The sequence below is a fragment of the Pristiophorus japonicus genome, chromosome 20, assembly GCF_044704955.1.
Source record: "Pristiophorus japonicus isolate sPriJap1 chromosome 20, sPriJap1.hap1, whole genome shotgun sequence".
NCBI classification, from domain to species: domain Eukaryota; kingdom Metazoa; phylum Chordata; class Chondrichthyes; family Pristiophoridae; genus Pristiophorus; species Pristiophorus japonicus.
In genome coordinates this window covers 75,164,438-75,308,616 of record NC_091996.1, presented here as the reverse complement: position 1 = coordinate 75,308,616, position 144,179 = coordinate 75,164,438, and the positions used below count along the sequence as shown (strand labels likewise).

Sequence of the window (144,179 nt, the reverse complement as noted above, 5' to 3'; positions counted from 1 at the left end):
GGGCTTCAGGGTGTCTGTCAGTTTGATTGGGTCACGTGTTCGTGTTCAGGTCAGTGGCTCTGAAAGTGTGCCTCGTGCTGATTGTTGGCTGGTGTCCCTGGACAGCACGGGCTCACCCTATTGGGCCAGCACAGCCTCACACTATTGGGCCAGCCCAGCCTCGCTCTATTGGGCCAGCACAGGGTCACCCTATTGGGCCAGCCTCACCCTATTGTGCCAGCCCAGGCTCACCCTATTGAACCATCCTGGGCTCACCCTATTGGACCATTCCAGGCTCACCCGATTGGGCCATTCCAGGCTCACCCAATTGGGCTCGAGTTCTCCTCAACCGTCTTCTCCCTGTGGCCGAGGAGCTCCTCCCTGAATCACAATGCGGATTTCATCCCCTACAGGGCACAACAGAAATGATCTTTGCAGCGCGCCAGTTGCAGGAAAAATGCAGGGGGCAGCGGCAGCCCTTGTACATGGCCTTTTTCAATCTTACAAAGATTGAAACTGTCAACCGTGAGGGTCTATGGAGCGTCCTTCTCCATTTCGGATGCCCCTAAAAGTTTGTCAACATCCTTCGCCTGCTTCACGATGACATACAGGCCGTGATCCTTACCAACGGATCCATTACAGACCCAATCCACATCCGGACCGGGGTCAAACGGGGCTGCGTCATCGACCCAACCCTCTTCTCAATCTTCCTCTCGCCATGCTCCATCTCACAATCAACAAGCTCCCCGCCGGAGTGGAATTAAACTACAGAACCAGTGGGAAGCTGTTTAACCTACGCTGCCTCCAGGCCAGGTCCAAGATCACCCCGACCTCTGTCGTTGAGCTGCAGTATGTGGACGATGCCTGGGTCTGTGCACATTCAGAGGCTGAACTCCAGGATATAGTCAATGTATTCACTGAGGCATATGAAAGCATGGGTCTTACGCTTAACATCCGTAAGACAAAGGCCCTTCAGCAGCCTGTCACCGCCACACAGCACTGCCCTCCAATCATCAAGATCCAAGGCGCAGCCCCAGACAACGTGAATCATTTCCCATATCTCGAGAGCCTCTTATCAATAAAGGCAGACATTGATGCGGAGATTCAGCATCCCCTCCAGTGCGCCAGCGCAGCCTTCGCCCACCTGCGGAAAAGAGTGTGTGAAGACCAGGCCCTCAAATCTACCACTAAACTCATGGTCGACAGGGCTGTAGTAATACCCACCCTCCTGTATGGGTCTGAGGCATGGACGATGTACAGAAGGCACCTGAAATCGCTGGAGATATATCACCAACGATGTCTCCGCAAGATCCTGCAAATCTCCTGGGAGGACAGGCACACCAATATCAGTGTCCTCGACCAGGCTAACATCCCCAGTATTGAAGCACTGACACTCGATCAGCTTCGTGGGCAGGCCACATAGTACGCATGCCAGATACGAGACTCCCTAAGCAAATGCTTCATGCGGAGCTTCTTCATGGTAAACGAGCCAAAGGAGGACAGCGGAAACGTTATAAGGACACCCTCAAAGCCTCCCTGGTAAAGTGCGACATCACCACTGACACCGCCCGAGGTGGAGAAAGTCCATCCGGGAGGGCGTTGAGCTCTTTGAGTCTCGACGCAAGGAGCATGAAGAGGCCAGGCGCAGGCAGTGGAAGGAGCGCACGGCAAACCAGCCCGACCGACCCCTTCCCTCGACGAATGTCTGCCCCACCTGTAACAGGGTCTGTGGCTCCCGTATCGGACTGTTCAGCCATCAAAGAACTCACTTGGGGAGTGGAAGCAAGTCCTCCTCGATTCCGAGGGACTGCCTATGATAATGATTGAGCCAGCCCAGGTGCACCTTATGGGACCATCCCAGCCTCACCCTATTGGGCCAGCCCAGCCTCACGCTATTGGACCAGCACGGGCTCACCCTACTGGGCTAGCACAGGCTCAGCCCATTGGGCCAGCCTCATCCTATTGGCCCAGCCCAGGCTCACCCTATTGGACCATCCCAGGCTCACCCTATTGAGCCATCCCAGGCTCACCCTATTGGGCCAGCCCAGGTGCACCTTATTGAGCCATCCCAGCCTCACCCTACTGGGCCAGCCCAGCCTCACCCTATTGGACCAACCTGGGCTCAGCCTATTGGACCAGCACAGACTCCCCCTTTGGTCCATCCCAGGCTCACCCTATTGGGCATGCACTGTTGCATATGCAATAACTCAATAGCCTTAGTACCATGAACTCAATCAGGTGCACCCTGACTCTACTTTATTAGCTCTCAAAGTGAGGATTAAACATGGAGGCTTTCTTTATATACAAGGACTGCACGTGTGTGTCTGTGGCCCAATGACCTCCGACGGTCGCTCCCCCTGGTGGCAGGTAAACCCAGGCATACATTTCCCCCCCCCCCCCCCCACCTCACCCACCAAGATCTTGGTATCAGTCCTATTTACAAATTGAGACGGTCTGGAGCTTTCCGCTCCCTAGTTGATCATCTCAGTTCAATTCCAGATCTGGATGAGCTCTCCGAGTCATTCATGATTTGAGGCTGGGTAGCCGATCTAATGGGAGTGGTAGTGTCCATGTCGGGGATTGAAGGTCCAGATTCATTGACAATGGCAGGGTCTTCTGATGGCTGAATATGAATCGGTTGGTCATTGATGGTGTCTTCTTCAAACTGTTCTGGTTTGTCTGTGTGCCGGAATTTCGTCTGATCAATTTGCCTCCTGCATGTTTGCCCATTAGTGAGCCTGACAATAAGCACCTTGTTACCTTCCTGGCCGTACCACTGCCAGTAACACTTGGAGCCTTGACCATAATTTAGCACATACACAGGATCATTAATAGAGATGTCGTGTGACACAGCAATGCGATCATGATACCACTGCTGATGTTGATGTCTGTTTTCGACGTGATCATTAAGATCAGGGTGGACAAGCGAGAGCCTGGTCTTGAGACCTCTCTTCATCAACAGTTCAGCAGGGGGGACCCCGATAAGCGTGTGGGGCCTCGTCCTGTAACTGAGCAGTATGCATAACAAGCGAGTCTGCAAAGAACCGTGAGTTACGCGTTTCAGGCTCTGCTTGATGGTTTGGATGGCCCGCTCCACTTGACCATTGGACGCGGGTTCGAATGGTGCTGACCTTACGTGCTTGAGTCTCATAAACTCTTGAAACTCCAAACTCATGAAGCACAATCTGTTGTTGCTCACAACGATGTCGGGCAAACCATGAGTGGCGAACATGGCACGAAGGCTCTCAATGATGGCTGTGGATGTGCTGGATGACATGGTTACACATTCTATCCATTTGGCATACGCATCCACCACCACCAAAAACATTTTGCCCAGGAAAGGACCCGCATAGTCGATGTGGATCCTCGATCATGGTTTGGATGGCCACGACCACAGACTTAGCGGAAATTCCACTGGTGCATTGCTTAACTGCATGCAAGTGTTGCACTGATGCACACATGACTCCAAATCAGAGTCAATGCCAGGCCACCAAACGTGAGACCTGGCAATGGCCTTCATCATCACAATACCGGGATGGGTACTGTGTAAATCCTGTACAAATCTCTCCCTGCCTTTCTTGGGCACAACAACACGATTACCACATAACAAACAATCAGATTGAATGGATAGTTCATCTTTGCGACAGTTGTAAGGTGTGGTCTCTTCACACACTTCCCTGGGAATGGCCGACCAATCACCACTAAGGACTCAATGTTTTACAACCAATAAGATCAGATCCTGGCTGGTCCAGGTCCTAACTTGTTGAGCAGTGACAGGCGACCCTTCACTCTCAAAGGCATCCATGACCAACAGTAGGCCCGCGGGCTGTGGTCTTTCCATCTCCGGCGTGGGCAACGGTAAACGGCTCAATGCATCGGCACAATTCTTGGTGCAAGGTCTGTGGCGAATGACATAATCATAGGCGGATAATGTCAGCGTCCACCTCTGGATACGGGACGATGCATTAGTATTGATACCTCTATGCTCTGAAAACAAAGATATGAGCGGCATGTGATCAGTTTCAAGCTCGAAATGAAACGATATGGGTGCACCTTTGTAACTCCATATACGCAGGCTAAAGTTTCTCTACCATGCCGTAGGCTCTTCCCACTTTAGACATGCTTCTCGACGCGTACGCAACGGGTTGTAGTTTGCCCGACTCATTGAACTGTTGGAGCACGCAACCAACCCCATGTGACGCTTGCACGGGTCATAATGTACCAGCAATTTGTTGGAACAAAGCAGCCTTCTCGAAGGCCTTGTCTTGAGATACACCCCAAACACAGTTGTAGCCTTTTCTGAGCAGCATGTGCAGTGGCTCTAATAATGTGCTCAATTTAGGTAAGAAATTACCGAAGTAGTTGAGAAGACCAAGGAATGAACGCAGCTCCGTCACATTCTGGAGTCTGAGAGCATTTTTGATGGCTTCTGTTTTCGAGTCCGTTGGCCTGATACCATCTGCAGCAATCTTCCTTCCCAGGAATTCGACTTCCAGTGCCATAAAGATGCACTTTGAACATTTCAGCCTGAGCCCCACTTTGTCCAGATGACATAGAACCTCTTCCAGGTTGTGCAGGTGTTCGGCAGTGTCATGACCTGTGACCAGAATGTCGTCGTGGAACACCACGGGATGGACTTCAGTAAACTCTCCATGTTTCTCTGAAATATAGTTGCATAATTCCGAAAGGACACCTGTTGTAAATGAACAGCCCTTTATGCGTATTGATGCACGTAAGTTTCTTCGATGATTCGACAAACTCCTGAGGCCGACGTCAGATCCAATTTGGTGAACGACTTTACCCCGGCTAGCATTGCAAACAGGTCATCGGCCTTTGGTAATGGGTACTGATCCTGTTTCGAAACTCAGTTGATCGTAACCTTGTAGCCTCCACAAATCCTGACAGTGCCAGTGCACTCTTTAGCACAGGAACAATGGGACTAGCCCATTCATTAAATTCGACCGGTGAAATGACCCCTTCACGTTAGAGTCTGTCCAGTTCGATTTCGACCTTCTCCCTTATCAAATACGGGACTGTCTGGGCTTTGTGGTGGACGGGTCTAACATCTGAGTCCAGGTGGATCTGAACCTTGGCTCCCGTGAAGTTGCCTATGCCCAGTTCAAACAGCGAGGGAAATTTGCTCAGTACTTGAGACACATGAAGCATCATTCCAGTTCCACTTTATTTTTTCGAGCCAACTCCTGCCGAATGGCGTTGGACCATTGCTTGGAATGTTCCACAGTGATAGATCGTGTACCACCCCATCGTATGACACCTTGACTGCTGCACTGCCAATCACTGGTATGAGCTCTTTGGTGTAGGTACGCAATTTTGCATTTACTGAACTCAGCTTAGGTTTCACGGCCTTGGTGTGACACAGCTTTTCGAAAGTCCTCTGGCTCATAATTGACTGACTCGCACCTGTGTCTAATTCCATAGATACCGGCACACCGTTCAATTTTACTTCAATCATTATCAGTTGGCTCTTTGTCAGGTCAGGAACGAATATACACTATATACTTCCTCCTCCGGTATCTCGGGTTGCATTGCCGGATCCGCTCCGGATCGGTCATCATCATCCACGTGGTGTGTCGCAGCACGCTTGAAGGTGCCCCATTTTCCCACAGCCTCTACCAATATACTGTCTGAAACGGCACTGATGATGATTGCCCCCACAACGCCAACAGGGTGAAATCGGATTCGTGCCCAATGGCGGACTTCGAGCAGCTACAGGTTTCGCAAACACAGTCGGGTAGGCCCTGCCAGGTACAGCTCTGCCAACCGACGACACAATCTGGTGCCATGGAGTCCCGACTCTGCGAGGATATCTGCTTTGTACTATCGACCGTGGTCAGGCAAGCCTGGGCGATCGTGATGGCCCAGCTCAGATCCAGCGTTTCTGCAGCCAGCAGCTTCCGCAGGATCACCTTGTGCTTTATTCCTATTACAAAGACGTCGCACAGCATGTCTTCCAACGCGGGTCCAAACTTAAACGGCCCAGCAAGACATCTCAGGTCAGTAACAAATTCCACCACGTCCTGGCCCTCAGAACGAACATGCTTGTAAAAGCGATATCTCAAGATAAGGATGCCTTCTTTAGGTTTGAGATGGTCCCGGATCAGAGCACACAATTCCTCATAAGTCTTTTCCGTTGGATGTGCAGATGAGAGCAGATTCTTTATGCGACCATAGATTGTTGGACCACAAACTGTGAGGAAAACTGCCCTGCGGCTAACTGCGTCAACATCTTCATCCATCTTGTTGGCCACAAAGTACTGGTCGAGGCGATCTGTAAAATCCTCCCAGTCTTCTGTCTCCACAAATCGCTCATTTTTTTGTTTTGTATGTGAAAGTTCGTATTGTGCCTCGTCGCCAAATGTTGTGTATGTGATAACTCGATCGGCTTAGTACTGTGAACTCAGTCAGGTGTTACCTGACTCCACTTTTTTAGCTCTCAAAGTGAGGATTAATCATGGAGGCTTTCTTTATATACAAGGGCTGCACGCGTGTGTCTGTGGCCCAATGACCGTGGTGGCAGGTAAACCCAAGCACACATATATTACAAGCACAGCCTCATCCTATTGGGCCACCACGGGTTCACCCTATTGGTCCAGCACAGGCTCACCGTATTGGGCCATTCCGGGTCACCTTATTGGGCCAGCACAGCCTCACCTTATTGGGCAAGCCCAGACTCACCCTACTGGGACAGCACAGCCTCACCCTATTGGGCAAGCCCAAACTCATCCTATTGGGCAAGCCCAGACTCACCTTATTGGACCAACCAGGGCTCATCCTATTGGGACAGCACGGGCTCACCCTATTGGTCCAGCACAGGCTCACACTATTGGGCCAGCACGGGCTACCCTATTGGTTCAGCCTAGCCTCACCCTATTGGTCCATCCCAGCCTCACACTATTGGGTACCCCGGGCTCATCCTATTGGGCCAGCCCAGCCTCACCCTATTGGGCAAGCCTAAACTCATCCTATTGGGCAAGCCCAGACTCACCTTATTGGGCCAACCCGGACTCACCCTATTGGACCAACCAGGGCTCATCCTATTGGGACAGCACGGGCTCACCCTATTGGTCCAGCACAGGCTCACACTATTGGGCTAGCACGGGCTCACCCTATTGGGATAGCCCAGCCTCACCCTATTAGGCCAGCCGAGGCACATCTTATTGGGCCAGCATGGGCTCACCCTATTGGTCCAGCCCAGCCTCACCCTATTGGTCCATCCCAGCCTCACACTATTGGGTCATCCAAGGCTCACCCTATTGGGCCAGCCCAAGCTCATCTTATTGGACCAACTCGGGCCCACCTTATTGGACCATCCTGGTCTCACCCTATTTGGCCAGCCTTAACCTATTGGACCAACCCAAGCTTACCATATTGGACCAACCCAGGCCCACCCTATTAGGCCATCCTGGCCTCACCTTATTGGACCACCACAGCCTCATCCAATTGGGCCAGTTCAGGCTCACACTATTGGGCTAGCACAGGCACACCGTATTGGGCCAGCACAGCCTCATCATATTGGGCAAGCCCAGACTCACCCTATTGGGACAGCACAGCCTCACCCTATTGGGCAAGCCCAGACTCACCTTATTCGGCCAACCCGGACTCACCCTATTGGACCAACCAGGGCTCACCCTATTGGTCCAGCACAGGCTCACAGTATTGGGCCAGCATGGGCTCGCCCAATTGGGACAGCCCACCCTCACTCTATTAGGCCAGCCCAGGCACATCCTATTGGGCGAGCACGGGCTCACCCTATTGGTCCAGCCCAGCATCACCCTATTGGTCCATACCAGCCTCACACAATTGGGTCATCCCGGGCCCGCCCTATTGGACCATCCTGGCCTCATCCTGTTGGGCCAGCCTCACCCTATTGGACCAACCCAGGCTCATCAGATTGGACCAACTCGGGCCCACCCTATTACGCCATCCTAGCCTCACCCTATTGGGCCAGCACAGCCTCATCTAATTGGGCCAGTCCAGGCTCCCACTATTGGGCTAGCACAGGCACACATTATTGGACCAGCACGGGCTTACCCTATTGGGCAAGCCCATCCTTACCCTATTGGTCCAGCCCAGACTCACCCTATTGGGTCAACCAAGCCTTATCCTATTGGGCCAGCACAGACTCACACTATTGGGCCAGCTAGGGCTCATCCTATTGGGCCAGCTAGGGCTCACCCGATTGGGGCTCCACAGGCTTACCCTATTGGGCTAGCCCAATCTCACCCTATTGGGCCAGCCTGGGCTCTCTCTACTGGGCCAGCACAGGCTCACCTTATTGGTCCAGCACAGGCTTACACTATTGGTCTAGCACGGGCTCACCTGATTGGTTCAGCACGGGCTCACCCTATTGGTCCAGCACAGGCTCACCCTATTGGTCTAGCCCAGACTAACACTATTAGGCCAGCTAGGGCTCACCCTATTGGGCCTCCACAAGCTTACCCAATTGGGTCAGCCCAGCCTTATCCTATTCATCATCATCATCATCATAGGCAGTCCCTCGGAATCGAGGAAGACTTGCTTCCACTCTTAGAATGAGTCCTTAGGTGGCTGAACAGTCCAATATGAGAATCACAGTCCCTGTCACAGGTGGGACAGACAGTCGTTGAGGGTAAGGGAGGATGGGACAGGTTTGCCGCACGCTCTTTCCGCTGTCCTGTGCTTGTTTTCTGCATGCACTTGGCGATGAGACCCGAGGCGTTCAGTGCCCTCCCAGATGCATTTCCTCCACTTAGGGCGGTCTTTGGCCAGGGACTCCCAGGTGTCGGTGGGGATGTTGCTTTGAGGGTGTCCTTGAAACCTTTGGCTCGTTTGCCATGAAGGAGTTCCGAGTAGAGCGCTTACTTTGGGAGTCTCGTGTCTGGCATGCGGACATGTGGCCTGCCCAGTGGAACTGATCAAGTGTGGTTAGTGCTTCAATACTGGGGATGTTGGCCTGGTCGAGGACACGAATGTTGGTGCGTCTGTCCTCCCAGGGGATTTGTAGGATCTTGCGGAGGCTTCGTTGGTGGTATTTCTCCAGTGACATGAGGTGTCTACTGTACATGGTCCATGTCTCTGAGCCATACAGAAGGGCGGGTATTACTACAGCCCTGTAGACCATGAGCTTGGTGGTAGATTTGAGGGCCTGGTCTTCGAACACTCTTTTCCTCAGGCGGCCGAAGGCTGCGCTGGCGCACTGGAGGCGGTGTTGAATCTCCTCATCAATGTCTGCTTTTGCTGATGAGGGGCTCCCGAGGTATCGGAAATGGTCCACGTTGTCCAGGGCCGCGCAGTGGATCTTCATGACTGGGGGCAGTGCTGTGCGGTGGGGACAGGCTGGTGGAGGACTTTTGTCTTACAGATGTTTAACGTAAGGTCCATGCTTTCATACGGCTCAGTAAATACGTCGACTATGTCCTGGAGTTCAACTTCTGAATGTGCGCAAACGCAGGCGTTGTCTGCGTACTGTAGCTCGACAACAGAGGTTGGGGTGACCCTATTGGGCCAGCACAGGCTCGCCCTATTGGACCATCCTGGGCTCACCCTATTGGGCCATCCCAGGCTCACCCTATTGGGCCATCCCGGGCTCACCCTATTGGGCCAGCATAGGCTCACCGTATTGGTCCAGCACAGGCTCACAATATTGGTCAAGCCCAGACTCACCCTATTCATCATCATCATCATAGGAAGTCCCTCTGAATCGAGCAAGACTTGCTTCCGCTCTTAGAATGAGTCCTTAGGTGGCTGAACAGTCCAATACGAGAACCACAGTCCCTGTCACAGGTGCAACAGACCGTCATTGAGGGTAAGGGAGGGTGGGACAGGTTTGCCGCACGCTCTTTTCGCTGTCCTGCACATGCTTTTTGCATGCTCTCGGCGTTGAGACTCGAGGTGCTTGGCACCCTCCCGGGTGCTCTTCCTCGACTTAGGGCGGTCTTTGGCCAGGGCCTCCCAGGTGCTGGTGGGAATAGAACATAGAAACATAGAAATTTACAGCACAGAAGGAGGCCATTTCAGCCCATCCGCGCCAGCTGACACAGAGCCGCACGGCCCTTTGTCAGCAGCCCTGAGGGTTACATTTAAACCCATGAACAGTGACGGAAAGGCAAAGAGCACCCAGCCCAACGAGTCCACCTCACACCACTGCAACACCCCTTATACTAAAAAAACATCTACACTCCACCCCAACCGGAGCCATGTGATCTCCTGGGAGAGGCAAAACCCAGATAAAAACCCAGGCCAATTTAGGGAGAAAGAATCTGGGAAGTGTCCTCTCCGACCCATCCAGGCGATTGACACTAGTCCGGGAGATCACCCATAAGAACATAAGAACATAAGAATTAGGAACAGGAGTAGGCCATCTAGCCCCTCGAGCCTGCTCCGCCACTCAACAAGATCATGGCTGATCTGGCCGTGGACTCAGCTCCACTTACCCGCCCGCTCCCCATAACCCTTAATTCCCTTATTGGTTAAAAATCTATCTATCTGTGATTTGAATACATTCAATGAGCTAGCCTCAACTGCTTCCTTGGGCAGAGAATTCCACAGATTCACAACCCTCTGGGAGAAGAAATTCTTTCTCAACTCGGTTTTAAATTGGCTCCTCCGTATTTTGAGGCTGTGCCCCCTAGTTCTAGTCTCCCCGACCAGTGGAAACAATCTCTCTGCCTCTATCTTGTCTATCCCTTTCATTATTTTAAATGTTTCTATAAGATCACCTCTCATCCTTCTGAACTCCAACAAGTAAAGACCCAGTCTACTCAATCTATCATCATAAGGTAAACCCCTCATCTCCGGAATCAGCCTAGTGAATCGTCTCTGTACCCCCTCCAAAGCTAGTATATCCTTCCTTAAGTAAGGTGACCAAAACTGCACGCAGTACTCCAGGTGCGGCCTCACCAATACCCTATACAGTTGCAGCAGGACCTCCATGCTTTTGTACTCCATCCCTCTCGCAATGAAGGCCAACATTCCATTCGCCTTCCTGATTACCTGCTGCACCTGCAAACTAACTTTTTGGGATTATGCACAAGGACCCCAGGTCCCTCTGCACCGCAGCATGTTGTAATTTCTCCACATTCAAATAATAATCCCTTTTACTGTTTTTTTTCCCAAGGTGGATGACCTCACACTTTCCGACATTGTATTCCATCTGCCAAACCTTAGCCCATTCGCTTAACCTATCAAAATCTCTTTGCAGCCTCTCTGTGTCCTCTACACAACCCGCTTTCCCACTAATCTTTGTGTCATCTGCAAATTTTGTTACACTACACTCTGTCCCCTCTTCCAGGTCATCTATGTATATTGTAAACAGTTGTGGTCCCAGCACCGATCCCTGTGGCACACCACTAACCACTGATTTCCAACCCGAAAAGGACCCATTTATCCCGACTCTCTGCTTTTTGTTAGCCAGCCAATTCTCTATCCATGCTAATACATTTCCTCTGACTCCGTGAACCTTTATCTTCTGCAGTAACCTTTTGTGTGGCACCTTATCGAATGCCTTTTGGAAATCTAAATACACCACATCCATTGGTACACCTCTATCAACCATACTCGTTATATCCTCAAAGAATTTCAGTAAATTAGTTAAACATGATTTCCCCTTCATGAATCCATGTTGCGTCTGCTTGATTGCACTATTCCTATCTAGATGTCCCACTATTTCTTCCTTAATGATAGTTTCAAACATTTTCCCCACTACAGATGTTAAACTAACTGGCCTAAAGTTACCTGCCTTTTGTCTGCCCCCTTTTTTAAACAGAGGCGTGACATTAGCTGCTTTCCAATCCGCTGGTACCTCCCCAGAGTCCAGAGAATTTTGGTAGATTATAACGAATGCATCTGCTATAACTTCCGCCATCTCTTTTAATACCCTGGGATGCATGTCATCAGGACCAGGGGACTTGTCTACCTTGAGTCCCATTAGCCTGTCCAGCACTGGCCGTATTCTATTCCCTGCAGTACTTACCATTATATCTGCGCCATTCGACAAAAGGTCATCTCGTCAAACCCAATTACCAGCACTAGGTCCATAACCCTGCAGGTTGCAGCACTTTAAGTACCCATCTAACCATCTCTTAAAAGTGGTGAGGATTTCTGCATCCACCACTCTTCCCTCTGTGAGTTCCAGATCCCCACAACCCTCAAATCCCCTCTAAACCTTCCACCAACCACCTTAAAACTATGCCCCCTCATAATAGCCCCCTCCACCAATGGAAATAGACCCTTACTATCCACTATGTCCAGGTTCCTCAATATTTTGTACACCTCGATAAGGGCTCCTCTCAACCTCCTCTGTTCCAATGAGAACAAACCCAGCTGATCCAATCTGTCCTCATAACTAAGATTCTCCATTCCAGGCAGCATCCGAGTAAATCTCTTCTGCACCCTCTCTAGTGCAATTATGTCCTTCCTATAATATGGGGACCAGAACTGCACGCAATACTCCAGCTGTGGCCTAACCAAAGTATTATACAATTTAAGCATAACCTCCCTGCTCTTATATTCTATGCCTTGGCCAATAAAGGCAAGCATTCCGTATACCTTCTTAACCATCTTATCCACCTGGCCTGCTACTTTCAAGGGATCTGTGGACCAATGGTGGTGCTTTGGAGGCGTGGCCTAATCAGTTGGAGCTGTGCTGTGGTGAGAGAAGGAGCTTGCTGCTGTTGCTCCTGCCTGGAAAGCCTGGAGTGAACCCAGTGAAACAGCCCAGGAAGAGGAGGAAGGGGCTTTCTACAATTCCAATTCATCCAGAGGGAGAGGAGGAGAGCAAAAAATTCAACAACCTTTAATACTGCTGCAGAGAGTTGGAGAGAGGGGGAATAAGATCAACAACTATCCAGTGTGGAAGGAGGGAGAAACTTCATTAACAAAAGGTGGGTGTGTTTTGGTGCATTCCCCTAAAGACTTTGTTTTTGTTGTATCGGTGGGGGGAGGAAAGAAGACTTGCTAGAGGGCCGGAACATCGCGGGGGGTGTGTGTGTGTGGAAGTGTGTGTGGGGGTCTTGCTTACAGCTAGGCCCCACACACCACTGAAGACCCCTCCCCCATTGCCTAGCCTGGGATAGCTGGAGCTACCTGGCTGAAGAACTATTAATCACCTATTTAACATCGTTGGGAGTGTGTGCCTGAAGACCATCTACAAAGACTGTGTTTGTTTTTCCATCATCTGGGGAGTGCACCCCAAGAAAAGCACCCACCCATCGCTGTGAGGGGAGACCTGCCCTCACAGCTTCCCTCTTTCCCACCCCCCAATCTCTTTCTCTCTCTCTCTCTCTGTCTCTCCCCTCTCTCTCTGAGAGCCCCTTTCCTCCTAATTGAAAAACCAATTAAGACAACTGAGCAGAGGGAGGAAGGCCCCTCCCCAATTGTCAACGAGGAGAGAGGTGTGCCTCTTTTAGAGCTCCCTCTGTTCAAACACCAACGAGGCCATTTAAGACTATTAAGGCCTGTGACTTTGGGGTGGGTGTAGCCCTTAAAGGGACCCCGTGAAGGCAACCCCATCCACACCAGTGGCAGGGCCAGCAAGGACATATGCGCAGGCGGCGTCCACATCCACGGCGCTTCCTGCGCCACCCGCTGCCCTGCCACCGTTCAGACTTATAATAACAAAACACGGGGTCAAGAGCTACACTCACCCCACAATGAGCATTGAGGAGTGCGTGCGGGCGATGGCTGGGGTAGTCGGCCCCTCGGCCATTGTCGCAGCCTCCAAGATGTCTGGGAAGGCTGTATTCTTCCTGGGGTCGGAGCGGGCGCTGTCCCTGGCCCTTGAAAAGGGGCTCACGGTGGGCGGGACGTTCCTGCCGGTGGACCCTCTCGAGGCCACCGCGCAGAGGGTCATCATATCAAACGTCCCGCCCTTTGTTCCCGCTGAGCTCCTCCTCCCTCACCTACACCAACTGGGGGAGGTAAGGTCGGGGATCAACCCCATACCGCTCGGCCTCAGGGAGAACAGCCTGCGCCACGTGTTCTCCTTCCGCCGCCAGCTCTTTGTCCGGCTGGCGCGGGAGGAGACGACGGAGGGATCATTTAATGTGGTGCACGAGGGGACTGCCTACCGCGTCTTCTGGACGTCGGACGGCGTGCGGTGCCATGCCTGCAGGGAGGTGGGGCATGTTCGTAAGAACTGCCCCGCCTCCAAGGCCGCCAAACCACCGAAGGCGGCCAAGGCTGGCGCCGCCGCCACCCCTCCCCCTAGTAGCGTCCGCGTGCCGGGAGCTGTAGGTGCGCGGGCATCGTCGGGGGCCTTTGTTTTCACAGCCTCCGGCGGGAGGGAGGGAGAGCGTCCGATCGGAAAGAAGGCGCGGAAGAAGGCGAAACATCTCGAGGCGGGTCCCCTCAGTGCGCCAGACAATTTAATCACCGCGCTCAGCCCAACCCTGTCACCGGCGAGCGCGGGGTGCCCTGAGCCCGTGCCCGAGCCCTTGACCAATATCACAGAGGGGCTCGGGCGCGGGCAAGATAAGAAAAAGGGGGGAGTGGAGCGGGAGGCCTCGGCAGACATAGAGGTCTCCCTGCCTCCGTGCCCCCCCAGGAACAAAAGGAGGCGCCGCTCCAATGAGGCGGAGGGGGAACAACATCCCTCCGCGGAGGAGTCGGTGCCCGCCGCGTGTCCCGCGTCCCGCACCAGCGCCTCCAAACTGCGCCGTAGGCGAGAGGCGTCTGTCCCCGGGGAGGGTGAGACAGTCGAGGCTGATCAGCCTCTGCCTACCGGGGATGGTGTGGAAGATCTGCCTGTCGTGGGGGGCGTGGGGCCAGCGGAGGAATGCGTTGCCGCCGGGTCGAGCTGAGGCGGGCGGGGTCGAAAAGGCCGAACCTGAGCCCGCCCAGCTATTAACCAACTTCCCCCGGGAGTCGCTCGGCCCGGAAGAAACAAAAAATGTTAACAATTTTAATGATTCTGTACACGCTGGGCCGGGGGGTGGTGGCGGGGAGGGGGAAGAACAACAACCCTCGCCCCCTACTTTGGAGCTGGGGTACTTGCAGCACCTGGAACATTTCTTTGGACTGGTCTCTCCGAGTTCCCTGGTTCTTGGGGCGGAGGGGGAACCCCTTCCACTGTCGCCTCCTGACCCAGCACCACTTTTAAAAGAGCCCAGTGGGGACTCCTCTGCCGACGATCCTGGGGGTGGGATCGGGGCAGAGCCAGGGTCGGATGGAGCGGCCGGGCCGTTTGCCGTACCTCGTGCGGTCGACGGGCCGGCTGCTAGCGGCGACCTCCCGGAGGGGGACGGGGACTCGGTGGGGGACTCGGGAGAAGATCTTGAGTCCATCGCCAGTGAGGCGGTGGATCTCCTCGTGCCCGCCGCTGAGTCCCCCCTCATTCCTGTAAAGGAACTCCGGGACTTTTTGGTCCAGAGCCAGGGTCGCCGCAACCGAACCCATCTGGCCCGGGAAAGATGGTCCGAGCCGGGGCTGCTCATCGCTTCCGTCCACGCCGCCGCTAAAACCATGGCCGCGGGCGGGCCCTTATCAAAGGCACAAGGCCTTGAGCTGCGCCGGCTCAAAAGGTTCCTCGCTGGGCTGCTGAGGGAGTGGAGGTCAACAAACGACTCCACCCCCGCCCCCCACAATAGGTTAGGTAGAGGTTGCACTATGCTTTTGCCATGAAGATAACCATAGCCAGCCTCAACATCAACGGCGGCAGAGAGGCACGCCGTAGATGTAACAAATTTTCGCTCCTGCGGGAGGGGAAATATGCGGTGTGCTTCCTGCAAGAAACCCACACCGTTCCGGGAGACGAAGCCACGTGGCTCCTGGAATGGCAAGGAGAGGTCCGCATGAGCCACCTCACTACCACTTCTTGTGGGGTGGCCATCTTGTTGGCCCCGCATTTTCAGCCGGAGATCTTGGGGGTCGAGGAGCCCGTGCCAGGCCGCTTGCTGCACGTAACGGTTCGCCTGGGGGACGTGCCGCTCCATCTCGTGAACGTGTACGCCCCTCATCCCGGCCCGCAGCAAACGCGCTTCTTCGAAGAAGTGTCCGCTCTTCTTGGCTCCGTCGACGTCGGCGACTGCATTGTCCTCGGGGGGGTTTTAACTGCACCCTCGAGGTGAGGGACCGCTCCGGTGCCCCGCAGTGCATGACGGCGATGGAGAAGTTGAGGGACCTGGTCGGGTCCTTCGACTTGGTGGACGTCTGGCGAAATCTCCACCCCGACTCCAGCGCCTTTACTTGGGTGAGGCCTGGAGTAGGATGGTCCAGAGTCGACCGCCTTTACGTGTCTCGGGCGTACGTTTCCTGCATCCCGGCGGCCTCCATGCGGCCGGTGCCGTGTTCGGACCACCACCTGGTGTGGGCGGAGCTCGCTTCGCTCCGCGCGAGGACGGGGTCCGCGTACTGGCATTTTAACAACCGGCTGCTGGAGGACGTGCGGTTCCAGGACTCGTTCCGTCATTTCTGGGCCGACTGGAGAAGGAAGCAGGGGGGCTTCCCCTCCTTGAGGCTATGGTGGGACGTGGGCAAAGCTCACGTCCGCGGCTTCTGTCAAGAGTACACGAGGGGGTCGACCAAGAGGCGGGCGGCCAGGGTCGGGCGCCTAGAAAAAGAGGTGCTCGACCTGGAAGCCCGTCTCGGTCAAGTCGTCCAGGACCCGGCCCTGCGGATGGTGTACGAAGCGAAGAAGGCCGCGCTGAAGGACCTGCAGCTCGTCGGGTCCCGAGGAGCGTTCGTGAGGTCGCGGATCTGGTTCCTGAGGGATCTGGACTGCGGCTCCCCCTTCTTCTACTCGCTGGAAAAAAGGCAGAGTGTCAGTAAGCAGCTCTTGACGCTGCTGGCCGACGACGGCTCTCTCGTCTCGGATCCGGAGGGCGTCAACAACAGGGCCCGTGAATATTACGGGGCTCTATTCTCTCCGGAACCGTCCAGTGAGGAAGCACATAGAGTTTTGTGGGAGGACCTGCCGAAGGTCAGCCCGGAGGGCGCCGAAAATCTGGAAGCTCCGCTAAGCCTGGCGGAGCTGACTGGTGCCCTCGCTCGGCTCTCGAGGGGAAAAGCCCCAGGGCAGGACAGGCTGACCGTGGAGTTCAACAGGGCATTCTGGGACGTCCTGGGGGGCGACTACGCGCGGGTCCTGGGGGTAAGTCTGGCGACCGGGGAGATGCCCTTCTCTTCGTGCTGGGCAGTCATCATCCTGCTGCCTAAGAAGGGCGATCTCCGCCTCCTTAAGAACTGGCGCCCGGTCTCCCTCCTCAGCACGGACTACAAAATCTTCGCCAGGGCGATGACTGCTCGCTTTGGCGCCGTGCTGGACCAGATGATCCACCCCGACCAGTCCTACACGGTCCCGGGCCGGACAATCCACGATAACATCCATCTGTCCGGGACCTCATCCATCATTCCCAGGAGGCTGGTCTGTCGGTCGCCTTCCTATCCCTCGACCAAGAGAAGGCGTTCGACAGGGTGGATCACGACTATCTGTTCGGTACTCTGCGCGCTTTCGTGTTCGGGGCACATTTCGTCGCCCGGATCTGACTTTTGTACGCCGCCACGGAGTGTCTGATTAAGGTTAACGGGTCCTTGACGGCACCCCTTCGCTTTGGGATAGGGGTGCGCCAGGGATGCCCCATGTCCGGCCAGTTATATGCTGTTTGCGTGGAGCCTTTCCTGCGCCTCCTGCGGACGAGGTTGACGGGACTGGTTCTGCAAGGGCCGGGCGTGGAGGTCGTCCTCTCGGCTTACTCCGATGACGTGCTCCTCGCGATAGAGGATCCCGCTGACCTGCGGAGGATGTGTGAGTGCCAGGAGATTTACTCGGCCGCATCCTCCGCCAGGATCAACTGGGAGAAATGTTCCAGACTCCTGGTGGGTCAGTGGCGGGTGGACTCCCTGCCGGAGGAGCTCAGGCCTTTTGCCTGGAGCACGACCCATCTCCTCTATCTGGGAGTCTACCTTAGCCCCGACGAGGGAGCCTGGCCGGCGAACTGGCAAGAGCTGGAGGCCAAGGTCGCCGCTCGCCTAGGGCGCTGGACAGGACTGCTCCGAGTGCTGTCCTACAGGGGACGAGCGCTAGTCATAAACCAGCTGGTGGCCGCAATGTTGTGGTACCGGCTGGTCACTTTGACCCCTCCCCCTGCGTTTGTTACCAAGATACAGAAGAAGCTGGTGGACTTCTTCTGGAACAACAGGAAGCACTGGGTCTCTGCCGCGGTCTTGAGTCTCCCGCTTGGGGAGGGCGGTCAGCCGTTGGTGTGCGTCAGCGCCCAGCTCGCGACTTTCCATCTTCAGACCCTGCAGAGATACCTTTACGTCAAGCCCCCTCCTAGAAGGCGTGCTCTGGCGACGTATTTCTTCCGCCAGCAGCACGGCCTCAACTACGACACGCAGCTCCTGTTTGTGAGCATGGGGACGTCAGGACCGCCTTCCAGGAGCTGCCTGTCTTTTACAAGGAACTCACCAGTGTCTGGAACAAAGTCTCCACCAAGCGCAGCTCTCCACCGGCTGGAGTGGCGGCTGTCCTGCAGGAGCCGCTGCTCGGGAACCCGTGCCTCCACGACTGAGGTTTTAGGTGGCATTCGGACGAGAGGGCTGTGGCTGGTGAGGTGACCAGGGTCAGAGACCTGCTCGATGGCGGAGGAGTGGGCTGGATGGTGCCAGACACGCTGGCGCGGTGCCTAAATTCGGCCGACGTCCGCCACGCGGCCGATGCCATCGAGTCACTAAAAACAGCTCTGGGCCCTGACTCCATTAGGTGCATCGTGGAGGCTCAAGCATGTGGGGAAATCCCGTCCGAATTGACCCCCGTCCGGACGGAATTCCTCATCGGCGCCAAACCCCGGAACCTCCCTCGGGAGCCGGCGCCTCACAACTTGAGCCACCTCGGGGAAATCCCCTCCGTGCCTTTCAGTTCCGCGCAGAGGGGTTTCCTGTACAGGCTGCTCCTGCACACTCTCAACTTTGCCATCCTCACCTGCCATCCGGACATGCCATGGCGTACCATCTTGCCGTCTGGAGGAGGCGGGGGTCCCCGATGGAGGGCACTCTACGCGGGAGTCCTCCAACTATTTATCGGGGACTTTACCTGGAGGGTGGTGCACGGAGCAGTGCCGTGCAATAAATTTTTAAGCCGGTTCACTGGCTCCCAGGCCGCCTGCAATTTCTGCGGTCTGGAAGAATCCGTGTTCCATGTTTTTATCGAATGCACGAGGTTGCAGCCCCTGTTTTATTATTTAAAGGGCCTGCTCCTGAAATTCTGGCTGCACTTCAGTCCCACACTCCTGATCTTTGGGCACCCTGTGCGGAGGGGAGCGGGTAGGTCCGAGGGCCTCCTCGTAGGACTGCTCCTGGGCACGGCCAAGGGTGCCATCAGCCGGTCCAGGCAGCGGGCGGTCGAGGGGGTGGTTCAACCTGACTGCCTGCCTCTCTTCCGCGCGTACATCTGCGCCAGGGTGTCCTTGGAGATGGAGCACGCGGTGTCCACCGGTACGCTCGCGGCCTTCCGCGAGAGGTGGGCACCGGAGGGACTGGAGTGCATCATCATGCCCGGCAACCAAATTTTAATTTGATTTTATGTTTTAAAGTTTAATTTGTTTTAATTGCCGGTGTTTTTAGTGTCCCCCTCCCCTTTTATAGGGGGCACTTGGAGAAAAAAAAAATGATTTTAGTGCCCAAAAAAAACCTAAAAAAACAAAAACACACAAAAAAAACACAAAAAAAAGGGCCTTGAAAATGTTTGGTGTGTCCCCCAGATCGGGGGGACACGATTTAATGTTTTAGTTTCCTCCCAAAAAGAGTTCTGTGGACAAGGATGCAGCTGTTGGAGGCGTGGCCTGATCATTTGGAGCCTGGAGCAGTGAGGGAAGGAGCTCCCTGCTATAGCTCCTGCCTGGAGGCCTTTGAGAACCCTGAGACCAGCCCAGGAAGATGAGGAAGGGGCTTACTTCATTACAATCCATGCAGAGGGAGAGGAGGAGAGCAGAAAATTCAACACTTTATTACTTGGAGAGAGGGGGAAAGAACAACAACCTATGTGGAAGGAGGGAGACTCAACAACATTCTACAGGTTGGTGTATTGGTGCATTCCCCTAAGGACATTATTTTATTGGTGGGGGGAGAAAAGAAGATTTCTTCGAGGCCCAGAACATCGCGGGGGGTGTGTGTGTGGAAGTGTGTGTGGGGGTCTTGCTTACAGCTAGGCCCCACACACCACTGAAGCACCCCTCCCCCATTGCCTAGTCTGGGATAGCTGGAGCGACCTGGCTGAAGAATTATTAATCAGCCTATTTAACATCGTTGGGAGTGTGTGCCTGGGTGACTCCAGCTGCCCCAGGCGAAGACATCTTCTCCCCCCACCCGAAGACCATCCGAAAAGACTGTGTTTTGTTTTTTTCCATCATCTGGGGAGTGCACCCCAGAAAAACACCCACCCATCGCTGTGAGGGGTGACCTGCCCTCACAGCTTCCCTCTTTCCCACCCCCCACTCTCGCTCTCTGTCACTCTCTCTGTCTCTCCCCTCTCTCTCTGAGAGCCCCTTTCCTCCTTAATCAAAATTACATTAAGATAACTGAGCAGAGGGAGCAAGGCCCCGCCCCAATCGTTAACTAGGGAAGAGGTGTGCCCCACTAAGAGCTCCCTCTGCTCAAAACACCAACGAGGCCAATTTAAGACCATTAAGTCCTGTGACTTTGCGGTGGGTGTAGCCCTTAAAGGGACCCCGTCATGGCGACCCCATCCACGCCGGTGGCAGGGCCAGCTAAGACGTAAGCGCAGGCGGCGTCGACATCCACGGCGCCTCCTGCGCCTCCTGCTGCCCTGCCACCATTTAAACTAATTACGAAAAAACACGGGGTCAAGAGCTACACTCACCCCACAATGAGCATCGAGGAGTGCGTGCGGGCGATGGCTGGGGTAGTCGGCCCCTCGGCCATTGTCGCGGCCTCCAAGATGTCTGGGAAGGCCGTGTTCTTCCTGGGGTCGGAGCTGGCGGTGTCCCTGGCCCTTGAAAGGGGCTCACGGTGGGCGGGACGTTCCTGCCGGTGGATCCTCTCGAGGACACCGCGCAGAGGGTCATCCTTTCCAACGTCCCGCCCTTTGTTCCCGCTGAGTTCCTCCTCCCTCACCTACACCAACTGGGGGAGGTAAGGTCGGGGATCAACCCCATACCGCTCGGCCTCAGGGAGAACAGCCTGCGCCACGTGTTCTCTTTCCGCCGCCAGCTCTTTGTCCGGCTGGCGCGGGAGGACACGACGGAGGGCAGTTTTAATGTGGTGCACGAGGGGACTGCCTACCGCGTCTTCTGGACGTCGGACGGCGTGCGGTGCCATGCCTGCAGGGAGGTGGGGCACGTTCGCAAGAACTGCCCCGCCTCCAAGGCCGCCAAACCACCGAAGGCGGCCAAGGCTGGCGCCGCCGCCACCCCTCCCCCTAGTAGCGTCCGCGTGCCGGGAGCCGTAGGTGCGCGGGCATCGTCGGGGGCCTTTGTTTTCACGGCCTCCGGCGGGAGGGAGGGAGAGCGTCCGACCGGAAAGAAGGCGCGGAGGAAGGCGAAACATCTCGAGGCGGGTCCCCTCAGTGCGCCAGACAGTCTGATCACCGCGCTCAGCCCAACCCTGTCACCGGCGAGCGCGGGGTGCCCCGAGCCCGTGCCCGAGCCCTTGACCAATATCACAGAGGGGCTTGGGCGCGGGCAAGAAAAGAAAAAGGGGCGAGTGGAGCGGGAGGCCTCGGCAGACATGGAGGTCTCCCTGCCTCCGCGCCCCCCCAGGAACAAAAGAAGGCGCCGCTCCAATGAGGTGGAGGGGGAACAACATCCCTCCGCGGAGGAGTCGGTGCCCGCTGCATGTCCCACGTCCCCCACCAGCGCCCCCAAACTGCGCCGTAGGCGCGAAGAGTCTGTCCCCTGGGAGGGTGAGGCAGTCGAGGCTGCCCAGCCGCTGCCTCCCGGGGATGGCGTGGAAGATCTGCCTGTCGTGGGGGGCGTGGGGCCAACGGAGGAATGCGTTGCCGCTGGTTCGAGCGTCCCGCGGACTGAGGCGGGCGGGGCCGAAAAGGCCGAACCTCAGCCCGCCCAGCTATTAACCAACTTCCCCCGGGAGTCGCTCGGCACGGAAGAAATACAAAGTGTTAACAATTTTAATGATTCTGTACACGCTGGGCCGGGGGGTGGCGGCGGGGAGGGGGAAGAACAACAACCCTCGCCCCTACTTTGGAGCTGGGGGAATTGGAGGACCTGGAACATTACTTTGACCAGGTCTCTCCGTGTTCCCCGGCTCCTGGGGCGGAGGAGGAACCCCTTCCGCTGTCGCTTCCTCTCCCAGCACCACATTTAAAAGAGCCCAGTGGGGACTCCTCTGCCGACGATCCTGGGGGTGGGATCGGGGCAGAGCCAGGGTCGGATGGAGCGGCCGGGCCGTTTGCCGTACCTCGTGCGGTCGACGGGCCGGCTGCTGGTGGCGACCTCCCGGAGGGGGACGGGGACTCGGTGGGGGACGCGGGTGAAGATCTCGAGTCCATCGCCATTGAGGCGGTGGATCTCCTCGTGCCCGCCGCTGAGTCCCCCCTCATTCCTGTAAAGGAACTCCGGGACATTTTGGTCCAGAACCAGGATCGCCGCAACCGAACCCATCTGGCCCGGGAAAGATGGTCCGAGCCGGGGCTGCTCATCGCTTCCGTCCGCGCCGCCGCTAAAACCATGGCCGCGGGCGGGCCCTTATCAAAGGCGCAAGGCCTTGAGCTGTGCCGGCTCAAAAGATTCCTCGCTGGGCTGCTGAAGGAGTGGAGGTCAACAAAAGACTCCACTCCCCCCCCCCCCACAATAGGTTAGGTAGAGGTTGCACTATGCTTTTGCCATGAAGATAACCATAGCCAGCCTCAACATCAACGGCGGCAGAGGGGCACGCCGTAGATTTAACAATTTTTCACTCCTGCGGGAGGGGAAATATGCGGCGTGCTTCCTGCAAGAAACCCACACCGTTCCGGGAGACGAAGCCACGTGGCTCCTGGAATGGCAAGGAGAGGTCCGCATGAGCCACCTCACTACCACTTCTTGTGGGGTGGCCATCTTGTTGGCCCCGCATTTTCAGCCGGAGATCTTGAGGGTCGAGGAGCCCGTGCCAGGCCGCTTGCCGCACGTCACGGTTCGCCTGGGGGACGTGCCGCTCCATCTCGTGAACGTGTACGCCCCTCAGCCCGGCCCGCAGCAAACGCGCTTCTTCGAAGAGGTGTCCGCTCTTCTTGGCTCCGTCGACGTCGGCGACTGCATTGTCCTCAGGGGGGATTTTAACTGCACCCTCGAGGCGAGGGACCACTCCGGTGCCCCGCAGAGCATGACGGCGATCGAGAAGTTGAGGGACCTGGTCAGGTCCTTCGACTTGGTGGACGTCTGGCGAAATCTCCACCCCGACTCCAGCTCCTTTACTTGGGTGAGACCTGGAGTAGGATGGTCCAGAGTCGACCGTCTTTACATGTCTCGGGCGTACGTTTCCTGCGTCCCGGCGGCCTCCATGCGAACGGTGCTGTGTTCGGACCACCACCTGGTGTGGGCGGAGCTCACTTCGCTCCGCGCGAGGACGGGGTCCGCGTACTGGCACTTTAACAACCAGCTGCTGGAGGACGCGCGGTTCCAGGACTCGTTCCCTCGTTTCTGGGCCGACTGGAGAAGGAAGCAGGGGGGCTTCCCCTCCTTGAGGCTATGGTGGGACGTGGGCAAGGCTCACATCCGCGTCTTCTGTCAAGAGTACGCGAGGTGGTCGACCAAGAAGCGGACGGCCAGGGTTGGGCGCCTAGAAAAAGAGGTGCTCGACCTGGAGTCCCGTCTCGGTCAAGTTGTCGAGGACCCGGCCCTGCGGATGGTGTACGAAGCGAAGAAGGCTGCGCTGAAGGACCTGCAGCTCGTCGGGTCCCGAGGCGCGTTCGTGAAGTCGCGGATCCGGTTCCTGCGGGATCTGGACCGCGGCTCCCCCTTCTTCTATTCGCTGGAAAAAAGGCAGAGTGCCCGTAAGCAGCTCTTGACGCTGCTGGCCGACGACGGCTCTTTCGTCTCGGATCCGGAGGGCGTCAACAACAGGGCCCATGAATATTACGGGGCTCTGTTCTCTCCGGAGCTGTCCAGCGAGGAAGCGCGTAGAGTTTTGTGGGAGGACCTGCCGAAGGTCAGCCCGGAGGGCGCCGAAAATCTGAAAGCTAAGCCTGGCAGAGCTGACCGGCGCCCTCGACCGGCTCTCGAGGGGAAAATCCCCAGGGCTGGACGGGCTGACCGTGGAGTTCCACAGGGCGTTTTGGGACATCCTGGGGGGCGACTACGCGCGGGTCCTGGGGGAAAGTCTGGCGACCGGGGAGATGCCCCTCTCTTGGCGCAGGGCAGTCATTGTCCTGCTGCCTAAGAAGGGCGATCTCCACCTCCTTAAGAACTGGCGCAGGTCTCCCTCCTCAGCACAGACTACAAAATCTTCGCCAGGGCGATGTCTGCTCGCCTTGGCGCCGTGCTGGACCAGATGATCCACCCCGACCAGTCCTACACGGTCCCGGGCCGGACAATCCACGATAACATCCATCTGGTCCGGGACCTCATCCATTGTTCCCAGGAGGCTGGTCTGTCGGTCGCCTTCCTATCCCTCGACCAAGAGAAGGCATTCAACAGGGTGGATCACGACTATCTGTTCAGGACTCTGCGCGCTTTCGGGTTCGGGACGCATTTCGTCGCCCGGATCCGACTTTTGTATGCCGCCGTGGAGTGTCTGATAAAGGTTAACGGGTCCTTGACGGTGCCCCTTCACTTTGGGAGAGGGGTGCGCCAGGGATGCCCCATGTCCGGCCAGTTATATGCCATCTGCGTGGAGCCTTTCCTGCGCCTCCTGCGGATGATGTTGACGGGACTGGCTCTGCAAGGGCCGGGCGTGGAGGTCGTCCTCTCGGCTTACGCCGATGATGTGCTCCTCGCGGTAGAGGATCCCGCTGACCTGCGGAGGATGCGTGAGTGCCAGGAGATTTACTCGGCCGCATCCTCCGCCAGGATCAACTGGGAGAAATGTTCCGGACTCCTGGTGGGTCAGTGGCGGGTGGACTCCCTGCCGGAGGAGCTCAGGCCTTTTGCCTGGAGCACGACCCATCTCCTCTATCTGGGAGTCTATCTTAGCCCCGACGAGGAAGCCTGGCCGGCGAACTGGCAAGAGCTGGAGGCCAAGGTCGCCGCTCGCCTAGGGCGCTGGACAGGACTGCTCCGAAAGCTGTCCTACAGGGGTCGAGCGCTATTCATAAACCAGCTGGTGGCCGCCATGCTGTGGTACCGGCTGGTCACTTTGACCCCTCCCCCTGCGTTTGTCACCAAGATACAGAAGAAGCTGGTGGACTTCTTCTGGAACAACAGGAAGCACTGGGTCTCTGCCGCGGTCTTGAGTCTCCCGCTTGGGGAGGGCGGTCAGTCGTTGGTGTGCGTCAGCGCCCAGCTCGCGACTTTCCATCTTCAGACCCTGCAGAGATACCTTTACGTCGATCCCCCTCCTAGGTGGCGTGCTCTGGCGAATTATTTCTTCCGCCAGCATCACGGCCTCAACTACGACACGCAGCTCCTGTTTGTGAGTGTGGGGGGCGTCAGGACCGCCCTCCGGGAGCTGCCTGTCTTTTACAAGGAACTCACCAGGGTCTGGAACAAAGTCTCCACCAAGCCCAGCTCTCCACCGGCTGGAGTGGCGGCCGTCCTGCAGGAGCCGCTGCTCAGGAATCCGTACCTCCACGACCGAGGTTTCAGGTGGCAGTCGGACGAGAGGGCTGTGGCTGGTGAGGTGACCAGGGTCAGGGACCTGCTCGATGGCGGAGGAGCGGGCTGGATGGCGCCAGACACGCTGGCGCGGCGCCTAAATTCTGCCAACATCCGCCGCGCGGCCGATGCCATCGAGTCGCTAAAAACAGCTCTGGGCCCTGACTCCGTTAGGTGCATCGAGGAGGCTCAAGCACGTGGGGAGATCCCGTCCAAACTGACCCCCGTCCGGACGGAATTCCTCATCAGTGCCAAACCCCGGAACCTCCCTCAGGAGCCGACGCCTCACAACTTGAGCCGCCTCGGGGAAATCCCCTCCGTGCCTTTCAGTTCCGCGCAGAGGGGTTTCCTGTACGGGCTGCTCCTGCACACTCTCAACTTTGCCATCCTCGCCTGCCGTCTGGACACGCCATGGCGTACCATCTTGCCGTCCGGAGGAGGCGGGGGTCCCCGATGGAGGGCACTCTACGCGGGAGTCCTCCAACTATTTATCGGGGACTTGGCCTGGAGGGTGGTGCATGGAGCAGTACTGTGCAATAAATTTTTAAGCCGGTTCACGGGCTCCCAGGCCGCCTGCAATTTCTGCGGTCTGGAAGAGTCCGTGTTCCATGTTTTTATTGAATGCACGAGATTGCAGCCCCTGTTTTATTATGTAAAGGGGCTGCTCCTGAAAATCTGGCTGCACTTCAGTCCCACACTCCTGATCTTTGGGCACCTTGTGCGGAGGGGAGCGGGTAGGTCCGAGGGCTTCCTCGTAGGACTGCTCCTGGGCACGGCCAAGGGTGCCATCAGCCGGTTCAGGCAGCGGGCGGTCGAGGGGGTCGTTCAGCCTGACTGCCTGCCTCTCTTCCGCGCATACATCCGCGCCAGGGTGTCCTTGGAGATGGAGCACGTGGTGTCCACCGGTACGCTCGCGGCCTTCCGCGAGAGGTGGGCACCGGAGTGACTGGAGTGCATCATCATGCCCGGCAACCAAATTTTAATTTGATTTTATTTATTTTACAGTTTGATTTGTTTTAATTGCCGGTTATAGTGTCCCCCTCCCCTTTTATAGGGAGCACTTGTAGAATTTACGATTTTATGGCCCAAAAATCTTTTTTTAAAAAGTCCAAAAAAAGTTTTTAAAAAAAAAATCAAAAAGGGCAGTTTGAAAAATGTTTGGAGTGTCCCCCAGATTGGGGGGCATTTGATTTAATGTTTATTGCGTTATCCAACCAAAAAGAATTCTGTGGACAAGCACTCCAAGGTCCCTTTGTTCATCTACACTATTAAGTGGCCTACCGCTTAATGTGTACACCCTTTCATTATTCGCCCTCCCAAAGTGCATCACCTCACAATTCTCTGAATTAAATTCCATTTGCCACTGCTCTGCCCACCTGACCAGTAAATTGATATTCTCCTGCAGCCCATGACTTTCCTTTTAATTATCAACCATACAGCCAATTTTAGTTTCACCGACAAACTTCTGAATCATACTCCCCATATTCAAATCTAAATCGTTGATATATACCACAAAAAGCAAGGGACCCAGAACTGAGCCCTGCAGAACCCCACTGGAAACATCCTTCCAGTCACAAACACATCCATCAATCATTACCCTTTGCTTCCTACCTCCAAGCCAATTTTGGAATTAACTTGCCACTTTGTCCTGGATCCCATGGGCTTTCACCTTCATGATCAGTCTACCATGCAGGACCTTATCAAAAGCCATGCTAAAGTCCATATATACTACATCATACGCACTACCCTCATCGAACCTCTTGGTTACCTCCTCAAAAAATTCAATCAGGTTAGTCATAGAAACATAGAAACATAGAAATTAGGTGCAGGAGAAGGCCATTCGGCCCTTCGAGCCTGCTCCGCCATTAATAAGATCATGGCTGATCATTCATCCTCAGTACCCCTTTCCTGCTTTCTCTCCATACCCCTTGATCCCTTTGGCCATAAGAGCCATATCTAACTTCCTTTTGAATATATCTAACAAACAGGCCTCAACAACTCTCTGTGGTAGAGAATTCCACAGATTAACCACTCTCTGAGTGAAGAAGTTTCTCCTCATCTCGGTCCTAAATGGCTTACCCCTTATTCTTAGTCTGTGGCCCCTGGTTCTGGAATTCCCCAGCAGTCTGAGAGGTGGGAGTTCGTGGAGTCGGGAGGCCTATAAAGGCCCAGCGGCAGCGAGAGGCGGCGGCAGTCCGAGAGGCAGGAGTCCGTGGAGTCAGGAGGCCTATAAAGACCCAGTGGCAGCGAGAGGCAGCGACAGTCCGAGAGGTGGGAGTTCCTGGAGTCGGGAGGTCAATAAAGGCCCAGCGGCAGCGAGAGGCAGCGACAGTCCGAGAGGCGGGAGTTCCTGGAGTCGGGAGGTCTATAAAGGCCTAGCGGCAGCGAGAGGCAACGGCAGTCCGAGAGGCGGAAGTTCCTGGAGTCGGGAGGTCTATAAAGGCCAGCCGATGCAGCTTCAGCAGGGAGGCAAAAAAGAAGTAGAAAGAAATTGAAAGGTGGCGTCACAGCCAAGGGGGTAAGTGATTGACTGGTGATTGGTGAGTAGCGTTTCTTTTTTCTTTTCTATATCAGTAAGTAACCTTTAGCATTGTTGTTGCCAATTTAAGTGCATCTAAGGGTTCAGTCATGGCAGGACAGCTTGGACACGTGTTATGCTCCTCCTGCACTATGTGGGAAGTCAGGGACGCTTCCGGTGTGGAGCATTCACGATGCTGAGAATGACGTGAATAGCACGTTTAGCGAGTTGGCCTCACCGCAGGTAAAGGGTACACAGCCAGATAGTAAATGGATGAACAACAGGAAGAGCAATGCAAGGAAGGTACTGCGGGGGTCCCCTGCGGTCATCCCCCTGCAAAACAGATACACTGCTTTGGGTACTGTTGAGGGGGATGACTCATCAGGGGAGAGCAGCAACAGCCATGTTCATGGCACCGTGGGTGGCTCTGCTGCACAGGAGGGCAGGAAAAAGAGAAGAAGAGCTATAGTGATAGGGGATTCGATTGTAGGGGAATAGATAGGTGTTTCTGTGGCCGTAACCGAGACTCCAAGATGGTATGTTGCCTCCCTGGTGCAAGGGTCAAAGATGTCTCCGAGCGGGTGCAGGACATTCTGAAAAGGGAGGGGGAACAGCTAGTTGTTGTGGTGCATATAGGTACCAACGACATAGGTAAAAAACGGGATGAGGTCCTACGAGACGAATTTATGGAGCCAGGAGCTAAATTAAAAAGTAGGACCTCAAAAGTAGTAATCTCAGGATTGCTACCAGTGCCACGTGCAGGTCAGAGTAGGAATCGAAGGATAACTCAGATGAATACGTGGCTTGAGGAGTGGTGCAAAAGGGAGGGATTCAAATTCCTGGGACATTGGAACCGGTTCTGGGGGAGGTGGGACCAGTACAAACCAGATGGTCTGCACCTGGGCAGGACCGGAACCAATGTCCTAGGGGGAATGTTTGCTAGTGCTGTTGGGGAGGAGTTAAACTAATATGGCAGGGGATGGGAATCTATGCAGGGAGACAGAGAGAAATAAAATGGAGTCAGAAGCAAAAGATAGAAAGGAGAATAGTAAAAGTGGAGGGCAGAGAAACCCAAGGCAAAAAACAAAAAGGGCCACATTACAGCAAAACTCTAAAGGGGCAAAGTGTGTTAAAAAGACAAGCCTGAAGGCTCAGTGCCTCAATGCGAGGAGTATTAGGAATAAGGTGGATGAATTAACTGCGCAGATAGCAGTTAACGGATACGATGTGATTGGAATCACGGATACATGGCTCCAGAGTGACCAAGGCTGGGAACTCAACATCCAGGAGTATTCAACATTTAGGAAGGATAGACAGAAAGGAAAAGGAGGCGGTGTGGCGTTGCTGGTTAACGAGGAAATTAATGCAATTGTAAGGAAGGACATTAGCTTGGATGATGTGGAATCGGTATGGGTGGAGCTACGGAATACCAAAGGGCAGAAAACGCTAGTGGGAGTTGTGTACAGGCCACCGAACAGTAGTAGTGAGGTTGGGGACAGCATCAAACAAGAAATAAGGGAGATGTGCAATAAAGGTACAGCAGTAATCATGGGTGACTTTAATCTACATATAGATTGGGCTAACCTAACTGGTAGCAATGCGGTGGAGGAGGATTTCCTGGAGTGTATTAGGGATGGTTTTAGAGACCAATATGTCAAGGAACCAACCAGAGAGCTGGCCATCCTAGACTGGGTGATGTGTAATGAGAAGGGACTAATTAGCAATTTTGTTGTGCGAGGCCCCTTGGGGAAGATTGACCATAATATGGTAGAATTCCTTATTAAGATGGAGAGTGACAAAATTAATTCGAAAACTAGGGTCCTGAACTTAAGGAAAGGTAACTTCAACGGTATGAGGCGTGAATTGGCTAGAACAGACTGGCAAAGGATACTTAAAGGGTTGACAGTGGATAAGCAATGGCAAATATTTAAAGGTCACATGGATGAACTTCAGCAATTGTACATCCCTGTCTGGAGTAAAAATAAAACGGGGACGGTGGCTCAATCGTGGCTAACAAGGGAAATTAAGGATAGTGTTAAAGCCAAGGAAGAGGCATATAAATTGGCTAAAAAAAGCACCAAACCTGAGAACTGGGAGAAATTTAGAATTCAACAGAGGAGGACTAAGGGTTTAATTAAGAGGGGGAAAATAGAGTACGAGAGGAAGCTAGCAGGGAACATGAAAACTGACTGGAAAAGCTTCTATACGTATGTGAAGAGAAAAAGATTAGTGAAGACAAACGTAGATCCCTTGCTGTCGGATTCAGGTGAATTTATAATGGGGAACAAAGAAATGGCAGACCAATTGAACCAATACTTCGCTTCTGTTTTCACGAAGGAAGACACATATAACCTTCTGAATGAACTAGGGGACAGTGGGTCTCGTGAGAAGGAGGAACTGAAAGATATCCTTATTAGGCGGGAAATTGTGTTAGGGAAATTGATGGGATTGAAGGCTGATAAATCCCCGGGGCCTGATAGTCTGCATCCCAGAGTACTTAAGGAAGTGGTCCTAGAAATAGTGGATGGATTGGTGATCATTTTCCAACAGTCTATCGACTCTGGATCAGTTCCTATGGACAGGAGGGTAGCTAATGTAACAGCACTTTTTTAAAAAAGAGGGAGAGAGAAAACGGGTACTTATAGATCGGTTAGCCTGACATCAGTAGTGGGGAAAATGTTGGAATCAATCATTAAGGATGAAATAGCAGCGCATTTGGAAAGCAGTGACAGGATCGGACCAAGTCAGCATGGATTTATGAAAGGGAAATCATGCTTGACGAATCTTCTGGAATTTCTTGAGGATGTAACTAGCAGAGTGGACAAGGGAGAACCAGTGGATGTGGTGTATTTGGACTTTCAAAAGGCTTTTGACAAAGTCCCGCACAAGAGATTGGTGTGCAAAATCAAAGCGCATGATATTGGAGGTAATGTACTGACATGGATAAAGAACTGGTTGTCAGCCAGGAAGCAAAGAATCGAGCTAAACAGGTCCTTTTCAGAATGGCAGGCAGTGACTAGTGGAGCGCTGCAGGGCTCAGTGCTGGGACCCCAGCTCTTTACAATATACATTAACGATTTAGATGAAGGAATTGAGTGTAATATCTCCAAGTTTGCAGATGACACTAAACTGGGTGGCAGTGTCAGCTGTGAGGAGGACGCTAAGAGGCTGCAGGGTGACTTGGACAGGTTAGGTGAGTGGGCAAATGCATGGCAGATGCAGTATAATGTGGATAAATGTGAGGTTATCCATTTTGGGGGGAAAAACACGAAGGCAGAACATTATCTGAATGGCGGCAGATTAGGAAAAGAGGAGGTGCAACGAGACCTGAGTGTCATGGTTCATCAGTCACTGAAAGTGGACATGCTGGTTCAGCAGGTGGTAAAGAAGGCAACTGGTATGTTTGCCTTCATAGCTAGGGGATTTGAGTATAGGAGCAGGGAGGTCTTACTGCAGTTGTACAGGGCCTTAGTGAGGCTTCACCTGGAATATTGTGTTCAGTTTTGGTCTCCTAATCTGAGGAAGGACGTTCTTGCTATTGAGGGAGTGCAGCGAAGATTCACCAGACTGATTCCAGAGATGGCTGGACTGTCATATGAGGAGAGACTGGATCAACTGGACCTTTATTCACTTGAGTTAGAAGGATGAGAGGGGATCTCATAGAAACGTATAAGATTCTGACGGGACTGGACAGGTTAGATGCGGGAAGAATGTTCCCGATGTTGGGGAAGTCCAGAACCAGGGGACATAGCCTTAGGATAAGGGGTAGGCCATTTAGGACTGAGATGAGGAAAAATTTCTTCACTCAGAGAGTCGTTAACCTGTGGAATTCTCTTCTGCAGAGAGTTGTTGATGCCAGTTCATTGGATATATTTAAGAGGGAGTTATATATAGCCCTTACGGCTAAGGGGATCAAGGGGTATGGAGAAAAAGCAGGAAAGGGTTGCTGAAGGAATGATCAGCCATGATCTTATTGAATGGCAGTGCAGGCTCGAAGGGCCGAATGGCCTACTCCTGCACCTATTTTCTATGTTTCTATGTTTCTAACATTCTTCCTGCCTCTAACCTGTCCAATCCCGTCAGAGTTTTATATGTTTCTATGAGATCCCCCCTCATTCTTCTAAATTCCAGTAGATACAAGCCCAGTTGATCCAGTCTCTCCTCATATGTCAGTCCTGCCATCCCAGGAATCAGTCTGGTGAACCTTCGCTGTACTCCCTCAATAGCAAGAACGTCCTTCCTCAGATTAGGAGACCAAAACTGAACACAATATTCCAGGCCTCACCAAGGCTCTGTACAACTGCAATAAGACATCCCTGCTCCAATACTCAAATCCTCTAGCTATGAAAGCCAATATGCCATTTGCCTTCTTCACCGCCTGCTGTACCTGCATGCCAACCTTCAATGACTGATGTACCATGACACCCAGGTCTCGTTGCACCTCCCCTTTTCCTAATCTGTCACCATTTAGATAATATTCTGTCTTCCTGGAGTGTATAAGGGATGGTTTTCTAGACCAATATGTCGACGAACTAACTAGAGAGCTGGCCATCCTAGACTGGGTGTTGTGTAATGAGAGAGGATTAATTAGCAATCTTGCTGTGCGAGGCCCTTTGGGGAAGAGTGACCATCATATGGTAGAACTCTTCATTAAGATGGAGAGTGACACAGTTAATTCAGAGACGAGGGTCCTGAGCTTAAAGAAAGGTAACTTCGATGGTATAAGACGTGAATTGGCTAGGATAGACTGGCAAATGATACTCAAAAGGTTGACGCTTGATAGGCAATGGCAGACATCTAAAGATCACACGGATGAACCTCAACAATTGTACATCCCTGTCTGGCACAAAAACAAAATGTGGAAGGTGGCTCAACCATGGCCAACAAGGGAAATCAGGGACAGTGTCAAATCCAAGGAAGAGGCATACAAATTGGCCAGAAAAAGCAGCAAAGCTGAGGACTGGGAGAAATCTAGAATTCAGCAGAGGAGGACAAAGGGTTCAATTAGGAGGAGGAAAACAGCATGAGAATAAGCCCGCAGGGTCAAACACGATCTTCCCTGAACAAATCCATGCTGACTCTCTCTAATTAATCCTTGCCTATCCAAATGCAGATTTATCCAGTCTTTCAGGATTTTTTTCAATAATTTTCCCACCACTGACGTTAGGTTGACAGGCCTGTAATTACTCGGCCTATCCCTTTCTCCCTTCTTAAACAAGGGTATTGCATTAGCAGTTCTCCAATCCTCCGGCACCATGCCCATATCCAAAGAGGACTGGAAAATGATGGTCAAGGCCTCTGTTATTTCCTCTTTTACTTCGCTCAAAAACCTGGGATGCATTTCATCTGGGCCTGGGGACTTAGCTACTTTCAAAGCTGCTAAACCCCTTAATACTTCCTCTCTCATTATATTTATTTCATCCAGAATATCACACTCCTCCTCTATAGCAGTATCTGCATTGCCCCTTTCCTTTGTGAAAACAGATGCAAAGTATTCATTAAGAACCCTACCAACATCTTCTGCCTCCTCACAAAGATTACCCTCATGGTCTCTAATAGGCCCTACCCTTTCCTTAGTTACCCTCTTAATCTTGATATATTTATAGAACATCTTAGGGTTTTCCTTAATTTTACTCTGAGCCATAAAGAATTTCTCATGCTCCCTCTTAGCATTCCTAATGTCCTTTTTAATTTTGCCTCTTAACTTTCTATATTCCTCTAAAGATTCTAAAGTATTCAGCCGTTGATATGTCACATAAGTGTCCTTTTTTTTCTTAATCCTCCCCTGTAAGTCCCGAGTCATCCAGGGGGCTCTAGAATTATTTTTCTCAGCACTGTATCAGGAAGGATTTGAGGGTGTCCTTGAAACATTTCCTTTGTCCACCTTTAGCTCGTTTGCCATGAAGGAATTCCGAGTAGAGCGCTTACTTTGGGAGTCTTGTGTCTGGCATGCGGACAATGTGGCCTGCCCAGCGGAGCTGATCAAGTGTGGTCAGTGGGGATGTTGGCCTGGTCGAGGGCACTAATGTTGGTGCGTCTGTCCTCCCAGGGGATTTGTAGGATCTTGCAGAGGCATGGTTGGTGGCATTTCTCCAGCGACTTGAGGTGTCTACTGTACATGGTCCATGTCTCTGAGCCATAAAGGAGGGCAGGCATTACTGCAGCCCTGTAGACCATGAGCTTGGTGGTAGATTTGAGGGCCTGGTCTTTGAACACTCATTTCCTCAGGTGGCCAAAGGCTGTGCTGGCGCACTGGAGGCAGTGTTGAATCTCCTCATCAATGTCTGCTTTTGTTGATAAGAGGCTCCCGAGGTATGGGAAATGGTCCACGTTGTCCAGGGCTGCGCCATGGATCTTGATGACTGGGGTGCAGTGCTGTGCGGCGAGGGCAGGCTGGTGGAGGACCTTTGTCTTATGGATGTTTAGCGCAAGGCCAATGCTTTCGTACGCCTCAGTAAATATGTCGACTATGTCCTGGAGTTCAGCCTCTGAATGTGTGCAGACGCAGGCATCATTTGTGTACTGTAGCTCGCGACAGAGGTTGGGGTGACCCTATTGGGCCAGCACAGGATCACCATATTAGGCCAGCCCAGCCTCATCCTATTGGGCCAGCTAGGGCTCACCTTATTGAGGCATCCTGCCTCACCCTATTCAGCCAGCCTCACCTTGATGGGCTAGCTCAGGCTCACCCTATTGGACCAACCCAGGCTCACCCTATTGGGCCAGCTAGGGCTCCCTATTGGGCCAGCGCTGACTCACCATATTGGTCCAGCCCAACCTCATCCTATTGGACCAGCTAGGGCGCATCATATTGGGCCAGCACAGGCTCACCCTATTGGTCTGGCACAGGTTAACCCTATTAGTCCAGCCCAGGCTCACCCTATTGGACCAGCCCAGGCTCACCTTAATGATCTCGCCCAGGCTCACCCTATTGGACCATCCTGGGCTTACCTTATTGGCCCAGCCCAGGCTCACCCTATTGGGCTAGCCTAAGCTCACCTAATGGGCCAACCCAGTCTCACCGTATTGGACCAGCACAGCCTCACCCTATTGGGCCACTCCTGGCTCACCCTATTGGGCCATCCTGGCCTCACCCTATTGCGCCAACACAGACTCATCTTATTGGGCCATTTTGGCCTCACCTTATTGGGCCAGTCTCAACCTATTGGGCCAACCCGGGCTCTCCCTACTGGGCCAGCATGGCCTCACCCTATTGGGCCAACCCAGCCTCAACCTATTGGGCCATCCCTGGTTCACCTTATTGGGCCATCCCAGGCACACCCGAATGGACCATCCTAGGCTCATCCTATTGGGCCAGCCCACCTCATCCTATTGGGACAGCCCAGCCTCATCCTATTGGGCAAGCACAGGCTCACCCTATAGGTCCAGCACAGGCTCAACCAATTGATCCAGCCCAGGCTCACCATATTGGGACATCTTTGCTTCATCCTATTGGGCCAGCACGGGTTTACCCTATTGGACCAGCCTAGCCTCACCCTATTGGACCATCCTGTGCTCACCCTATTGGGCCAGCACAGCCTCACTCTATTGGGCCAGCCCAGGCTCACCCTGTTGTGCCAGCCCATGCTCATCCTATTGGGCCAGCCCAGACTCACCTTATTGAAGCATCCTAACCTCACCCTAATGGGCCAGCCTCATCCTATTGGGCCAGCCCAGGCTCACCTTATTGGACCAACCCAGGCTCACCCTATTGGGCCAGCTAAGGCTCACCATATTGGTCCAACCCAGGCTCACCCTATTGGACCAGCCCAGGCTCACCCAATTGGGCCAGCTAGGGCTCACCCTATTGGGCCAGCATGGACTCACCCTATTGGTCCAGCCCAGCCGCATCCTATTGGACCAGCTAGGGCTCATCGTATTGGGCTAGCACGGGCTCACCCTATTGGTCTTGCACAGGCTCACCCTATTGGGCCAGCCCAGGCTCACCCTAATGGACCAGCCCAGGCTCACCCGATTGAGCCAGTTAGGGATCACCCTATTGAGACAGCGCAGGCTCACCCTATTGGTCCAACCCAGCCTCATCCTATTGGTCCAGCCCAGCCTCACCCTATTGGAGCCAGCTAGGGCTCATCGTATTGGGCCAGCACGGGCTCATCCTATTGGTCCAGCACAAGCTCCACCTATTGGACCAGCCCAGGCTCACCCTATTGGGCCAGCTAGGGCTCACCATATTGGTCCAACCCAGGCTCACCCTATTGGACCAGCCTAGGCTCACCCTATTGGGCCAGCTAAGGCTCACCCTATTGGGCCAGCACGGACTCACCCTATTGGTCCAGCCCAGCCTCATCCTATTGGACCAGCTAGGGCTCATCGTATTGGGCCAGCACGGGCTCACCCTATTGGTCCAGCCCAGGCTCACCCTATTGGACCAGCCCAAACTCACCCTATTGGTCCAGCCCAAGCTAACCCTATTGGACCATCCTGGGCTCATCCTATTGGCCCAGCCCAGGCTCATCTTATTGGGTCAGCCCAGGCTCAACCTATTGGACCATCCTGGGCTCACCCTATTGGGCCAGCCCAGATGCACCTTATTGAAGCATCCTTACCTCACCCTAATGGGCTTGCCTCACCCTATTGGGCCAGCCCAGGCTCACCCTATTGGTCCAGCCCAGGCTCACACTATTGGGACAGCTAGGGCACAGCCTATTGAGCAAGCGCGGACTCACCCTATTGGTCCAGCACAGCCTCATCCTATTGGTCCAGCCCAGCCTCATTCTTTTGGGCCGGCTAGGGCTCATCGTATTGGGACAGCACAGGCCCACCCTATTGGCCCAGCACAGGCTCACCCTATTGATCCAGCCCAGGCTCACCCTATTGGGACATCTTTGCTTCATCCTCTTGGGCCAGCACGAATTCACCCTATTGGACCAGCCCAGCCTCACCCAATTGAGCCAGCCGAGGCTCACCCTATTGAACGAGCCCAGGCTCACCCTATTGGCCCAGCTAGGGCTCACCCTATTGGCCCAGCTAGGGCTCACCCTATTGGGCCAGCGTGGGCTCACCCTATTGGTCTGGCACAGGCTCACCCCAGTTCTGGGACAACGGGAGCAGTGAAGTGCCCAGCACACCCCACCTCCGGAATACCGGGAGCGACGAAGCGATCGAAGCACACCAGCTCGAGATCGCTGCGACTGATGCAAAGGGGGAACCACCAACACCAGGCGAGGACAGTGCAGAGGACATATCGGACTTTCTGACAACACTGCACCAGTCCTCTGGTCGAAACACTCCCACGACAGAGGACAACCAGTATGCCAGCCTAGGTGGAGTAGACTTTTACATTGAAAATCTATGTATGCGGGAACCGGCCACTGGGCAGGTCTCCAACGTAAAGGACAGTTTATTTGAAATGTAAATGTTTTGAACTGTAACCTGTAACTTAAACATGGAATTAAAAGTTGGATCTATTAATGTGCATAGCGTAAAATCCACTACGCGATGTGTTTCCACCTTGAGGTACCTCGCCAAGGTCAAAGCAGACCTGCTGTTCTTGCAGGAGTGTGGGCTGCCACACTTCAGCAGTTACCGGCAGTGGTCACGATGGTGGGCCCATGGACCATCCATATGGTCAGGAGGCAACGACTGCCGGTCTTCCAGCCTGGGCATTCTGCTGCGGGGAGGCCACTTCACCATCACTGAAGTTAAAGAGATGGTGGGCGGCCGCCTCCTCGTAGCAGATGTAATGTACAAAAATTCCCCTCTAAGGCTAATTAACGTGTATACCTCGCCTCTTAGAAGCGAGCGGCTGGCCCTACTCCAGCAGCTCCCACTGCTGCTGGCGACATCCAGGCCGGTCATTCTGGGCAGTGACTTCAACTGCATCATCGATGCGGCTAGACGATCCAGCAGAGCCGACAGCAAGCTGGACGCCATGTCCAGACCCCTGATGGACGCGGTAAAAGATGCCAAGCTGTGTGACATCTTCAGCAACCCTGCAGACGGAGCACCGCGCAGATACACCTGGTCGAGACCAGACAGGTCCGTCCGTTCCAAAATAGACTTCCTGTTTGTGTCCCAAACGCTCAAGGTCAGATCCACCAACGTCACGCCGGTGTTCTTCTCTGACCACTGCCTCCTACTGGTCGACTGTCACCCACAGGAAAACCAGAAAGTTGGCAGAGGGATATGGAAGCTGAACGTGAAACTGTTGACTCCGGAAAATGTGGAGGAACTCAAGAGGGATTACAAAGGTTGGAGAAACGTAAAACCCTTCTGCGATTCCCCGATGCACTGGTGGGAAACAATCAAGACAAACATCAAGAGGTTCTTCATCCTCAAAGGTGTTCAGGAGGCAAGAGGGAGACAGAGGGAATTGTCCCAACTCCAGAAGAGCATGCAAAACCTGCTCCTGTTGCAGTCGATGGGGGTCGATATCGCGGAGGAACTCGAAGAGGTGAAGGGCCAGCAAGCCGCGCTCTTTGCCTCAGAGTCCTCCAAAATCATTTTCTGCTCCAGAGTCCGCTCCGTCGAGCAGGATGAGACGTGCTCGCCCTTCTTCTTCCAAAAGGTACATGGTGAGCTCTGTGATCACCAGCCTAAAGGAAGAAGACGATTCTGTGACGTTTTCGCAGCCTGATAGGCTGAGGATCAGCAAATCCTTCTATGCCAGGCTGTATGACGTCAAGCCCACAGACTGCGCGGCCTCCCAGTCGTTCCTGTCGTCTATCACGGAGGTCCTAGACGACAGCGAGCGGGAGAGTCTGGACCACCCGTTAACTCTGGATGAGATGACAAAGGCCGTCCGATCCCTGCAACGAGTAAAACTCCCAGAACCGACGGCTTACCGGTCGAGTTGTACTCGGCTCTGTGGGACTGGATGGGCCCAGACCTGCTGGAAGTGTCCGGGGGTATGCTTCTGGCCGGCAGTATGTCAGAATCAATGAGGAAAGGCATCATCACCCTCATCTACAAGCAGAAGGGGGAGAGGAAGGAAATCAAAAACTGGCGGCCCATTTCGCTGCTCAATGTGGACTACAAGATCCTGCCGAAAGTCATCGCCAATAGGGTCAAGTCTGCTCTTGAGCTGGTGATCCACCCGGACCAGATCTGCGCTGTCCCCGGCAGGAAGATCTCTGATAGCCTCGCGCTACTCAGGGATGGGATCGCCTACGTGCGGGACAGGAGAGTGGACACCTGTTTAATCAGCTTAGACCAAGAGAAAGCCTTTGACAGGATATTGCACACGTACCTGATGGACGGGCTCTCCAAGATGGGGTTTGGGGAGGGTATCCGCAATTGGGTCCAACTGCTCTACACAGACATCAGTAGCACAGTTCTAATCAACGGGTGGGAAACTGAAAGCTTTCCAATCAGATCTGGAGTCAGGCAAGGCTGTCCCCTCTCCTCTGTCTTGTTTGTGTGTTGTATCGAGCCCTTTGCCGAGTCCATCAGGAAGGATGCGGGCATTAGAGGGGTGACGATCCCAGGCAGCGGAGGTGCTCAGGTCAAGACCTCCCTGTACATGGACGACGTCGCCGTATTTTGCTCGGATCCGCAGTCGGTCTGCAGATTGCTCACAATCTGCGACCAGTTTCAACTGGCCTCGGGAGCAAAGGTCAATCGCAGCAAAAGCGAGACCATGTTCTTTGGCAACTGGGCCGACCGATCCTTTAATCCCTTCACCGTTCAGCCAGATTACCTGAAGGTGTTGGGAATATGGTTCGGAGCGGACGGGGCGTGCGCCAAAAACTGGGAAGAGCATATCTCCAAAGTGAAGCAAAAACTGGGATGGTGGAAGCTGCGCTTCCTCTCCATGGCAGGAAAGAACCTGGTCATCAGGAGTGAGGTGCTCTCGGGTTTGCTGCACGTGGAACAGGTCTGGCCCATCTCTCGCTCCTGTGCCGCGGCAGTCACCCGGGCCGTCTTCCACTTTGTCTGGAGGTCCAAAATGGAACGTGTCCGCAGAGACACAATGTACAAATCTCTGGACAGTGGAGGAAAGGATGTTCCGAAAGTGGCCCTCATCCTGATGGCCACCTTTGTGTGCGGCTGCATCAAGCTGTGCACAGACCTCCGGTACGCAAACACCAAGTGTCACTACGTGCTGAGGTTCTACCTGTCCCCGGTGTTGCGAAGGATGGGCCTGGCCACGCTGCTGCGAAACACCCCCACCTGCTGAACCATGCCTGTCCACCTGTCCTTCGTGGAAAAGCTTTTCACAAAAAACCCCTTTGACCACAAGGCCATAAAACAGTGGTCAGCACTTAAGGTCCTGGACGCCCTACGAAAGAAGGAGAGGGTGGACCCTGTCGGGTAGTTTCCTGAGCAGACTGTCGAACTCGTTTGGCAGAACGTCTCATCGCCAGAGCTTTCACACAAGCACCAAGATGTAGCTTGGTTGGCGGTGAGGAGGGCCCTACCTGTCAGAGCGTTCATGCACAGCCGACGTCTCAGCAGCACGGCACGGTGCCCCCGAGTCGGCTGCGGGGCGGATGAGACTGTCACCCACCTCCTTCAAGATTGCCCCTTTGCAAGACAGGTCTGGATGGAGATGCAGTGGTTGCTGTCGAGGTTCATCCCGAGCAGCTCCGTAACACAGGACTCTGTGCTCTACGGGCTGTTCCCAGGGACACACACCGAGACAGGCATCACCTGCTGCGGGAGGGCCATCAACTCGGTGAAAGACGCACTTTGGTCTTGCCGAAACTTGCTGGTCTTCCAGAGCAAGGAGATGTCCACGTCTGCGTGTTGCAGACTGGCGCAATCCAAGATCCAGAACTATGTGCTGAGGGACGCACTTAAAATTGGTGCAGCCGGCGCAAAGGCACGGTGGGGAAGAGCCACAGTGTAAAGCCCTTCCACCACGGTAAACCCAGGGGATGGAATCAGTATAAAACTCCCCTCGGGCTGTAATGATAAACCTTTTGTATACATAGAGCACCATGATCTGAAAAAACCTATGTAGTGCCATGTATAATGCAAGTTCTGTTGCTTAATGCACGTTGGAAACAAATGTAACTGTACCCTCACTGTGTACTGTATGGTGACACGTGTAATGTAACTTGATGAATGTACCACAATGTATCCTGGATTGTATGAATCGTACCTTGAAATGTAAAGTAAAGAAATGTATTGAACGGAACTGCAGTCAGCATCCAAATGTAATGTATGGAATTGCTGACCGCATCCAAATGTACTGAACTGCTTTCGAATGTATTGTGCAAATTTTTATATGAATAAATTTATTTTGAAATTTAAAAAAAAGGCTCACCCTATTGGTCCAGCCCAGGCTCACCCTATTGGTCCAGCCCAGGTTCACCCTATTGGTCCAGCCCAGGTTCACCCTATTGGACCATCCTGGGCTCACCCTATTGGGACAGTCCAGGCGCACCCTATTGGGCCAGCACAGGCCCACCCTATTGGTTCAACCCAGGCTCACCCTATTGGACCATCCTGGGCTCACCCTATTGGGACAGCCCAGGCGCACCCTATTGGGCCAGCACAGGCTCACCCTATTGGGCCATCCTGGGCTAACACTATTGGGCCATCCCAGGCTCACTCTTAGGCCAGCGTAAGCTCGCCCTATTGGGCCATCTCTGGCTCACCCTATTGTGCCATCCTGGCCTCCCCAATTGGGCCAACCCAGGCTCACATTATTGGGCCATTCTGGCCTCACCCTTTTGGGCCAGCCTCAACCTGTTGGGCCAGTCCAGCCTCACCCTATTGCACCAGTCTCATCCTATCGGGCCAGCCCGAACTCTCCCTATTGGGCCACCAGAGGCTCACACTATTGGGCCAGCCCAGACTAATCCTATTGGGCCAGCCCAGCCTCATCCTATTGGGCCAACCATGGTTCACCCGAATGGACCATCCTGGGCTCATCCTTTTGGTCCAGCCCACCCTCACCCTATTGGGCCAGCCCAGCCTCATCCTATTGGGCCAGCACAGGCTCACTTTATTGGTCCAGTGCAGGCTCACCCTATTGATCCAGCCCAGGTCACCCTATTGGGACATCTTTGCTTCATCCTCTTGGGCCAGCACGGGTTCACTCTATTGGACCAGCCCAGCCTCACCCTATTGGACCAACCCAGGCTCATCCTATTGGACCAGCCCAGGCTCACCCTATTGCACCATCCTGTGCTCACCCTATTGGGCCATCCTGAGCTCACCCTATTGGGCCAGCCCATACTCACCGTATTGGGCCAGCCCAGGCTCACCTTATTGAAGCATCCTGACCTCACCCTAATGGGCCAGAAACACCCGATTGGGCCAGCCGAGGCTCACCTTATTGAACCAGCCCAGGCACACCCTATGGACCCAGCTAGGGCTCACCTTATTTGGCCAGCGCGGGCTCACCATATTGGTCCAGCCCAGCCTCATCCTATTGGACTAGCTCGGACTCATCATATTGGGCCAGCACGGGCTCACCCTATTGGTCTTGCACTGGTTCACCCTATTGGTCCAGCCCAGGCTCACCCTATTGGACCATCCTGGGCTCGCCCTATTGGCTCAGCCCAGGCTCATCCTATTGGGCCAGCCCAGGCTCATCCTATTCGACCATCCTAAAATCACCCTTTTGAGCCAGCCCAGGCACACCCTATTGGGCCAACACAGGCTTACCCTATTGGACCATCCTGGGCTCACTCAATTGGGCCCTCCCGGGCTCACCTTATTGGGCCAACCTAGTCTCAACCGATTGGACCAGCACAGACTCACCCTATTGGGCCATCCCTGCCTCACCCTATTGGGTCATCCTGGCCTCATCCTATTGGGCCAACCCAGGTTCACCTTATTGGGCCATTCTGACCTCACACTTTTGGGCCAGCCTCACCCCATTGGGACAGCCCAGCCTCACCCTATTGGACCAGTTTCACCCTATTGGGCTAGACCGGGCTCTCCCTATTCGGCCAGCACAGGCTCATACTATCGGGTCAGCCCAGACTCACCCTAATGTGTCAGCCCAGGCTCATCCTATTGTCCAGCCCAGCCTCATCCCATTGGGCCAGCACGGGCTCATCGTATTGGGCCAGCACAGGCTCACCCTATTAGTCCAGAACAGACTCCCCCTATTGGACCAGCCTAGGGTCACACTATTGGGCCAGCTAGGGCTCACCATATTGGACCAACCCAGGTTCACTCTATTGGACCAGCCCAGGCTCACCCTATTCGGCCAGCGTGAACTCACCATATTGGTCCAGCCCAACCTCATCCTATTGGACCAGCTAAGGCTCATCGTATTGGGCCAGTACGGGCTCACCATATTAGTCCTGCACAGGGTCACCCTATTGGTCCAGCCCAGGCTCACCCTATTGGACCAGCCCAGGCTGAGGGTGAGGAAGTAGTGTCTCAAACGAGCGTACTATGCTTAAACAAAGGGGACTGCAGTGGGATGAGGGCAGAATTGGCTAAAGCAGACTGGAAACGCAGACTAAACGGTGGCACAATTGAGGAACAGTGGATGACTTTTAAGGAGCTCTTTCATAGTGCTCAACAAAAATATATTCCAGTGAAAAAGAAGGGCGTAAGAGAAGGAATAACCAGCCATGGATAACCAAGGAAATAAAGGAGAATATCAAATTAAAAACCAATGAGTATAAGGTGGCCAAGGTTAGTGGGAAAATAGAAGATTGGGAAAATTTTAAACGACAGCAAAGAATGACTAAGAAAGCAATAAAGAAAGGAAAGATAGATTACGAAGGTAAACTTGCGCAAAACATAAAAACAGATAGTAAAAGCTTTTACAAATATATAAAACGGAAAAGAGTGTCTAAAGTAAATGTTGGTCCCTTAGAAGATGAGAAGAGGGACTTAATAATGGGAAATGTGGAAATGGCTGAGACCTTAAACAATTATTTTGCTTCGGTCTTCACAGTGGAAGACACAAAAACGATGCCAAAAATTGCTGGTCACAGGAATGTGGGAAGGGAGGACCTTGAGACAATCACTATCACTAGGGGGGTAGTGCTGGACAGGCTAATGGGACTCAAAGTAGACAAGTCCCCTGGTCCTGATGAAATGCATCCCAGGGTATTAAAAGAGATGGCGGAAGTTATAGCAGATGCATTCGTTATAATCTACCAAAATTCTCTGGACTCTGGGGAGGTACCAGGAGATTGGAAAGCAGCTCATGTAACGCCTCTGTTTAAAAAAGGGGGCAGACAAAAGGCATATAACTATAGGCCGGTTAGTTTAACATCTGTAGTGGGTAAAATGCTTGAAGCTATCATTAAGGAAGAAATAGCAGGACATCTAGATAGGAATAGTGCAATCAAGCACACGCAACATCGATTCATGAAGGGGAAATCATGTTTAATTAATTTACTGGAATTCTTTGAGGATAAAGCGAGCTTGGTGGATAGAGGTGTACCGATGGATGTGGTGTATTTAGATTTCCAAAAGGCATTCGATAAGGTGCCACACAATAGGTTACTGCAGAAGATAAAGGTACGCGGCATCAGAGGAAATGTATTAGCATGGATCGAGAATTGGCTGGCTAACAGAAAGCAGAGAGTCGGGATAAATGGGTCCTTTTCGGGTTGGAAATCGGTGGTTAGTGGTGTGCCACAGGGATTGGTGCTGGGACCACAACTGTTTACAATATACATAGATGACCTGGAAGAGGGGATGGAGTGTAGTGTAACAAAATTTGCAGATGACACAAAGATTAGTGGGAAAGCGGGTTGTGTAGAGGACACAGAGAGGCTGCAAAGAGATTTAGATAGGTTAAGCGAATGGGCTAAGGTTTGGCAGATGGAATACAATGTCGGAAAGTATGAGGTCATCCACCTTGGGAAAAAAAACAGTAAAAGGGAATATTATTTGAATGGGGAGAAATTACAACATGCTGCGGTGCAGAGGGACCTGGGGGTCCTTGTGCATGAATCCCAAAAAGTTAGTTTGCAGGTGCAGCAGGTAATCAGGAAGGCGAATGGAATGTTGGCCTTCATTGCGAGAGGGATGGAGTACAAAAGCATGGAGGTCCTGCTGCAACTGTATAAGGTATTGGTGAGGCTGCACCTGGAGTACTGCGTGCAGTTTTGGTCACCTTACTTAAGGAAGGATATACTAGCTTTGGAGGGGGTACAGAGATGATTCACTAGGCTGATTCAGGAGATGAAGGGGTTACTTTATGATGTTAGATTGAGTAGACTGGGTCTTTACTCGTTGGAGTTCAGATGGATGAGGGGTGATCTTATAGAAACATTTAAAATCATGAAATGGATAGACAAGATAGAGGCAGAGAGGTTGTTTCCACTGGTCAGGCAGACTAGAACTAGGGGGCACAGCCTCAAAATCCGGGGGAGCCAATTTAAAACCGAGTTGAGAAGGAATTTCTTCTCCCAGAGGGTTGTGAATCTGTGGAATTCTCTGCCCAAGGAAGCAGTTGAGGCTAGCTCATTGAATGATTTTTAACCAACAAGGGAATTAAGGGTTACGGGGAGCAGGCGGGTAAGTGGAGCTGTGTCCACGGCCAGATCAGCCATGATTTTGTTGAATGGCGGAGCAAGCTCGAGGGGCTAGATGGCCTACTCCTGTTCCTAATTCTTATGTTCTTATGTTCTTATGTAGGCTCACCCTATTGGTCCAGTCCAGGCTCATCCTATTGGACCATCCTGGGCTCACCCTATTGGCTCAGCCCAGGCTCATCATATTGGGCCAGCCCAGGCTCATCCTATTGGACCATCCTGGGCTCACCCTATTGGGACAGCAGAGGCTCACCCTATTGGGCCAACCCAGGCTCACATTATTAGGCCATTCTGGCTTCACCCTTTTGGGCCAGCCTCAACCTATTGGGCCATCCCAGCCTCACCCTATTGGACCAGTCTCACCCTATCTGGCCAGCCCGAGCTCTCCCTATTGGGCTACCAGAGGCTCACATTATTGGGCCAGCCCAGTCTCAACCTATTGGGTCAGCCCAGCCTCACCCTATTGGTCCAGCCCAGACTCATCCTATTGGGCCAGCACGGCCTCACCCTATTGGGCCAACCCAGCCTCAACCTATTGGGCCATCCCTGGTTCACCCGAATGGACCATCCTGGGCTCATCCTTTTGTCCAGCCTACCCTCACCCTATTGGTCCAGCCCAGGCTCACCCTATTGGACCATCCTGGGCTCACCCTATTGACTCAGCCCAGGCTCATCCTATTGGGCCATCTTGGGCTCACTCAATTGGGCCATCCCAGGCTTACCCTATTGGGCCAGCCTAAGCTCACCCTATTGGGCCAACCTAGTCCCACCCTATTGGACCAGCACAGCCTCACCCTATTGGGCCATCTCTGGCTCACCCTATTGGGTCATCCTGGCCTCATCCCATTGGGCCAACCCAGGCTCACCTTATTGGGCCATTCTGGCCTCACACTTTTGGGCCAGCCTCACCCTTTTGGACTAGTCTCACCCTATTAGGCCAGACCGGGCTCTCCCTATTGGGCCAGCACAGGCTCACAATATTGGGTCAGCCCAGGCTCACCCTAATGGGCCAGATAGGGCTCACCCTATTGGGCCAGCGCATGCTTACCCTATTGACCCAGCCCAGCCACATCCTATTGGGCCAGCACGGGCTCATCGTATTGGGTCAGCACGGGCTCACCCTATTGGTCCAACCCAGGCTCACTCTATTCGGCCATCCCGGGCTCACTCTATTGGGCCATCCCAGGCTCACCCTATTGGGCCTGCCTAAGCTCACCCTATTGAGCCAACCCAGTCTCACCATTTTGGACCAGCACAGCCTCACCCTATTGGGCCAATTCTGGCTCACCCTATTGGCCACTCTGGCCTCATCCTTTTGGGCCAACTCAGGCTCACCTTATTAGGCCATTCTGGCCTCACACTTTTGGGCCAGCCTCACCCTGTTGGGCCAGCCCAGGCTCACCCTATTGATCCAGCCCAGCCTCATCATATTGGTCCAGCCCAGCTACATCATATTAGGCCAGCGAGGGCTCATTGTGTTGGGCCAGCACGGGCTCACCCTATTGGTCCAGCCCAGGCTCACCCTATTGGTCCAACCCAGGCTCACCCTATTGGACCAGCCCAGGCTTACCCTATTGGGCCAGCGCGGACTCACCCTATTGGGCCAGACCAGCCACATCCGATTGGTCCAGCACGGGCTCGTCGTATTGGGCCAGCACGGGCTCATCGTATTGGGCCAGCATGGGCTCACCCTATTGGGCCAGCCCAGGCGCACCATATTGGTCCAACCCAGGCTCACTCCATTTGGCCATCCCAGGCACACCCTATTGGGCCAGCCTAAGCTCACCCTATTGGGCCAACCCAGTCTCACCCTATTGGACCAGCACAGCCTTACCCTATTGGGCCATCCCTGGCTCACCCTATTGGGCCATCCTGGCCTCATCCTTTTGGGCCAACCCAGGCTCACCTTATTCGGCCATTCTGGCATCACGCTTTTGGTCCAGCCTCACCCTGTTGGACCAGCCTAGGCTCACCCTATTGGACTAGCTAGGGCTCACCCTATTGGGCCAGCGCAGACTCACCTTATTGGTCCAGCCCAGCCACATCCTATTGGGCCAGCATGGGCTCATCGTATTGGGTCAGCACGGGCTCACCCTATTGGTCCAACCCAGGCTCACTCTATTCGGCCATCCCGGGCTCACTCTATTGGGCCATCCCAGGCTCACCCTATTGGGCCTGCCTAAGCTCACCCTATTGGGCCAACCCAGTCTCACCCTATTGGACCAGCACAGCCTCACCCTATTGGGCCAATTCTGGCTCACCCTATTGGCCATTCTGGCCTCATCCTTTTGGGCCAACCCAGGCTCACCTTATTGGGCCATTCTGGCCTCACACTTTTGGGCCAGCCTCACCCTGTTGGGCTAGCCCAGGCTCACCCTATTGATCCAGCCCAGCCTCGTCATATTGGTCCAGCCCAGCCACATCATATTAGGCCAGCGAGGGCTCATCGTGTTGGGCCAGCACGGGCTCACCCTATTGGTCCAGCCCAGGCTCACCCGATTGGTCCAGCCTGGGCTCATCGTATTGGGCCAGCACGGGCTCATCGTATTGGGCTAGCACGGGCTCACCCTATTGGTCCAGCACGGGCTCACCCTATTGGGCCATCCCTGGCTCACCCTATTGGGCCATCCTGGCCTCATCCTTTTGGGCCAACCCTGGCTCACCTTATTGGGCCATTCTGGCCTCACGCTTTTGGGCCAGCCTCACCCTGTTGGGCCAGCCCAGGCTCACCGTATTGGACCAGCCTAGGCTCACCCTATTGGGCTAGCTAGGGCTCACCCTATTGAGCCAGCGCAGACTCACCCTATTGGTCCAGCCCAGCATCATCCTATTGGACCAGCTAGGGCTCATCGTATTGGGCCAGCACGGGCTCACCCTATTGGTCTGGCACAGGCTCACCCTATTGGCCAGCCCAGGCTCAGTCTAATGGACCAGCCCAGAATTACCCTATTGGTCCAGCCCAGGCTCTCCCTATTGGACCATCCTGGGCTCACTCTATTGGCCCAGCCCAGGCTCATCCTATTGGGCCATCCTAAGCTCACCCTATTGGTCTAGCCCAGGCGCACCCTGTTGGGACAACCCATGCTCATCCTATTGGGCCAGCCCAGACTCACCTTATTGAAGCATCCTGACCTCACATTAATGGGCCAGCCTCACCCTATTGGGCCAGCTCAGGCTCACCCTAATGGACCAGCCCAGTCTCACCTGATTGGGCCAGCTAGGGCTCACCCTATTGGGACAGCGCAGGCTCACCCTATTGGTCCAAACCAGCCTTATCCTATTGGTCCAGCCCAGCCTCACCGTATTAGTTCCTATCGAGTGGAGGGTAGCCAATGTAACCCCACTTTTTAAAAAAGGAGGGAGAGAGAAAACAGGGAATTATAGACCGGTCAGCCTGACCTCAGTAGTGGGTAAAATGATGGAATCAATTATTAAGGATGTCATAGCAGCGCATTTGGAAAATGGTGACATGATAGGTCCAAGTCAGCATGGATTTGTGAAGGGGAAATCATGTTTGACAAATCTTCTGGAATTTTTTGAGGATGTTTCCAGTAAAGTGGACAAAGGAGAACCAGTTGATGTGGTATATTTGGACTTTCAGAAGGCTTTCGACAAGGTCCCACACAAGAGATTAATGTGCAAAGTTAAAGCACATGGGATTGGGGGTAGTGTGCTGACGTGGATTGAGAACTGGTTGTCAGACAGGAAGCAAAGAGTAGGAGTAAATGGGTACTTTTCAGAATGGCAGGCAGTGACTAGTGGGGTACCGCAAGGTTGTGTGCTGGGGCCCCAGCTGTTTACATTGTACATTAATGATTTAGACGAGGGGATTAAATGTAGTATCTCCAAATTTGCGGATGACACTAAGTTGGGTGGCAGTGTGAGCTGCGAGGAGGATGCTATGAGGCTGCAGAGTGACTTGGATAGGTTAGGTGAGTGGGCAAATGCATGGCAGATGAAGTATAATGAGGATAAATGTGAGGTTATCCACTTTGGTGGTAAAAACAGAGAGACAGACTATTATCTGAATGGTGACAGATTAGGAAAAGGGAAGGTGCAACGAGACCTGGGTGTCATGGTACATCAGTCATTGAAGGTTGGCATACAGGTACAGCAGGCGGTTAAGAAAGCAAATGGCATGTTGGCCTTCATAGCGAGGGGATTTGAGTACAGGGGCAGGGAGGTGTTGCTACAGTTGTACAGGGCCTTGGTGAGGCCACACCTGGAGTATTGTGTACAATTTTGGTCTCCTAACTTGAGGAAGGACATTCTTGCTATTGAGGGAGTGCAGCGAAGATTCACCAGACTGATTCCCGGGATGGTGGGACTGACCTATCAAGAAAGACTGGATCAACTGGGCTTGTATTCACTGGAGTTCAGAAGAATGAGAGGGGACCTCATAGAAACGTTTAAAATCCTGACGGGTTTAGACAGGTTAGATGCAGGAAGAATGTTCCCAATGTTGGGGAAGTCCAGAACCAGGGGTTACAGTCTAAGGATAAGGGGTAAGCCATTTAGAACCGAGATGAGGAGAGACTTCTTCACCCAGAGAGTGGTGAACCTGTGGAATTCTCTGCCACAGAAAGTGGTTGGGGCCAATTCACTAAATATATTCAAAAGGGAGTTAGATGAAGTCCTTACTACTCGGGGGATCAAGGGGTATGGCGAGAAAGCAGGAAGGGGGTACTGAAGTTTCATGTTCAGCCATGAACTCATTGAATGGCGGTGCAGGCTAGAAGGGCTGAATGGCCTGCTCCTGCACCTATTTTCTATGTTTCTATGTTTCTATTGGGGCCAGCATAGGCTTATCGTTTTGGGCCAGCACGGGCTCACCCTATTGGACCAGCCCAGGCTCACTCTATTGGACCAGCCCAGGCTCACCCTACTGGGCCAGCTAGGGCTCCCCCTATTTGACCAGCCCAGGCTCCCCCTATTGGGCCAGCTAGGGCTCACCCTACTGGGCCAGCCCAGCCTCATCCTATTGGACCAGCTAGGGCTCATAGTATTGGGCCAGCATGGGCATACCCTATTGGTCTGGCACAGGCTCACCCTATTGGTCGAGCCCAGTCTCACCCTATTGGACCAGCCCAGACTCACCCTATTGGTCCAGCCCAGGCTCACGCTATTGGACCATCCTGGGCTCACCCTATTGGATCAGCCCAGGCACATCCTATTGGGCCAGCACAGGCTCACCCTATTGGGCCATCCCGGGCTCACCCTATTGGGCCAGCACAGCCTCACCCTATTGGACCAGCCCACGGTCATCCTATTGGGCCAGCCCAGGCTCACCTTATTGAAGCATCCTCGCCTCACCCTAATGGGCTAGCCTCACCCTATTGGACCAGCCCATGCTCATCCTATTGGGCCAGCCCAGGCTCACCCTATTGGACCATCCTGGGCTCACCCTATTGACTCAGCCCAGGCTTATCCTATTGGGCTAGCCCAGTCTCATCCTATTGGACCATCCTGGGCTCACCCTTTCGAACCAGCCCAGGCACATCCTATTGGGCCAGCACAGGCTTACCCTACTGGGCTATCCTGGGCTCACTCAATTGGGCCATCCCAGGCTCACCCTATTGGGCCAGCCTAAGCTCACCCTATTGGGCCAACCTAGTCTTACCCTATTGGACCAGCACAGCCTCACCCTATTGGGCCATCCCTGCCTCACCCTATTGGATCATCCTGGCCTCATCCTATTGGGCCAATCCAGGCTCACCTTATTGGGCCATTGTGGCCTCACACTTTTGGGCCAGCCTCACCCTATTGGGTCAGCGCAGCCTCACCCTATTGGACCAGTCTCACCCTATTGGACCAGCACAGGCTCACCCTATTGGGTCAACCCAGGCTCACCTTATTGGGCCAGCCCAGACTCAACCTATTGGGCCAGCACGGCCATACCCTATTGAGCCAGCCCCGGCTCATCCTATTGGACCAGCCCAGGCTCACCCTATTGGGCCAGATATGGCTCACTCTATTGGGCCAGCACAGCCTCACCTTTTGGCCCATTCCTGCCTCACCCTATTGGGCCAGCTAGGGCTCACAAAATTAAGCCAGCGCAGGCTGACCCTATTGGTCCAGCCTAGCCTCATCCTATTGGGTCTGCTAGGGCTCATCCTATTGGTCAAACACAGGCTCACCCTATTGGTGCAGCCCAGGCTCACCCTATTGGACCAGCCCAGGCTCACCCTATTGGGCCAGCTAGGGCTCACCTTATTGATCCAAACCAGGCTCACCCTATTGGACCAGCCCAGGCTCACCCTATTGGGCCAGCTAGGGCTCACCTTATTGATCTAAACCAGGCTCACCCTATTGGACCCGCCCAGGCTCACTATATTGGGCCAGCTAGGGCTCACTTGATTGGGCCAGCACGGACTCACCATAATGGTCCAGCCCAGCCTGATCCTATTGGACCAGCTAGGACTCATCATATTGGGCCAGCATCAGCTCACCCTATTGGTCTGGCACAGGCTCACCTTATTGGTCGAGCCCAGGCTCACCCTATTGGACTAGCCAAGGCTCACCCTTTTGGTCGAGCCCAGGCTCACTCTATTGGACCATCCTGGGCTCACCCTATTGGGCCAGCCCAGGCACAACCTATTGAGCCAGCACAGGCTCACCCTATTGGGCCATCCCGGGCTCACTCTATTGGGCCATCCCAGGCTCACCCTATTGGGCCAGCCTAAGCTCACCCTATTGGGCCAATACCCAGTCACACCCTATTGGACCAGCATAGCCTCACCTTATTGGGCCATCCTTGCCTCACCCTATTGGGCCAGCACAGGCTCACACTGTTGTGCCAGCCAAGACTCACTCTATTGGGTCAGCCCAGGCTCACCCTATTGATCCAGCCCAGATTCATCCTATTGGGCCAACTCAGCCTCAACCTATGGGCCATCCCTGTTTTACCTTATTGTGCCATTCCAAGCTCACCCGAATATACTATCCTGGGCCCATCCTATTGTTGCAGCCCACCCTCACCCTATTGGACCAGCCCAGCCTCACCCTATTGGACCAGCCCGGGCTCATCCTATTGGACCAGCCCAGGCTCACCCTATTGGACCACCCTGTGCTCACCCTATTGGGCCTCCCGAGCTCACCCTATTGGTCCAGCACATCATCACCCTATTGGGCCAGCCCAGGCTCACCCTATTGAACCAGCCCAGGCTCACCCTATTGGGCAAGCTAGGGCTCACCCTATTGGGCTAGCGCAGGCTCACCCTATTGGACCATCCTGGGCTCATCCTATTGGCTCAGTTCAGGTTCATCCTATTGTGCCAGCCCAGGCTCATCCTATTGGGCCAGCCCAGGATCATCCTATTGAACCATCCTGGGCTCACCCTATTGGTCCAGCCCAGACACACCCTATTGGGCTAGCACAGACTCACCCTATTGGGCCATCCCGGGCTCACTCTATTGGGCTATCCTAGGCTCACCCTATTGGGCCAGCCTAAGCTCATCCTATTGGGCCAACCCAGTCTCATCCTATTGGGCCATCCTGGCCTCACTCTATTGAGCCAACCCAGGCTCACCTTATTGGGCCATTCTGGCCTCACCCTCTTGGACCAGCCTCACCCTATTGGGCCAGCCCAGCCTCACCCATTGGATCAGTCTCACCCTATTGGGCCAGCCCGGGCTCTCCCTATTGGGCCAGCACAGGCTCACACTGTTGGGCCAGCCCAGACTCACCCTATTAGGTCAGCCCTGGTTCACCTTATTGGGACATCCCAGGCTCACCTGAATGGACCATTCTGGGCTCATCCTATTGGTCCAGCCCACCCTCACCCTATTTGGCTAGTCCAGCCTCATCCTATTGAGCCATCACAGACTCACACTATTGGTCCAGCACAGGCTCACCTTATTGATCCAGCCCAGGCTCACCCTATTGGGACATCTTTGCTTCATCCTCTTGGGCCAGCACGGGTTCACCCTATTGGACCAGCCCAGCCTCACCCTATTGGACCAGCCCAGGCTCACCCTATTGGACCATTCTGTGCTCGCCCTATTGGGCCATCCCAAGCTCACCCTATTGGGCCAGCCCATGCTCATCCTATTGGGCCAGCCCAGGCTCACCTTATTGACCTCACCCTAATGGGCCAGCACCACCCTATTGGGCCAGCACGGGCTCACCCTATTGAAGGTGCCCAAGCTCATCCTATTGGGCTAGCTACGGTTCCCCCTATTGGGCCAGCGTGGGCTCACCCTATTGGTCCAGCCCAGCCTCATCCTATTGCTCCAGACCAGCCTCATCCTATTGGACCTGCCCAGGCTCACCCTATTGGACCAGCCCAGGCTCACCCTATTGGTCCAGCCCAGGCTCACCCTTTAGGGAATGCGGCAAACCAGACTCCCCACCCTCCCTTTCCTTCAACGACTGTCTGTCCCACCTGTGATAGAGACAGTAATTCCCGTATTGGGCTGTACAGTCACCTGAGAACTCACTTTTAATGTGGAAGCAAGCCTTCCTCAATTTTGAAGGACTGCCTGTGATGATGGCTATTTGTGGGAGCTTGCTGGGCGCAAATAGGCTGCCACGTTTCCTACATTACAACAGTGACTAGACTTCAAAAAGTACTTTATTCGGTTGTGAAGTGATTTGGGACTTCCGGTGATGGTGATAGGCACTATATAAATGCAAGTCTTTCTTTCTGTAAATATCCCGAATAGATGCAAAATGAGGGGAAATCAAATTTGTACCTTTAACTAATAGCGACATGGAAAAAGGGAACTGAATGATCTTTAAATACCTGGTCCACCTGGCACTGGAGTGTTTGAAACTCAGAGTTCAGCCCGACTGCCTGCCGCTCTTCCATGGTTACATACAAGCCAGGGTGTCCCTGGAAATGGAGCAGATGGACTGGAGTGCATCATCACCCCCGGCAACCAAATTTTAATTCGATGCAAATTACTGTAAAAGTTCAATTTGAAATTTGTCGGTGCTGGTGTCCTTGTCAAAAGGGGGCACTTGATTTATGTTCACCTAAAATAATTGTCTGAATTGCAGAATAGGAACGCCAGACAACACAGGATGTTTCCAGTAGAGTGGACAAGGGAAAACCAGTTGATGTGGTGTATTTGGATTTTCAGAAGGCTTTCGACAAGGTCCCATGCAAGAGATTAATGTGCAAAGTTAAAGCATATGGGATTGGGGGTAGTGTGCTGATGTGGATTGAGAACTGGTTGGCAGACAGGAAGCAAAGAGTAGGAGTAAATGGGTACTTTTCAGAATGGCAGGCAGTGACTACTGGGGTACCGCAAGGTTCTCTGCTGAGACCCCAGCTGTTTACATTGTACATTAATGATTTAGACGAGGGGATTAAATGTAGTATCTCCAAATTTGTGGATGACACTAAGTTGGGTGGCAGTGTGAGCTGCGAGGAGGATGCTATGAGGCTGCAGAGTGACTTGGATAGGTTAGGTGAGTGGGCAAATGCATGGCAGATGAAGTATAATGTGGATAAATGTGAGGTTATCTACTTTGGTGGTAAAAACAGAGAGACCGACTATTATCTGAATGGTGACAGATTAGGAAAAGGGGAGATGCAACGAGACCTGGGTGTCATGGTACATCAGTCATTGAAGTTTGGCATGCAGGTACAGCAGGCGGTTAAGAAAGCAAATGGCATGTTGGCCTTCATAGCGAGGGGATTTGAGTACAAGGGCAGGGAGGTGTTGCTACAATTGTACAGGGCCTTGGTGAGGCCACAACTGGAGTATTGTGTACAATTTTGGTCTCCTAACTTGAGGAAGGACATTCTTGCTATTGCGGGAGTGCAGCGAAAGTTCACCAGACTGATTCCTGGGATGGCAGGACTGACGTATCAAGAAAGACTGGATCAACTGGGATTGTATTCACTGGAGTTCAGAAGAATGAGAGGGGATCTCATAGAAACGTTTAAAATTCTGATGGGTTTAGACAGATTCGATGCAGAAAGAATGTTCCCAATGTTGGGGAAGTCCAGAACCAGGGGTCACGGTCTAAGGATAGGGGTAAGCCATTTAGGACCGTGATGAGGAGAAACTTCTTCACCCGGAGAGTGGCGAACCAGTGGAATTCTCTACCACAGAAAGTTGTTGAAGCCAATTCACTAAATATATTCAAAAAGGAGTTAGATGTAGTCCTTACTACTCGGGGAATCAAGGGGTATGGCGAGAAAGCAGGAATGAGGTACTGAAGTTGCATGTTCAGCCATGAACTCATTGAATGGCGGTGCAGGCTAGAAGGGCCGAATGGCCTACTCCTGCACCAATTTTCTGTGTTTCTATGTTTGACATAGCAAATGGCGGATAACATTACCCAGAGTTCTCTGCGGGGTCGAATACGCCCTAGCTCCACCAGCAGGGGCGCAGCGCGCAGACGCGGGAAGGGCTGGTCTCCGGAGACCGCCTTGCTGCGCGGAGCATGCGCGGTGCGACTCCCGGAAGCTGAGCGCAGCGAGGCTCCTGAAAGCCGAGCGGAGCATGCGCGGCACGGCTCCTGGAAGCTGAGCGGAGCGAGCGCGGCCTCAGCAACACCGAGTGCGGCTCCGGCCCCGGCCTCGAGTCAGAGCAGCCCGGCCCGGCAGGCGGGTGAGCGTGTGGCCCAGACCACGAGAGCCCGGGGTGGGGGAACAAGGCAAACATTAGTTCCATTGATACCGCGGGCCCAGCCATTGGTGGCGGGCTGTGGGCTGCACGCGGGGCGACGCTCCCAGACCTCTTGTGTGGGGCTGGGGGTGAAAGGCAACAGCTTGAGCTGCAGTGGGTCTGGAGGACAAGCTGCTGCCTTTCACCCCCAGAACTGCTGGGCCCAGTGGCACTAACAATTGGCCATGTGGGACTGTCAGGGGAGGTGACTGTGGGGGAGATCAGATTGTTAAACACACCCTGTCCGCGCACACTCAAACACCATGGTTTTAGGGACAAGTATTTCTGGAAAAGCTTTATATCCATTTTACAGATTTGTTTAATTCATTCTTGGGATGTGGCGTCGCTGGCAAGCCCAGCATTTATTGCCCATCCCCTGTTGCCCCTTGAGAAGGTGGTGGTGAGCCGCCTTCTTGAACCACTGCAGTCCGTGTGGTGAAGGTGCTCCCACAGTGCTGTTAGGGAGGGGGTTCCAGGATTTGACCCAGTGACGATGAAGGAACGGCCGATATATTTCCAAGTCAGGATGGTGTGTGACTTAGAGGAGAACTTGGAGGTGGTGACGTTCCCATGCACCTGCTGCCCTTGTTCATTCTAGGTGGTAGAGGTCGTGGGTTTTGGAGGATCTGTCAAAGAAGCCGTGTTCAGTTGCACATGTATGAAGCCTTCTCTTTCGCCCCCTCCCACCTCTCTCTCATCCAGAGGCCAGAGTCTTGTGTAGGCTCAAACCGGCGAGCAAGTTCCCTTCCCTGAGGGATATTAGTGATCCGACAGCTCTCATAGTCACTTCTTTATAGTGCTGGCTGTACAAATGACCAGATTCATTAAGTTCAATTTCACAACCTGCCTTTCTTTTTTCATGAGTTCTCTCTCACACTCCCTTTTTTCTGTTTTAAATTCATTTTACAGGGTATTAGAAGGGGAGGATTTGCAAACGGAAAGCTCGAACCAAACATCAAATCAAGATCTAACGGAGTCACTCGATTCTTCGGACCTGAATATCATCGTCCTCAGAACATGGAAGCAAAAAGCAGCGTTCACCGCAGGGAGAGACCGTACACATGTGCTGTGTGTGGTCGAGGCTTCAGCCAATTATCCAACCTGCTGAGACACAAACGCAATCACACCCGGGAGAGGCCGTTCATCTGTTCCGAGTGTGAGGAGAGTTTCACTGAGTCATCCCACCTGCTGGCACACCAGCAAGTTCACACTGATGTGAGACTTTTGAAATGTTCAGACTGTGAGAAGATATTTAAAACAAAAAAGGATCTGCTGAATCACCAGAGTGTTCACACTGGGGAGAGTCCGTTCACCTGCTCCGAGTGTGGGAAGAGCTTCACTCAGTCATCCACCCTGCTGACACATCAGCAAGTGCATACTGACGAGAGACCCTTTAAATGCCCGGACTGTGGGAAATGCTATAAAAGTTCCGGGGAACTGACAAGCCATCAACATGTTCACACTGATGAGAGACCATTCAAATGCTCTCACTGTGGGACTGGGTTCAGACGATCATCTGAACTCACTGTACATCAGCGGACTCACACTGGGGAGAGGCCGTTCACCTGCTCCGTGTGTAAGAAGGGATTCATTCAATCATCCCACCTACTGAGACACCAGCGAGTTCACACTGGGGAGAGACCGTTCACCTGCTCCGAGTGTGGGAAGGGATTCACTCAGTCATCCACCTTGCTGAAACACCAGCGAGTTCACACTGGGGAGAGGCCATTTAAATGTCCAGACTGCGGGAAGTGCTCTACAAGTTCCGGGGAACTGAGCTGTCAACATGTTCGCACTGAGGAGAGACCGTTTACCTGCTCTCACTGTGGGACTGCATTCAGACGATCATCTGAACTCACTGTTCACCAGCGCACTCACACTGGGGAGAAGCCGTTCACTTGCTCCGTGTGTGGGAAGGAATTCGCTCAGTCATCCCACCTACTGAGGCACCAGCGAGTTCACACTGAGGAGAGGCCGTTCATCTGCTCTGAGTGTGGGAAGGGATTCGCTCAGTCATCCGATCTTCGGATACACCAGCGAGTTCACACTGGGGAGAGGCCATTCACATGCTCTGAGTGTGGGAAGGGATTCACTCGTTCGGCCCACCTTCTGAGACACCAGCGAGTTCACACTGATGTGAGACCATTTAAATGTTCTGATTGTGAGAAGAAATTTAAAAGCAAAAAGGATCTGCTGATACACCAGCGAGTTCACACCGGGGAGAGGCCGTTCACCTGCTCCGTGTGTGGGAAGGGATTCACTCAGTCATCCACCTTGCTGAAGCACCAGCGAGTTCACGTTGATGTGAGACCATTTAAATGTCCAGACTGTGGGAAGTGCTATAAAAGTTCAAGGGAACTGAGTTGCCATCAGCGTGTTCACACTGATGAGAGACCATTCAGTTGCTCACATTGCGGGAGTGGGTTCAGGCGATCATCTGAACTCACTGTACATCAGCGCACTCACACTGGGGAGAGACCGTTCACCTGCTCTGAGTGTGGGAAGGGATTCACTCAGTCATCCCACCTACTGAGACACCAGCGCCTGCACACTGGGGAGTGGCCATTCACCTGCTCCGTGTGTGGGAAAGGATTCTCTCGGTCATCCACCCTGCTGAATCACCAGCGAGTTCACACTGAGGCGAAGCCATTCACATGCTCGGAGTGTGGGAAGGGATTCATTCAGTCATCTGATCTTCTGATGCACCAGCGAGTTCACACTGGGGAGAGGCCGTTCACCTGCTCTGAGTGTGGGAAGAGCTTCACTCAGTCATCCACGCTGCTCAGACACCAGCGAGTTCACACTGGGGAGAGGCCATTCACTTGCTCTGAATGTGGGAAGGGATTCACTCAGTCATCCGATCTTCTGTTGCATCAGCGAGTTCACACTGGAGAGAGGCCGTTCACCTGCTCCGTGTGTGAGGAGGGATTCACTCGTTCATCCCACCTGCTGAGACACCAGCGAGTTCACGAGTGACCGTAGGGGTTGTATTGTGCTGTTATTGCTGCTGTTAATCACATCCAGGACTGAACCATGTTCATTCTGATAGTTGGGGTTTGTTTCTGCTGATGTTAATAACTCCTATAATTGGGCTGGAGTTTAAAATTCTGGATATTTGTCAAATAAATCAGCTTTGTTTTAAACACATTGCTGTATATTTTTGTCTTTCCCACCTGAGTGTTTATCACCATCTGGCTGGAGCTCAGAGAGGACAATCTGGGGGGAGGATCGTACGGGGGGAACAGAACTTCAGCCTGGCCACAGTCCTTCAGGGCCACACTGAGAGGGCCAAACGGCAGTTTGGTCTTTCTCGTCTCTTCACTGACAGCAACGTCGCCGTGGGGGTTAATCTTGAGGTGTGTAAGAAATGTGTCCCAGCCGCGTGGTTCAGAGCTCCTAGGCACGGGACAGAAGGCTCCTTTAGAAATGAACCCCGGGGTATTTTTTGTTTGTTTTAATGGCCGGATTAACCTGCGTCGCTACTTTTAGTGATTTGTGTGTCTGTTCCCCGAGATCCCTTTGCTCCTGTTCCCCATGTCGACCCTTATTGCCCAAGTAGTGAGTGGCCTCCTTATTCCTCCTAACTAAATACACCACCTCACACTGATCATCACTGAAATTCATTTGCTAATCACATGCCCACTTATTAATGTCACCTTTCATTTTTTCTTTGTCAGTATTAACTCTACCTCCCAATTTGGTGTCATCGACAGATTTTGAAATGGTACTTCCGATTCCCGAGTCCAAACGGTTTATATAAATGATGAACAGTGGTTCCAGGACCCATCCCTGTGGAAGACCACTTCCCACCTTTTGCCAGTCTGAGTAGCTGCTCTTAACTCCCACTCTCTGTTTTCTATTTTGTAACCAGCTTGTGATCCATAACAGTGTGTAAGGTCTACAAGGTGACCAAGGTCAGGCCGTGTGGAGTGAAGGGCCAGGCAGCAGAATGGATGGAAAGATTGCTACAGAACAGAAATCAGAGGGTTGGACTTGAGGGAAGTTTGTAGCGACCTTTCCATCCAATCTGTTACCTAACCTTTGACTCCACATGACCTGACCCTGGTCATCTTGTAGACCGTACATACTGCAGACACAGTGCACCAGTGGTGGAGGGGGTGGATATTGAGTCTTGTGGCAGGGGCGCTGGTGCAGTGGATTTCTCAGTCCGTGAGTTTTGAGGCATCGCTATTTATAAGCTATTTCCAGCTTATAAAATAGAAATCTTGTTGCTAGTTTATGAAAGCTATTAACAGACTCTCGGGTGGGACACACCAATAAATGAGGCCTTGTAAATTTCCCTCAATGACAGGCCTGATCTTGAGGCCTAAGGTGTGAGTTAGTTAAAGAAAAGTGGCGGCCAGCGTAATTCGCACCATGGCTGAGGATCCGTGATTCTCTATAATTTACTGATTAGTTTTGTTTATTGCCCAACCTCAAGTGTCTGGAAGATAATCTTGCCATCCGGCGGAGGTGGGGGTCCCCATTGGAGGGCTCTCTACATGGGATACCTTCCCAGCACCATTGGGGATCTGGGGTGGAGAGTGTTGCATGGAGCAGTCATGTGCAACACTTTTTAAGCGACTTTCTGGACTCCAATGCCAGATGTAGACTTTGCGGCCTAGAGGGGTCGGTGGGCCATGGAGATATTCAGTGTGAGAGGCTGCAGCCCCTGGATAGTTACCTGAAGGGGCTGCTCCTCAACTCTTGCTGACACTCGAGCCCCATGCTCCCAATCTTTGGCTGTGGAGGGGCGAGGGTAAGACGGAGGATCTTCTCCTGGACCAGCTCTTGGGGCCGGCTCATACAGCAACCTGTAGGCCCAGGATGGACAGGGCCCATGGGGGGGTTACTCTAGCTGCTTGCCTCTCTTCCACAGTCCTGGGTGTCCCTGGAGAGGGCGCATGCAGTGCCCAGTGGTATGCTTGATACCCTGCACGTGGGCACGGAAGGTGAGCCGATAATCGATCCTCACAATCACATTGTGATTTAATTATTGTGTGCTATAAATATATTTTTTCTAGTTTGCATAGAAATACAAATGATATACTAGACATGTTAAACTACTAGTTATTTAAATCAGGGCTGCAGCTACTGAAAGTTGAACTGTACTGAGGTTTGTGGCAAGAGCTGGCAGACCTGTTGTTCTGAAGAGTGATATCTCACACCTGAAACATAGAAAATAGGTCCAGGTGCAGACCGTTTGGCCCTTTGAGCCTGCACCACCATTCAATAAGATCATGGCTGATCATGCAACTTCAGTACCCCACTCCTGCCTTCTCTCCATTCCCCCTGATCCCTTTAGCCATAAGGCCCACATCTAACTCCCTTTTGAATATATCCAACGAACTGGACTCAACAACTTTCTGTGGTAGAGAATTCCACAGGTTCACAATTCTCTGAGTGAAAAAGTTTCTCCTCATCTTAGTCCTAAATGGCTTACCCCTTATCCTTAGACTGTGACCCCTGGTTCTGGACTTCCCCAATGTTGGGAACATTCTTTCTGCATCTAACCTGTCCAATCCCGTCAGAATTTTATATGCTTCTATGAGATCCCCTCTCATTCTTCTAAATTCCAGTGAATATAAGCCTAGTTGATCCAGTCTTTCTTCATATGTCAGTCCTGCCATCCTGGGAATCAGTCTGGTGAACCTTTGCTGCACTCCCTCAATAGCAAGAATGCCCTTCCTCAGATTAGGAGACCAAAACTGCACACAATACTCAAGGTGTGGTCTCACCAACTTGGACAGGTTAGGTGAGTGGGCAAATGCATGGCAGATGCAGTATAATGTGGATAAGTGTGAGGTTATCCACTTTGGTGGCAAAAATAGAAAGGCAGATTATTATCTGAATGGTGACAGATTAGTAAAAGGGCAGGTGCAATGACACCTGGGTGACATGGTACATCAGTCATTGAAAGTAGGCATGCAGGTACAGCAGGCAGTTAAGAAAGCAAATGGCCCTGTACAACTGCAGCAAGACCTCCCTGCTCCTATACGCAAATCCTCTCGCTATGAAGGCCAACACTTATCCACATTATACTGCATCTGCCATGCATTTGCCCACTCACCTAACCTGTCCAAGTCACCCTGCAGTCTCGTAGCATCCTACTCACAGCTCACACTGCCACCCAGCTTAGTGTCATCTGCAAACTTGGAGATAGTACATTCAATTCCTTTGTCTAAATCATTAATATACATTGTAAATAGCTGGGGTCCCAGCACTGAACCTTGCGGTACCCCACTAGTCACTGCCTGCTATTCTGGAAAGGACCCGGTTATTCCCACTCTTTGCTTCCTGTCTGCCAACCAGTTCTCTATCCACGTCAATACATTACCCCCAATCCCATGTGCCTTAATTTTGCACACCAATCTCTTGTGTGGGACCTTGTCAAAAGCCTTTTGAAAGTCCAAATACACTACATCCACTGGTTCTCCCTTATTCACTCTACTAGTTACATCCTCAAAAAATTCTAGAAGATTTGTCAAGCATGATTTCCCTTTCATAAATCCATGCTGACTTGGACCGATCCTGTCATTGCTTTCCAAATGTGCTGCTATTAAATCTTTAATAATTGATTCCAGCTTTTTCCCCATTACCGATGTCAGGCTAACCATTCCATAATTCCCTGTTTTCTCTCCCTCATTTTTTAAAAAGTGGGGTTACATTAGCTAGCCTCCAATCCATAGGAACTGATCTAGAGTCCATGGAATATTGGAAAATGACCACCAATGCATCCACTATTTCTAGAACCACTTCCTTAAGTACTCTGGGATGCAGAATATCAGGCCCTGGGGATTTATCAGCCTTCAATCCCATCAATTTCCCTAACACCATTTCCTGACAAATAAGGATTTCCCTCAGTTCCCCCTTCTCGCTAGACCCTCAGTCCCCTAGTATTTTCGGGAGTTTATTTGTGTCTTTCTTAGTGAAGACAGAACCAAAGTATTTGTTCAGTTGGTCTTCCATTTCCTTATTCCCCATTATAAATTCACCTGATTCTGACTGCAAGGGACCTACATTAGTCTTCACTAATCTTTTTCTCTTCACATATCTATAGAAGCTTTAGCAGTCAGTTTTTATGTTCCCTGCAAGCTTACTCTCATACTCTATTTTCCCCCTCCTAATTAAAACCTTAGTCCTCCTCTGCTGAATTCTAAAGAGTCTGTTTATGTCGTGTTGTAATTACCTTTTTCTGTTGCCTGGTGTCAGAAATAGAAATCAAAGGGAGATGATGCCCGCTCTGTTAATAAACTCTAACACATTTCCATGCATTTCCTTTCTTAATTTACCAAGATCACAACTCCATTAGTGAACAATGAATTGTCAGTCTGCCAGGTTTCAGTGAGGTTTGAAAGGATTCGCTGTGAAGTTACACTTGCCCATCTGTCTGTGTGTCACTGTGTTTGAATTGTGTTAGACCACAGTCCTAATATCTTGCCTACATCCATTACAGTTTTGAAGTGTTAGATTGCACTTGGAAGAAGTTAAATTCTGAAAGTGGGAGCAGATAATGATTTTTGTTTTTCACATAACTATATAGTGATATGATCAGTCAAACCAAATTAAAACCTGATGCTATTTATTGAACACAACTGAATAATTCTTCAAGGATTCTTCCTCAGTATTAACTAAATCCCCCAATTTTGTGTCCTCTGCAAATTTTTAAATTGTATTTCTGATTCCCAAGTCCAAATCATTCATGTCAATAGTGAACAACAGTGGTCCCAGCACCGATCCCTGAGGAACAGCACTTCCCACCTTCTGCCCATCTGAGTAAATATCTTTAACTCATCCCGTTGGACAGGACTTGTCTCCATTCCCAGGCCGAGGGGAATGCTGTACCAGATGGGAGGGGCAACATTTGGGGGCTCTCGATTCCCCACCAATTCCCATTCCCCTTTCTGGTGGATAATGGAAGGGCCACTGTGTGTAATGTGCAAGTCAGTGAGAATTGTCAGCAAGCTTTAATCAGCCCTTTCTAATGAGTGGAACCTTTCAGAACTGAATTGTCGATTTTGTATCAAAGATCGACTTGGGATTGAAGTAAAAGTTCATAATTTTATTGTAAAATAATTCAGGGACTCTCATCAGAAATTAAGATCGGACAGCGGTTCTTGAAGGAACACTGCAACCCTGACAAGTCAATCAGAATATTAAACACCAGCCCAGTTATAGGTGTTATTAATGTCAGCAGAAACATACCCCAAATGTCAGAATGAACGTGGTTCAGTCCTGGAATAAAAACAGAAAATGTTGGAAATACTCAGCAAGTCAGGCAGCATCTGTGGAGAGAGAAACAGAGTTACTGGTTCAGGTCGATGACCCTTCATCAGAATGTTCCACTTGAGCCTCCTCCCGTCTTTCCTCATCTAAATCAATCACCATAACCCTCTATTCCCTTCTCCCTCATATGCTTGTCTAACCTCCCCTTAGATGCATCTCTGTAATTTCCCTGCAAATTTGCTCCTCTATATCTTTCCCACTAATTGGTGGCCTATAGAATACACCTCCTAGTGTTTTTGTTAAATTATTCGTTCATGGGCGTCGCTGGCAAGGCGAGCATTTATTGCCCATCCCCTAATTGCCCAGAGAAGGTGGTGGTGAGCCGCCTTCTTGAACCGCTGCAGTCGGTGTGGTGAAGGTGCTCTCACAGTGCTGTTAGGGAAGGAGTTCCAGGATTTTGACCCAGTGACGATGAAGGAACGGCAATTATACTTCCGAGTCAAGATGGTGTGTGACTTGGAGGGGAACTTGGTGTTCCCATGCACCTGCTGCCCTTGTCCTGTTAGGTGGTAGAGTTTGCAGGTTTGCGAGGTGCTGCCAAATTCCAAAGAAGCCTTGGCGAGTTGCTGCAGTGCATCTTGTAGATAATGCACACTGCAGCCACGGTGTGGAGGTGGTGGATGGGGTGCTGATCAAGCGGGCTGCTTTGTTCTGGATGGTGTTGAGCTTCTTGAATGTTGTTGGAGCTGCGCTCATCCAGGCAAGTGGAGAGTATTCCATCACACTCCTGACTTGTGCCTTGTAGATGGTGGAAAGGCTTTGGGGAGTCAGGTGAGACACTCACCGCAGAATACCCAGCCTCTGACCTGCTCTTGTTGCCACAGTATTTATGTGGCTGGTCCAGTTAAGTTTCTGGTCAAAGGTGACCCCCAGAATGTTGATGGTGGGGGATTCAGCGATGGTAATGTCGTTGAATGTCATTGGGCAGTGGTTAAAGTCTTGCTTGTTGGAGATAGTCATTGCCTGGCACTTGTGTGGTGCGTATGTTACTTAATGTAACGGCACCTCTATTGTTTCTTAACTCTAACCAAATAGATTCTGTCCTTGACCCCTCCAAGACATCCTCTCTCTCCAGCACTAACATTCTCCTTAACCAATACTGCCACACCACCTCATTTCTATCCTGAACACATTATATACAGAAGTATATAAAACTCAATCCTGCCCTTTTTTGAGCCAGATCTCCGTATCGCCACAACATCATATTCCATGTGTCTATTTGCGCCTGCAGCTCACCAATCTTATTTACCATGCTTCATGAATTTACACACATGCATTGTAAATCTGTCTTAGACCTCCTTGCATTCTTAGTCTGACCCCACGTAATACTGTACTATTTCTGGTGCTATCCGTCTCTCCCCATTCTTTGTGTCCTTTGTTTCTCCTTTCTAATGCTACATTCTGGTTCCCACCCCCCTTCCAAATTAGTTTAAACCCTCCCCAACAGCACTAGCAACCTGCCCCCCACCCCCCGCGAGGACATTGGTTCCGGCTCTGTTGAGATGCAACCCGTCCAGCTTGTACAGGTCCCACCTCCCCCAGATGCTAATATCCCAGGAAGCTAAAGCCCTCCCTCCTGCACCATCTCTTCAGTCGCGCATTCATCTGCTCCATCCTATTTCTATACTCGCTAGCTCGTGGAACAGGGAGTAATCCAGACATCACTACCTTTGAAGTCCTGCTTTTTAATCTCTTTCCTAGCTCCTACTGGATGAGATAAAAATAGATAAAGGGGAGGTTCTGAAAAGGCTAATGGTAATTAAAGTGAATAAGTCACCCGGTCCGGATGGGATGTACCCTAGATTACTGAGGGAAGCAAGGATTGAAATTGCAGAGGTTCTGGCCACAATCTTCCAATCCTCCTCAGATACAGGATGCTGCCAGAGGACTGGAGGATTGCAAATGTTATATAGAAAATGTTGTAAATCTCAGCAGGTCAGGCAGCATCTGTGGAAAGAAACAGAGTTAAAATTTTGAGTGACCGGTTTGCAGAATACCTTCATTCGGTCCATAAGCGTGACCCTGAGCTTCCAATCGCCTGTCACTTTAATTCCCCGCTTCACTCCCACGCTGACCTCTCCGTCCTCCTACACTGTTCCAATGAAGCTCAACGTAAGCTCAAGGAACAGCACCTCATCTTTCGTTTGAGCACTTTACAGCCTTCTGGACTCAACATTGAGTTCAACAATTTCAGACCAGAACCTCTGCCCGTATATTTTTTCCTTTCCTCTTTTTGCACCCCCCGCCCCTCCCTTTTTCTCTTTCCCATGGCAGCTGGTGATGATTCCGCCATTCACACTCTCTCTAGACTCATCTTTTGTTTCCTAACTTGTGCCATTACCATCTCATTTTTGCCCATCATCCCTTTTGTCTCTCTAATCTCTCCTGCCTTCCACCCTATCACAGACCTTCCCTTTTGTTCTTCTCTCCCCTTCCCCCTTTCACTGCCCCTGCTCTTCCTGAAGAATCTGTTACATTTCCAACTATTGCCATTTCATCGACTTAAAACGTTAACTCTGTTTCTCTCTCCACAGATGCTGCCTGACCCGCTGAGATTTCCAGCATTTTCTGTTTTTATTTCAGATACCAGCATCCGCAGTATTTTGCTTTTGTGCAAATGTTAAACCCTTGTTCAAAAAAGGGGTGAAGCATAGATCTGGCAATGACAGGGCAGTCAGTTTAACGTTGATGATGGGGAAGCTTTTAGAAACAATAATCCAGGAGAAAGTTAACGGCCACTTGGACAAGCATGAACAAATGAAGGAGAGCCAGCACGGATTTGTTAAGGGCAAGTCTGCTTGACTAACTGGATTGAATTTTTTGATGAACCAAAAGGGGGGTTCGATGAGGGTAATGCAGTTGATGGACTTTCAAAAGGTGTTTGATAAAGTGCCACATAATATCTTGTTAGCAACATTGAAGTCCATGGGATAAAAGAGGCAGTAGCAGCATGGATACAAAAGTGGCCAAGGGATAGAAATCAAAGTTGTGGTGAAGGCTATTTTCCGACTGGAGGGAGGTATACAGTGGTGTTCCTCAGGGTTCAGTATTGGGGCCACTACTGTTGTTGATTTGGACTTGGGCACTATTTCAAAATTTGCAGATGACATAAAACTTGGAAATGTAGTAAACAATGAGGAAGATAGTAATAGATTTCAAGAAGATATAGACAGGCTGGTGGAATGGGTGGACACGGCAGATGAAATACATGCAGAGAAGTGTGAGGTGATACATTTTGGTAGGAGGAATGAGGAGAGACCATACACACTAAATGGTACAATTTTAAAGGGGGTGCAAGAACAGAGGGACCTGGGTGTGTATGTACACAAATCTTTGATGGTGGCAGGACAGGTTAACAAAGCATATGTGATCCTGGGCTTTATAAATAGAGGCATAGAGTACAAAAGCCAGGAGGTTATGCTGAACCTATATAAAACACTGGTTCAGCCCCAGCTGAAGTATTGTGTCCAATTCTGGGCACCACACTTTAGGAAGGACGTGAAGATTTTGGAGAAGGTGCAGAAGTATTCCTAGAAGAGATGTACTCAAATGGTTCCAGGGATGAGGGATTACAGTTACGTGGAGAGACTGGAGAAGCTGGGGTTGTTCTTCTTGGAGCAGAGAAGGCCGCGAGGAGATTTGATAGAGGTGTTTAAAATCATGAAGGATTTAGATCGAGTAAATAAAGAGAAATTGTTTCCAATGGCTGAAGGGTTGATTAATGAAAGCACAGATTTAAGATGATTGGCAAAACAACCAGAGGCAGCATGTGGAAAAGCCTTTTTACGCAGCGAGTGGTTAGGATCTGGAATGCACTGCGTGAAAGGGTGGTGGAGGCAGACTTAATCGCGGCTTTCAAAAGGGAATCGGATAAATACATGAAAGAGAAAAAATTGCAGCGATACGCGAAAAGAGCGGGGAAGTGGGACTAACTGGATTAATCTTTGAAAGAACATAAGAATAATTAGGAGCAGGAGTAATCCATTCGGCCCCTCGAGCCTGCTCCACCATTCAATGGGATCATGGTTGATCTTCTACCTTAACTCCATTTTCCTGCACTATCCCCATATCCCTTGATTCCCTTAATATCCAAAAATCTGCCAGTGTCTGTCTTGAATATACTCAACGACTGAGCCTCCACAGCCCTCTAGGGTAGAGAATTCCAAAGATTCACCACCCTCTGAGTGAAGACATTTCTCCTCATCTTAGTCATCTTTGATCAGCCACGATCTTATTGAATGGTGGTGCAGGCTCGAAGGGCTGAATGGCCTACTCCTGCATCTATTTTCTATGTCCTAAATGGCCGACCCCTTATTCTGAGACTGTGATGCCTGGTTCTAGACTCCCCAGCCTAAGGAAACATCCTCCCTGCATCTACCCTGTCTAGCCCTTTAAGAATTTTGTATGTTTCAATGAGATCACCTCGTCCTTCTAAATTCTAGAGAATATAGGCTGAGTCTACTCAATCTCTCTTCATAGGACAATCCCCCCATCCCAGGAATCAGTCTGGTGAAGCTTTGTTGCACTCCCTCTAGGGCAAGTATATCCTTCCTTAGCTAAGGAGACCCAAACTGTACACAATACTCCAGGTGTGGTCTCACCAGGGCCCTATATGATTGCAGTAAGACATCATTACTCTTACACTCAAATCCTCTTGCAATAAAGGCCAACGTACCATTTGCTTTCTTAATTGCTTGCTGTACCTGCATGTTAACTTTCAGTGATGCATGTAAAAGGACACCCAGATCCCTCTGAACACCAACATTTCCCAATCTCTCACCGTTTAAAAATTACTCTTTTTTTCTATTTTTTCTACTCAAGTGGATAACTTCACATTTATCTAATTGAAAAGGATCCTCTTGGGAAGAGTGATCATAGCATGGCAGAATTTTCAAATTCAGTTTGAGGACGAGAAACAAAAAAATTATTCAAAGTCTCTGCCATTGCCGTTTCCCATTATTAATTCCCCAGTCTCATCCTCTAAGGGATCAATGTTTACTTTAGCTACTGTCTTCATTTTTATAAAGCTGTAGAAGCTCTTACTGTTTTATATTTCTTGCTAGTTTACACTCATAAACCATCAAGTCTCGCTTTATTATTTTTTTAATCGGCCTTTGCTGGTTTCTAAACATTTCCCAATCCTCTGGCGTTCCACTATTCTTCGCAACATTATATGCCTTTGTTTTCAATTTGATACCATCCTTAACTTCCTTAGTTAGCCACGGATGGTTCATCCTTCTCTTCGAGTCTTTCTTTCTTACTGGAAAATATCTTTGCTGAGAGTTATGAAATATCTCCTTAAATGTCTGCCACTGCTCCTCTACCATCTTACCCTTTAATCGATTTTACTAGTCCATTTTAGCCAACTCTGCTTTCATACCTTTGTAATTACCTTTTCTTAAGTTCAGGACACTAGTTTGAGACCTAGCTTTCTCACCTTCAAACTGAATTTGAAATTCTACCATGCCATGATCAATCTTCCCAAAAGGATCCTTTACTATGAGATTATTAACTAATCCTATCTCATTACACATTACCAGATCTAAAATAGTCTATTCCCTGGTTGCTTCTACAACATATTATTCTAAGAAACCATCCTGAATACACTCTATGAACTCTTCCTCATGGTTACCTTTGCCAATTTGCTTTGTCCAATCACTATGAAGATTAAAATCACCCATGATTATCGCTGTACCTTTCTTACAAGTCTCCATTATTCCTTGATGTATACTCCATCCTACATGTAGCTACTGTTAGGGGGCCTATAGACTACACCCACCGGTGACTTATTTCCCTTATTATTTCTTATCTCCACCCAAACTAATTCTACATGTTCTGATATTCTGAGCCATTATCATTTCTCACTAATGCACTGATCTTATACTTTTTTAACAGCACTACCCCATCTCCTTTTTCTTACTGCCAAAATGTCAAATAACCCTGAATATTCAGTCCCCAGCCTTGGTCACCTAGCAACCATGTCTCTGTAATGGCTATTAGGTCATTCCCATTTATTTCTATTTGTGCCGTCAACTCATCTATCTTGCATTCAGATAAAGAACTTTTATTTTTGTCTTTTTACCATTTTTCCCTACTCTGACCCCACTTTCTGATGCTCTCATGTTTATACGCTCCGTCCCTTCCCATCACACTCTGGTTAGTATTACCCCAATAGTGGATGCATTGGTGGTCATTTTCCAATATTCTATAGACTCTGGATCAGTTCCTATGGATTGGAGGGGAGCTAATGTAACCCCACATTTTAAAAAAGGAGGGAGAGAAAACGGAATTATAGACCGGTTAGCCTGACATTGGTAGTGGAGAAAATGTTGGAATCAATTATTAAAGATGTAATAGCAGCGCATTTGGAAAGCAGTGACAGGATCGGTCCAAGTCAGCATGGATTTATGAAAGGGAAATCATGCTTGACAAATCTTCTAGAATTTTTTGAGAATGTAACTAGTAGAGTGGACAAGGGAGAACCAGTGGATGTGGTGCATTTGGGCTTTCAAAAGACTTTTGACAAGGTCCCACACAAGAGATTGGTGTGCAAAATTAAAGCACATGGTGTTGGGGGTCATGTATTGACGTGAATAGAGAACTGGTTGGCAGACAGGAAGCAAAGAGTGGGAATAAACGGGTCCTTTTCAGAATGGCAGGCAGTGATTAGTGGGGTATCGCAAGGTTCAGTGCTGGGAACCCAGCTATTTACAATATACATTAATGGTTTAGACGAAGGAATTGAATGTAATATCAACAAGTTTGCTGATGCCACTAAGCTGAGTGGCAGTGTGAGCTGTGAGGAGGATGCTATGAGGCTGCAGAGTGACTTGGACAGATTAGGTGAATGGGCAAATGCATGGCAGATGCAATACTAAGGTATTAATGTGAGGTTATCCACTTTGGTGGCAAAAACAGGAAGGCAGAATATTATCTGAATGGTGACAGTATAGGAAAAGGGGAGGTGCACTGGGACTTGGGTGCCATGGTACATCAGTCATTTAAAGTTGGCATGCAGGTACAGCAGACGGTGAAGAAGGCAAATGGCATGTTGGCCTTCATAGCGAGAGGATTTGAGTATAGGAGCAGGGAGGTCTTACTGCAGTTGTTCAGGGCCTTGGTAAGGCTCGACCTCGAATATTGTGTACAGTTTTAGTCTCCTTATCCGAGGAAGGACATTCTTGCTATTGACGGAGTGCAGCAAAGGTTCACCAGACTGATTGCCGGAATGGCAGAACTGACATATGAAGAAAGACTGGATCGACTAGGCTTATATTCACTGGAATTTAGAAGAATGAGAGGAGATCTCATAGAAACATATAAAATCTGACGGGATTGGACAGGTTAGTTGCAGGAAGAATGTTCCCGATGTTGGGGATGTCCAGAATCAGGGGTCACAGTCTAAGGATAAGGGGTAAGCCATTTAGGACCGAGATGAGGAGAAACTTCTTCACTCAGAGAATTGTGAACCTGTGGAATTCTCTACCACAGAAAGTTGTTGAGGCCAGTTCGTTAGATATATTCAAAAGGGAGTTAGATGTGGCCCTTACGGCTAAAGGGATCAAGGGGTATGGAGAGAAAGCAGGAATAGGGTACTAAAGTTGCAAAATATCAGCCATGATCATATTGAATGGTGGTGCAGGCTCGAAGGGCTGAATGGCCTACTCCTGCACTTGTTTTCTATGTTTCTATGATCGCTACCCTGCACTATTTTCTTCTTTTTGACTTTTAAAATTTCTGCTCATCTGATCCCCCCCGCCAAATATCTTGTTTAAACCCCACCTACAGCCCTAGTTATTCAATTCGCCAGGACACTGGTCCAAATCCTGTACCAAGATGGCCACGCACGTGTTGTGAACCCGCCCTGTCTTAAGATGGCGGCCCCACCCACTCACCCGAGCGGCCAGGCCCGTCACCGCAGTGCAGACGGGGCCTGTGGGTTCTTATTTAGAGCCTGAGGACTACAACAGGTGTTTATGAGGCTTCCCAGCCCACCCACGGGTTCAGTTCCTCCCCTCCGCCCACAATCACCTACCACCTCCCGACCCGCCTGTTCTGCCTCCATCCATCTCCACCACTCATACGGCGCATGCGCAATGGACAATGGTGTCCCATGCCAGTGCAATGGGCTTCTGTAGTCATTGACAGGGCACATTCCACCCCGCAGGGAATTTTGAGTAAATATCTCAGCATTGAAACCCCGAATTGGTGCGGAGGAAATTCATTTTTTTGTCATCTGATTGAGATTGAAACTTTTTTCATTACCTGTCGGGGTGGTACTAAGTTGCCCCAGTATTACCAGATGGGAACACGTGCCCTAATGTATCAGAAATATGAAACAAACAATAATGGGTTACTTAGTTTTATAAATGGAGGAATAGAATATATAATCAAAGAGATCATACTGGAATTTTATAAATCACTGGTTAGGCCTCAGCTGGAGTATTGTGGGTAATTCTGGGCACCTCACTTCAGGAAGGACATAAAGGCCTTAGAAAGGGTACAGAGGAGGTTTACCAGGATGTTACCAGGGATGAGGGACGTCAGTTATGAGGAGAGTCTGGAAAAGCTAGGACTGATTTCCTTGAAACAGAGAAGGTGCAGAGGTGGCCTAATAAAGGTTTTCAAGGCGATGAGAGGTTTCGATAAGAGTAAATAGTGAAGAAACATTCCCTCTGGCGAGCTAGTCAATAACCAGAGATCATAGATTCCAAAATATTGGAAACTGATGTAGAGGGGAGATGAGGAGAAATGTTTTCACTCCGAGAGGTGTCGGGATCTGGAACGCTCGACGTGAAAAAGTGGTGGGAGCTGATTGCGTCAATAATTTTAAAGCAGAGTTGGACAGGTCCTTAAGCCACTCACAAGGTTACTGACAAACAGCGGGGAGGTGGGACTAAGGACGACTGCTCTTTTAAACAGCCAGCACAGGCCCGGCAGGCCGAATGGCCTCCTTCTGTGCTGTTTCTATAAATCTGTTCTGCGAATAATAATTATGTACAATTCAGCGACACACACAAATAATATGCCTTGACTTGATGCGTATTTCCAGCATTTTCTGTTTTTATTGTATCCTAATGTCTTTTTAATCAGGCCTTCCCAGTTGTCAGCCTTGGCAACATCCCCACCAACACCTGGCAAATCCCAGGAATTTACTTTTGCATTGTGCATCAGGAGACAGTATGATTGTTTACAACTCAGTGAATTATAATATCCGAGCAAGTCAATCAGGTTGGGACTAATGTCACGTAGGCCAGAGCAGGTCAGAATTGGAAGCTCTCTTCCTGAAGGCTATCAGTGAACCAGTTGAGATTTTACAACAATCCAGCAGGTTTCATGACCACTTTTCCGTTGCTAGCATCTAAATTGCCACATCTTTTGAATTCAGTTTCACAGATTGCCATCATGGGACTTGAACTCATGATCACTGAGTTGCTTATAGAAACATAAAAACATAGAAAATAGGTGCAGGAGCAAGCCATTCAGCCCTTCGAGCCTGCACCACCATTCAATATGATCATGGCTGATCATGCAACTTCAGTACCCCACTCCTGCTTTCTCTCCATACCCCTTGATCTCTATATCCAATGAAATGAACAACTTTCTGTGGTAGAGAATTCCACAGGTTCACCACTCTCTGGGTGAAAAAGTTTCTCCTCATCTCAGTCTTAGATGGCTTACCCCTTATCCTTAGACTGTGACCCCTAGTTCTGGACTACCCCAACATCGGAAACATTCTTCCTGTCCAATCCCGTCAGAATTTTATATGCTTCTGAGATCCCCTCTCAATCTTCTAAATTCCACTGAATACAAGCCTAGTCGACCCAGTCTTTCTTCATATGTCAGTCCTGCCAGCCCGGGAATCAGTCTGAACCTTTGCTGCACTCCCTCAATGGCAAGAATGTCCTTCCTCAGATTAGGAGACCAAATCTGCACACAATACTCAAGGTGTGGTCTCACCAAGGCTCTGTACAACTGCAGTAAGACCTGCCTGCTCTTATACTCAAATCCTCTCGTTATGAAGGCCAACATGCCATTTGCCTTCTTCACCGCCTGCTGTACCTGCATGCCAACTTTCAATGACTGATGTACCATGACACCCAGGTCTCGTTGCACCTCCCCTTTTACTAATCTGTCACCATTCAGATAATAATCTGCCTTCCTGTTTTTGCCACCAAAGTGGATAACCTCACATTTATCCACATTATACTACATCTGCCATGCATTTGCCCACTCACCTAACCTGTCCAAGTCACCCTGCAACCTCTTAGCATCCACCTCACAGCTCACACTGCCACCTAGCTTAGTGTCATCTGCAAACTTGGAGATAGTACATTCAATTCCTTCATCTAAATCATTAACATATATATTATAAATAGCTCGGATCCCAGCACTGAACCTTGCGATACCCCACTAGTCACTGCCTGCCATTCTGAAAATGACCAGTTTATTCCCACTCTTTGCTTCCTGTCTGCCAACCAGTTCTCTATCCACGTCAATACATTACCCCCAAGCCCATGTGCTTTAATTTTGCACACCAATCTCTTGTGTGGGACCTAGTCAAAAGCTTTTTGAAAGACCAAATACACCACGTCCGCTGATTCTCCGTTACTCCAGTCTACTAGTTACATCCTCAAAAAATTCTAGAAGATTTGTCAAGCATGATTTCCCTTTCATAAATCCATGCTGACTTGGACCGATCCTGTCACTGCTTTTCAAATGCGTTGCTATTACATCTTTAATAATTGATTCCAGCATTTTCCTCATTAACGATGTCAGGCTAACCAGTCTATAATTCCGTTTTCTCTCCCTCCTTTTTTAAAAAAGTGGGGTTACATTAGCTACCCTCCAATCCATAGGAACTGATCCAGCATCCATGGAATGTTGGAAAATGACCACCAATGCATCTACTATTTCTAGGGCCTTTTCCTTAAGTACTCTGGGATGCAGACTATCAGGCCCTGGGGATTTATTGGCCTTCAATCCCATCAATTTCCCTAACACCATTTCCTGACTAAAAAGGATTTCCTTCAGTTCCCTTAGTTCCTCCTTCTCACTATATTTTCGGGAGGTTATTCGTGTCTTCCTTAGCGAAGATAGAACCAAAGTATTTGTTCAATTGGTCTACCATTTCCTTATTCCCCATTATGAATTCACCTGATTCTGACTGCAAAGGACCTACATTCGTCTTCACTAATCTTTTTCTCTTCACATATCTCTGGAAGCTATAAATCTAGTACTATAAATATTCCACGACCATATCCAATTATAAAAGCAGCTTTAGTTGCAGGTGGGTGCGTCAACCCCAGAGCTGATCCCCACCGTCAGTATGAACAATCTTTAATGAAAAGTCAATAGAGCTGTATTTTTAAAATGAATACTTGAGGATAAGGCCATTGTGGGGATTGTCAGGGGAGCTGATGAGCTTTTAATAATTCATTGAGCTAGGCCTACTCTTTTTGTCGGCACACAGCAGTCATGTAGAGATATGTGTGTGCACTAGGTCCGTGCAGAAGAGCAGGTCTCCAGTCGTCCTGGTTAACCCTTGCCACTGGATAAAGTTCTAGCTCTGCCAAGCCTGTGTGGTGGCTGGTGTGCAACGGTCACCACACGTTAAAAAAATCCATGCACAGGCAATTTCCACCGCCTCAATTGGAGTTCAGGACTGGAACATCGGGTCCTTCATTGCAACATCTGTGAACTCATATGGAAACAAGTCATCCTCATTCGAGGGACGGCCTGATGTGTGATGATGATGAATCAAACTCACAACAGATGTCTTTTACGGACTTTATTAACAGTTACCCGATCCGGAGAACAGCGATAATATGAGATCAGAGCTCTCTTCTCCCCAGGTCTGTTCTAACAAGCTGCGATTATACTGGCAATATTTATATTTAATTTGTTTGCTACATTTGTGATTTGACTCTGTTCAAACCATAAGCACAAGGATATCTGAGCATTGTTCTGACTGTGACCACAAGGTAGTGTCACGATCACACGGATACCATTTCCTTGTTTCACACCTCTGTACAAAGACCATCGCTTCAATCATCCCCTTTCTACACAATTGCAGCCGACATGAGCAAGGATGTGAGGCTCTTCAGACACAAACATTTCACAACAGCAAAGGTTGCACTGGGACAAACCTTCAAGTCAGTTTATCATTCAGGTACAATGCAGAGCAGTCCAGCAGCTCATTGGCTCCTTAACAGAGTCTCATCGGCCTACAATATAGAGCTGGAGGATTGGGCCGCAATCTATTTACTTTTCCATCTCTTGCTCAATACATTTGCTGAGTGTGTTTAAATTTAAAACCAGGTTTCAGGTGTGATGCTCCATTCACACATCGAAGGTGGGAGAGATGCTGTGGGGCACATGCTAAGTCCAGTCACTGAAAGTCATTAACAGTCTGGGTTTTGTGTTTAGTGATCCCAGGCGTGTTACCGATACATTCCCTGGATCCCAAGGCTAGAGATGCACTCCGAGAGGTTTGGGGTGCTGGGAATTGTCCATGAGAGTAACCGAAGGCATGAGAACTGAAATAATCTAAAGTTGGAAAGGGGAAAAGGCCCAAAAATGGAACAGGTGGTAACAAGGACATCAATTTGTTTCCTCTTATCTTAGAGACATCAAATATCAACACACTGTGTGTTTGAAACAAAGCCAATTTATTGGACAGATATCCAGAATATTAATCATCAGCCCAGTTATAGGAGTTATCAACAGAAACAAACCCCAACTGTCAATGAACATGGTTCAGTCCTGGTTGTGATTAACAGCAGCAATAACAGCAGAATCCAGCTCCGGCAGTAACGTGTGAACTCGCTGGTGTTTCAGCAGGCTGGATGACTGAGTGAATCTCTTCCCACACACAGAACAGGTGAACGGCCTCTCTCCAGTGTGAACTCGCTGGTGTCTCAGTAGGTGGGATGAATTAGTGAATCCCTTCCCACACTCTAAGCAGGTGAACGGTCTCTCCCCACTGTGAACTCGCTGGTGTCTGAGCCGGTGGAATGATTCAGCAAATCCCTTCCCACACACTGGGCAGATGAATGGCCTCTCCCCGGTGTGAACTCGCTGGTGTCTCAGCCGGTGGGATGATGCAATGAATCCCTTCCCACACACTGAGCAGATGAACGGTTTCTCCCCAGTGTGAGTGCGTTGGTGCGTCAGCAGATCATTATTTCTTTTAAAGGTCTTTTCACAGTCAGAACATTTAAATGGTCGCTTATCAGAGTGAACACGTTGGTGTTCATGGAAGTGTGATGACTGAGCGAATCTCTTTCCACACACGGAGCAGATGAACGGCCTCTCCCCGGTGTGAGTGCTTTGGTGCGTCAGCAGATCATTACTTCTGTTGAAGGTCTTCTCACAGTAAGAACATTTAAAAGGTCTTTCATCAGTGTGAATACGCTGGTGTGTCAGCAGGGTAGATGACTGAGCAAAACTCTTGCCACACTCGGAGCAGGTGAACGGTCTCTCCCCAGTGTGAATGTGTCTGTGTCTCTGGAGACTGGATGATTGAGTGAATCCCTTCCCACACTCTGAGCAGGTGAACGGCCTCTCCCTGGTGTGAACAGGCCGGTGTATCAAAAGGTGGTGTAAACAACTGAATCCCTTCCCACACACGGAGCAGATGAACGGCCTTTCACCAGTGTGAACTCGCTGGTGTCTCAAAAGATGGGATGAACGAGCGAATCCCTTCCCACACACGGAGCAGGTGAACGGCCTCTCCCCGCTGTGAACTTGCTGGTGTGCAAAGAGGTGGGATGACTGAATGAATCCCTTCCCACAGACAGAACAAGCGAATGGCCTCTTCCTGGTGTGAACTTGCTTGTGTGTCAAAAGGTCGCTTGAACAAGTGAATTCCTTCCCACAGACGGAGCAGGTGAACTGTCTCTCTCCAGTGTGAACTCGCTGATGTTCAGCCAGACATAATGACTGGGTGAATTTCTCCCCACAGTGAAAGCAACAGAACGGTCCCTCATCAGTGTGAACTCGCTGGTGTGTAGTCAGTTCCTCAGAGGTTGTAAAGCTGTTCTCATAGTCAGAGCATTTAAAAGGTCTCTCATCAGTGTGATCAGGTTGGTGTGCAGTGAGATGGGATGAACAGGTGAATCCCTTCCCACACACGGAGCAGGTGAACGGCCTCTCCCTATTGCGAGTTCGCTGGCGTGTCAGCATGCTAGATAACTGAGTGAATCCCTTCCAACAGAAGGAGCAGGTGAATAGCCTCTTCCCAGTTTCCAGCCGCGACGGTTAATTGAAGTCCTTTCCACAATCCCACGGTTTCTCCATGGTGTGGGTGTCCTTGTGTCTCTCCAGGTTGGACGATCAGTTGAAGCCTCGACAACACACAGAACACGTGTACGGTTTCTCCCCGCTGCAATGTTTTTTCAGGCTGTGTAACTGGTTAAAGCTCTTTCCACAGTCAGTGCACTGGAACACTCTCACTCGGGTGTGTGTCTTGGGGCTTTGTCAGTCACACTGATGTTTGAAATCTTTTCCCACAGACAGAACAGAACATTTCTCCTTCCACATTCAAAGACCGCTGATATTCAGGTCCAGATGAATGGAGTAACTCTGTCAGATCTTGATGTGATGTTTGGTTTGAGTTTCCCATTTGCAAATCCTCCCCTTCTGATTCTCTGTAAAGGGAATTTACAAAAGACATCAATAAGTACAGGACAGAAATTCAGAACAGACAATTCTAGTTTCTATGGAACATTCTTTCCTCTCTTGTTCCCTCAAAGCTGTAAATTCCCATCCCACACACTCTCCCCCTCCCTGCGCTAAAATCCAAACTCATCGCAACAGATCCATCATTTTATTCTCCGCTCTCACCTATCTCCCTCCATCTCTGCTGTGTGCAGAGCGAGAATAAAATCAATGAGCTGATGATTTTCTCTGCTGGTCACTGGGCTTTTCTGATGGACCAATTGGGTGACACTGGGTTATCCCAGGGTCACCAGACAAGAATCAGCACAAGGCTCCCTTTCAGGGGCCAATAATATGGGCAGAAACATGTGGCCCAATCAAACTGACAGAGACCCTGAGGCTCCGCCTACTCTGTTCCTGCCCAAAGTGCTGCGTGGGCACGCGCCGTGAACTCTGCCCTGTCCAAGATGGTGGTCAGTGACCCCGCTCACCTGGGCTCACTGACCGGGCCTGTAACCAGGGGGACAAACACCAGGCCTGTGGGCTCGGATTCAGGCCTCAGGCATACATCAGGTGTTTATAAAGCATTTAAACCCACCCACAGCTCTAATCCATCCCTGGCCCATAATCTCTTCCCACCTACCGACCCGCCTGTTCCACCCCTCGTTAAACTGACTGGCCTGGTTTTTAAACAGAGGTGTAATACTTGCAATCCTCCAGTCCTCTGTCACCGCCCCCATATTGAAGGAGGATTGGAAAATTGTGGCCAAAGCCTCTGCAATTTCCACCCTTACTTCCCTCAGCAACTGAGGAAGCCTCCCATCCATCTGGGTGTCTCTTCTACTTTGAGGCCTGCCAACCTTTTACGTGCCTCCTCTTTATCTATTTTCATTCTAAGCAATATCGATACTATCTCCTCCTTCACTGCTACATTGGCAGCACCCTCTTCTCCATGAAGACAGATGCAACATACTCATTTAGAACCTCAACCATGCCCTCTGCCTCCACAAGATCATCTCCTTTATGGTCCCAAACCGTCCCCACCCTTCCTTTGACGACCCTTGATTGAGGGGAAGATCAGACAACGGTTCTTAAACAAACGCTGCAGCCTGATAAGTCAATCAGCTATATATCCATTATGTTAAACTCCAGCCCAGTTATCATCACCATCATTATCATAGGCAGTCCCTCAGAATCGAGGAAGACTTGCTTCCACTCTTAAAATGAGTTCTTAGGTGGCTGGACAGTCCAATACGAGAACCACAGACTCTGTCATAGGTGGGACAGATAGTCGTTGAGTGAAGGGGTGGGTGGGACTGGTTTGCCGCATGCTACTTCCGCTGCCTGCGCTTGTTTTCTGCATGCTCTCGGCGGTGAGACGCGAGGTGCTCAACGACCTCTCAGATGCTCTACCTCCACGTACGGCGATCTTTGGTCAGAGATTCCCAGGTGTCAGTGGAGATGTTGCACTTTATCAGGGAAGCTTTGAGGGTATCCTTGAATTGTTTCCTCTGCCCACCTTTGGCTCGTTTGCCATGAAGGAGTTCCGAGTAGAGCGCTTGCTTTGGGAGTCTTGTGTCAGGCATGTGAATAATGTGGTCTACCCAGCGGAGCTGATCAAGTGTGGTCAGTGCTTCAATGCTGGGGATGTTGGCCTGGTCGAGGACGCTAACGTTGGTGCGCCTGTTCTCCCAGGAGCTTGTGGAGACATTGTTGGTGGAATTTCTCCAGCGACTTGGTGTCTACTGTACATGGTCCATGTCTCTGAGCCATACAGGAGGGCGGGTATTACTACAGCCCTGTAGACCATGAGCTTGGTGGCAGTTTTGAGGGCCTGGTCTTCAAACACTCTTTTCCTCAGACGGCCGAAGGCTGCACTGGAGGCGGTGTTGAATCTAGTCGTCGATGCCTGCTCTTGTTGATAAGAGGCTCACAAGGTATGGAAAATGGTCCACGTTGTCCAGGGCTGAGCCATGGATCTTGATGACTGGGGGGCAGTGCTGTGCAGTGAGGGCAGGCTGGTGGAGGACCTTTGCCTTATGGATGTTTAGCGTAAGGCCCATGCTTTCACACGCCTCAGTAAATATGTCGACTATGTCCTGGAGTTCAGCCTCTGTATGTGCGCAGATGCAGGCGTCGTCCGCGTACTGTAGCTCGAAGACAGAGATTGGGATGGTCTTGGACCTGGCCTGGAGACGGCAAAGGTTGAACAAGTTCCCACTGGTTCTGTAGTTTAGTTCCACTCCAGCTGGGAGCTTGTTGACTGTGAAGTGGAGCATGGCAGCGAGGAAGATTGAGAAGAGGGTTGGGGCGATGACACAGCCCTGTTTGACCCCGGTCTGGACGTGGATTGGGTCTGTAATGTACCCGTTGGTAAGGATCACTGTCTGCATGTCGTTGTGGAGCAGGCGGAGGATGGTGACGAACTTTTGGGGGCTTCCGAAGTGGAGGAGGACGCTCCATATACCCTCATGGTTGACAGTGTCAAAGGCCTTTGTAAGGTCGAAGGCGGCTATGTATAAGCACGGGCGCTGTTCCCTGCATTTTTCCTGCAGCTGTCGCACTGCAAAAATCATGTCCGTTGTGCCCCATAGGGGACGAAATCCGCATGTGACTCCGGGAGGAGCTCCTCGGCCACAGGGAGAAGACGGTTGAGGAGGACTCTAGCGATGGCTTTCCCAAGTGGCTGATAACAGGAAGATTCCTCTGTAGTTGCCACAGTAGGACTTGTCCCCTTTTTTAAAGATGGTCACGATTACTGCATCTCTGAGATCTCCCGGCATGCTCTCCTCCCTCCAGATGAGAGAGATGAGGTCCAACACCGTCTCTCCGCCATATTTCAGTGCCCCAGCAGGGATTCCATCCGCTCCTGTAACCTTGTTGTTTTGAAGCTGTCTTATGGCTTTTTCTACCTAGTGCACTGCTGGGGTTTTGCCGAGGTAGTGGCAGGTAGCATGCTGCAGGATAGAGTCGAGAACCCTGGAGTCAAAGGCAGAGTCTCGATTTAGGAGATCTTCAAAGTGCTCCTTCCAGCAGGCCCTGACTGCCTCGGTGTCCTTGATGAGTGTCTCCCTGTTCTTGGCCAGCAGTGGGGTGAGGCCTTGGGTGTTTGGACCATAGGTCGCCTTGACTGCGATGAAGAATCCTCGCACATCATGGCTGTCAGCCAGCTGCTGAATCTCCTGTGCTTTCTCCATCCACCACCTGTTCTTTAGGTCCGGGTTTTCTGTTGGATCTCAGCCTTGAGCCGTCTGTAATGCTGTTTTGCTGCTCCTGAGTTGGGTTGTTGTTTAAGGCTCAGAAACGCCCTACGCTTGCAATCAATTAGCTCTTGGATCTCCTGATCATTTTCATCAAACCAGTCCTGGTGTTTCCTGGTTGAGTGACCGAACGTCTCCTTGCAGGCACTGGTTATGGAGGCCTGGATGGCAGACCAAGAGCTGCGGGCATTCTGCATCTCAGGGTCATCAAGGCACGCCAGGTTAGCTGTGAGGCGCTGACTGTATAGGGCTCTCTTAGCTGGGTCCTTAAGTGCCCCGGCATTGACATTTTTGCGGCACTGCTTCTGCTGCCCCCTCTGCTTTGGGGCTATGTTGATTTCAATGATGGATCGGATTAGGCAGTGATCCGTCCAGCAGTCATCAGCCCCTGTCATGGCGTGGGTGATGCGCACATCCTTGCGATCCCTGGCTCGGACGATGACATAGTCGTGCAGGTGCCAGTGTTTGGAGCGAGGGTGTTGCCACGATGCCTTGTATTTGTCCCTCTGGCGGAACAAGGTGTTGGTGATGAGGAGTTCATGTTCTAGACATTTTGTCAGGAGTAGGGTACTGCTGGAGTTGGCTTTCCCTACCCCCTCTCTGACAATCACGCCTCCCCAGAGAGCTGTGTCCTTGCCGACCTGGCGTTGAAATTATCGAGGAGGATCAGTTTGTCGTCCGCGGGGACGCGGGACAGGGATTTTCAGAGGCTTGAGTAAAAACCCTCTTTGGTCTCATCCGTTGCATCGAGTGTTGGGGTGTACGCACTGATGATTGTGGCGCATTGATTCCGGGATAGGGCGAGTCGAAAAATCATGAGACGTTCGTTAACCCCGCAGGGGGAGTCTTTGAGGCAGTCGGCCAGCTCATTTTTGATGGCGAAACCGACTGTGAAGGCAGCGTTCTGCTTATAATTGGACCGAATGCCGCACCGCCATAGTTGCCCGGGAACTTAGACGCTTTGATATCGACATCGCCGCCAAAGCGATGGTTTCCCTTTCCAGAAGGTGGTGTAACCTCCATCTTGTTCCTTGAGCTGGCCTTCCCCTGCCCGCCAGGTCTCGCTTTGGCCCAATTATAAGCAGAAACACATCCCAACTGTCAGAATGAACATGGTTCATTAACAGCAGCAATAACAGCCCCTGCAGTCACTGATAAACTCGCTGGTGTCTCAGCAGGTAGATGTCTGAATCAATCCCTCCCCACACACAGAGCAGGTGAACGGCCTCTCCCCAGTGTGAACTCGCTGGTGCAAAATGTTAGGTGTGAGTTTGCGGCCTGTAAATGCTGCCCTTCTCACAGCCTGGAACAGCACTTTACAAAAGCCCTGACTGTGAGTCCAGGATAGAAATTCACAACATTCTCTCCTCCTGGTTCCTGGCCCAGGGAAAGGCCGCGCATGCGCCCTGCTGCCCCTGCCCCAGCAAGATGGCGGCCGTTCCCCGGGCCTGTCACCGGGAGAAAGACCCGCAGCTGCCCCGCCCCCAGGGGCCCCGCTCGGGGCAAAGGCCAGTGTGTGAGGCGGATAACAGGAAGAGTGGGGCGGGGCTGGAGGACCGAGCGGGTGGTTGGCCCTCCAGCCAATCGGAGTGAGAGAGAGGTGGGGCTTGCGGCACCCAGTGGGCGGGGTTGAGCCCAGATCTTCCTAATTGGCTGAAACTCTGGCACATTGTTGAAGCTGATTTCTCTCAAATTCCAGGAGGGAACTCGGCCTTTGTGTTGTGGCTTTAAACAGGTGGAACCCTGCGGTGTGGAGCAAACATTGCAACATCTGGTAGTGAAATGGATTCAGTCAGGACAGACAGTGGGGAGTGTTTGAGAAAATGTGGTGCAGTGAGAGTGGATGTTGTGTAAATAAGGTGCCGGACCGGAGGCTTGTTGATCAAATTAAGGCTCAGAGTATTAAAGGGCGAGGGGCAGCATGGAGAGGAAGTTGGGTAAAGGGCAGCAAACAGAGTAACGGTTCATGGAGGTTCTTCAGACTGGAAGGATGTAAACTGTGGTGTCCCCAGGGTCAGTGTTGGGACCATTGCACTGCTCAATATAGAGAAATGAACTGGGCTTGGGTATAAAGGCCACAAGATCAAAATCTCTAAATGATGCCAAGAGGGACCATGGCCAGCTGTGAAGAGGACTGTCAGTGAGTTCAGTGTGAATACACAGGTTAGTAAATGGGGCAGGTAGATGTCAGATCAAATTACATGCCAGGAAATGAGAGTTGATGCATTTAAGTTAGAAAAAGATAAAATGTACATTACATAGGAAACATTTAAAAGGAGTAAAGGAGTAGAACAGGAAAGAGGTGTCAGATTCTTGCCAATTCCTTGTCTTATTAATTAGCAGGTTTCGAGTCCAGTGTCAGCACCTTAATACCTGATTAAGAGATATGCGATGAGCAGATTCTGTCCTCTACCCTACCTTATATTGACCCACCAATCAGAGTAAAGATGCAAGTCCCGCGTGTCCACAATAACTGACACCAGGTCAGCCCGCTGGATGGAACCTCGGGTGCCCTGAGCTTGATCTCCGGTGTCTCCAGTCCCGACTGCCCCCTTACATCAGTCTCCCCTCACTTATATATCCTGCACTGATCCACCTCTGACCCCGGACTCTTCTTTGTCTTCTCTGCTGGGTTTGGGCAGGAAGTGAGGAAAAGACAGCTGGAACTTCTCTAATCTGTGATTTACAAGGACACTTTCCCTGGTTCCCAGCAGGCACTTTTCTTCAGTAATATTCTCATTAACCCTAAACTATCCTGCCTACAGTTATGTTATTTCTTATAGTTTCTCAATTATAGGTATAAGTATCACACATTATAATCTGATCTGTTCTATTACTCACTCTGCTTTAAGTTTATATTGTGGTTAATAACAGACAAACCCGGTTCTTCCCCCTGATCTGGTCACAGATTCTAACCAGTCGATTCAGTGAATGGAATGTTTGATCAGTGTTGCCATGGCAACGTGTCTGCAGTGAAGCTCCTGTTTGAGTTTCGAACTCAGACGAAACTTCTCTTTCCCATAATGCACATTTTATCAGATGCTTTTGTGTCACTGTATTTTAGCCATGTTGTGTTAATATCTCTAAAACCTACAGATACACAAACCTTTAAAAATGATAGTGGTTAAAAAGCACATGGGGTCCTAGGTTTTATAAATACGGGTGTAGAGTACAAAAGGGCAGAGGTCATGTAAACCTGTACAAATCATTGGTTAGGCTGCAGATAGAATAGTGTGTAAGGTTTTGGGGATATAACACCAGGAAGGATGTCGAGGCCATGGAGAGGGTGCAGAGAGATTCACTGAGATTATACCAGGGAAGAGTAAAGCCCCCTTTCATAGTGTTCAACAAAAATATATTCCAGTGAAAAAGAAGGGCGGTAAGAGAAGGGATAACCAGCCGTGGATAACCAAGGAAATAAAGGAGAGTATCAAATTAAAAACCAATGAGTATAAGGTGGCCAAGGTTAGTGGGAAACTAGAAGATTGGGAAAATTTTAAACGACAGCAAAGAATGACTAAGAAAGCAATAAAGAAAGGAAAGATAGATTACGAAAGTAAACTTGCGCAAAACATAAAAACAGATAGTCAAAGCTTTTGTCAATTTATAAAATGGAAAAGAGTGACTAAAGTAAATGTTGGTCCATTAGAAGTTGAGAAGGGGGATTTAATAATGGGAAATGTGGAAATGGCTGAGACCTTAAACAATTATTTTGCTTCGGTCTTCACAGTGGAAGACACAAATTGCTGGTCATGGGAATGTGGGAAGGGAGGGCCTTGAGACAATCACTATCACTAGTGGGGTAGTGCTAGACAGGCTAATGGATCTCAAGGTAGACTAGTCCCCTGGTCCTGATGAAATGCATCCCAGGGTATTAAAAGAGATGGCGGAAGTTATAACAGGTGCATTCGTTATAATCTATCAAAATTCTCTGGACTCTGGGGCGGTACCATCGGATTGGAAAGCAGCTAATGTAATGCCTCTGTTTAAAAAAGGCAGGTAATTATAGGCTGGTTAGTTTAACATCTGTAGTGGGGAAAATGCTTGAAGCTATCATTAAGGAAGAAATAGCGGGACATCTAGATAGGAATAGTGCAATCAAGCAGACGCAACATGGATTCATGAAGGGGAAATCATGTTTAACTAATTTACTGGAATTCTTTGAGGATATAATGAGCATGGTAGACAGAGGTGTACCGATGGATGTGGTGTATTTAGATTTCCAAAAGGCATTCGATAAGGTGCCACACAAAAGGTTACTGCAGAAGATAAAGGTACGCGGAGTCAGAGGAAATGTATTAGCATGGATAGAGAATTGGCTGGCTAACAGAAAGCAGAGAGTCGGGATAAATGGGTCCTTTTCGGGTTGGAAATCGGTGGTTAGTGGTGTGCCACAGGGATCGGTGCTGGGACCACAACTGTTTACAATATACATAGATGACCTGCAAGAGGGGACAGAGTGTAGTGTAACAAAATTTGCAGATGGCACAAAGATTAGTGGGAAAGCGGGTTGTGTAAGGGACACAGAGAGGCTGCAAAGAGATTTAGATAGGTTAAGCGAATGGGCTAAGGTTTGGCAGATGGAATACAATGTCGGAAAATGTGAGGTCATCCACCATGGAAAAAAAAAACAGTAAAAAGGAATATTATTTGAATGGGGAGAATTACAACATGCTGCGGTGCAGAGGGACCTGGGGGTCCTTGTGCATGAAAATCCCAAAAAGTTAGTTTGCAGGTGCAGCAGGTAATCAGGAAGGCAAATGGAATGTTGGCCTTCATTGCGAGAGGGATGGAGTACAAAAGCAGGGAGGTCCTGCTGCAACTGTACAGGGTATTGGTGAGGCCGCACCTGGAGTAGTGTGTGCAGTTTTGGTCACCTTACTTAAGGAAGGATATACTAGCTTTGGAGGGGGTACAGAGACGATTCACTAGGCTGATTCCGGAGATGAGGGGGTTACCTTATGATGATAGATTGAGTAGACTGGGTCTTTACTCGTTGGAGTTCAGAAGGATGAGGGGTGATCTTATAGAAACATTTAAAATAATGAAAGGGATAGACAAGATAGAGGCAGAGAGGTTGTTTCCACTGGTCGGGGAGACCAGAAATAGGGAGCACAGCCTCAAAATACGGGGGAGCCAATTTAAAACCGAGTTGAGAAGGAATTTCTTCTCTGAGGGTTGTGAATCTGTGGAATTCTCTGCCCAAGGAAGCAGTTGAGGCTAGCTCATTGAATGTATTCAAATCACAGATAGATAGATTTTTAACCAATAAGGGAATTAAGGGTTACGGGGAGCAGGCAGGTAAGTGGAGCTGAGTCCACGGCCAGATCAGCCATGATCTTGTTGAGTGGCGGAGCAGGCTCGAGGGGCTAGATGGCCTACTCCTGTTCCATGTTCTTATGTTCGTTGTACTGTCCCGTCAAACACTCCCCTCTCATCCTTCTAAACTCCAGTGTATAAAGGCATAGTTGATCCAGTCTCTCCTCATATGTCAGTCCTGCCATCCCGGGAATCAGTCTGGTGAACCTTCGCTGCACTCCCTCAATAACAAGAACGTCCTTCCTCAGATTAGGAGACCAAAACTGAACACAATATTCCAGATGCGACCTCACCAAGGCCCTGTACAACTGCAATAAGACCTCCCTGCTCCTATGCTCGAATCCCCTAGCTATGAAGGTCAACATACCATTTGCCTTCTTCATCGCCTGCTGTACCTGCGTGCCAACTTTCAATGACTGATGAAACACAACACCCAGATCTCGTTGCACCTCCCCCTTTCCTAATCGGCCGCCATTCACATAATATTCTGCCTTCGTGTTTTTGCCCTCAAAGTGGATAACCTCACATTTATCAACATTATACTGCATCTGCCATGCATTTGCCCACTCACCTAACCTGTCCAAGTCACCCTGCAGCCTTTTAGCATCCTCACAGCTCACACCGCCACCCAGTTTAGTGTCATCTGCAAACTTGGAGATATTACACTCAATTCCTTCATCTAAATCATTAATGTATATTGTAAAGAGCTGGGGTCCCACCACTGAGCCCTGCTGCACTCCACTAGTCATTGCCTGCCATTCTGAAAAGGACCCATTTATCCCGACTCTCTGCTTCCTGTCTGCCAACCAGTTCTCTATCCACGTCAGCACATTACCCCCAATACCACATGCTTTGATTTTGCACACCAATCTCTTGTGTGTGACCTTGTCAAAAGCCTTTTGAAAGTCCAAATACACCACATCCACTAGTTCTCCCTTGTCCACTCTACTAGTTACATTCTCAAAAAATTCCAGAAGATTTGTCAAGCATGATTTCCCTTTCATAAATCCATGCTGACTTGTATTAGGGATGGTTTTCGAGACCAATATGTTGAGGAACCAACTAGAGGGCTGGCCATCCTAGACTGGGTGATGTGTAATGAGAAAGGACTAATTAGCAATCTTGTTGTGCGAGGCCTCTTGGGGAAGTGTGACCATAATATGGTAGGATTCTTTATTAAGATGGAGAGTGACACAATTAATTCAGAGACTAGGGTCCTGAACTTAAGGAAAGGTAACTTTGATGGCATGAGGTGTGAATTGGCTAGAATAGACTGGCAAGTGATACTTAAAGGGTTGATGGTGGATAGGCAATGGCAAACATTTAAAGATCACATGGATGAACTTCAATAATTGTACATCCCTGTCTGGAAAACAGGGGAAGGTGGCTCAATCGTGGCTAAGAAGGGAAATTAAGGATAATGTTAAATCCAAAGAAGAGGCATATAAATTGGCCAGAAAAAGCAGCAAACTTGAGGATTGGGAGAAATTTAGAATTCAGCAGAGGAGGACAAAGGGTTTAATTAGGAGGAAAATAGAGTGTGATCGGAAGCTTGCCGGGAACATAAAAACTGACTGCAAAAGCTTCTGTAGATATGTGAAGAGAAAAAGATTAGTGATGACAAATGTAGGTCCCTTGCAGTCATAATCAGGTGAATTTATAATGGGGAACAAAGAAATGGCAGACCAGTTGAACAAATACTTTGGTTCTGTCTTCACGAAGGAAGACACAAATAACCTTCCGGAAGTACTAGGGGACCGAGGGTCTACTGAGGAGGAGGAACTGAAGGATATCCTTATTAGGCGGGAAATTGTGTTAGGGAAATTGAGCGGATTGAAGGCCGATAAATACCCGGGGCCTGATAGTCTGCATCCCAGAGTACTTAAGGAAGTGGTCCTAGAAATAGTGGATGCATTGGTGATCATTTTCCAACAGTCTATCGACTCTGGATCAGTTCCTGTGGACTGGAGAGTAGCGAATGTAACACCACTTTTTAAAAAAGGAGGGAGAGAAAACGGGTAATTATACACCGGTTAATCTGACACCAGTAGCGGGGAAAATGTTGAAATCAATTATTAAAGATGAAATAGCAGCGCATTTGGAAAGCAGTGACAGGATCGGTGCAAGTCAGCATGGATTTATGAAAGGAAAATCATGCTTGACAAATCTTCTGGAATTTTTTGAGGATGTAACTAGTAGAGTGGACAAGGGAGAACCAGTGGATATGGTGTATTTGGACTTTCAAAAGGCTTTTGACAAGGTCCCACACAAGAGATTGCTGGTAAAAATCAAAGCACATGGTATTGGGGGTAATGCACGGGCCTGGATAGAGAACTGGTTGGCAGACAGGAAACAGAGAGTCGGGATAAATGGGTCCTTTTCAGAATGGCAGGCAGTAACTAGTGGGGTGCCGCAGGGCTCAGTGCTGGGACCCCAGCTATTTACAATATACATTAATGATTTAGATGAAGGAATTGAGTGTAATATCTCCAAGTTTGCAGATGACACTAAACTAGGTGGCGGTGTGAGCTGTGAGGAGGATGGTAAGAGGCTTGGACAGGTTAGGTGAGTGGGCAAATGCATGGCAGATGCAGTATAATGTGGATAAATGTGAGGTTATCCACTTTGGAGGCAAAAACACGAAGACAGAATATTATCTGAATGGTGGCAGATTAGGAAAAGGGGAGATGCAACGAAACCTGGGTGTCATGGTTCATCAGTCATTGAAAGTTGGCATGCAGGTACAGCAGGCGGTGAAGGCGGCAAATGGTATGTTGGCCTTCATAGCTAGGGGATTTAAGTATAGGAGCAGGGAGGTCTTACTGCAGTTGTACAGGGCCTTGGTGAGGCCTCATCTGGAACATTGTGTTCAGTTTTGGTCTCCTAATCTGAGGAAGGACGTTCTTGCTATTGAGGGAGTGCAGCGAAGGTCCACCAGATTGATTCCCGGGATGGCTGGACTGACATATGAGGAGAGACTGGATCAACTGTGCCTTTATACACTGGAGTTTAGAAGGATGAGAGGGGATCTCATAGAAAGATATAAGATTCTGACAGGACTGGACAGGTTAGATGCGCGAAGAATGTTCCCAATGTTGGGAAAGTCCAGAACCAGGGGACACAGTCTTAGTTTAAGGGGTAGGCTATTTAAGACTGAGATGAGGAGAAACTTCTTCACTCAGAGAGTTGTTAACCTGTAGAATTCCCTACTGTAGAGAATTGTTGATGCCAGTTCATTGGATATATTCAAGAAGGAGTTACATATGGCCCTTACGGTGAGAATGTGTAAAAGGGTTACGAAAGTGGTAGATGGCTAGAGAAGGTGGCAAAAGGATGGAGATAGGGAATCATGGGAAAATAGCTAAAGAAATGGTCAAGACGCAGACAACTGCAGAATCAACAGAAAAAAAAAAGGGGTTACCAAGAGTTGAAGTTGAGGTTAGACACGGGTCATGAGAAAGCCCAAGGCAGCACAAAGAAAGAAAGCAATTCTAGATAGGAAGGGAAAAGTAATAGCTTCTACTGATAAGGAGGAAGAGAAACTAATTGGGTTCTTTACTGATAAGGGAAGACAGTGTAGCAAAGGTATAACTAACCTACCTGACACCAGCCCTAATTGGGAGACTTTCTTGCCTGCCATTGGACGTACTCGGGGGGGGGGGGGGGGGGGAGGCAGAAAGGGATTGGATAGACCAAGTGCTAATCAAATGTGTTCTGTTTTGAAAATGTATATCTACTGTGCTTTTCGCGCTGAAAAGGGACTTGTCCAGGGGAAGGTAAACAGGCTCTGATTGAGAGTGTTCCTTTGTCTTGACAAGTCCCGGCCAGAGAATCTTCAATAAAGGTCTTTTACAGAAAAGGCAAAGAAGGTGTTCGCGTCAGTGTATTCGCTGAAACAGATTGAGGGAAAAAGAATCCGTATTCACAACGGCTAAAGGTATCAAGGGGTATGGAGAGAAAGATCAGCCATGATTTTATTGAATGGTGGTGCAGGCTCTAAGGGCCAAATAGTCTACTCCTGCACCTATTTTCTATGTTCTCTCACTGGTTCCCTTCCCTCTCCGTCCCCTGAAGGTGCTGACTCTGGCTGGGTTCAGTTCTACACTCACTGGTTCCCCTCCCTCTCCCTCTCCTGAAGGTGCTGACTCTGGCTGGGTTCAGTTCTACACTCACTGGTTCCCTCCCTCTCCCTCTTTTGAAGGTGCTGACTCTGGCTGGGTTCAGTTCTACACTCACTGGTTCCCCTCCCTCTCCCTCTCCTGAAGGTGCTGACTCTGGCTGGGTTCAGTTCTACACTCACTGGTTCCCTCCCTCTCCCTCTTTTGAAGGTGCTGACTCTGGCTGGGTTCAGTTCGACACTCACTGGTTTACTTCCCACTCCTGAAGGTGCTGACTCTGGCCCGATAGACCCATCGTTTCAGCCTGTTCATGCCCCACAGAACTTATTTCTTCATATCACGACTTTTTTTTTCTCCCCTTGTCCACTCTCTTCCCGCCTCCATCCACGACTCCTCCGATGCCCTCCGTCACTAACAGTTTCCAGTTTCCCGGCCCCAACGGTCTCCTTTTCACCATGGACGTCCAATCCCTCTACACCTCCATTCCCCATCAGGATGGCCTGAGCGCGCTCCGCTTCTTCCTCGAGCAGAGGCCCAACCAGTCCTCATCCACCACCATCATCATCTTCCTCCTCCGCCCGGCTGAACTTGTTCTCACATTGAACAACTTCTCCTTTAACTCGACTCACTTCCTGCAAATTAAAGGTGTTGCTATGGGAACCCGCATGGGTCCTAGCTATGCCTGCCTTTTCGTGGGATGTGTGGAACATTCTTTGTTCCAGTCCTACTCGGGTCCCCTCCCTCACCTGGAATATTGTGTACAGTTTTGCTGTCCATATTCACAAAAGGATATACTTGCTTTGGAGTCAGTTCAGAGAAGGTTCACTCGGTTGATTCCGGGGATGAGGGGGTTGACTTATGAGGAAAGGTTGAGTAGGTTGGGCCTCTACTCATTGGAATTCAGAAGAATGAGAGGTGATCTTATCGAAACATATAAGATTATGAGGGGGCTTGACAAGATGGATTCAGAGAGGATGTTTCCACTGATGGGGGAGACTAGAACTAGGGGGCATAATCTTAGAATAAGAGGCCGCCCATTTAAAACAGAGATGAGGAGAAATTTCTTTTCTCAGAGGGTTGTAAATCTGCGGAATTCGTTGCCTCAGAGAGCTGTGGAAGCTGGGACATTGAATAAATTTAAGACAGAAATAGACAGTTTCTTAAACGATAAGGGGTTATGGGGAGCGGGAAGGGAAGTGGAGCGGAGTCCATGATCGGATCAGCCATGATCGCATTAAATGGCAGAGCAGGCTCGAGGGGCCATATGGCCTACTCCTGCTCCTATTTCTTATGTTCTCACCTCTTTTTCCGGTACATTGATGACGTATCGGTGCCATTTCCTGTTCTCGCCCTGAACTTGAAAATTTCATTCACTTTGCATCCAATTTCCACCCTTCCCTCACCGTCTCATGGTCCATCTCCGACTCTTCCCTTCCTCAACTTCTGTCTCCATCTCTGGGGATACGCTTTCGACCAGTGTCCACTATAAGCCACTGACTCCCACAGTTAGCTGGACTACACTTCCTCCCACCCCGCATCCTGTAAGGACTCCATTCCAACATCCCAGTTTCTCCGTCTCCATCACATCTGTTCTGACGATGCCACCTTTCATACTAGTGCCTCCGACATGTCTTCCTTTTTCCTCAACCGAGGATTCCTCTCCGCCGTGGTTAACATGGCCCTCGTCCGTTCTATTACACGTACCTCTGCTCTCACCCCTTCCCCTCCCTCTCAGAACCGCGACAGGGTTCCCCTTGCCTTCACCTTTCACCCCACCAGCCTCCACCATTCAATGGATCATCCTCCGCCATCTCCAGCGTGATCCCACCACCAATCACATCTCCCCTCTCCTCCCCTCTCAGCATTCTGAAGGGACCGCTCCCTCCGCGACACCCTGGTCCATTCCACAGCCACCTCCAACACCCCTTCCCCTTCCCACGGCACCTTCCCGTGCAAGCGCAGGAAATGCAACACCTGTCCTTTTACCTCCTCCCTTCCCACTATCCAGAGCCCCAAACACTTCATCCAGGTGAAACAGCGATTTACTTGTAGTTCTTTCAATTTAGTATACTGTATTCGCTGCTCACCATGTGGTTTCCTCTACATTGGGGAGACCAAGCGTAGATTGGGTGACCGCTTTGCGGAGCACCTCCGTTCAATCCGTAAGTGTGACCCTGAGCTTCCAGTTGCCTGTCACTTTAATTCCCCGCTTCAGTCCCACTCTGACCTCTCCATCCTTGGCCTCTAACACTGTTCCAACGAAGCTCAATGCAAGCTCGAGGAACGGCACCTCATCTTTCATTTAGACACTTTACAGCATTCTGGACTCAACATCAAGTTCAGCAATTTCAGAGCGTAACCGTTGCCAATCCCAGAGCCTGTTTCTTTCTTTCTTCTCCTTGTCTCTAATGGCAGTTGGTCATTATCCCACCATTCACACCCTATCTTTTTCTAACTCCTGGCATTACCATTTCAATTTGGGCCATCATCCCTTTCGTCTCTCTAATCTCTCCTGTCTTCACCCTATCACACTTTCCCTTTTGTTCTTTCTTCCCCTCCCCTTCTCAGTGCTTGTTAAGAACATAAGAACATAAGGAAAAGGAGCAGGAGTAGGCCATACGGCCCCTCGAGTCTGCTCCGCCATTCAATAAGATCATGGCTGATCTGATCATGGACTCAGCTCCACTTCCCTGCCCGCTCCCCATAACCCTTTACTCCCGTATCGCTCAAAAATCTGTCTATCTCCATCTTAAATATATTCAATAACCCCGCCTCCACAGCTCTCTGGGGCAGAGAATGCCACAGATTTACAACCCTCTGTGAAGAAATTTCTCCTAATCTCAGTTTTAAATAGGCAGCCCCTTATTCTATGTCCCCTAGTTTTAGTTTCCCCTATGAGTGGAAATATCCTCTCTGCATACACCTTGTCGAGACCCCTCATTATCTTATATGTTTCAATAAGATCACCTGTCATTCTTCTGAACTCCAATGTGTATAGGCCCAACCTACCCTCATAAGTCAACCCCCACATCTCCAGAATCAACCTAGTGAACCTTCTCTGAAAAGCCTCCAATGCAAATATATCCTTCCTTAAATGTGGAGACCAAAACTGTACGCAGTACTCCAGGTGTGGCCTCACCAATACCCTGTACATTTGATGCAGGGCTTCCCTGCTTTTATACTCTACCACCCCCCCCCCCCCCCTTGCAATAAAGGCCAACATTCCATTTGCCTTCCTGATTACTTGCTGTATCTGCAGACTAATTTTTTGTGTTTCATGCACAAGGACCCCCAGGTCCATCTGTACTGCAGCACTTTGCAATTTTTCTCCATTTAAATTATAATTTACTTTTCTATTATTAAGAATCTGTTCTTTCCGAACACTCTCCAGTTTTGACGAAGGATCATTGATCCGAAACGTTAACTCTGTCTTTTCTCCACAGATGCTGCCTGACCCGCTGAGATTTCCAGCATTTTCTGTTTTTATTTCAGTTCTACACTCACTGGTTCCCCTCCCTCTCCCTCCCCTGAAGGTGCTGACTCTGGCTGGGTTCAGTTCTACATTCACTGGTTCCCCTCCCTTCTCCCTCCTCTGAAGGTGCTGACTCTGGCTGGGTTCAGTTCTACATTCACTGGTTCCCCTCCCTCTCCCTCTCCTGAAGGTGCTGACTCTGGCTGGGTTCAGTTCTACACTCACCAGTTTCTCTCCAATATGTGACCCATGTGCTCAATCTCCATGTGTGAACCTCGACAGAGAGTATCGACAGGCTATTCCACTGTCCTCTACTCATTGGAATTCAGAAGAATGAGAGGTGATCTTATTGAAACGTGCAAGATTATGAGAGGACTTGACAAGATGGACGCAGAGGATGTTTCCACTGACAGGGGAGACTACAACTAGTGGGCATAATCTTAGAATAAGGGGTCGTCCTTTTAAAACAGAGCTGAAGAGAAATTTCTTCTCTCAGAGGGTTGTGGATCTGTGGAATTCACTGCCTCAGAGAGCTGTGGAAGCTGGGACATTGAATAAATTTAACACAGAAATAGACAGTTTCTTAACCGATAAGGGGTTATGGGGAGCGGGCAGGGAAGTGGACCCGAGTCCATGATCAGATCAGCCATGATCGTATTAAATGGCGGATCAGGCTCGAGGGGCCGTATGGCCGACTCCTGCTCCTATTTCTTATGTTCTTTTGTACATTCCCTTTCACTCCCCCCACTTGAATGGCCTCCTGCACCATAGTGCACCTGGGGACCCCTTACCTGCCTGACCTGCAGTCACACCCTCCTGTCCCTGAACACTAACCAGACCTAAGGGGTGTGACTGCCTCCTGAATCAAAGTGTCCAGGTAACTCTCCCCCTCCCCGATGCCCCGCAATGTCTGCACCTCAGACTCCAGCTCAATAACTCTGAGCTGAAGTTCCTCAAGATGCAGGCACTTACTGCAAACATGGATGTCTGGGATCACAATGCTCTCCACAAACTCCCACATGCTGCAGTTGTGGCACACCACCCGCTCTGCCATCCCTATATGACCGTGTTCTATTTAATTAAATGTATTAAATTTGTATTTAAGTAATTTAGTTTACAGCTTAGTTCGTGGACTCCTTAACTGATCTGGATTAAGTAATGGGTAATGAAATTAAATATTTACCTGTAACATAAAGCATTACAAATAGTGTGGGCAAAAAAATTGCAACTTCTTCCCGCTCGTCTCCGAATTCCCACTCTTTCCAAGTTCCCAAATAATCCACTCCGTTTAAGACCGCTCTGCAGACCCCTCAAGGGGTGGTGAAGTAGTCCACAATAAGGGAACATAAACTTAAAATTAGAGCTAGGCCGTTCAGGGATGATGTCAGGAAGCACTTCCTCACACAAATGCTGAGAGGCTGTTTCTCTTGGCTCGAGGGTCTAGAACTAGGGGGCATAATCTCAGGCTAAGGGGTCAGCCATTTTCCTCACTCAGGAGAAATGTCTTCACTCAGAGGGGGGTGAATTTTTGGAATTCTCTGCCACAGAGGGCTGTGAAGGCTAAGACGTCATATATATTCAAGACAGAGATTAGTATTCAAAAATCTATCAATGGAATCAAGGGATATGGGGACGGTGTAGGAAAGTGGAGCTGAGGTCAACCATAATATTGATTGATGGAGCAGGCTCGAGGGGCTGAATGGCCTACTCCTGCTCCTATTTATTATGTTCTTATTGACCTACCACATAAATACTGTGGCTACAAGAGCAGGTCAGAGGCTGGGTAATTTGCAGCGAGTGTCTCACCTCCTGACTCCCCAAAGCTTTTCCACATCTACAAGGTACAAGTCAGGAGTGTGATCAAATATTCTCCACTTGCCTGGATGAGTAGCTGCAACAACACTCAGGAAGCTCGACACCATCCAGGACAAATTTAGCCCATTTGATTGGCAGCCCATCTACCACCTCAAACAATCACCTCCCTCCCCCACCACCGGTGCACCGTGGCTGCAGTGTGTACCATCTACAAGATGCACTGCAGCAACTGACCAAGGCTTCTTCAGCAGCGCCTCCCAAATCTACAACCTCTACCGCCCAGAAGGGCGAGGGCAGCAGACGCATGGGAACACCATCACCTACAAGCTCCCCTCCAAGTGACACACCATCCTGACTTGGCAATATATCGCCATTCCTTCATCGTCGCTGGGTCAAAATTCTGGAACTCCCTCACCAACAGCAGTATGAAAATACCTTCACCACACGAACTGCAGCTCACCATCACCTTCTCAATGGGATTAGGAATGGGCAATAAAGGCTGGGCTTGTCAGAAACGCCCACATCCCAGGGACAATTTTTTTAAAGACTCCCCTCTGCCTCCTCTGTTCCAAAGTGTTAGTAACAGAGATGGGAGAAGTTTTTTTTTCTTACACTGAAGCAGGGAAGAATGAGGGCCAGCCTAATGGAGGCAATGACCATGATGTGTTATTGATCAAAGGCAAAGGATAATTTGTTCCATGACAAGTGCGCATGCGCCGTTCTGGTTGGGGTTTAGAACACGCATGCTCAGGGGCAGCTGCGCGAGCGCGTCACTCTGGGTAACGGCCGTTAACGGTTGCAGAGTCGGAATTATCAGCGGGAAGCGAGTTTTCTGAGGTTGGTGGACGAGCGGAGAGGGAATAGGATACGGGCGGGAATTAAATGACGGTAAACACAAACCTGGGAGTTCGAGGTTCCCTGAGAGCGCACTAACCACACCAGCCTTCCTCAGCCGCGACACGTCTTCTCCTCAGTGATTGACGGGAGCGTCTAACCAATGGGGAGCGAGGGGCGGGGCTGGAGGTGCGAGCCGGCGGCGGGTCCTTCAACCAATCGGGGAGCCCGAAGAGCGGGACTTGCGCCGCTGATTGGCTGAGCCGCAGGGTAGCTACTTTGTGCCGCCCCTTGTTCGGGGCCCGAGGAGTGTGTGGGCCTTTGTTGGACACAAGGCTCTTTATTCACAACCCACGGGCTCACAACTCTTTTTGGGGAGAAAAGTAAACATTAAATCAAGTGCCCCCCGATCTGGGGGACACTCCAAACATTTTTCAAGGCCATTTTTTGTTTTTTTTTGTTATATTCTTTTTCCTTTTGTTTTTTTTGGGTACTAAAATCATATTTTTTCAAATGCCCCCTATAAAAGGGGAGGGGGACACTAAAAACCCGGTAATTAAAACAAATTAAACTTTAAAACATATAAAATCAAATTAAAATTTGGTTGCCGGGGGTGACAATGCACTCCAGTCCCTCCGGCCCCCACCTCTCGCGGAAGGCCGCAAGCGTACCGGTGGACACTGCGTGCTTCATCTCTAAGGACACACCTGGCCCGGATGTAGGCACGGAAGGGAGGCAGGCAGTCAGGCTGAACGACCCTCTCGACCGCCCACTGCCTGGACCGGCTGATGCCCACGGGCCCACATTCTAAATGCGGGGCGGGCTCAGTGGGCAGCGCACCTGAGTCAGGAAGGGTGTGGGTTCAAGATCCACTCCGGTGACTTGAGCACATAAATCTAGGCTGAGGGAGCGCTGCACTGTCGGAGGTGTCGTCTTTCGCATGAGACTTTTAACCGAGGCCCCGTCTGCCCTCAGGATGTAAAAGATCTCATGGCACTCTTTCGAAAAGAGCAGGAGAGTTATCCCCAGTGCCCTGGCCAATAATTATCCCTCAATCAACATCACAAAATCATATTATCTGGTCATTATCACAATGCTGTTTGTAGGACCTTGCTGTGCACAAATATGCTGCTGCGTTTCCTACATTACAACGGTGACTGTACTTCAAAAGTACTTTGGGATGTCCGGTGGTTGTGAAAGGCGCTATATAAATTCAAGTCTTTCTTGTCTTCAATAATAGGTGTACTGAAAATGAGTCGAATTGAACTCCTGTAGTCACAATGTGGAGACTTGTGTGTCAGCGGCTGGAATACACCAGGGAATCTCTTTCCACTCACTGCTCAGCTGAACTCTCCAGTGTGGAGGCCCTGGTGTGTCTTCGATGGAGTGGGTGTGAGCTCGCTGGTGCCTCTGCAGGTTGGAGGAGTTAGTGAACTGCATTCTGTACACACATACAGCACAGAACCGGGCCATTCAGCCCAACTAGTTTACCCTCTATTCCCTTCTCCCTCATATGCTTATTTAGCCTCCCCTTAAATGCATCTATACTATTCACCTCAATCACTCCCTGTGGTAGCGAGTTCCACATTGTCACCACCTTCTGGGTAATGAAGTTTCTTCTACATTCCCTACATTTCTTGATGACTATCTTACATTGATGGCCTCTGATTTTGCTCTTCCCCACAAGTGGAAACTCTGTATCTTTTGAAACCATTCATAATTTTAAAGACCTCTATTTTTAAGCAGCAAGTGGTTAGGATCTGGAATGCACTGCCTGAAAGAGTGGTGGAGGCAGATTTAATTGTGGATTTCAAAAGGCAATTGAATAAGTACCCAAAGGAAAACAATTTGCAGGGCTATGGAGAATGGGCGGTGGAGTCGGACTAGTTGAAATGCTTTTGCAGAGAGCTGGCATGGACTCAACTGCCAAAATGGCCTCCAGTGCTGTAACCATTCTGAGATCCTATGATTCTAATAGGTCACCCTTCGGCCTTTTAAGGATAATAAGAACATTACTGAGGAAAAGTAGCTGCTGGGAACCAGAGAAAGTGTCCATGTAAATCACAGGTTAGAGAAGTTCCAACTGTCTTTTCCTCGCCTCCTGCCAAAACCCAGCAGAGAAGACAAAGAAGAGTCCAGGGCCTGAAGTGGATCAGTGCAGGGTATAAAAGTGAGGGGAGACTGATGTAAGGGGGCAGTCGGGACTGGAGATACCGAGATCAAGCTCAGGGCGCCTGAGGTTCTCTCCAACGGGCTGACCTGGTGTCAGTTACTGTGGACACGTGGGACTTGCATCGTTACTCTGATTGGTGGGTCAGTATAAGGTACGGTTGAGGACAAAGTATCTGCTTATCTTATATTTCTTAATAAGGTATTAAACTTGCTGACACCAGACTCTCAAACCTAATTAATAAGAAATGGTGTTGGCTGGAATCTTACACTCTTAAGTCTGTTCCTCCTAATCCTTCTAATGTTTTAACATTTAATGACTGTATCCTACCTTTTTCTTCTTCTCAAAATCTATCACGTCACATTTCTCTGCGTTAAATTTCAGCTGACAGCTACCTCTCCCATTTATTAACCTGTGCATTCACACTGAAATCACTCACATTCCTCTTTGGCGTCATCTAGAGATTTTGATTTTGTGCCGCAGATACTCCGATCCAGAGCATTTCTTGCTACCGAAAAAAGAAAAGGTCCCAACACTGACAAAGGGTCATCGACCTGAAACATTAACTCTGTTTCTCTCTTCGCAGATGCTGCCTGACCTGCTGAGTATTTCCAATATTTTCTGTTTTTATCCCAACACTGACACTGTCTGAACATCCATGAACTGCTACTCTCTGCTTGCTGCCCTTTACCCAATTTCCTTTCCACTCTGCCCCACTCCCTTTAATGCCGTGAGCATTAATTTGATCAACAAGCCTCCGGTCCGGCACCTTATCAAACACCTTCAGACAATCCATCTACACAATATCCACTGTATTTCCTTTCTCACTACACTGTTAATTTTCTCAAACACTCCCCACTGTCTGTCCTGACTGAATCCATTTCACTACCAGATGTTGCAAAGTTTGCTCCACACCGCAGGGTTCCATCTGTTTAAAGCCACAACAGAAAGATCCAGTTTCTTCCAGGTTTAAAAATGATGCAGAGTTTCAGCCAATGAAGGCGATCTGGGCTCAGCCCCGCCTACTAGGTGCCACAAGCCACGCCCCTCACACGCTGGTTGTTGCACCAACCACCCGCTCGGTCCTCCAATCCCTGCCCCTACTCTTCCTATTGGCCCGGAACTGCCGTCAATCCCCCAGGCAGTGTGAGCTGATCATGCGCGGTCGGGCGGGCGGTGGGTGAGGCAGCGGGTGAGAGATGGGCGGAGGGAGCGGGTTAATAAACGGGGGGGGATGCGGGCTTCACACACATCGAGTGCTGCCCAGGCCTCACAGCAAACTCCTCATTATCCGCTTCTCCACAACTGCCACCAGGTTACGGCCCAAACTCCGGGACAGCCCGAAAGTCAGGGAGCGTCTGTCAATGGGGAACGGTCAGGGAGCGTCTGTCAATGGGGACAGGTCAGGGAGCATCTGCCAATGAAGGTGAAATTACTCGGTATTTTTGGTGGGGTTGGTTTGTGAGAACAAATATATCGGTGATTTTAATGAGACTCCCTGTCCCAGCTCCTGTAAATACTGGCTGTAAAGGGGCCGGGCTGCCGGGTGGTAACACACGGGCTGCTCATGTGTCAGTGATCACCTTAATGTACTTCATAGAAAACATAGACATAGAAAATAGGTGCAGGAGTAGGCCATTCGGCCCTTCAAGCCTGCACCACCATTCGATAAGATCATGGCTGATCATTCCCTCAGTACCCCTTTCCTGCTTTCTCTCCATACCTCTTGATCCCTTTAGCTGTAAGGGCCATATCTAACGCGCTCTTGAATATATCCAATGAACTGGCCTCAACAACTCTGTGGTAGGGAGTTCCACAGGTTAACAACTCTCTGAGTGAAGAAGTTTCTCTTCATCTCAGTCCTAAATGGTCTACCCCTTATCCTAAGACTGTGTCCCCTGGTTCTGGAGTTCCCCAACATCGGACACATTCTACCCGCATCTAACCTGTCCCATCCCATCAGAATCATATCTTTCTATGAGATCCCCTCTCAACCTTCTAAACTCCAGTGTATAAAGGCCCAGTCTCTCCTCATATGTCAGTCCAGCCATCCCAGGAATCAGTCTGGTGAACCTTCACTGCACTCCCTCAATAGCAAGAATGTCCTTCCTCAGATTAGGAGACCAAAACTGAACACAATATTCCATGTGAGGCCTTACCAAGGCCCTGTACAACTGCAGTAAGACCTTCCCCTACTTCTATACTCAAATCCCCAAGCTATGAAGGCCAACATAAAACATTTGCCTTCTTTACCGCCTGCTGTACCTGTATGCCAACTTTCAATGACTGATGTACCATGACACCCATGTCTCGTTGCACCTCCCCTTTTCCTAATCTGCCACCATTCAGATAATATTCTGTCTTTGCGTTTTTGCCCCCAAAGTGGATAACCTCACATTTATCCACATTATACTGCATCTGCCATGCGTTTGCCCACTCATCTAACCTGTCGAAGTCACCCTGCAGCCTCTTAGCGTCCCCCTCACAGCTCACACCGCCACCCAGTTTAGTGTCATCTGCAAACTTGGAGATATTACACTCAATTCCTTCATCCAAATCATTGATGTATATTGTAAATAGCTGGGGTCCCAGCACTGAGCCCTGCGGCACTCCACTAGTTACTGCCTGCCATTCTGAAAAGGACCCGTTTATCCAGACTCTCTGCTTCCTGTCTGCCAACCAGTTCTCTATCCACATCAGTACATTACCCCCAATACCATGTGCTTTGATTTTGCACACCAATCTCTTGTGTGGGACCTTGTCAAAAGCCTTTTGAAAGTCCAAATACACCACATCCACTGGTTCTCCCTTGTCTACTCTACTAGTTACATCCTCAAAAAATTCCAAAAGATTTGTCAAGCATGATTTCCCTTTCATAAATATAGGCTGACTTGGGCCGATCCTGTCACTGCTGTCCAAATGCACTGCTATTTCATCCTTACTAATTGATTCCAACATTTTCCCCACCACTGATGTCAGGCTAACCAGTCTATAATTACCCGCTTTCTCTCTCCCTCCCTTTTTAAAAAGTGGTGTTACATTAGCTACCCTCCAGTCTATAGGAACTGATCCCGTGTCGATAGACTGTTGGAAAATGATCACCAATGCCTCCACTATTTCTGCAGTGTGTGCACTTAATAAAGTTCCCGAAGCACCTCACAAAAGGTGGGGAACCAGTGAGTGTAGAACTGAACCCAGCCAGAGTCAGCACCTTCAGGGGAGGAGAGGGAGGGGAACCAGTGAGTGTAGAACTGAACCCAGCCAGAATCAGGGAAGAAATTTGGAGAGGAGGAAAATCTGTTGGGAGGTGGATTTTGATTTCAGTACAGGGAGGAGGGAGAGTGTGTAGGATGGAGAATAGCAACTTTCAGAGAAGTATAGGAGAAAATGTTCCATAGAAATGAGAATTGCCTGTTCTGAATTTCTCTCCTATACTTACAGTGATGGCTTTTGTAAACTCCATTTACAGGGTATTAGAAGGTGGAGATAAGCAGACAGGAAACTCAAACCAAATATCACGTCAAGATCTGACAGCATTACTCCATTCCTCATTACCTGAATATCAGCGGTCTTTGAATGTGGATGGAGAAATGTTTGTCTTCTGTCTGTGGGAAAAGATTTCAAACATCAATGTGACTGGAAAAGCCACGAGACACACACATCCGAGTGAGAGTGTTCCAGTGCACTGACTGTGGAAAGCGCTTTAACACAGCCTGAAAAACCATCGCACCATTCACAGCGGGGAGAAACCGTACACGTGTTCTGTGTGTGGACGAGGCTTCAAACGATCGTCCAAGTTGGAGACACACAAGGACACCCGCACCATGGAGAAGGCGTGGAAATGTGTGGACTGTGGGAAGGGATTCAATGCTCTGTCCCAGCTGAAAACTCATCGCTACTGTCACACTGGGGAGCGACCGTTCACCTCTCTGTGTGAGAAGGGATTCACTCAGTCATCCCACCTGTTGACACACCAGCAAATTCACATGGGACTGCAGGGGTTGGATTCTGCTGCTAATCACATCCAAAAGGAAAGAATTGCATTTATATAGCACCCGCTACCTCAGGACATCCCAATGCGCTTTGCAGCAAATGCAGTCTTGAAATCTCGTCTCTGTTGTAATGTAGCAAACACAGCAGACATTTTTGTGCACAGCAAGCTCCCACAAACAGGAATGTGATAACGACCAGATAATCTGTTTCTATAGATATGTAAAGAGAAAAACGTTAGTAAAGACAAACGTAGGTCCCCTGCAGTCAGAATCAGGGGAAGTCATAACGGGGAACAAAGAAATGGCAGATCAATTGAACAAGTACTTTGGTTCGGTATTCACTGAGGAGGACACAAACAACCTTCCGGATATAAAAGGGTTCGGAGGGTCTAGTAAGGAGGAGGAACTGAGGGAAATCCTTATTAGTCGGGAAATTGTTTTGGGGAAATTGATGGGATTGAAGGCCGATAAATCCCCAGGGCCTGATGGACTGCATCCCAGAGTACTTAAGGAGGTGGCCTTGGAAATAGTGGATGCATTGACAATCATTTTCCAACATTCTATTGACTCTGGATCAGTTCCTATGGAATGGAGGGTAGCCAATGTAACCCCACTTTTTAAAAAAGGAGGGAGAGAGAAAACAGGGAATTATAGACCGGTCAGCCTGACATCGGTAGTGGGTAAAATGATGGAATCAATTATTAAGGATGTCATAGCAGCGCATTTGGAAAGGTGTCACATGATAGGTCCAAATCAGCATGGATTTGTGAAAGGGAAATCATGCTTGACAAATCTTCTGGAATTTTTTGAGGATGTTTCCAGTAGAGTGGACAAAGGAGAACCAGTTGATGTGGTATATTTGGACTTTCAGAATGCTTTCGACAAGGTTCCACACAAGAGGTTAATGTGCAAAGTTAAAGCACATGGGATTGGGGGTAGTGTGCTGACATGGATTGAGAACTGGTTGTCAGACAGGAAGCAAAGAGTAGGAGTAAATGGGGACTTTTCAGAATGGCAGGCAGTGACTAGTGGGGTACCGCAAGGTTCTGTGCTGGGGCCCCAGCTGTTTACACTGTACATTAATGATTTAGACAAGGGGATTAAATGTAGTATCTCCAAATTTGCGGATGACACTAAGTTGGGTGGCAGTGTGAGCTGCGAGGAGGATGCTATGAGGCTGCAGAGCGACTTGGATAGGTTAGGTGAGTGGGCAAATGCATGGCAGATGAAGTATAATGTGGATAAATGTGAGGTTATCCACTTTGGTGGTAAAAACAGAGAGACAGACTATTATCTGAATGGTGACAGATTAGGAAAAGGGGAGGTGCAAAGAGACCTGGGTGTCATGGTACATCAGTCATTGAAGGTTGGCATGCAGTTACAGCAGGCGGTTAAGAAAGCAAATGGCATGTTGGCCTTCATAGCGAGGGGATTTGAGTACAGGGGCAGGGAGGTGTTGCTACAATTGTACAGGGCCTTGGTGAGGCCACACCTGGAGTATTGTGTACAGTTTTGGTCTCCTAACCTGAGGAAGGACATTCTTGCTATTGAGGGAGTGCAGCGAAGGTCCACCAGACTGATTCCCGGGATGGCGGGACTAACCTATCAAGAAAGACTGGATCAACTGGGCTTGTATTCACTGGAGTTCAGAAGAATGAGAGGGGACCTCATAGAAACGTTTAAAATTCTGACGGGGTTAGACAGGTTAGATGCAGGAAGAATGTTCCCAATGTTGGGGAAGTCCAGAACCAGGGGACACAGTCTAAGGATAAGGGGGAAGCCATTTAGGACCGAGATGAGGAGGAATTTCTTCACCCAGAGAGTGGTGAACCTGTGGAATTCTCTACCACAGAAAGTTGTTGAGGCCAATTCACTAAATATATTCAAAAAGGAGTTAGATGAAGTCCTTACTACTAGGGGAATCAAGGGGTATGGTGAGAAAGCAGGAATGGGGTACTGAAGTTGCATGTTCAGCCATGAACTCATTGATTGGCGGTGCAGGCTAGAAGGGCCGAATGGCCTACTCCTGCACCTATTTTCTATGTTTCTATGTTTCTATCCAGAACTGAACTATGTTTATTCTGGCAGTTGTGCTTTGTTTCTGATGTTAGTGGCTCGAATAACTGGGCTGTGGTTTAATTTTCTGCATATTTGTCAAATAAATTAGCTTGATGTCAAATCACACAATGTGTCGAGCCCTTGAAGTCTCCAAAATAAGAGGAGACTAATTGATGTCCTGTTACCGACTGTTCCATTTTTGGGCTTTTTCTCTAACTCTAGATCATTTCAGTTCTCAGACCTTCGGTTACTCTCTTGGCCAGCTCCCTATGCCTCCCAGAGTGCCTCTCCTAGCCTTGGTATCCAGGGTAGGTCTCGGTAACGCGCCCGGGATCACCGGTAACCCAGACTGTTAATCACTTTCAGCTACTGGACTTAGCGTGCGCCCATCAGCATCTCTCACCTTCGCAGTGTGAATAGAGCATCACGCCTGCAAACCTGGTTTAAAATTTAAATTTGTCATGTTTGTAATCTCACATAACTGTAACCTTCATGTAACAACACTGTACACTGTATACACCTGAGAAATGCACACTTTGACCACAGGGGATGAACTTGTGGGAGACACTCCTCACCTGGTCATCCAGGTATATAAAGGGAGGTCCCACGCAGGGTCATCACTTCTTGGTTTTGTGAATAAAGATACAGGTCACAGAGTGACTTTGTCTCCGGTATGTGCCTCGTGTTGATTTGCTGTAGTGTGTAAGGACACAACATTTGGCGACGAGAAACGGGAATCAACGACTCAAGAGAATGGCCACCAGTAGCACGGAGGAACAGTAATGTGTTGGTGAGGACTGGGACAATTTCGTTGAGAGGCTCCAGCAGAGCTTTGTCACAAAGGACTGGCTGGGAGCGGCAGCAGCTGACAAGCGAAGGGCACATTTACAGACCAGCTCTGGACCTAAGACGTAGGCGCTGATGAAACACCTGCTCGCACCCGAGAAGCCGGCGGACAAGACCTTCGAGGAGCTCAGCAAACTGATCGGTGAGCACCTCAAACCGGCGAGCAGTATACACATGGCTCGACACAGATTCTATACGCACTGACGTCGGGAAGGGCAGAGCATACTGGACTTCGTTGTGGACCTTCGGCGCTTGGCCAGCCTCTGTAAGTTCACAGACGCCTACAGGGGGGGGAGATGTTACGGGATTTCTTCATTGAGGGCATTGGTCATGCCGAGATTTTTAGGAAGCTAATTGAGACCAAGGACTTGACCTTGGAAGCAGCAGCGTTGATGGCTCAAACCTTCATGGCGGGGGAGGAGGAAACTAAGATCATCAACGCGAGCAACTCTGCTCCCAACGTGGTGATGGAGCAGGGAGTTAACATGGTAAACACGACTCAGAACCCCGCAGGCAGGCAAGGGCAATTCGATACCAACCAGGCAGTAACAGACTCTAGGGTGGGTCCACAACAAAGACAATGGCAGGTTGAACAGACAATGGCAGGTTGAACGGACATTTACACCATCATAAGGGACAATACGTTCCAGGATGGGACCATTGACACCCACAAACAGAGTGCTCAAGAGTAATCAAAGAGACAATCAGAGAGGAATGCCTGGTAATAGATTTTTTGTTCACAACAATCTCAGCTCATGTTGGAGGTGCGGGGGCAAACATGCTGTGAAGACCTGCCGGTTTCAACAATTCATCTGCAGAAATTGTAACTTGAGTGGACATTTAGCCAGGATGTGCAGGAAGCCCGCAGAGGGGCTGGTTTACGAAGTGGATGAACCACAAGAGGTGTCTGCAAGGCAGGGGTATGCCTGGGACACAGCAATGGATGCTGAAGTTCAGCGGGTCCAGGTGGCAAACATCCACAGCTCATACACAAAAACGCCACCTATGATGATGAGAGTACTGTTAAACGGCATCCCGGTACGCATGGAGCTGGACACAGGGGCCAGCCAGTCACTTATGAGTGGCCACTCAGAGCTAGCAGACCCAAACGAGAACGCATTGACACGCAATTACGGATGTACACCAAAGAGATCATCCCAGTGCTAGGCAGTGCAATGTTGGTGGTCACACATAATGGATCTCAGAACCGGCTGCCACTCTGGATTGTCCCGGGAAATGGTACCGCGTTTTTGGGGAGGAGCTGGCTAGCCGAGATGAACTGGAAATGGGGGGATGTGCATGCCATTTCATCTGTGGAGCGAAGCTCATGCTCACAGGTCCTACTAAAGTTCGAGTCATTATTTCAACCTGGTGTCGGGACTTTCAAAGGCACCAAAGTAGTGATACGCATCATCCTGGATGCCACACCAGTGCACCATAAAGCCAGAGCGGTGCCGTATGTGATGCGGGAGAAAATTGAGAATGAGTTTGACAGGTTGCTAAGAGAGGGCATAATTTCGCCCATTGAATTCAGCGACTGGGAAAGCCCCATCGTCCCTGTTCTAAAAACGGATGGCTCGGTCAGGATCTGTGGCGACTACAACGCCACTATCAACCGAGTGTCCCTTCAGGATCAATACCCGCTTCCGAGAGTGGAGGATCTTTTTGCCACACTGGCAGGTGGCAAGCTGTTCACCAAGTTGGACCTCACTTCAGCCTACAGGACCCAGGAACTGGCCGAAGAATCCAAGCTACTGACCACCATCACCACGCACAAGGGGCTGTTTGTCCACAACAGGTGTCCGTTTGGCATTCGTTCAGCAGTCGCTATCTTTCAAAGGAACATGGAAAGCCTGCTAAAATCCATCCCCGGAACAATCGTATTTCAGGACAACATCCTTATCATGGGTCGAGACACCGAGGAACACCTCCACAACCTGGAGGAGGTGCAACGCCGACTGGAACGGGTAGGCCTGCGACTAAAGAAGTCCAGGTGTGTGTTTTTGGCCCCAGAGGTCGAGTTTTTGGGCAGGAGGGTTGCCGCAGACGGAATCCGGCCCACCGAATCCAAAACGGAGGCGATCCGTCGCGCGCCCAGGCCCGGCAACACATCAGAGTTGCGTTCATTTCTGGGACTATTGAACTATTTCGAGAGCTTTCTACCGAACTTAAGTACATTGCTGGAGCTGCTACATGTGCTCCTGCATAAGGGTTGCAATTGGTTTTGGGGGGACTGTCAGGAATGGGCTTTCAATCGGGCATGGAACCTGCTTTGTTCTAAAGTTATTGACCCTGTACGACCCCTATAGAAAGAAATTGGTTTTGACATGCGATGCATCATCCTATGGGGTTGGGTGCGTGTTGCAGCAGAGTAATGATGAGGGCCAACTCCAAACTGTGCCTCTCCCAAGCAGAAAGGGGGTATGGGATGGTTGAAAAGCAAGCACTCGCATATGTCTACGGGGTGAAAAAGATGTACCAGTACCTTTTTGGCAGAAGGTTCGAGTTAGAAACAGACCACAAGCCATTAACATCCCTGTTGTCCAACAGCAAAGCTGTCAATGCCAATGCATCAGCTCGCATACAGCGATGGGCTCTCACGCTGGCTGCATATGACAACACCATACGGCACCGGCCAGGCACCGACAATTGCGCTGACGCGCTCAGCAGGCTTCCACTGGCCACCACTGAGGGGGCAGCGGAGCAAAGTGTGGAGATGGTCATTGCTGTCGATGCCTTTGACAGCACAGGCTCCCCATCACAGCCCACCAGATCAAAACCTGGTCAAACAGATCCCCTCCTATCTCTGATTAAGAAATGTGTCCTGACTGGGGATTGGAAAGCCTGCACACGGAGCATGCCCTGAAGAACATAAGAACATAAGAATTAGGAACAGGAGTAGGCCATCTAGCCCCTCGAGCCTGCTCCGCCATTCAAAAATATCATGGCTGATCTGGCCGTGGACTCAGCTCCACTTACCCACCCGCTCCCCATAACCCTTAATTCCCTTATTGGTTAAAAATTTATCTATCTGTGATTTGAATACATTCAATGAGCTAGCCTCAACTGCTTCCTTGAGCAGAGAATTCCACAGATTCACAACTCTGGGAGAAGAAATTCCTTCTCAACTCAGTTTTAAATTGGCTCCCCCGTATTTTGAGGCTGTGCCCCCTAGTTCTAGTCTCCCCGACCAGTGGAAACAACCTCTCGGCCTCTATCTTGTCTATCCCTTTCATTATTTTAAATGCTTCTATAAGATCACCCCTCATCCTTCTGAACTCCAAAGAGTAAAGACCCAGTCTACTCAATCTATCATCATAAGGTAACCCCCTCATCTCTGGAATCAGCCTAGTGAATCGTCTCTGTACCCCCTCCAAGGCTAGTATATCTTTCCTTAAGTAAGGTGACCAAAACTGCACGCAGTACTCCAGGTGCGGCCTCACCAATACCCTATACAGTTGCAGCAGGACCTCCATGCTTTTGTACTCCATCCCTCTCGCAATGAAGGCCAACATTCCATTCGCCTTCCTGATTACCTGCTGCACCTGCAAACGAACTTTTTGGGATTATGCACAAGGACCCCAGGTCCCTCTGCACCGCAGCATGTTGTAATTTCTCCCCATTCAAATAATACTCCCTTTTTCTGTTTTTTTTTCCAAGGTGGATGAATTCATATTTTCCGACATTGTATTCCATCTGCCAAACCTTAGCCCATTCGCTTAACCTATCTAAATCTCTTTGCAGCCTCTCTATGTCCTCTACACAACCCGCTTTCCCTCTAATCTTTGTGTCATCTGCAAATTTTGTTACACTACACTCTGTCCCCTCTTCCAGGTCATCTATGTATATTGTAAACATTTGTGGTCCCAGCACCGATCCCTGTGGCACACCACTAACCACCGATTTCCAACCCGAAAAGGACCCATTTATCCCGACACTCTGCTTTCTGTTAGCCAGCCAATTCTCTATCCATCCTAATACATTTCCTCTGACGCCGCGTACCTTTATCTTCTGCAGTACCCTTTTGTGTGGCACCTTATCAAATGCCTTTTGGAAATCTAAATACACCACATCCATCGGTACACCTCTATCCACCATGCTCGTTATATCCTCAAAGAATTCCAGTAAATTAGTTCAACGTGATTTCCCCTTCATGAATCCATGATGTGTCTGCCTAATTGCACTATTCCTATCTAGATGTCCCGCTATTTCTTCCTTAATGATAGCTTCAAGCATTTTCCCCACTACAGATGTTAAACTAACCGGCCTATAGTTACCTGCCTTTTGTCTGCCCCCTTTTTTAAACAGAGGCGTTACATTAGCTGCTTTCCAATCCGCTGGTACCTCCCCAGAGTCCAGAGAATTTTGGTAGATTATAACGAATGCATCTGCTATAACTTCCGCCATCTCTTTTAATACCCTGGGATGCATTTCATCAGGACCAGGGGACTTGTCTACCTTGAGTCGATTAGTCTGTCCAGCACTACCTCCCTAGTGATAGTGATTATCTCAAGGTCCTCCCTTCCCACATTCCCGTGACCAGCAATTTTTGGCATGGTTTTTGTGTCTTCCACTGTGAAGACCGAAGCAAAATAATTGTTTAAGGTCTCAGCCATTTCCACATTTCCCATTATTAAATCCCCCTTCTCATCTTCTAAGGGACCAACATTTACTTTAGTCACTCTCTTCCGTTTTATATATCGGTAAAAGCTTTTACTATCTGTTTTTATGTTTTGCGCAAGTTTACTTTCGTAATCTATCTTTCCTTTCTTTATTGCTTTCTTAGTCATTCTTTGCTGTCATTTAAAATTTTCCCAATCTTCGAGATTCCCACTTACCTTGGCCACCTTATACGCATTGGTTTTAAATTTGATACTCTCCTTTATTTCCTTGGTTATCCAATGGCTGGTTATCCCTTCTCTTACCGCCCTTCTTTTTCACTAGAATATATTTTTGTTGAGCACTATGAAAGAGCTCCTTAAAAGTCCTCCACTGTTCCTCAATTGTGCCACCGTTTAGTCTGTGTTCCCAGTCTACTTTAGCTAACTCAGCCCTCATCCCACTATAGTCCCCTTTGTTTAAGCATAGTACGCTCGTTTGAGACACTACTTCCTCAGCCTCAATCTGTATTACAAATTCAACCATACTGTGATCACTCATTCCGAGAGGATCTTTTACTAGGAGATCGTTTAATATTCCTGTCTCATTATACAGGACCAGATCTAAGATAGCTTGCTCCCTTGTAGATTCTGTAACATACTGTTCTAAGAAACAATCCCGTATGCATTCTATGAATTCCTCCTCCAGGCTACCCCGTGCGATTTGATTTGACCAATCGATATGGTCAGCCCGTTTCACAGACGGATGGATGAACTCTCCATTCAGGCCGCCGGGTAGTCATGCTCCAGAGGGGTAGGGAAGCATTTATCAGGGAACTCCATAGCGAGCACCCAGGCATCGTGCTTATGAAGGCCATTGCCCGGTCACATGTATGGTGACCGGGAATTGATGCAGACCTGGAACACTGTGTTTGCAGCTGCACGACGTGTGCCCAGCTGGGCAATGCCCCCACGGAGGCCCCACTCATCCTGTCCCCCTCGCCCACCAAGCCATGGTCATGTATTCACATAGAGTACGCGGGCCCGTTCATGGGAAAAATGTTCCTCATTGTTGTTGAATGGTACCCGAAATGGATCGAGTGCATCATATTGAATTCGTGCACAACATCCACCACAGTGGAGAGTCTGCGTGCGATCTTTGCGACCCACGGCTTGCCGGACATCCTAGTTAGTGACAACGGCCCGTGCTTCACTAGCTATGAATTCTGAGAGTTTATGCCAGGTAATAGCATCAAACATGTCAGAACAGCGCCGTTCAAGCCGGCTTCCAATGGCCAGGCGAAACGTGCGGTCCAAATCATAAAGCAAGGCATGCTCCGGATTCAAGGACCCTCACTTCAATACCATCCATCACGCCTCCTGCTGGCCTACAGGTCCCGACCGCACTCGCTCGCAGGAATCCCGCCAGCAGAACTACTCATGAAACGTACACTAAAAACTCGGCTGTCCCTCATTCATCCAGTCTTGTCAGACATTGTTGAGTGCAAGCGCCAGTCCCAAAATGAGTGCTACGACCGTAACTCGAAGGGGAGATGGATAGAAATCGATGACCCTTTTTTTTTTCATAATCATGCTGTGGGGCCCAAGTGGCTCGAGGGTACTGTAATTAGTAAAGAGGGGAATAGGGTCATAGTGGTCAGCATCAACAATGGGCAGATATGTCACAAGCATCTGGACCAAGTAAAAAAAGCTTCAGCATGGACATTGAGGAATCTGAGGAAAATCATGAGATGCTGCCCACACCACCGCCAGTGAACGAGCAACAAGAACCGTCAGCAGCATGCACAGTCCCTGCAGCCAGCCCGGATGAGCCGGAATCACCACAGGTGACAGAGACGCAGGCCAAGGCTCAACAACCAGAGCCCCAACTGCGGCGCTCTACGAGAGAGCATCGACCGCTTGAAGGACTCAATCTTTGACCCAAAGGCGTTGGGAGGAGGTGATGTCATGTTTGTAACCTCACATAACTGTAACTTTCATGTAATAACACTGTATACACCTGAGAAATGCACACCTTGACCACAGGGGGGTGAACTTGTGGGAGACACTCCTCAACTGGTCATCCAGGTATATAAAGGGAGGTCCCACACAGGGTCATCACTTCTTGGTCCTGTGAATAAAGGTACAGGTCACAGAGTGACCTTGTCTCCGGTATGTGCCTCGTGTTGATTTGCTGTAGTGTGTAAGGACACAACAAAATCCACTCAGAAAATAAACAGGCTCAAGTGGAGTATAAACGGCATGGACTGGTTGGGCCAAATTACCTGTTTCCGTGCCGTATAACCTACGTAATATTTAGCAAAAGATGAACAAGTAAATACATCATTGCCCATTAATCCAGTTCTATATTCACAGAGGAAAGTCTGTTATCGAACTCAAGTGGACAGAATAAAGAAAGCTCCCAACTCCTAAAACCCCTCGAATCCATTGTAAGAACATAAGAATTAGGAGCAGGGTTCAGTTCTACACTCACTGGTTCCCCTCCCTCTCCTCCTCTGAAGGTGCTGACTCTGGCTGGGTTCAGTTCTACACTCACTGGTTCCCCTCTCTCTCCTCCCCTGAAGGTGCTGACTCTGGCTGGGTTGAGTTCTACACTCACTGGTTCCCCACCTTTTGTGAGGTGCTTTGGGAACTTTATGGCCCCTTGAGCCTGCTCCAACATTCAATAAGATCATGGCTGATCTTTGATCTCAACTCCACTTTCCTGCCCAATCTCCATATCTCTTGATTCCCTTAGAGTCTAAAAATCTATCTATTTTTGTCTTGAACAACTGAACATCCACAGCCTTCTGGGGTATAGAATTCCAAAGATTCACAATCCTCTGAGTGAAGAAATTCCTCTTCATCTCAGTCTAAAATGGCCAACCCTTTATCCTGAGACGATGCAACTTCATTCTAGACTCCCCAGCCAGGGGAAACATCCTAATGGCCTACTTCTGCTCCTATTTTCTGTGTTATTTATTTTATTCTCACTCTGCACACAGGAGTTGAAGTGGAACTGATAGGATAGATAGAGAGAAACTATTTCTGTTGGTTGGAGAATCTATGGTTAAGGGACATAGTCTAAATATTAGAGCTAGACCTTTCAGGACTGAAGTTCGGAAACACTTCTACACATGAAGGGTAGTAGAAGTTTGGAACTCTCTTCCGCAAACAACAGTTGATGCTAGGTTAATTGTTAATTTTAAATCTGAGATTGATAGATTTTTGTATTGAGATATATGGAGTTAGGTCACAGATCCATCATTAATCATGCAAACTTACAGCACGGCAGGCCGTTTGTGCCTGTGCTGGCTCTTTGAAAGATAAGTCATGCTTAGTCCCACACACCACTTGTCGGTGACCCTGCAAGGTCCTGCTCCAAAAGCACCTGTCCAATTCACCGTTAACATTGGTAATCGAATCAGCTCCCACCACCTTTTCAGGTTCAGCGTTCCAGATCCCCACAACTCCCGGCTGGTACAGAAATTGTTGAACTCGATGTTGAGTCTGGAAGGCTGTAAAGTGCCTAAGCAAAAGATGAGGTGCTGCTCCTCGAGCTTACGATGAGCTTCATTGGAACAGTGTAGGAGGCCGAGGATAGAAAGGTCGGAGTGAGAGTGGTACGGAGAATTAAAATGGCAAGCGGCCAGAAGCTCAGGGTCACACTTGCGGACTGAACGGAGGTGCTCCGCAAAGCGGTCACCCAATCTACGCTTGGTCTTCCCAATGTAGAGGAGACCATATCGTGAGCAGCGAATAAAGTATACTAAACTGAAAGTACAAGTAAATCACTGTTTGGTTCCATCCCAAGAAACCTTTGGAATGACTCAAAAGGAGTGACTTTATTTGAAGAGTAAAGCAAACAGATTGCCACAATATTAATCTCCAGCCCAGTTACAGGGATTATTAACAGCAGCAGAAACGAACCCCAACTGTCAGAATGAACATGGTTCAGCCCTGAATGTGATTAACAGCAGCAATAACAGCAGAATCCAACCCCTGCAGTCACTGGTGAACTCGTTGGTGTCTCAGCAGGTAGGATGACAGAGTGAATCCCTTCCCACACACTGAGCAGGTGAACAGCCTCTCCTCGGTGTGACTGCGTCGATGAGTTTCGAGCTGGGATGAGGAACTGAATCCCTTCCCACAGTCCCCACATTTCCACGGTTTCTACATGGTGTGGGTGTCCTTGTGTGTCTCCAGGTTGGACGATTGGTTGAAGCCTCGTCCACACACAGAACACGTGTACGGTTTCTCCCTGCTGTGAATGGTGCGATGTTTATTCAGGCTGTGTAACTGGTTAAAGCTCTTTCCACAGTCAGTGCACTGGAACACTCTCACTCGGGTGTGTGTTTCTCGGGGCTTATCCAGTCACATTGATTATTGAAATCTTTGCCCACACACAGAACAGGCAAACATTTCTCCTTCCACATTGAAAGGCCGATGATATTCAGGTAAAGATGAATGGATTGATTCTGTCAGATCTTGATGTGATGTTTGATTTGAGTTTCCCGTCTGCAAATCCTCTTCCAATACCCTGTAAAAGGAGTTTACAAAGAATAGGGTAGAAATTCAGAACAGACAATCTATAAGTCCCAACAAAAGCAATGGGAACCTACCCAACTGAACCAGAATGTTGTTCCCAGCCTGTACCCTGAGGTGCCACCGGTCGTGGAAGGCATTAAGTGAACAGGTGAACACCCATTGCTCCCTCTCCAGGGCCATCCGGGCACGGACAAGACAAAAGACAACAAGAATTAGGTGCAGGAGTAGGCTATACGGCCGCTCGAGCCTGCTTTGCCATTCAATACGACCATGGCTGAACGTCAACCTCAACTCCACTTTCGTGCCTTAACCCCATCTCCGTTGAGTCCACTGGAATCCAAAAATCTATTGATCTTAGCCTTGAGTATACTCAATGCCTCAGCATCCGCAATCCTTTGGGATAGAGAATTCCAAAGTTTCACAACCCTCAGTGAAGAAATTCCTTCTCATCTCAGTCTTATATGGCTGAACCCTTTTCCCGAAACTGTGCCCCCTCGTCACTGACTCTCCTTCATACAGCGCATCCTCAATCTCTCTACACATCAAACAGCTTCTGGACCTCCCCCGCCTGCATCGGATAGCGGCTCGTCGATGCTCCGTGCCGGCCCATCCTGTTCATGTCGACTTTATCCTTCCACGGGACCTCTGACTTTCACCCTGGCCTCCCTACTATTGGATCCCATTCACTACTACATTTAAACAGCCTCTGTAACCTGAGCTTTTCCCCGTCCATTCGCATGAGCACTTTGGCTGCCGCTCCGGACCCGAGCCATTCAATATTTTTTCCACTTTTGCCCCTATTTCCTTTTTCTCTCTATCCCTCCCTGACTGCTCTCTCCTGTCATTATACCTCCTTTCATCTCTCCTCTCTCGGATACTCTGCCTGCCTAAATCGCGACCCCAACCCTTCATTACTCTGCGACCTTCCTGCTCTCCTGCCGCTGTTCCAGATGTGACTCCCTCCTAGATAAGCCTGCAGCTTCCCTCTGTGCCTCTCTTGGCATATTTCGGAGGGCCCATCGTGGCACTCGTCGCTGCCTCCTCACGATCAGCAACCCCAACTGTCCCATCCTGCTCTCTCGCCGACCTTCCCGCCCAGCACGCCCACTGGGGGCTAATCTTGCCGATCTCCTCGTCCAACTCACTCCCTCCTCCCCCAACGCTAACTTTGTGGATGCAGGCAGTGGATCAACCATCACCAACCCTTGTCGCATCTCTCTCCAGAATGTCCGTTCACTTGTGAACAAGGCCCTTCCCATCCATGAGCTGTTCGTGGATGATGGCATCGACATCGTGGCCCTGATGGATGCTTGGTTGAGTGCGATGAAACCTTACCCTTAAATGAAGCCTGGAGTAATCAATTGTTGGAGATTTTAAAATGTAATCATTGCTTTTCCTTTCTCCTCTCTCTCAATCCATTCTATCCTGCCCCTCTTTCTCCTCTCTCTCTCAATCAAATCTATCTTGCCCCTCTTTATTTATATATCTGTACCTGATCCTTCACCATCCTTCTCATGCCTTCTCATTTCTTTTGCAATCCTTAAATCTCATTGGCTACGGTCCCATCATTCACTGAGGTCCCAGATGCCCTCACCATTATCAGCTTGCACTTGCAGCGAGTTACAGGGCAAAGCAGTTTGAGCTGAAGGCCACAGGAAGAAGTCTGTCTAACTGGGCATGCCACAAGATGCCCGCTCCAGCCCAATAAATTCCTGATGACAGGGTTTTTTTAAGCTTCCCTCAAATGGTGGAGAAGTTGCTGATGGTCATGGCAGGGCAGGTGGAGAATGCAAGATACAGTCTTGCATTGAGATAAAGTTCTGTTGGAACTTCCACGAGTCACTGTGGGCTTCGTTTGTGGCTGTCTTCTAATTAAACCCCTACTGAGCCAAACAATTAGCACATCCTATTGTACAAGAAGAAAGCTTAAAATGTATTATTCTCTTTGTGACTGGTATTCTTACAACTGGCAAGTCTTGGTTTATATGGACAGAAGTTTATTTTGTTGTGTGCTGAGTTTAAGTGGAATCAAACTCGCTGCTTCATCAGGCGCCTGTAAAGAGGCGAGGGCCCAGGGGCAGCACGGGCCAGCCCACACTGTGATGTGTGCGCAGTAGGTCCGTGCAGCAGAGCAGGTCTCCAGTCGTCTTGGGTAACCCTTGCCACTGGACCAAGACTTAGCTCTGTCAAGCCCATGTGATGGCTGGTGTGCAATGGCCACCACACGTTGAAAAAATCCATGCACAGGCATCTTCCAGCCTTCAAGATGTAGTTCGGGATCCAGAATATTAGGTCCTTCATTGAAACACCTGTGACCTCGTCCCTTTTTGGTGTGGAAGCGGGTCATCCTCGATACGAGGGATCGTCTATGATGATGATGAGATGAAGCCTCCCCAGCTGGCTATACCTTCCACTACTTGCCCCGCTCAGACCGCCGTGTTGACGGTGTGACTCTCATCACCAAATCACACCTTGGTCTGTTCCCCTACTCCCCCGGCACTTTCTCCTCCTTTGAGAATCTCACCCTATTCCACCCCTTTCACCTCTTGTTAAGTCCTGACTCTAATGTACTGACTCACACGAGACACATGCTGAAGTCAAGGTCACTCAGGACCTGCACCTTTAATTCCAGCTCTCCAGTGCTGCACTTACCTGAGACCTCCCTTTATATACCTCAGTGGGACAGGTATGGAGTGTCTCCTGCAAGTGCACCCCTGGTGGTAAGGTATGCTTATTGTTACAGGTCATATCCAGTTACAGTCATGTATAGCATGGTAAGATACAGTTATATACAGTAATGTGAGATACATGACATCACCCTCCCCCAAGGTCTTATTGCCTTTAAAGATTCAGTCTCTCAGGTGGTCTGCGCTCTCACGTGGAGCGTCTTAGTTGTGGTTCAGTTGTTTGCCTTGGTGCCTGTTCGGTGTGATTGCTGGTATCTTGCCTAGGCTGTCTGTTTCGTTCAGTGTGATTGCTGGTATCTCACCTGGGCTGTCTGTTGAGACTGCCCTTTCCTCAGGTTGTTTCACCTGTCTGTCCACCAGGTGTGGTGTGAGTTCCACATTGTAGTCTGCCTCTGGTTCTTCAGTGTTATCAGTGAATCTACTTTTTACTTGGTCTACATGCCTCCGGCAGGTTTGGCCATTGTCCATTTGTACAACTAGTAGCCTGTTTCCCTCTTTGTCTGTTACTGTCCCTGCAAGCCATAGTTTAGCACAAACACTATGTCCCCTAGCTCATTCCACCTCCCCCTTGAATTTCGGTCATGGTACTCAGTTAGCTTTTGACGCTTAGCCTCAACAATTTCATGCATGTCTGGGAGAATTAACGAGAGCCTGGTCTTTAAGGTTCGTTTCATCAATAGTTGCGCGGGGGGAACCCCAGTCAATGAATGCGGACGAGATCTGTATGCCAGCAGCAGTTGCGACAGGCGGCTCTGCAGCGTGGGACCTTGGATTCTGAGCATGCCTTGTTTAATGATCTGCACTGTTCGCTCCATCTGGCCATTAGAGGCCGGCTTGAAAGGTGCCGTCTTAACGTGATTTATACCGTGGTCAACTATAAAATCGTGAAATTCTGCGCTTGTGAAGCACGGACCAGTATCACTGACCAATATGTCAGGAATGCCGTGCGTTGCAAACATGGTTCTAAGGCTCTCCACAGTGGTGGAGGTGGTGTTCGAGTTTAAAATGATGCACTTGATCCATTTTGAAAATGCATCAACGACTACGAGGAACATTTTGCCCATGAATGGGCCTGCATAGTCTACATGCACCCGTGACCACGGTTTGGTGGGCCAGGGCCAGGGGCTTAGGGGGGCTTCCCTGGGGGCATTACTGAGTTGGGCACAAATGGTGCACCGACGGACGCAGAGCTCCAAGTCTGCGTCAATGCCAGGCCACCAGACATGAGATCTGGCTATGGCCTTCATAAGGACGATCCCCGGGTGCTCGCGATGGAGCTCCCAGACAAACACCTCCCTGCCTCGTAAGGGCATAACTACTCGGCTGCCCCACATCAGGCAGTCTGCCTGTAGTGAGAGTTCATGCATGCGCCTATGGAAGGGTTTGACCTCCTCGGGGTAGGCATCGTGAGCCTCTGCCCAGTCACCGGTTAAAACGCATCTTTTAAATAGAGATAACGTGGGGTCGCTGGTTGTCCAGGCTCTGATTTGGCGAGCCGTCATGGGCGAACCTGTGGATTCAAAGGCATTGATTGCCATGACCATCTCACAGTCCTGTTCGTCGGACCCTTCTGTGGTCGCCAGGGATAGCCTGCTAAGCGCGTCGGCACAGTTGTCTGTGCCTGGTCTGTGCCTTATCGTGTAGTCGTAAGTCGTCAGCATGAGTGCCCACCGCTGACTGCGCGCCAAGGCGTTGGCGTTGATTGCCTTGCACTCGGATAGTAGGGACGTGAGGGGTTTGTGGTCAGTTTCTAATGCAAACTTGGCCCCGAAAAGGTATTGGTGCATCTTTTTGACACCGTACATGCAGGCGAGTGCCTCCTTCTCAACCATACCGTACCCGCGCTCCGCCCGCAAAAGTGACCTGGAGGCATAAGCAACGAGCTGCAATTTACCCGCATCATTGACGTGCTGTAAAACGCATCCGACCCCGTACGCTGACGCATCACACGTAAGGACTAACTTTTTACCTGGGTCGAAAAAGGCTAAAACACTCTTGGAACATAGGAGGTTGCGTGCCTTATTGAAGGCGCGTCCTTGGGCGTTCCCCCAAAACCAATCGCACCCCTTTCTGAGCAGCACATGGAGAGGCTCCAGCAGCATGCTCAAGTTCTGCATAAAGTTCCCAAAGTAATTGAGTAGCCCGAGAAAGGCGCGCAGTTCCAAGACATTCCATGGCCTGGGTGCCAGGCGAATCGCTTCGGTTTTGGATTCGGTTGGGCGGATTCCATCAGCGGCAATCCTTCTGCCCAAAAATTCAACCTCAGGCGCGAGAAACAGACACTTGGATTTCTTAACTGATCCAATTAACTTAGTACTTCCTCAAGATTGCAGAGATGAGAGTCGGTGTCCCTGCCCATGATGAGTATGTCATCTTGACACACAACTGTCCCCGGGATGGACTTGAGCAGACTCTCCATGTTGCGGTGGAATATAGCAACTGCCGACCTGATGCCGAATGGGCATCAATTGAACACAAAAAGGCCTCGATGTGTGTTGATGTTGGTGAGTAGCTTAGACTCTTCGGTCAGTTCTTGCGTCATATACGCAGATGTGAGGTCAAGTTTCGAGAAAAGTTTTCCTCCAGCCAATGTGGCAAATAGGTCCTCCGCTCTGGGCAGTGGGTATTGATCCTGTAGGGAGACTCTGTTTATGGTAGACTTGTAATCCCCACAGATTCGCACGGATCCATCAGGCTTCATGACAGGGACGATGGGGCTTGCCCAATCGCTGAATTCCACGGGAGAAATTATGCCTTCCCGCAGAAGCCGGTCCAGTTCATTTTCAATCTTTTCCTTCATCACATAAGGCACAGCTCTAGCCTTGTGATGGACCGGTCTGGCATTCTGTGTGATGTAGATTCTAACTTTAGCCCCTTTGAAGGTGCCCACACCTGGCTGAAAGAGATGTTCAAAATGACTTAGAACTGTTGAGCAGGAGGTCCGTTCCTCTGACGACATGGCGTGAACATCATCCCATTTCCAATTAAGTTCTTCCAGCCAGCTTCTCCCCAACAGGGCTGGGAGATCCCCGGGGACAATCCACAGGGAAAGTCGGTTCACCATCCCTTTGTGTGTGACTGAGAGCATGGCGCTGCCGAGGACTGGAACGATTTCTTTAGTATAGGTCCTTAGTCGATCTTTGTGAGTTTTGGTCTGTTGCTTTTGTGTGGCCACAGCTGTTCAAATTGTTGAACGCTCATGAGGGATTGACTGGCCCCCATGTCCAGTTCCATGTTGACGGGTATCCCGTTGAGTAGAACCCTCATCATAATTGGAGGCGTCTTGGTGTAAGAACAGTGGACATTGATCGTGTTAACCCGCTGTACCTTGGCGTCCCGTGCACTGTTCCAACCGTCTCCTGGTCCGCTTTCCGACCCTTCCGATTCGTATACCAGCTGAGCTGCTGTTTTTTTGCACATGCGAGCCAGATGCCCTGTGTAGTTGCAGTTTCTACAAACGGCATGTTGAAATCGACACACCCTGGTTGAGTGCCTTCCCCCACATCTCCAACACAGACCGTTTCCATTGTTTCCGAAGGATGAGCTGCATCTGGCTGATCTCCCTTGAACTTCTCTCAATCTGTTGTTGATTGTTCGCATTGTGGGTTGATGAGGTGTGATCGGTCGTTCATGTGGCCCTTGATTTTGATGGCTTCTGGCGCCACTGTCTGCTGTTGAGGGCCTGCTCTCCTGCCTTTGTCTGTGTGTGGGGGTCGCGGTTTGTTTCACAATGTGAACCCCTTGTTCCGATGCCTCGTTGGTTGTCATACCCGAAGTATAGATCAGCCTCGTTTCTTCTTCGCCTGCAAGAACGTCTGTGCGACCAGTGCTGCTGCCTCTAGAATCAAGTTCTTAGTCTCTATAAGCTTTCGGAATATTCATGCGTGGCCTATTCTTTCAATAAAAAAGTCTCTCAGTACTTCTCTCCTTAGTTCATCGGGGAAATCACATGAACTAGCCAGCCTCCGAAGTTCCGCCACGAAGTCGGGTATGCTTTGGCCCACACAGCATCTGTAGTTATAGAACCTGTGTCTGGCCATGTGTAGGCTGCTCGCTGGTTTCAGGTGGTCTCTCACCAATGTGCTGAACTCCTCAAATGACTTCCTTGCTGGTTTCTCTGGTGCCAGCAGGTCTTTCATTAAAGCGTATGTTTTCGAGCCACAGCTGGTCAAGAAATGGGCTCTTCTCTTGTCTGCCTTATCATCGCCCAGCCAGTCTTTGGTCACAAAGCTTTGCTGGAGCCTTTCTATAAAGTCATCCCAATTGTCTCCAGCATTGTATTTCTCATCTGTGCTGTTGGTAGCCATTCTGTGGATTCTGTGATCCTGTAACTCGTCGCCACTGTTAAGTCCTGACTCGAATGTACTGACTTACATGAGACACATGCTGAAGTCAAGGTCACTCAGGACCTGCACCTTTAATTCCAGCTCTCCAGTGCTGCACTTGCCTGAGACCTCCCTTTATATACCTCAGTGGGACAGGTATGGAGTGTCTCCTGCAAGTGCACCCCTGGTGGTAAGGTATGCGTATTGTTACAGGTCATATCCAGTTACAGTCATGTATATCATGGTAAGATACAGTTATATACAGTAATGAGATACATGACACCTCTCATTTAAAATTCTCATTCCTTACCACCCACCCAAGTATGATAAATATTTTATTACAATATTTTGTCACTACTTCCCTCCCTCAGCCACTGCACCGAGCAACTTCGCATCCTCGGTGATTTCAACCTCCATCTCAATTCACCATGCTCTCTCTCTCCTGTGAGTTCCACAGCCTCCTATCCTCCTATACTCTCTCCCTTACTTGTGCAGTTTTCCAATCTGCTGGGACCTCCCCAGAATCCAGAGAATTTTGGTAAATTACAACCAATGCATCCACTATCCCTACCACTACTTCTCTAAAGACCCGAGGATGCAAGCCATCAGGTCCAGGGGATTTATCTGCCTTTAGTCCCATTATCTTACTGAGCACCGCCTCCTGAGTGATTGTGATTGTGTTAAATTCCTCCCCCCTATAGCCCTTGACTATCCACTGTTGGGATATTGTTAGTGTCCTCTACCGTAAAGACTGATACAAAATATTTGTTCAGAGTTTCTGCCATCTCCATGTTCCCCATTACTAGTTCCCCGGTCTCACCCTCTAAGGGATCAACATTTACCTTAGCCACTCTTTTCCTTTTTACATACTATTTGTTTTTATATTTCATGCTAGTTTACTTTCATAGTCCATCTTCCCTTTCTTAATCATTTTTTTAGTCATTCTTTGCTGGCTTTTAAAAGCTTCCCAGTCTTCTGTCCTCCCACTAGTTTTGGCCACTTTGTATGCCCTTGTTTTTACTTGGATACCATTCTTTATTTCTTTAGTTAGCCACGGATGGCTATCTTTTCTCTTACACCCTTTCCTCCTCACTGGAATACATTTTTCTTGAGAGTTGTGAAATATCTCCTTAAATGTACGCTACTGTTCAATAACCGTCCTACACTTTAATTTTCTCTGTCCACTTTAGCCAACTCTGCCCTCACACCTTCATAGTCTCCTTTATTTAAGCTTAGTACGCTGGTTTGAGATCCAACTTTCTCACCCTGCATCTGAATTTGAAATTCAACCATGCTATGGTCACTCATTCTGAGTAAAGGTTATGGGGAGCGGGCAGGGAAGTGGAGCTGAGTCCATGATCAGATCAGCCATGATCTTAGTGAATGGCGGAGCAGGCTCGAGGAGCCAAATGGCCGAATCCTGCTCCTATTTCTTATGTTCTTAACCGCCGCCGCGCCCCACCGCCCGAGATGTCTGCGCTCCTCTAATTCTGCCCTCTTGAGCAATCCTCATTTGAATCGCTCAATCATTGGATCATTGGTGGCCGTGACTTCTGTTGCCAAGGCCCCAAGCTTTGGAATCTCCTGCCTAAACCTCTCCGCCTCTCCAACTCTCTTTCCTCCTTCAAGACGCTCCTTAAAACATAACTCTTTGACCAAGATTTTGGTCGCCTGCGCTAATTTCTACTTATGCGGCTCAGTGTCACATTTTTTTAAATCGCATAATACTCCTGTGAAGCGCCTTGTGACATTCCACTACGTTAAAGGCACTATGTAAATACAAGTTTTTGTTGTTGTAGTTCTAGACTCACCAGCCAGGGGAAACAGCCTCTCAGCATCTACCCTGTCAATCCCTCTCAGAATTTTACATGTTTCAATAAGATCACCTCTCATTCTTCTAAACTCCAGAGAATATAGGCCCTCCAGAGAATATAGGCCTGGTCTACTCAATCTCTCCTCATAGGACAATCCCCAATCCCAGGAATCAATCTGGTGAATCTTCGTTGCATTCCCTCTCAGATAAGGAGACAAAAATTGTGCACAGTACTCCAGGTGTGGTCTCACCAAGGTCTTTTACAATTGTCGTAAGACTTCCTTACTCTTGTACTTCAACCACCGTTCAATAAAGGCCATCATGCCTTCCTAATTGATTGCTGTACCTGCATGCCAGCTCTCCGTGGTTCCTGCAGACGAACACCTGAACTGGTCTCTGAACACCAACATTTATTACATATAAAACACAAAATGCTGGAAATCTCAGCGGGTCAGGCAACATCTTTGACCTGAAACATTAACTCTCTCCAATGACCCGTCATCAGAACTGGCGAATGTTTGAAATGAACAGATTCTTAAGGAGCACTGAAAGGGGAGGGAAGAACAAAAGGGAAGGAAGATTTCCAGCAGTTTCTGTTTTTATTTCAGATTCCAGCATCCGCAGTATTTTGCTTTTGTACCAACATTTATTAGTTTTTCACCCTATGAAAAATATTCTCGTGGTGCGCCGGCGAGAGGCTTGGGAGGTGCGTGGAGAGGCCTATAAAAAGGCCCAGCGTCCGTGAGTCATCGGGAGTCATGGTGCATCGGGAGAGGCTCGGGAGGTGCGTGGAGAGGCCTATAAAAAGGCTCAGCGTCCGTGAGTCATCGGGAGTCATGGTGCGCCGGCGAGAGTCTCGGGCGGTGCGTGGAGAGGCGTGGCTTGTGCAGCTACAGGAGAAGGCAATAAAGAAGTAGAAAGAAATCGAAACGTGACATCACAGCCAAGGGGGTAAGTGATTGGTTGGTGATTGGTGAGTAGCTTTTCATTTTCTTTCTTTATCAGTAAGTAACCTTTAGCATTGTTGTTGCCAACTTAAGTGTATCTAAGGGTTAAGTCATGGCAGGAGAGCTCGGACACATGTTATGCTCCTCCTGTACTATGTGGGAAGTCAGGGACGCTTCTGGTGTCCCTGACGACTACGTGTGCGGGAAGTGTATCCACCTCCAGCTCCTGACGGACCGCATTGCGGTACTGGAGCTGCGGGTGGATTCACTCTGGATCATCCACGATGCTGAGAATGACGTGAATAGCATGTTTAGCGAGTTGGTCACACCACAGGTAAAGGGTACTCAGCCAGATAGTAAATGGGTGACCAGCAGGAAGAGCAGTGTAAGGAAGGTAGTGCAGGGGTCCCCTGCGGTCATCCCCCTGCAAAACATATACACCGCTTTGGGTACTGTTGAGGGGGATGACTCATCAGGGAGGGGCAGCAGCAGCCAAGTTCATGGCACCCTGGGTGGCTCTGCTGCACAGGAGGGCAGGAAAAAGAGTGGGAGAGCTATAGTGACAGGGATTCGATTGTAAGGGGAATAGATAGGCGTTTCTGCGGCCGCAACCGAGACTCCAGGATGGTATGTTCCCTCCCTGGTGCAAGGGTCAAGGATGTCTCGGAGCGGGTGCAAGACATTCTGAAAAGGGAGGGTGAACAGCCAGTTTTCATGGTACACATCGGTACCAACGATATAGGTAAAAAAACGGGATGAGGTCCTACGAGATGAATTTAGGGAGCTAGGAGCTAAATTAAAAAGTAGGACCTCAAAAGTACTAATCTCAGGATTGCTACCAGTGCCACGTGCTAGTCAGAGTAGGAATCGCAGGATAGCTCAGATGAATACGTGGCTTGAGGAGTGGTGCAGAAGGGAGGGATTCAAATTCCTGGGACATTGGAACTGGTTCTGGGGGAGGTGGGACCAGTACAAACCGGACGGTCTACACCTGGGCAGGACCGGAACCAATGTCCTAGGGGAAGTATTTGCTAGTGCTATTGGGGAGGAGTTAAACTAATATGGCAGAGGGATGGGAACCTATGCAGGGAGGCAGATGGAAATAAAAGGGAGACAGAAGCAAAAGATAGAAAGGAGAATAGTAAAAGTGGAGGGCAGAGAATCCCAAGGCAAAAAACAAAACGGGCCATCTTACAGCAAAATTCTAAAGGGGCAAGGTGTGTTAAAAAGACAAGCCTGAAGGCTCTGTGCCTCAATGCGAGGAGTATTCAGAATAAGGTGGACGAATTAACTGCGCAGATAGCAGTTAATGGCTACGATGTAATTTGGCATCACAGAGACATGGCTCCAGGGTGACCAAAGCTGGGAACTCAACATCCAGGGGTATTCAACATTTAGGAAGGATAGACAGAGAGGAAAAGGAGGTGGGGTGGCGTTGCTGGTCAAAGAAGAAATTAATGCAATAGTAAGGAAGGACATTGGCTTGGATGATGTGGAATCGGTTTGGGTGTAGCTGCGGAATACCAAAGGGCAGAAAACACTGGTGGGAATTGTATACAGGCCACTTAACAGTAGTAATGAGGTTGGGGAAAGCATAAAAAAAGAAATAAGGGATGTGTGCAATAAAGGTACAGCAGTTATCATGGGCAAATTTAATTTACATATAGATTGGGTTAACCAAACTGGTAGCAATGTGGTACAGGAGGATTTCCTGGAGTGTATTAGGGATCGTTTTCTTGACCAATATGTGGAGGAACCGACGAGAGAGCTGGCCATCCTAGACTGGGTGATGTGTAATGAGAAGGGACTAATTAGCAATCTTGTTGTGCGAGGCCCCTTGGGGAAGAGTGCCCATAATATCGTAGAATTCTTTATTAAGATTGAGAGTGACACAGTTAATTCAGAAACTAAGGTCCTAAACTTAAGGAAAGCTAACTTCAATGGCATGAGGCGTGAATTGGCTAGAATAAACTGGCAAATGATACTTAAAGGGTTGATGGTGGATAGGCAATGGCAAACATTTATAGATCACATGGATGAACTTCAACAGTTGTACACCCCTGTCTGGAGTAAAAATAAAACAGGGAAGGTGGCTCAACCGTGGCTAACAAGGGAAATTAAGGATAGTGTTAGATCCAAGGAAGAGGCATATAAATTGGCCAGAAAAAGTAGCAAACCTGAGGACTGGGAGAAATTTAGAATTCACAGAGGAGGACAAAGTATTTAATTGGGGAGGGGGGGGGGGGGTGCGAAATAGAGAATGAGAGGAAGCTTGCCGGGAACATAAAAACTGACTGCAAAAGCTTTTATAGATAAGTGAAGAGAAAAAGATTGGTGAAAACAAACGTAGGTCCCTTGCAGTCGGATTCAGGTAAATTAATAATAGGGAACAAAGAAACGGCAGACCAATTGAACAAATACTTTGGTTCTGTCTTCACGAAGGAAGACACAAATGACCTTCCGGATGTACTCGGGGACCGAGGGTCTAGTGAGAAGGGGGAACTGAAGGATATCCTTATTAGGCGGGAAATTGTGTTGGGGAAATTGATGGGATTGAAGGCCGATAAATCCCCAGGGCCTGATTGTCTGCATCCCAGAGTACTTAAGGAGGTGACCCTAGAAAAGTAGATGCATTGGTAATCATTTTCCAACAGTCTATCGACTCTGGATCACTTCCCATGGACTGGAGGGTAGCTAATGTAACACCACTTTGTAAAAAAAGGAGGGAAAGAGAAAACGGGTAATTATAGACCGGTTAGCCTGACATCAATAGTGGGGAAAATGTTGGAATCTATTATTAAGGATGAAATAGCAGCGCATTTGGAAAGCAGTGACAGGATTGGTCCAAGTCAACATGGATTTATGAAAGGGAAATCATGCTTGACCAATCTTCTGGAATTTTTTGAGGATGTAACTAGTAGAGTGGACAAGGGAGAACCAGTGGATGTGGTGTATGTGGACTTTCAAAAGGCCTTTGACAAGGTACCACATAAGAGATTGGTGTGCAAGATCAAGGCACATGGTATTGGGGATAATGTACTGGCGTGGATAGAGAATTGGTTGGCAGGCAGGAAGCAGAGAGTTGAGATAAACGGGTCAGGCAGTAACTAGTGGAGTACCGCAGGGCTCAGTACTAGGACCCCAGCTCTTCACAATATACATTAATGATTTGGATGAAGGAATTGAGGGTAATATCTCCAAGTTTGCAGATGACACTAAACTGGGTGGCGGTGTGAGTTGTGAGGAGGATGCTAAGAGGCTGCAGGGTGATTTGGACAGGTTAGGAGAGTGGGCAAATGCATGGCAGATGCAGTATAATGTGGATAAATGTGAGGTTGTACACTTTGGTGGCAAAAACAAGGCGGCAGAATATTATCTGAATGGCGGCAGATTAGGAAAAGGGGAGGTTCAACGAGACCTGGGTGTCATGGTTCATCAGTCATTGAAAGTTGGCATGCAGGTACAGCAGGCGGTGAAGGCGGCAAATGGCATGTTGGCCTTCATAGCTAGGGGATTTGAGTATAGGAGCAGGGAGGTCTTACTGCAATTGTACAAGGCCTTGGTGAGGCCTCACCTGGAATATCGTGTTCAGTTTTGGTCTCCTAATCTGAGGAAGGACGTTCTTGCTATTGAGAGAGTGCAGCGAAGGTTCACCAGACTGATTCCAGGGGTGGCTGGACTGACATATGAGGAGAGACTGGATCAACTGGGCCTTTATACACTGGAATTTAGAAGATGAGAGGGGATCTCATAGAAACGTATAAGATTCTGACAGGACGGGACAGGTTAAATCCGGGAAGAATGTTCCCAATGTTGGGGAAGTCCAGAACTAGGGGACATAGTCTTAGGATAAGGGGTAGGCCATTTAGGACTGAGATGAGGAGAAACTTCTTCACTCAGAGAGTTGTTAACCTGTGAAATTCCCTGCCGCAGAGAGTCGTTGATGCCAGTTCATTGGATATATTCAAGAGGGAGTTAGATGTGGCCCTTACGGCTAAAGGGATCAAGGGGTATGGAGAGAAAGGAGGAAAGGGACACTGAGGTGAATGATCAGCCATGATCATATTGAATGGTGGTGCAGGCTCGAAGGGCCGAATGGCCTACTCCTGCACCTATTTTCTATGTTTCTATTCTTTCTACCAAAGTCAATAATCTCCCATTTTCCCATATTATGTTCCATCTGCCACCTTATTGCCCAGTCACTCTACCTGTCTATATCCCTTTGCAGGCTCTTTGCATCCTCCTTGCAGCATACTTTCCCACCTAGCTTTGTATCGTCAGCAGACTTGGAGCAGTACACTCAGTCCCTTCATCCAAATCATTAATATAGATTATAAATAGCTGAGGCCAAAGCACTCACACCTCACTAGTTACAACCTTCCAACCGGAAAATGACCGGTTTATCCCTCCTCTGTGTTTTCCGTCCGTTAACCAATCCTCTATACATGCTAATGTATTACCCCAACTCCATGAGCTATTACCTTCCATAGCAAACTTTTATGTGGAACCATAGCCTTTTGGAAAGCGAAAAATATTACAACTGGTTCTGCTTTATCCACCCTGCTAGTTACATCCTCAAAAAACTCGAGTAAATTTGTTGAACATGGTTTCCCTTTCATAAAACCATGATTTTCCATTACCACTTCCTTAATAATGGATTCCAGCATTTTCCCAACGACTTATCGTCATAGGCGGTCTCTCGTATCGAGCATGACTTGCTTCCATGCCAAAAAAGGATGAATTCACAGGTGTTTCAATGAAGGACCTGATATTCCAGGTGCTGAACTACATGTTGAGGGGTGGAAGATGCCTGTGCGTGGATGTGGATTTTTTTAATAACTGATGTCAGGCTAACTGGCCTGTTGTTTCTCGTTTTCTCTCTCCCTCCTTTCTTGATTGTGGAAAACATAGAAACATAGAAAATAGGTGCAGGAGTAGGCCATTCGGCCCTTTGAGCCTGCACCGCCATTCAATGAATTCATGGCTGAACATGCAACTTCAGTACCCCATTCCTGCTTTCTCGCCATACCCCTTGATCCCCCGAGTAGTAAGGACTACATCTAACTCCTTTTTGAATATATTTAGTGAATTGGCCTCAACAACTTTCTGTGCTGAGAATTCCACAGGTTCACCACTCTCTGGCTGAAGAAGTTTCTCCTCATCTCAGTCCTAAATGGCTTACCCCTTATCCTTAAGACTGTGACCCCTGGTTCTGGACTTCCCCAACATTGGGAACATTCTTCCTGCATCTAACCTGTCTAAACCCGTCAGAATTTTAAACGTTTCTGTGAGATCCCCTCTCATTCTTCTGAACTCCAGTGAATACAAGCCCAGTTGATCCAGTCTTTCTTGATATGACAGTCCCACCATCCCGGGAATCAGTCTGGTGAACCTTTGCTGCACTCCCTCAATAGCAAGAATGTCCTTCCTCAAGTTAGGAGACAAAAACTGTACACAATACTCCAGGTGTGGCCTCACCAAGGCCCTGTACAACTGTAGTAACACCTCCTTGCCCCTGTACTCAAATCCCCTCGCTATGAAGGCCAACATGCCATTTTTGCCTTCTTAACCACCTGCTGTACCTGCATGCCAAACTTCAATGACTGATGTACCATGACACCTAGGTCTCGTTGCACCTCCCCTTTTCCTAATTTGTCACCATTCAGATAATAGTCTGTCTCTCTGTTTTTACAACCAAAGTGGATAACTTCATCTGCCATGCATTTGCCCATTCAACTAACCTATCCAAGTCACTCTGCAGCCTCATAGCATCCTCCTCGCAGCTCACTCTGCCACTCAACTTAGTGTCATCCGCAAATTTGGAGATACTACATTTAATCTCCTCGTCTAAATCATTAATGTACAATGTAAACAGCTGGGGCCCCAGCACAGAACCTTGCGGTACCCCACTAGTCACTGCCTGCCATTCTGAAAAGTACCAATTTACTCCAACTCTTTGCTTCCTGTCTGCCAACCAGTTCTCAATCCACATCAGCACACTACCCCCAATCCCATGTGCTTTAACTTTGCACATTAATCTCTTGTGTGGGACCTTGTCGAAAGCCTTCTGAAAGTCCAAATACACCACATCAACTGGTTCTCCCTTGTCCACTCTACTGGAAACATCCTCAAAAAATTCCAGAAGATTGGTCAAGCATGATTTCCCTTTCATAAATGCATGCTGACTTGGACCTATCATGTCACCTCTTTCCAAATGCACTGCTATGACATCCTTAATAATTGATTCCATCATTTTACCCATTACCGATGTCAGGCTGACCGGTCTATAATTCGCTGTTTTCTCTCTCCCTCCTTTTTTAAAAAGTGAGCTTACATTGGCTACCCTCCACTCCATAGGAACTGATCCAGAGTCTATGGAATGTTGGAAAATGACTGTCAATGCATCCGCTATTTCCAAGGCCACCTCCTTAAGTACTCTGGAATGCAGACCATCAGGCTCTGGGGATTTATCGGCCTTCAATCCCATCAATTTCCCCAACACAATTGCCCGACTAATAAGGATTTCCCTCAGTTCCTCCTTCTTACTCGACCCTCTGACCCCTTTTATATCCGGAAGGTTGTTTGTGTCCTCCTTAGTGAATACCAAACCAAAGTACTTGTTCAATTGATCTGCCATTTCTTTGTTCCCCGTTATGACTTCCCCTGATTCTGACTGCAGGGGACCTACGTTTGTCTTTACTAACCTTTTTCTCTTTACATATCTATAGAAGCTTTTGCAGTCCATTTTAATGTTCCCTGCAAGCTTCCTCTCGTACTCTATTTTCCCTGCCCTAATCAAACCCTTTGTCCTCCTCTGCTGAGTTCTAAATTTCTCCCAGTCCCCGGGTTCGCTGCTATTTCTGGCCAATTTGTATGCCACTTCCTTGGCTTTAATACTATCCCTGATTTCCCTTGATAGCCACGGATGAGCCACCTTCCCTTTTTTATTTTTACGCCAAACAGGGATGTACAATTGTTGTAGTTCATCCATGCCGTCTCTAAATGTCTGCCATTGCCCATCCACTGTTAACCCCTTAAGTATCATTCGCCAATCTATCCTAGCCAATTCACGCCTCATATCTTCAAAGTTACCCTTCTTTAAGTTCTGGATCATGGTCTCTGAATTAACTGTTTCCTTCCCCATCCTAATGTAGAACTCCACCATATTATGGTCACTCTTCCCCAAGGGGCCTCGCACAATGAGATTGCTAATTTATCCTCTCTCATTACACAACACCCAGTCTAAGATGGCCTCCCCCCTAGTTGGTCATCTAGACCTCGACATATTGGTCTAGAAAACCATCCCTTACGAACTCCAGGAACTCCTCCTCCACCGTATTGTTTCCAGTTTGGTTAGTCCAATCTATATGCATATTAAAGTCACCCATGATAACTGCTGCATCTTTATTGCATGCACCCCTAATTTCTTGTTTGATGCCCTCCCCAACATCACTACTACTGTTTGGAGGTCTGTACACAACTCCCACTAGCGTTTTCTGCCCTTTGGTATTCCATAGCTCCACCCATACCGATTCCACATCATCCAAGCTAATGTCTTTCCTTACAATTGCATTAATTTCCTCTTTAACCAGCAACGCCACCCCGCCTCCTTTTCCTTTCTGTCTATCTTTCCTAAATGTTGAATACCTTTGGATGTTGAGTTCCCAGCCTTGGTCACCCTGGAGCAATGTCTCTGTGATATCAACCACATCGTATCCGTTAACTGCTATCTGCACAGTTAATTCGTCCACCTTATTCCGAATACTCTTCGCATTGAGGCACAGAGCCTTCAGGCTTGCCTTTTTAACACACTTTGCCCCTTTAGAATCTTGCTGTAATGTGGCCCTTTTTGTTTTTTGCCTTGGGTTTCTCTGCCCTCCCCTTTTACTTATCCCCTTTCTGTCTTTTGCTTCTGTCTCCATTTTGCTTCCCTCTGTCTCCCTGCATTGGTTCCCATCCACCTGCCATATTAGTTTAACTCCTCCCCAACAGCACTAGCAAACACTCCCCCTAGGACATTGGTTCTGGTCCTGCCCAGCTGCAGACCATCCGGTTTGTACTGGTCCCACCTCCCCCAGAACCGGTTCCAATGCCCCAGGAATTTGAATACCCCCTGCTGCACCACTGCTCAAGCCACGTATTCATCTGAACTATCCTGCAATTCCTACTCTGACTAGCACGTGGCACTGGTAGCAATCCCAAGATTACTACTTTTGAGGTCCTACTTTTTAATTTAGCTCCTAGCTCCTTAAATTCGTCTCTTAGGACCTCATCCCATTTTTTTACCTATATCATTGGTACCAATGTGCACCACGACAACTGGCTGTTCACCCTCCCTTTTCAGAATGTCCTGCACCCGCTTCGAGACATCCTTGACCCTTGCACCAGGGAGGCAAGCAGCCAGAAAGAGAGGCAGGCAGCCAGAGTGACCCCCCATGGGCCCTGTCCATCCTGGGCCTACAGGTTGCTGTATGAGCCATGCCCAAGAGCTGGTCCAGGAGAAGATCCTCCGTCTTACCCTTGCCCCTCCTCACCGGGTGGCCAAAGATTGGGAGCGTGGGGCTAGAGTGTCAGCAAAAGTTGAAGAGCAGCCCCTTCAGGTAACTATCTGGGGGCTGCAGCCTCTCACACTTAATATCTCCATGGCCCACCGACTCCTCTAGGGGCAAACATCACCTGCGGCCTGGGACTGGGGGAAGGCCATTGAACACCTGCTACCCAGGATGCTCCATCTCCCGGACTCCGGTTGGGAACAGAGACCCTGAAGCCCCGCCTACTCTGCCCACGGCTAGCGCATGCGCCGTGACTCCGCGTGGCCGGGCCTGTCACCGCCGTGCAAACACGGGGCCTGAGGCCTACACCGGGAGTTTCGAAAGATTCCCAGCCCAGCCGCCTATAATCTCCTCTCCTATCCCGGGACCATCTGTCCGATCAGAGTGTGTCTCCACCGCCCGTGCATGCTCAATGAGGGAGATCCGGGCTCAGCCCCGCTCACTGGGTGCTGTAAGCCCCGCCCCTCACGCACTCTGATTGGTTGGAGGACCAACCGGCTGCTCGGTCCTCCAGCTTCGCCCCCTCTCTTCCTATTGGTCGGGACCGCCGTCACACCCCCGGGCAATGTGAGCTGAGCATGCGCAGGCGGGCGAGAGATGGGTGGAGGGTCCAGACCCCACAGCAAACTCCGTATTATCCGCTTCACACACCCACTGTGGGCCTCAGGCCCCGAACAACAAGCTCCGACTCCGGCCTTTGTCCCGAGCGGGGCCCCCGGGGGAGGAGCAGCTGCGGGACTTTCTCTCGGTGACAGGCCGGGGAACGGCCGCCATCTTGCCGGGGTAGGGCGCATGCGCGGCCTTTCCCTGGGCCAGGAACCAGGAGGAGAGAATGTTGTGAATTTCTATCCTGGACTCACAGTCAGGGCTTTTGTAAAGTGCTGTTCCAGGCTGTGAGAAGGGCAGCATTTACAGGCCGCAAACTCACACCCAACATCAACTCAAGGCACCAGGGCAAACGCTGACTGCTCTCATTCTATATCATTCTGTGTAAACTCCTTTTACAGGGTATTAGCAGGGGAGGATTTACAGACGGGAAACTCAAACCCAACATCACGTCAAGATCTCACACAGTCACTCCATTCATCTTTACCTGAATAACAACGGCCTTTCAGTGTGGAAGGAGAAATGTTTGTCTTCTCTGTCTGTGGGAAAAGATGTCAAACATCAGTGTGACTGGAAAAGCCCCGAGACACACACACCCGAGTGAGAGTGTTCCAGTGCACTGACTGTGGAAAGAGCTTTAACCTGTTACACAGCCTGAAAAAACATCGCACCATTCACAGCGGGGAGAAACCGTACACGTGTTGTGTGTGTGGACCAGGCTTCAACTGATCGTCCAACTTGGAGAGACACAAGGACACCCGCACCATGGAGAAACCGTGGAAATGTGGGGACTGTGGGAAGGGATTCAATTACCCATCCCAGCTCGAAACTCATCATTACAGTCACACCGGGGAGAGGCCGTTCACCTGCTCCGTGTGTGGAAAGGGATTTACTAAATCATCCGGCCTTGTGACACACCAGCGTATTCACACTGGGGAGAGACCGTTCATCTGCTCCGTGTGTGTGAAGGGATTCACAGAGTTGTCCAAGCTCCAGACACACCAGCTTGTTCACACTGATGAGAGACCTTTTCAGTGTTCTGACTGTGAGAACAAGTATAAAAGCAAAAATGATCTGCTGACACACCAACGCACTCACACTGGGGAGAAGCCATTCACCTGCCCCGTGTGTGGGAAGAGATTCTCTTGGTCATCCAATCTACTGAGACACCAACTCGTTCACAGTGATGAGAGACCTTTTAAGTGCTCTCTCTGTGAGAAGACCTTTAAAACTACAAAGGATCTGCTGACACACCAACTGGTTCACACTGATGAGCGCCCATTTAAATGTTCTGTCTGTGAGAAGACCTTTAAAAGCACAAGAGATCTGCTGACACACCAACGCACTCACACTGGGGAGAGGCCATTCATCTGTTCCGTGTGTGGGAAGAGATTCACGCGTTCATCTGACCAGCTAAAACACCAGCGAGTTCACATGTGACTGTAGGGATTGGATTCTGCTGTTATTGCTGCTGTTAATCACATCCGGGACTGAACCCTGTTCTTTCTGACAGTTGGAGTTCGTTTCTGCTGATCTTATTAAACTCCAGCCAAGTTATAGAGGTTATTATTATTTTGGATAAACCGGCTGGGGTTTTACCTGCCAGCGTAGGGCTTGAGGTGAAAAACATCAGACTCATCGAACTGTCTTACATTGAACCTAATTCGGATCACCGTTTAATCTTCCAGAATCAAATGGAATACAAGCCTAGTCCATGCAACCTGTCCTCATATTTTAAACCTTTTAGCCCCAGTATCATTCTGGTGAATCTGCGCTTCAACCATCCACGGTCAATATATCGTTCCTGAGGTGCCGTGCTGATACCTGAATACAATGCTCCAGTTGGGGTCTAACCAGAGCTCTGTACAGCTGCAACATCACTTCCACCCCCTATTGCTTACTAGATGCTGCTTGATTGTACCTGTACTGTTGATGACACTCTTTGCTGATGATTGAGAGTAGGCTGACGGGAGAGTAATTGGCCGGGTTGGATATGCGACTCTCCTCATTGACCAGGGTTGGGAGTCTGCCTTGATGGTGATGGAGGAGTGAGAGCCATGAGTTTACAGATTTTGGTCGAATACAGTTCAGCTGCTGCCCACAGCTCCTCATGGATGTGCAGCTTTGAGCTGCCAGATCTGAACACGGTGGTAGTGGCACACGATACAATGGAGGGTGTTCTCAGTATGTGGACAGTATTTGGTCTCCACAAGGACTGCGTAGTAGTCACTCTGACCAATATTATCATAAACAGATACATCTGCGACAGGTGGATTGCTGTGGACGTGGTCAAGTAGGTTATTACTGTGTGTTCGCGATAGTTGAATGGTGGACTCCATTACCCAGCATGCCCTGGGCTCTCGGGCTCAGCTTTTTAAAAATTAAATTCTGCTTGCACCCTTCACTGATCCAAGATCACTTTTCTATCGTGACCAGATCTGATTAGACTTTCAACATTTTTGTAGAGAGCATTATGTTTTAATTTAATACGTTTCCTTTGGTTTTACATCTAATTTGGATATTTATTGTTTGGTCATTTTAACAATCTGACCCCCAAAATCACATGTCAACTCGCTGATGTCTCAGCCGGTAGGATGGCTGAGTGAATCTCTTCCCACACACGGAGCATGAGAAAAGTCTCTCCTCAGAGGTTGGATGAGTACCAGAACCTCTTCCCACAGTTAGAGCAACTGAACTGCCTCTCACCAGTGTGAATCGGCAAGTTGGAAAGTCTAATCAGATTTAGGGAAAGAATTGTGTTATTAACTACAATATAAGGTTAAACCAGAGTAATAGAATAGATTAGAATATAATGTGTGATGTTTATATGGGGACAGTGCAGGAAAGTGGCGATGAGGGAGAAGATCAGCCATAATCTTTTTCAATGGTGGAGCAGGCTCGAGGGGCCGAATGGCCTACTCCTGCTCCTAATTATGTCTTTTGTTCTTAAGTACCTATACTTGTGAAACTTTAATAATTAAACAAATTAACTGTAGGCAGGGTAGTTTAGGGATAATGAGAAAATTACTGAAGAAAAGTGCCTGCTGGGAACCAGGGAAAGTGTCCGTGTAAATCACAGATTAGAGAAGTTCCAGCTGTCTTTTCCTCATCTCCTGCCCAAACCCAGCAGAGAAGACAAAGAAGAGTCTGGGTTCAGAGGTGGATCAGTGCAGGGTATAAAAGTGAGGGGAGACTGATGCAAGGGGGCAGTCGGGACTGGAGACACTGGAGATCAAGCTCAGGGCGCCTGAGGTTCCATCCAGCGGGCTGACCTGGTGTCAGTTACTGTGGACACGCGGGACTTGCATCTTTACTCTGATTGGTGGGTCAATATAAGGTAGGGTAGAGGACAGAATCTGCTCATTGCATATCTCTTATTAAGGTATTAAAGGTGCTGACACTGGACTCTAAACCTGCTAATTAATAAGCAAGGCATTAACTAGAATCTGACACCCCTAAGTCTCTGCTCCTCTACATCTTTTTAACAGTTTTACCACATAATGTACATTTCCTCTGTTGTTCTTCCTCCCAAAATCGGTCACATTACATTTCTCTGTATTAAATTTGATCTGACATCTACCTGCCCCATTTACTAACCTGTGTATTCACACTGAACTCACTGACAGTCCTCTTCACAGCTGGTCATGGTCCCTCTTGGCATCTGACCCTGGAGCAAACCACAGTTTACATCCCTCCAGTCTGAAGAACCTCCATGAACCATTACTCTCTGTTTGCTGCCCTTTACCCAACTTCCTCTCCGTGCTGCCCCACTCCCTTTAAGTCTCCGGTCCGGCAGCTTATCAAACACCTTCAGACAATCCACCTACACAACACCCACTGTATTTCCTTTCTCACCGCACGGTGTTATTTGCTGAAATACTCCCCGCTGTGTGTCCTGACTGAATCCATTCCATTCCCAGATGGTGTAATGTTTGGGTCCAGTTCCCTCCTGGAGTTTGAGAGAAATCAGCTTCAACAATTGGCCAGAGTTTCAGCCAATGAGGGAGATCCGGGCTCAGCCCCGCCCACTGGGTGCTGCAAGTCCCGCCCCTCACACTCTGGCTGGAGGACGAACCGCCCGCTCGGTCCCCCAGCCCCGCCCTCACTCTTCCTATTGGTCCAGAGCTGCCGTCACTCCCCTGGGCAGTGTGAGCTGAGCATGCGCGGCCTTTCCCTGGGCCAGGAACCAGGAGGAGAGAATGTTGTGAATTTCTATCCTGGATTCACAGTCAGGGCTTTTGTAAAGTGCTGTTCCAGGCTGTGAGAAGGGCAGCATTTACAGGCCGCAAAATCAAACCCAACATCACATCTACATCTCACACACTCACTCCATTCATCAGGGCCTGAATATCAGCCACCTTTCAATGTGGAAGGAGAAATGTTTGTCTCTTCTGTCTGTGGGAAAAGATTTCAAACATCAGTGTGACTGGAAAAGCCCCGAGACACACACCCCCGAGTGAGAGTGTTCCAGTGCACTGACTGTGGAAAGAGCTTTAACACAGCCTGAAAAACCATCGCACCATTCACAGCGGGGAGAAACCGTACACGTGTTGTGTGTGTGGACCAGGCTTCAGCCGATCGTCCAACCTGGAGACACAAGGACACCCACACCATGGAGAAACCGTGGAAATGTGGGGACTGTGGGAAGGGATTCAATTACCCGTCCCAGCTCGAAACTCATCATTACAGTCACACCGGGGAGAGGCCGTTCACCTGCTCCGTGTGTGGAAAGGGATTTACTAAATCATCCGGCCTTGTGACACACCAGCGTATTCACACTGGGGAGAGACCGTTCATCTGCTCCTTGTGTGTGAAGGGATTCACAGAGTTGTCCAAGCGGGGGGGACACCATTTTATGATTTAATGTTTTAATTTTCTCCCAAAAAGAGTTCATGCACAAGGACCCCCAGGTCCCTCTGCACCGCAGCATGTTGTAATTTCTCCCCATTCAAATAATATTCCCTTTTACTGTTTTTTTTTTCCCCAAGGTGGATGACCTCACACTTTCCGACATTGTATTCCATCTGCCAAACCTTAGCCCATTCACTTAACCTATCTAAATCTCTTTGCAGCCTTTCTGTGTCCTCTACACAACCCGCTTTCCCACTAATCTTTGTGTCATCTGCAAATTTTGTTACACTACACTCTGACCCCTCTTCCAGGTCATCTATGTATATTGTAAACAGTTGTGGTCCCAGCATCGATCCCTGTGGCACACCACTGACCACCGATTTCCAACCCGAAAAGGACCCGTTTATCCCGACTCTCTGCTTTCTGTTAGCCAGCCAATTCTCGATCCATGCTAATACATTTCCTCTGACTCCGTGTACCTTTATCTTCTGCAGTAACCTTTTGTGTGGCACCTTATCGAATGCCTTTTGAAAATCTAAATACACCACATCCATCGGTACACCTCTATCCACCATGCTCGTTATATCCTCAAAGAATTCCAGTAAATTAGATAAACATGATTTCCCCTTCATGAATCCATGCTGCGTCTGCTTGATTGCACTATTCCTATCTAGATGTCCCGCTATTTCTTCCTTAATGATAGTTTCAAGCATTTTCCCCACTACAGATGTTAAACTAACCGGCCTATAGTTACCTGCCTTTTGTCTGCCCCCTTTTTTAAACAGAGGCGTTACATTAGCTGCTTTCCAATCCGCTGGTACCTCCCCAGAGTCCAGAGAATTTTGGTAGATTATAACAAATGCATCTGCTATAACTTCCGCCATCTCTTTTAATACCCTGGGATGCATTTCATCAGGACCAGGGGACTTTTCTACCTTGAGTCCCATTAGCCTACCCAGCACTACCCCCCTAGTGATAGTGATTGTCTCAAGGTCCTCCCTTCCCACATTCCTGTGACCAGCAATTTTTGGCATGGTTTTTGTGTCTTCCATGGTGAAGACCGAACAAAATAATTGTTTAAGGTCTCAGCCATTTCCACATTTCCCATTATTAAACCCCCCTTCTCATCTTCTAAGGAACCAACATTTACTTTAGTCACTCTTTTCTGTTTTATATATCTGTAAAAGCTTTTACTATCCATTTTTATGTTTTGCGCAAATTTACCTTCGTAATCTATCTTTCCTTTCTTTATTGCTTTCTTAGTCATTCTTTGCTGTTGTTTAAAATTTTCCCAATCTTCTATTTTCTCATTAACCTTGGCCACTTTATACGCAATGGTTTTTAATTTGATACTCTCCTTTATTTCCTTGGTTATCCACGGCTGGTTATCCCTTCTCTTACCGCCCTTCTTTTTCACTGGAATATATTTTTGTTGAGCACTATGAAAGAGCTCCTTAAAAGTCCTCCACTGTTCCTCAATTGTGCCACCGTTTAGTCTGTGTTTCCAGTCTACTTTAGCCAACTCTGCCCTCATCCCACTGTAGTCCCCTTTGTTTAATCATAGTACGCTCGTTTGAGACACTACTTCCTCATCCTCAATCTGTGTTACAAATTCAACCATACTGTGATCTTTTCCCTTAATTCAGGGACTCTCATCAGAAATTATTTTACAATAAAATTATGAACTTTTACTTCAATCCTAAATTGGTCTTTGGTACAAAATCGACATTCAGTGTCTGAAAGGTTCCACTGATTAACATCTCCAATTAGAAAGTGCTGATTAATCCTTGATGACAATTCTCACTGACTTATACATTACACACAGTGGCCCCCTCCATTATTCACCAGAAAGGGGAAAGGGAATCGGTGGGGAATCGAGAGTGTTACAGACAAACAGATACATTTGGCACCAAGCCACAGAAGAAGAAATTACAGCAGATGATCAAAAGCTTGTTTAAAGAGATAGGTTTTAATAAGCATCTTAAAAGAGGAAAGAGAGGTTTAGGGAGGGAGTTCCAGAGTTTGGGGCCCAAGCAGCTGAAGGCACGACCACCAATGGTTGAGCAGTTATAATCAGGGATGCTCAGGAGGGCAGAATTTGAGAAGCGCAGACATCTCGGGGGTTTGTGAGTCTGAAAAAGATTCCAGAGATAGGGAGGGGCGAGGCCATGGAGGGATTTGTAAACCAGGATGAGAATTTTGAAATCGAGGCATTGTTTAACTGGGAGCCAATGTTGGTCAGAAATCACAGGGGTGATGGGTGATCTTGACTTGGTGCGGGTTAGGACACGGGCTGCTGAGTTTTGGACGACTTCAAGTTTACGGAATGTGGAATGTGGAAGGCCGGCCAGACGTGAGTTGGAGTCGTCAAGTCTAGAGGTAACAAAGGCATGAATGAGGATTTCAGCAGTAGAAGAGCTGAGGCAGGAGCGGAGACAGACAATGACAAAGGTAAACTCTCCCTCCTCGTCCTCCTGAACTTGTCTGCAGCCTTTGACACGGTTGACCACTCCATCCTTCTCCAATGCCTCTCCACCATCGTCCAGCTGGGTGGGACTGCACTCGCCTGGTTCCATTCCTATCTATCTAATCGTAGCCAGAAAATCTCCTGCAACGGATTCTCTTCCCGCTCCTGCATCGTTACCTCTGGTGTCCCCCAAGGATCTATCCTTGGCCCCCTCCTATTTCTCATCTATATGCTGACCCCTTGGCGACATCATCCGAAAACACAGCGTCAGTTTCCACACGTACACTGACGACACCCAGCTCTACCTCTCCACCACCTCTCTTGACCCCTGCTTGGTATCTAAATTGTCAGATTGCTTGTCCGATATTCAGTACTGGATGAGCAGAAGTGTTCTCCAATTAAATGTTGGGAAGACCAAATCCATTGTTTTTGGTCCCCACCACAAACTACTTTCCCTAGCCACTGACTCCATCCCTCTCCCTACTATATATCAGAGGCTCTTCGCAACCTAGGTGTCATATTTGATCCTAAAATGAGCTTTCGGCCATGTATAATGTTGGAAAGTGTGAGGTTATCCACTTTGGCAGGAAAAATAAAAAAGCAAATTATTATTTAAATGGAGGGAGATTACAAATGCTGCAGTACAGAGGGACCTGGAGGTCCTTGTACATGAAACACAAAAAGTTAGTATGCAGGTACAGCAAGTAATCACAAGGCAAATGGAATGTTGGCCTTTATTGTAGGGGGGATAGAGTCTAAAAGCAGGGAAGTCCTGCTACAACTGTACATCATCATCATAGGCATCCTTGAAATCTAGGAAGACTTGCTTCCACTCTAAAAGTGAGTTCTCAGGTGACTGAACAGTCCAATACGGGAATGACAGTCTCTGTCACAGGTGGGACAGATAGTGGTTGAAGGAAATGGTGAGAGGGGAGTCTGATTTGCTGCATGCTCCTTCCGTTGCCTGCACTTGTTTTCTGCATGCTCTCGGCGACGAGACTCGAGGTGCTCAGCGGATGCTCTTCCTCCACTTAGGGCGGTCTTTGGCCAGGGACTCCCAGGTGTCCATGGGAATGTTGCACTTAATCAACGTGGTTTTGAGGGTGTCCTTGAAACGTTTCCCCTGTCCACCTGGGGCTCGCTTACCGTGTAGGAGTTCCGAATAGAGCACTTGCTTTGGCAGTCTTGTGTCGGGCATGCGAACAATGTGGCCCACCCAGCAGAGCTGGTCGAGTGTGGTCAGTGCTTCAATGCTGGGGTTGTTGGCCTGATTGAGAAACTGACGTCGGTGCGTCTGTCTTCCCAGGGGATTTGCAGGATCTTGCGGAGACATCGTTGGTAGTATTTCTCCAGCAACTTGAGGTGTCTACTGAATATGGTCCACATTTCTCAGCCATATAGGAGGGTGTATGAGAAAGAGAGTGTTCGAAGATCAGGCCTTCAAATCAGGTACCAAGCTTATGGTCTATAGGGCTGTAGTGATACCCGCTACAACTGTACAGGGTATTGGTGAGACCACACCTGGAGTTTTGGTCTCCTTATTTAAGGAGGGATATACTTGCATTGGAGGCAGTTCAGAGAAGGTTCACTGATTTCGGAGATGAAGGGGTTGACTTATGAAGATAGGTTGAGCAGGTTGGGCATATAGTCATTGGAGTTTCGAAGAATGAGAGGTGATCTTATTGAAACATATAAGATACTGAGGGGG

General features: G+C 49.7%; 2 protein-coding genes and 1 long non-coding RNA gene across 3 annotated transcripts; 2 read left to right on the top strand and 1 right to left on the bottom strand.

Annotated features, from left to right (window-relative positions):
* Positions 1 to 56,084: 56,084 nt before the first annotated feature.
* LOC139232773 (zinc finger protein 850-like) lies at positions 56,085 to 137,570 on the top strand. Its single transcript, XM_070863273.1, has 4 exons — positions 56,085 to 56,189; positions 57,156 to 59,218; positions 106,464 to 106,539; positions 135,895 to 137,570. The coding sequence occupies exons 2-4, from the start codon at positions 57,264 to 57,266 to the stop codon at positions 136,591 to 136,593; spliced, it is 2,730 nt and encodes a 909-aa protein (XP_070719374.1). The 5' UTR covers positions 56,085 to 56,189; positions 57,156 to 57,263; the 3' UTR covers positions 136,594 to 137,570.
* Positions 76,338 to 98,157, bottom strand: LOC139232582 (zinc finger protein 271-like). Its single transcript, XM_070863005.1, has 2 exons — positions 98,078 to 98,157; positions 76,338 to 79,183 (listed from the first exon to the last, which is right to left on the bottom strand). The coding sequence occupies exon 2, from the start codon at positions 78,717 to 78,719 to the stop codon at positions 77,292 to 77,294; it is 1,428 nt and encodes a 475-aa protein (XP_070719106.1). The 5' UTR covers positions 78,720 to 79,183; positions 98,078 to 98,157; the 3' UTR covers positions 76,338 to 77,291.
* Positions 97,934 to 104,002, top strand: LOC139232594 (uncharacterized). The gene is made up of 3 exons (XR_011588042.1): positions 97,934 to 98,014; positions 99,252 to 99,427; positions 103,651 to 104,002. It is a non-coding gene; the product is annotated as an uncharacterized lncRNA (long non-coding RNA).
* Positions 137,571 to 144,179: the final 6,609 nt, after the last annotated feature.

Bases quoted from the DNA above. Each gene is read 5' to 3' on its own strand.
- LOC139232773 (XM_070863273.1), top strand. From the start codon at position 57,264: ATGGAAGCAAAAAGCAGCGTTCACCGCAGGGAGAGACCGTACACATGT. The intron at 59,219-106,463 runs GTGACCGTAGGG...AGATCATTTCAG, and splicing joins AGACACCAGCGAGTTCACGA to TTCTCAGACCTTCGGTTACT. The intron at 106,540-135,894 runs GTAGGTCTCGGT...TCGTCCAACTTG, and splicing joins TCCTAGCCTTGGTATCCAGG to GAGAGACACAAGGACACCCG.
- LOC139232582 (XM_070863005.1), bottom strand. From the start codon at position 78,719: ATGCTGACACGCCAGCGAACTCGCAATAGGGAGAGGCCGTTCACCTGC.